This window comes from Toxotes jaculatrix, chromosome 2 (assembly GCF_017976425.1).
Source record: "Toxotes jaculatrix isolate fToxJac2 chromosome 2, fToxJac2.pri, whole genome shotgun sequence".
Classification (NCBI taxonomy): domain Eukaryota; kingdom Metazoa; phylum Chordata; class Actinopteri; family Toxotidae; genus Toxotes; species Toxotes jaculatrix.
In genome coordinates this window covers 14,355,717-14,499,305 of record NC_054395.1, presented here as the reverse complement: position 1 = coordinate 14,499,305, position 143,589 = coordinate 14,355,717, and the positions used below count along the sequence as shown (strand labels likewise).

Sequence of the window (143,589 nt, the reverse complement as noted above, 5' to 3'; positions counted from 1 at the left end):
GCTTTGTAATCAGTGCTTCCCTCCTAATGGTATACACAGCCAGTCCATCAATCCTTGCTGGGCAGAGGCTGGCTCTGGGAAACCAGGTACAGGATGGTGGGGGTTGGGGAAGAGGGAGTGGCAAGATGTCCTTGTTCAGGGGAAGCCATATACACATATTCTCCAAACCTTTGGCACTCAGCAGTCTTGGAGGCAGATTGCAGCAAACGACTGTTAAGTCTGCTGCAAATCATGTCACACCACAACCGAGACAAATGATACGGCTTCCGAACCAATGAGGCTGCAAGTTCATCCTCCCAGAGAGAAAGCAAGCCCAGAGGGAGTTGTGCTACCTGAGTCGACATAGTATAAGAACTGCCTCATGGGAAGGGTCTGCACAACAGCAGGGAGAATTACAGGGGTTAGTGCAGTTTCTACTCTTCAGCATCTGAAGCACTAAGTTCCACCCTTTGAGATGATATGAAAAGACAGATTGTGTGATTGCAAACTTATCTGCGTCTCCTTCATGATCGTTTGGAGTCAAAGAAGGTGGCAAATGTGCATATCAAAATTATTAGAGCACGGGGCTGGGTCATTGTAAAGTTAATCCTCACTGATTAAAACAAATCAGGCAGTGAAATCTCTTAAAACGAGCTGTCAAAATGCACCGTTTGATTTATGAGATGAATATCTTAAATATTAATCAGTTTACACGAGTGGAAAAGCCAGCCTCTTCCATTCTACACCACAAAGTAATCTTACATCCATTTAGAAAAGGAGGTCATGTCAGGATATGTAACAAGGTATGGGAGCGTTACATCAAAGGTAAACAGCAATTTGAATTCCTAGGACTTGGTTAGCATATGCAGACTGCTAAGCTATTTAGATTTTTCTATCAAAAACACGATTATTTTCAGAACTGTTATTCTACAGACACTTGTGTGGGTGGCGCTGATTGTAGACATGTTGACATACTGTTGATACACTCACTGGCGAACACAGTTCAGACAGACGAACAGGCTGCGGGACTTTACATCTACATCTATAGTATGTGTACAGTGTGTAGAATTGTGCAGTTTAATACATCATCACAATCTACTCCCTCCTCCCCTTCCTCCTTGACACAGCTTCAACAGAAACTGAACAATATGAGCTGACACTGCCATTCCTGCTATGGTGTGTACCTGCTGTATATTTAAGGAGCCTGGTAAACATCTTGACTTCAGCTGAACAGAGTAACTAACAAGAATGTATGGAAATCACTTTCAGTAAAACTACATTGTGCAGGTTTCTCATTAGAAGTTCTGAAGAACACAACGCAATGCATTAAAGCATGTTTGGTAATTGCTTTTTTTTTAATTTAAGTGATAATTAATTACTAAGAAAGACAAATCTATCAGGAGCAATTAATCCATGAGCATATAGTTCTACACCTCCAAGATTACATTCCACTTTATCACAACGGTCACACCCTGTAGACAGAAGACAATCACCCTTCTCCTGTTCCTACAGTAAAAACATCTTCTCCATTCTCACAGCATCTCTTTTTGACTTGCAGAGTCAAATAGAGAAAACAACACTTATCTTCACTCCTCACCACAATGACAAGAAAATGACAGGCACCATGCTGTGCCCACAGTGCAGTTCAATTTTTCTTTTTCCTATCTGACCAGAGAAGAGAGCGTCACCACTAACGATACTTAAAACAGAGGCATCAGGCGTGCCTGTTTAAAATGCAGTTACCATGGGAACCCTACCCCAACATCGTCTGTCAAGCATATCAAAATAAGATAAAGAAAAAGATATAAAAAGAGCCTGTGGGCATTATTTTGCTAGTTGACACATTCGGGAGATGCAAAAGGAGGTGAACCATCACATGGCGCTGTGCTGAAGAATGTGACAGCTCTTGCAGGGGAAGGCGCACTGAGGTGACAGTGGAGACAGTGGTGGTGGGTGGAAGAGGATGACCAGCAGTTTCAAGTATGATGCCATCTTCTCGTCTGAATTAAAATGATTTGCCATCAAGACAAAAGGTCAGTGAAACAAGATGTAGCTCTTTGGTACAATATGTGTATCACTGTGGAGGCGGAAGAATATGTAAGATTATAGAGTATACAAAATGAAAGATTAGAGTTTAAGAATGTTAGTTTTACACCCTTTAGGGAGGATAACTGTTAGAATAGTTTGTTGTCACCACAACTGACCTGTCAAACTACATTGTATCTCAAACCACCTTCAGGTTTGTTTTTAGTCTCATTCAAAGTAAAAACATTCACACATTTATTTGTGTTCAATTTATTAACTTTTAGCTAAAAGCAATCTCATCCATTTTCTTCCAAAAATGCGCTATTCCTGTTCTAAACTGAAGAATGTCTATTGATTTGTGGTTTAGCATTTGATGATACCAAAAGATTAATACCTGTATTACCAGTCATATCTTTAATATGATGTTATATAGAAGAATAGAATGCCTTCTTGAACCAGGCATGGTATCCTACAACATATATACAAATCCAGCATTTGTGATGGTAATGCAAAAAGTGTCAGCTTAATACACGCTGTTATCTCTGATAAGCCTTTGAAAGCTTCTCTCACTTCTAAGCGACACGAGTTTATCTTGTGGAGAATTCCAATTTGGCTGTGAACAAACTACTGGCTCTGCTTCAATGAGCTATTACAGATCGATAATAAGATGACTTGAAATAGGACTCAAGGGAAAATCATATTGAACTGTGCTACCTTAAACAAGCATGCATGCTGAACACAAAAACACAAACGCACGCACGCACACAAAAGTGCATCCTGCAGCTACAGGACCTAACCTTTACCCTTATGATGTGCACTGGTGAAAAACTGCAGATTCACATACACTTGCTATCTCCTCCCTGTTTTAACTAAGTAGTTTGCTTGAGTGTCTGATGTCTTAACTGTCAAAAATAAGAGGAAACTGCTCAGTGGGAAATTTAGCATGTAATTCCATTATTGTATTACCTGCTGTGTAACTCCTTGAACCACCTTCCTTGAAAACAGGGTTTCAATCATTTTTTTCCTGTAGGTGTTTAACACAACATGCATCCACACAAAGAGGCTTTGCCCTTTAATGTGAACAAGCAAATGGGCGTAACAGAGGAGCACCATACTGCCCTGGTGTTCGTCCATTGTGACGCACACCAGGGAGGCTGAAAGTGGAGCAGGTGAAAGGAAGGAAAATGAGACTGGAGGATGCGTGGAGGGACAGAGGCATGGACAGACAGATGGATGGATTTTAGATCTAATTTGCCCCCTCCCTGACTCTGCCCCCACAAATTCCGAGTCTGGGAGTCACTGTAGCCTGTGGCGTGGTTGTGAAGGAGCCAAATATACAAGGAGTGACAGTCTGTGAGTAGGAAGAGGGTGAACAGAAGGATGCATTACTGATAATGGTAACTTCAACAGTCTGACTTGTCTGGAGGTGTTTGTTGAAATAAAACTTGCTGAATGGTGCAATTATGTAGATTTTTCTTATTTGTTAGTAAAGTCTCTTTGTCATTTCATTCTTTGACAAACTTTTATTTTAGTGTGGCTGCGTAATTTGTTTCTGTCCCTAAAAATGAAGCAGTAAGCTGGTGGATTCGTAACATTTTTTTTGTTTGTTTGTTTACAGTTTACACAATTAAAATTTATTCCAAACTGTCTACTGTTTTAGGAATACATGACAACAGATTTCATAAAAAAAGAATGCATCCTTTGAATTACCCATTATTTTAACTGTGGGTTACAGCTGGACAACAAACTGAGGATATTTCAAAACCATTGCAGAGATGTTTCCTGAACATATATTTTCCTTCACCCATCACCTAATTACTTGTTTTCTTTAATAATATATTCCGAGTAAAAAGCAACCTGATATATTGGATTATCCCCACCTTTCTTTTTTTTTTTAATCTGTCGAGATAAATGTACAGTTTCTTTTTAAATAAACTCCCCTGCTGCTCGTGTCAGGGCATTTCCAGTTTAATAGCCCACTTTCTCACTGTGCAATTCACACATTTATCCAGACCTTCCGATTGTCGGGGCGCCCACGCCTGCCCCCTCTGCCACACCCGTGACAATACACTCCGTCTTCAATTAGCTCATTATCTTGAGCATCAGATGTTAGCCTATAGCTCCACATAGAGAAATCGCAATCTTTACACACACTGCCATGTCCAAGAATAGGTCCAACAACTGTACGTGGGTTGGAATTGTACAGTAACGGAGCTGATCGGGAGCTATGTGATTCAGTGAGGCGATAAGAAAGGTGCACCTGCTGACTCTCTGCCTTCTGGGCCTTGATGTGCATGAAATAAAAGGATGCTCTGATTCTGTGCAGTTTATTAAACCAGCCTGCCGACCATATTGGTCGGATTAAAGCTCTGTGGCAACACCCTCTCCATCCGTCCATGACATCTGAGGCACAAAGAGGCGCCTTTGCGGAGCATGCAGAGCACGGTTTTGTGCAAAAGCTTGTCACCGGTACGGAGATGCTTCCCATCCCTCACCTACAATGTCATTTCGCAACAACCGGCGAATGCAGCATGCACCTGTTCCGCTGTCATCAGCGCCCTATCAGGCGAACAAATAAAAATGCATACCTGTCCTGTCAGGTCCGGGTGTCAGGCTTCAGTCCAGATTCCGATCATTGAGATTGCGGGGAAACTGGAAGACGGACGCCGCCACCGCCCCAGAGCGCCTTTTTCTTCTTTTCTCTCTCTCTCTCTCTCTCTCTCTCTCTGCCACGGGAGATGTAGCCCTGCAGGCTGGGGACAGCAGACAGGCACAAGCCGGGCAGGGATGGCTTACGGTCGGGAAGGGCTAGGAGGAGAGTAGAGGGGCGTTTTCACGGTGTAAGCAAGGGAACTCCTAACGTCGTGCGTGATCTGTGAGGACCGCTGCGCTCATGACACGCAGCGTCTCCTGCCACTTGCTTTTTTCTGATTTTTCGGGTCATCTTTTTCCCACCGATGAGCACAATGTTCAGGACTTTTGAAAAAAAAAAAAAAAAAAAAGAAGCTCAAATGCACACAGAGTCCTGTAGCCTAGTTTCACTATGAGCTGAGCAAATTAATACCCACATGTAATTAGGTTTATTGTAATTTCTTTGATACAGAATTTGACTGGAAAATATTATTACTTCACTTTTCTTTCGTCAATTTCGTGTATAGTCATACACCCATATTCCAATATGAGGTGGGATATCTGAAATATCCCACCTCCTTTAACTGAAGAGGGGTGGACACTTGCTGAGCTGCTGCTCCACATCTTTCAGCGATACTGCAGCCTATCTGTGTAAGAGCGCCCTCAAATGACATTCATGCACTTCTCAGTTACTAAAAGTCCAAATGCAAAGTGCATTTGACATCATGAAGTGCAAATTAATGCTCTTTGCTCTTGCACTTTGCATAAAACTAATGGAAAGTGTGATTAATAGTTGTTGACATAAGGATAGATTTGATCCCAAAGAGCCCAGAAGATTCAGAGTAATTTAAAAATTTAACTTTTGTCTTACTTTGATAACTGAGATAGAAGAAAAAGACAAATTGTTAAAGGCTTTCATATGTGAGTAATGGTATTTTATGATAAATGTCCACATTTTCTTTTGTTTTGCTAGAACAGATCATCCACAGTCAACTTCCAGTTAATCACACATCCAACAGGCTTTAACTCCTGACATGTTTTACATTCAGTAAGCATGCGAGAGTGCATCTTTAACTCGCAGCATTAAGAAAAATGGCTCTATTGTTTCCGGCAATGCAAGAAGGGTGTTGAATGAATGATGGCTAAGTGGGTGATGTATTGCATTGGTGACTCATAGGAACCTTCTGTGCTGAACGCCCTCTTTGGCTTTCATGCACAAGTGTTCTGTTCAAATGCAAATATGCATACAGGAAAATCAGTTCCTGTCACGCTTCAGTGGGTCTCCTTCAGTTGCTTACAGGATATGCAAAAATGAGCAGCGGGATGACTTCATAACCATATGGGGAAGAATTTTGAAGTGCAAAATTATGCTATGGGATATATCTTAATGTATTATCCCAGTAGTGAATGAAATAAGATATTACATATATTGAATATATGGCCATATGGGCCTACCAGTATTAAAGTCCTTTTAACATTTATTGTGAACATATAAGCCAAAACTCAAGTCACCCCAAGTAGTTGTGAAGTGATGTGGTATGTGATTGTTGGTGCTGCTGCTGCTGATGGTGTATGATCGCCACCATGTGGCCAACATCACGCACACCACCTCCATAAGGACAGAGTATAGTGTATCGTATAGCCTCTACATGTTTCACCCATACATCAAGCACATACCAGTTTTCTGGGCCCTGAAAGCATTTCGTTGACTTTGTACTCTCATTTTAACATGTAATTATACATATCAGCTAGCACTCTTATAGAAGTAAACCGTCAGCATACATGATTTATGTTGCTTGAAGCTTCGTCTCATATATTAAGCATTATCGTTTTTGCAGTTATTACCTCTTCACACTTAGGCTGAGTAAAGCCATGAATCTCTTTTCCACTAAGAGGACAGAAACAGACTTTGAGTATTCCTCTGTGAAATAAACGAACGGGACTAAAGATGAAATCATGTCATCACCATGTTCCCTTACACATGATTTATACTTGCTGCACTTTAAAAGATAATTCAAAACCTCTGTTTTGTTGAAAAACTGAGAAATCTCAACTGCAGCACTGTAAAAACCTCATACATGAACTTAGTGGAAACAACTAAAATTTTATCATTATCATTAACTAAATATAAATGTATTAGTTTTAATAATGTGGCAGTCGTTCATCTTAAAATTTCTGCTTTTCATTATCAGACAGTTTCAGCTGATAAGCACAAATTCTTCTGACTTAATCTCATTGAATGTACTACTGGGTGTTCAATCAACGCATTAAATTAATTGTCAAAACAAACATGATTTGCATATTACCAAACTTCCCAGTGTGTAGCCAAAATGAAAGACGTGTGTTGCTTTTAGAAGGCTGAGCTGTCTGACATCTTCAGAGGGAGAGTTTATTTCAGAGAGCCCTTGTTATTCCTCTGCATGGAAAGTTTGAGCTTCTCCTCTCTTGATAGCGATTCAGAGGGGGTAGCATGTGCTTCTACGTATTTGTTATGTTTTATCTGGTAGGTATTTACTGTGTTTTATGTTCAAGTATGTGTTCTGGGTTTTACCTGGCAGCAAGCTCCCCTTAAAGTTGAAAGGTTGAAAAATGAAAAGTTGAATGCTTGACTTTTTTTGTAGTTTGAAGACAACAGGTTACTCTGTGACTTTAAGGTAAGGTATGGTTGTTTTTCCTGATATCCAAACCAGTGGCGGTTTTCGGCACAGGTGAACCGGACAGCCGCCCGGGGCAGCATCACACGGGGGGCGGCACAACCACGTGAAAAAAAAAATCATCTGCGCCGCTAAGCTGTTTTCTATTATCTATCATATTGCTGTGTGGGAAATTGGCCAATTGGCGCCGTCCCCATCTCCCAGCATGCACCACCAGCATATGCATGTAGAAACGGCACCCTGACTCAGGGTGGTGTCTAGGTTGGAAGAGTGTGGGAGTCGTCCCTAGTGATGGTCCTCTAACACTCGAGACTCCGACACATGCAGGGTAGCTCATGAGGCAGTTGTATTGAACCACTGTGCCGAGGTGTGGTTTGGTCACTGACGTTTGAAGCACTTGAGTGACATTCGAAGCAGGTGAGTGCTTCGGACGTCATACGATTCACCTGATTGGTTCGGTTTGTCATGTGAATCACGTGGCGGGATTGAGCGTGTTCAGAGATAGGATAGCTCTGTATAGTGGCGGTCATTTGAATTTTTCTTTGTAGAGTATGTTGGTTTGTTGCGTTTGTTAGGTGTTTTGAGAGTTAGTAGTGTTGATAGTGTAGTGTAGTGTTTGGAGAATCAGTGTATATATATATATATATATATATATATATATAAATTAGATAGATATAGCTAAAGAGTTATATACATAGGTATATAGATATATAATCCTAAAAAACATTAGATATAGATAAGACATAAAGATTCATTACATATAAATACACACACACACACCCTAGCCTCACTTGTGCCGTCTGCACACCCTCTTTACCCACGTACACATAAATCTCTTTACCAACAAAGCCCAAAACATACCATGATATAATCTGTATTTGCACCAGTGCCATGTGAATGACATCAGTCTGTATTTGTAGAGCACATCTTATGAATGTACCAGCACCATTTCAATGTTTCACAACGCAAAATATAAGTGAAGATTATGTAGGGTTACAATCAGCCAAGCAAAATAACAAACATGGTCTTCTATTATTATTATTATTATTATTATTATTATTATTAATCCACTTTAAACCACATTATCATCTGGTGCAGTCAAACAGAAAAGTATTATTTATCTAGCTCCATGACACTCAGACTCCCCATCTCCCAGCATATGCATGTATAGACGGCACCCTGACTCAGGGTGGTGGCTGGCTTTATGGAGAGTGTGGGAGCCATCCCCATCTCCCAGCATGCCTCAGCAGCATGTGCATGTATAGATGGCAGCCTGACTGAGATGAGAGTGCACAGGCTCTCGGGCCTGCTCGGGGGGCATCGCACAGCCCGAGAAAGGAGCATGAGAGCGCCCGGAGGATATGTGTTGTCAACCAGAGTACTCATTGTTGCGTCACCTATTAACCTGTCCATAATTGTTGTCTGTGTGCATTGTTCTGTTTGAGTGTCAGCCACCATGGGGAAGTTGTTTAAGTCAGTGAACATAAAAATCATTCGGCCATCTCTGTTCACTCTGTTTACTTGGTAAATGATCCACTGACCTGTACTCCCATGCTTGTCATAGCAGCTTGCTCCATTGTGTCTTTTCTGTGAGAAAACCTAACACACACACCCCAGGGGGCATGGTGGCCTCTTGGACATTACTGTACAGAGCGGCACCGTGACCCTCTTACTCTGCCAGTCACTATGGCTCAAGCAAAGAGGAGCTTTTCAAAGCTAAAGTTGATCAAGTCGTACCTGAGGTCAACCATGTGTCAGGAATGGCTCACTGGCCTTGCTGTCATCAGTATCAATCACTCAATATGGGAGCAGGTTTCAAATGATGACATTATTGATGAGTAATTCAATGTAGATCCACTGATCCAAACACTAATTAATTTAACAAAGCTGATGGAAACAGTCATACATGTTGTATTCGCACTAATTTTGGAGAAAATATAACAGGAAAGCAAATCTGACTCTAGTGTGTGTCAGGGTGACTAAGCAGTTTTTGACTGAGCTTATTATCTCAAGTTTGTTGAACTTGTTTTTTCAACTTCAGAGGACATCAGAAACACCCCTTACTGTTAAAGAGCAACAAAATATCAGACAGTGGTGTTTTTTAGTTTTTTGTTTGTTTTTTTTTTGGTGTGTGCTTTTTTAAAGCAAAACCACGATAGTTGTTGGACTGTATAGCCAAGAGTTAGTTATTAACAATGAAGCGCTTCTATCCCACAGGCTACTCCTTGTTATTCTAGAGGACATGGACAAACAACATTTTTTTTTTTTTTTCCAATTTGAACCTCACTAAAAGTGTTTTTTACCAATCCCACTAGGTCCCACAGTTGTGCTTTTAACATCCAGTTGCAAACTGTGAGTCAAAGTAATGTGAACACTAAAGGTTTTCAGAGGTTGTAAATGTGTAATGCTTAAAAACAACAACAACAAAAAAAAAACACTATGTTGTTGTGTTTCATTCCAAAAAGAGTCACAGCAGTCTGTTCTTACAGCATAAGAACAGACTGCTCAGGGCCTCGGAAATGTCTTTCTTTTTAACTGACAGCTTATGGGCACCTGGAAATTCAACCAGATCTATTACCTGAAGGGTCAGGGATCCCCTACACATGTGACAGTAACTGATAAAGTTGCGGTCAAAGGCCAGTGGGATCAGATGATAGTGTAAACAACCACGTCACTATGGATGATTTTATTTTATTTTTTATTTTTTTAACCAGCTGTGAGGAAATTGAATCCATATGCATGATGTGAGTGAGACTTAGATGGACACAAATAGAGAACGTGGTATGAGGATATCAGCTTCTGTATGCGTTGGTGTTAACACTAGTATAATGGGGTCGAGCGTGAAGGGCAGCGTGTGTGTGTGTGATATGTTAACTGAATGACATCAGACCTCATGTCAATGAAAATGCTTTATTTACACCTCTGTAAATAAACACTTGTGTACACATACTTTCCCTCTCCCAAACTTGCTGCTTGTCATGACCTTGTCTCACAGGCTGCGTATTATATCACACTGCGATATGTCCACATTTTAAGACCACCAACCTGCTAACTTCATCTGACTGCTGTCATCACCTCTTCCACTGAAGCATCACTCAATTTACATTGAGCAAAAAAAAAAAAACACACAGAGCATCACAGCTACTTCCCATGGCCATAAACGCAAATGAATTTAACATCTGGTCACACACAGCTTCTTACGGAGATATGTGCACTAAGGCACTTTCTGTGAAATCACACTGAGATGAACGTGACTTCCTGGAACTTGTCTTGTAAAACTGGAAGATGTCAGCTGAAGATGTCGCAGAATTCTGTGGGCATTCTTCAGACAAGGAGGTCATGCTGATTAACTACGAAATTAAAAGGAAAATGTTTTATACGTTATGCAATGAAGCCTCTTGAATTATCTGGTAAAAGAACAGAGGGTTCTACTCAGGCTCAATATGATCAAAGTGCACATAAAACATCTGCTATTCCTAAATCACTTCACTGAGCACAATCTGGACACATATAGAGCTGAACTCTTGCTCAATGCCAAGTCTAACCCACGTGCAGATTTGACAGATAACTATACAGAAAAGTGGAAAATAAGGAATTCCAGCTGCTTCATGTAACCTAGGGACAGTCCTCAAACTTTTGGCAATGTTCTCTGAAGCAATAAAAGTAAGTGTGAGAGGAGCAGAGGCTTGACGTTTCTTGTTTGGAAACAATGAAAGATGAGAATTAGTTGTGATCACTGAGTTGGTTGGTGAATCAGAACACATGGTCTTTCTAAGCAGTGCTGCGCTTAGCACAGCGTTTCACAGTTCTTCTTCTTCTTCTCCTCCTTCACATGAAGTATGTTTGATCAAATTCCCAAGTGCCCCTCTAAAGGAGGGTTCTGCTCAGTTTCCATGCTCAGTTTCCGTGAGCACACTTTTGTCTTGTGTGCGAGCTAGATATTGAGGGGCATTTTTCACTTGCTCCACGAAGGAGACCAAGAGTGAAGGGTGAGGAGTCGGCCAGAGGAGCCTGAAGAGAGGATTAAACAAAATCACAATAAAAACATCAAGACATCAAAAGGAAACAGCATACAAGATCTTTTTTTTCCCCAGCAGAGAATTTCCTGAGAGCTTCAGTTCCCTTTGAAATCTGAACAATGGCGTTTTCATAAATCTACATGGATGCAGACTCTTTCTTTTGTGCAGTAAATTTTTATTTTATTGCTAAGAAATATATCTTTTAATCATCCTATTATATCCAAGTAATTGCCAATTCTATACTTGCTGGCACAATTGGTAGCAAACAACAAGTCATTATTGTTTGTCAAAACTCTGTTTGATAAGTGGGTTCTGCAACTGATCTGTTGGGACTGTACAAGGCCAGGAAAGGTTACGGACATTTTAGTGTGTGTGTGTGTGTGTGTGTGTGATGTTTGAAAACTTCAGTTAAAAGGTCTAGGTTCAGTTTTCATTACCTTACACTGTCCTTAATAAATTGCTTGTGTGGCTATTAAACAGTTCAAATTTAAGGAACAAAAGTATTTTTTACATCTTTTGGACAGAAACACATTAAAATCATAATAAAATAATGTAGCCCCAACTTCCGACAAACAGAGATCTAAAGCAGTCAGTACGACAGTACATCTCAGTATTTTAACAAAGCAAAATTCTAAGAAACCAAAATGGAGCACTAACATCTGTTATGGGCCCCCTGACAGCTGTTACATTATAGATGATAAACGTAATGTAAAAAAAAAAAAAAAAAAAAAAAAAAAAAACACTTTCCAAATAATTCTTGGAAGGTGTAAAATTCTTGTGTAGTGTTCCTGTTTTGTGGGACAGTTGTAAGCAGATAGAAAGAGAGACAGAAAAGGTAACACTGACAGGCAGCCAAGTGTTTTGCCTGGATTTAATTGGCTGTTGAGCTGCCTCTAAATCACTGCACCTTCCACAGTCCTCTGCAAGGCATAACCTCACTCTCCTGCTTGGCCTCTGGATATGTTCCTCATGTGAACTCAAGCCAAACAACTCTACAGGTGGCAGCCTCAAACAGACACAAATACGACTTGTATTAGGCTTGCTCTTTAAACAGGACCCATTTTTATCAAACCTGTATGAATTACAATTTTAGAATGCAGTAAAGTACCATGTTAAGATAAAAGTGTTTATTTTGCACAAACATTTAATTCTAATTCTGTAATTCTTGTGTAAAATCTTTAAATTTCTGTGAATAATTAACATGGGAACATATCAACAATCTAACATATTTATGATGTAAAAAAAAAAAAAAAAAAAAAAAAAATATATATATATATATATATATATATATATATATATATATATATATATATATATATATATATATATATATGACAAAATATAATAAGAAAGGGACAATTCTGCCGCAAGAACTTCTGCCAATCTTTATTATCTGACAGAAAACAGGCACATAATTGATGGGATTTCTGTATACTGCGCTCAGCTTTATCTTTGTGGGCTAAGTGTGGAATGATGAGGGTAAAAATGAACAGAATCTTAATCTCTAAGATTTATCAAATACATGAAGCTGAAGGACAAACATCCCAAACCCTCAATGTTCCAGAAAGCAGAAATTGTCCCAGTAGGTAGAAAAACAGTCCATATGCTGTAAACTGCTCCCAAGGTATATTTGCACATAACCACATGATCAGTGCGTCCCATCACTGTCACTCCCAGACCTGCAATCATCTCACTACTTCTGGTTTCTATTCCACTACATAAGATGGAAAAAAAAGTCTTTCTCTCCCATAATAGCTGTTAACTTTTTTTCCACAAAATTGTGAAATCATCTTCACCACAATGGAATGAAAATAGAGATCACATATGACTTTTTTTGTGTGGAACAATATTGTGGAACAAAAAAAGGTTTTTTTTGTTTTTTTCTCAAAAACAACATTATAACTGGTATCTGTTTTTAATGTTGTGGTTGATCAGTGTAGATTGACACTAAGTCTACCATATTGGGTATTCTTTTTAAAAAAATAATTCTTTGCAAAGTTAATTTAGTTTTTTTTTCTTTAAATCTCTTTGAACAATTAACATGTGAAAATAACAACAATGATATAATATAATATTTAAAATTAAATCCACACTAGATTTAATCTTCTTGTTAATCTATTTTTCTTCTTTTTCTGCGAGGATGCACAGCAGTGAGTGAAGTGTGTTAAACTTTGTTCTTAGTGGTTTTCACAGGTCCAGTAAAGCAGAGATACGCTCACTCTTGCACTCACTATTTTCACACTATTTTCTGAGCTTTCATGTCAAGTAGACCTTAACCATGACTTGACACTGACACTGACGACTTTCCACCCAGAGCACCAAGAAAGTGGTGAACATATTTGGGGTGTTGTAATGTCATGAAGAGAGTACTGTGTTAAAGGTATCCATAATTGAACAATGATTGAACAAACTTTTTTTTGTCCAGGATATAATGGCAGTGAACTTCAAATGATCTTCCATATCTCACTTTTCTATTTCTTATTTAATTTATTCATTTATTATTAAACTACTGCAGAGTTACTTACGGGGTCAGAGAAACATACTGTGTCAGACTGCTGCAGAAAATAAAAGCTGTGACATAAGATATTTTATGGTTTTGTACTTTTTTCTTCCGCCTAGAGCTAGTTTGGAAGGTATGTTCAACTCAACGTCAACAAGTGTGAACTGATTTACTGAGCGATGTGTTGTTAGACTGAATCACTTCATCAATCTGACAGCAAAATGTGTCCTTGAGGCTTGTTGAAGGGTGCCAATATAAATTCTGACAGAAAATCCCGACAATAATCAGATAAGCAGATCACCCTAGAATATTTTCGTGCTTACAACGGTTAACAGTTTGATCTGTTTTTACCTACCCACGTTCCCCACAGAGTTTTGCGAAAGCTGCCTGGATTGATTAATTGATTTTGTTTCGGTGTATAATAATGATAATTAACTGACAGACACAGTACATATGCGCTAACATGCATAGCAGAGCAGTGCATTCAGAAAGTATTCAGAAAGTATTATTATTCCCCTTCACATTTTTCACATTTTGTTATCTTACAGCCTTATGCTAAAATCTTTTTATTTCATTTTTTCCCCTCTCCAACTAACACTCAATACCCACAATGACAAAGCAAAAACAGAAATTTAAACATTTTTGCAAATTTATTAAAAAGGAAAAAGTGAAATATCCCAGACATAAGTATTCACCCTTGCTATCACATTTGGAACGTAGGGTTACCTGTTTCTTTTGATCATCCTTAAGATGTTTCTAAACCTTAACTGGAGTCTGCCTGTGCTAAATTCATCTGATTGGACATGATTTGGAAAGGCGTACACACCTGTCTCACAGCTGACAATGCACATCAGAGCAAAAACCAAAGGTCCAAGGAACTGTCTGCAGAGCTCAGAGACATACTCTGCAATCAAGAGCTATTTATATGTTTTGCCCCTTCCACACAGGTTCACAACAACCTGCATCTGCACAGCACGGGAAAGGGTGCAGGTGGCTTCTCAGTACCTAGATCAAGACATTGTAGCAACACTGGGTCTTGTGAGTGGCTGAAAGAGAGAGAGAGAGAAAGAGAGAGTATGTATGTATGTGTGTGTTTATGTTTGTCTTTGTTAGTGTGAGCCTATGTGTGTGTGTATTTGTCTGTATGGTCAAACTGACCGGAACATTTTCTGAGGGACATAAATGTGTGGGGGTATTGTATCATGTGCAATCTCTGATCTTTTTTCTTTTACAAATTCTTCACTGAAAATAAGCTAAGGCCACGGAGTTTCAGGTCAACACCTTTTTTTCTTGTGTCAGTTTTCTTTTAGCAATAATCTAAAATGGGTCAATTTAACAAGGGTTAAGCAAAGGAACAGTAAGGTATGCAACAACAAATCCTTGCAATGCACGTTTCAGTGGAGCAGCCAGTCACAGTGATTTTGTGGTTGACTAACCCACTGAGCATGAGTGGAGAAAGGTTGGAGTGCCAGACCCGTTATATCAAATTATTGTATACTGTCAGTATACAGTCATTAGACAATCATGCAGTCGTTCCCCAAAGTTGAACTCAAACGTTGGCAGCCCTGCTTCCGACAGGAGAACGACCATAAGCACACAGCCAAGACAGCTCTGTCTTCAAGTGGCCCAGCCAGAACCCTGACTTGAACCCAATCGAACACCTCTGGAGAGACCACCGACGGTCCCCATCCAACCTGACAGCGCTTGAGAGGATCTGCAGAGGAGAGTGGCAGAAAATCCCCAAATCCAAAGTTCGTCGCATCATGCCCAAGAAGACTAGAGAATGTCATTGCTGTTAAAGGTGCTTCAGCTATGCACTAAGCAAATACGCTGATTGCTCAATGTCAGTGTGATATTTCAGCTGTTTTCGCTTTGTCATTCTGGTGTTTTCAGAGTAGACTGATGAGGGAGGAAGTCTGAATACTTTCTGAATGCACATGTTACAGAAGCTGAAGGACAAACATCCCAAAACCCTCAGTGTGTCAGAAAACAATATAGACCCAGTAGGTAAAAGTACTGTCCACTGCTGTATACTGCTCCCAAGGTGTATTTGCACGTAACCACATAATCAGTGCACCTCATCACTGTCACTGCCAGGCCTGCAATCATCTCACCACTTCTGGTTTCTATTCCACTAAGTAAGAGGGAAAAAAGAAGTGTCTCTCCCATAATAGCTGTTAACTTTTTCCCCACAAAATTGTGAAATCATCTTCACCACAATGGAATGAAAATAGGGATCACGTATGACATTTCTTCAAAATTGTTAAAGATCCTGCTGAAGAGAAGAGGAACAAAAGGCACTTTTTTCCCCTCCAAACTGATATGTACGGTAGGTGTTATGCACACAGCACGAGCTGTCATGTAACAGAAATACAGATGTCATAGGGGAACATTAATCAAGCCCACAGGCCAACAAATTGTTTATTCATGCTATTAAAATCTTTGAGGAATCCTCACACATAATTACATCTACCTGCGGAAGGTGTGGTGCTACAACATGCACCAGTACACTACTCTTCTCAGTTCCCCCGTGGGCACATCATCGAATGAACCTGTAACAGACAGGCCTTTTCATATAAATGAGAGTGTAACCATCATTCCAAAGCAGCCTGATTTGTACAAGTACAAACATTTAACCTTTTTACTGCAGCAAATAAACATGTTTTCACTTTTTATGTGCTTAATTTACAGCTTATGTCCCACAGTTTTCCTAGTTTCTGCTGTTGTGTAGGCTGCTATTTGGTCAATAATTTTAGTACATGGGAGTGTCATGGTTTTCAAGTAAATAAATAAATAAACTTGCTTCATTCATAAACAATCAAATGAGACAAAACATGCTCATAAAGAAAGAGCATTTCCATTGATAGAACTGGTCTGTCAAAGCCATTACTGATGGACCTTAGGAGACAAGTATTGTGAATGTCATTAACTCATGTTTTCCTTTCTGTGTTTCCTACAGTGTGTTATGATATGTATGTTAAATATGTTTTTGGATTTAACACATACCTTTCTTTTTTTCTTGTCTTAATTTTTTATTTCTACGTTCAAAATGCTGTAAATTGCTCCTGCTAGTTTAAGGCACCATCTAAAGTTAAAGTGTTTTATACTTTGTCATTTTAACATTGTTGAAATGTACATATTGCCTTAATGAAGAGGGTTAAACAGATAAATAAAAACAGAGAGAGATCAATTATCACTCCTTCTACTTTTGTTGGGGTTCACTTCTCTACTATGGAGATTAATTGCCCATTTCAAGCCGCAGGCTTCCACATAACAGTAATTTATATATTCCTCCTACAGTATATTTTCCACTTCCTGCTATACTTAGCAACTCAACATATGGAAGCCAATACATCCGACACCTGGCTACAAATCAACATGTAATTTTCTTTTTAAACACCTGGAATCTGGACCTTAAAGAGTTCTAACTACACTGTGCTGTACACATGATCACATAGAAGTTTGCTGCCACTTGATACATGAATTTTTCCAGTTAAATTTATTTTGTGTATAAAAGAGTTTTTCTTGTTCAAATTTAGTTACTTTCTGGATTTGGATTTGAAACTTCAGTTCAGATGGATAATAGATAATAATGGGCAATGATCTGAGGTCTATTTTGTAGACACAGAGCTGCTGTTTGTGTTGTATATGAACACAATTTATTTCTTTGTAGTAGCATTAAATACATGGGCCCACACATAACTGACACTCTCAAACACATACACATACACACACATATGTACACACACCAGAGAGCCTCTCACAGCAGAGCTGCGAGCTCAGCTACAATACAGGTACCCACATAATGACTCTATCAAAGGGCCATAAATGTGCTTTTAATGTCAAAGCTCCACCAGAGAACAGGAAAGCCTGACAGAGGCATCTCACAGAATATGTAAAGTTACACTTAAAGTGTAATAAATTTTAAGTAGTTTAAAATTAAGTATTATTGACTAAATAAGCAGCAAAGTTGAAAAAATATCCCTAAGTATTATCTCTTAAGATTTTAATACCCATAACCTCACCTAATGTTCTCATGTGGACTGATTGGGTGTGTTAGGAACAACCAATTAGCTGCCCTTAGATACTGGTGCATGTAAGTACATGACATCATTCTTCCCTAAATGAGCCCTGTCCCAAAAGAAGAAATACAGAAATCTTTAATGTGAAACTACCAAAACTGTTCAAACTAGTGCAGAACATAGTGTATTCACGTAGAATCCCTTCAGCCACGATAAGAAGCTTATTGTAAAAAGAAAAAAAAAAAACAGATGTTCCAAGAGCTTGTCTTAAATTTTTGCAGATAGCAGTCCAATCTGATGTCAAAGAGTTTTCTCCTCTTATAAATCAAAAGAAGAAAAAAGGTACAATCAGCTAATGAAGTATATATCGAAACGTATGATACTTAATTAGTTTGTTTATAATAATGTTGATACACAAACAGCTAAATGTTAAGGTCACTGAGTATGAACAACAGTTCAAATTGGAACATTCCTCACATTCCACACTTGAAGCAACCAGTGTTTACATGTTGCTCCTTTTCCTGACGTGAGATTTGACACTCAGCTGCTTAAGAAGTCAAATGTTATGAAAGACTTTGCCTTGTATGATTTACCTTCGTGGTGAAGAATTCTACAGATTCATGCCTCAGGGCGGCAACCAATTTTTCTTGAACTCCCTGAAACAAACTTCCTCATCCTCAAAGACCAGAAAGCTTGCACTTGAGTATGTGTCCTGTAGGTGCAATGTGGGTTCTCTAAATACCACATTGCAAAAGCCCAGTACAGTGTGTTGTCATTTTTATTTCCAACCACAGGCTATTAATGGCCTTGACTCAATCACGTCTAGATCTGCACCCACAACATCTCATATCCTTCATGAGCTGATAACAAGTTGAGATACAGTAGCCTCGGCGGCTGGTAACAATGAATGCCACCCCTGTGTTGGCAAGAAACGCAGTTCTGGAGGAGCCACAGAGAGAAAACCAGATTAGTGCTGCTGCTCTTGAGCCAAGGAGGCCAGAATTGAAGTTGTCAACACCCGTATAGTGGTCAAGTCATGCCTGAGCTTCAGAGTTCACAAGGGTTAATGAGGTCATTAAGGGTTAATGGTGAGATCATGTTCTTTAAACACTGCCTTTTTAAAGCAAAGTTGAAGACCTTTTTTTCCTGCATGGTCATCGTTAGTCAGTTGAGAAAGACATGGCAAAACATGACATTTGTTCACTCAGGGGAAGCATCAGACAGAAACTGTTTGTGTTTTGAACTCTGTTTTGGACCGTTGTTGGTCTTTTATGGGACTCTTTGTTATTATCAACCCCTTAGTCCAGACGTGTCCAAACTGTTCCACAAAGGGCCGTGTGGCTGCAGGTTTTTGTTCCAACCAATGAAGAGCACACAGTTTGACCAATCAACTGTCTGAAGACTGAGATCAGTTGATTAAATGAGTCAAGTCTGGTGTGCTGCTGCTTGGTTGGAACAAAAACCTGCAGCCACACGGCCCTTTGTGGAACAGTTTGGACACCCCTGCCTTAGTCTCTTGTTGAACTTTGAATGGCCTGTCTATTTCTGTAGGACTCTTGTTTTGGGTTTCTTGAGTTTGTTCAGTATTGTTGAGTTGGTGTTACATTTCCTGTTTTATTTTTGAAGCCTTGTCCCTAGCGTGGTCTTAGTCTACTTCCTGTCTTTGTCTAGTTTCCCACCTTTGTGATTATCTGCCCCGCCCTAATGTGATTCACCTGTTGCCCATTACCCCATGTATATAAGTCTAGTTGTCTCATTGGTTCATCTGTGTCTCTATCTCTGTTGTACCAGTGTTTCAGTGTTTTGCTTGAGTCTGTTCCTGCTGTGCTCCTGCTGTGTTTGTGCCTGCTGTCCTTGTGCCTGCTGTCCTGGAGTCTTTGTTAGTCAGCTGCCCTTTGTGTTAACCTGTTTCCCTGCCTGAGTTCACCTCCTGGGCTTGTCTTCAGTTCCCTTTTGGATATACCTCACTTACCTTGTTCCCCCCCCAAGTAAGAACTTTAGAGTTTTCTTTGGACTTGAGTTTGTGTTCTATGTTTCTTCTCCATCATGGATGATTTTGAGTTGTTGAGTTTGCTTTTTGTTGTTGTTGTTGTTTTCCTGGCCAAGGACCTTTGCCAGGGATTTTGTGTTTAAATAAAGAAAGACAGTCTCACCCTCCGTCCGTCTTGGGGTTCTTGCATTTGGGTCCTCTCCCTTTGTGTTCCTGGCTACAACAGCCCAGTTGGCTATAACAGTTTATCCACAAAAACTTTATTAGGTGATAATGTGGAGAATTTGTGTCTGTTAGCTTGGTTTTGGAGTTCCTTTGTCTCCAGGTGGCCAAAAATCGATCAGTGCTGTTTTAGAGTACACAAAGATAATTTTGGGTTATTCTTGTATGGAAGTATTTTAAGAGGTTTTAGAGTTACACAAGTAATTAAAGATATAAGATGGATGTCAGTAGCAGTGGACTGTTCCTTTGGACAGATGTCCAGCTATTTTTTTTTATTTTTTTTTTCTATGCATTATTTTAAGTCAGAATATAAACCTTTGTTGAAAAGACTCTATGTGAAGGATCATTAACCTAAACAATTAAAGTTTTCTTTTTTTACAATTAAAGGGTTGATTAGGCAGTTGAATTGTTTCGCTATGTTAAAAATGTTAAAGAGGAGACTGGCACGTAAATCAAAATAATCTTGAAGCTTTTCATTAGAGGCTTCAGCTTCAGTACAGATGTTCAGAAATGCCATCTGGGAAGGAATAGAATTACAGAGAAGTCTTGCTGTGTATTACCAATGGTCAAAGAAAAGCAAATGGATCATTGTGTTAGATCTGAATATATGCCAGACACATGTAAGCTCTAGATTCTTATTTCCTACTAACACAACTGCCTCGTGGACCAGTGGTCCAGTACCATCTGAATGCTTTGGCTGAGTGATAAATGTATCTATGGGGTGATAAGTACCATTTAGCGCCTTTGTCTGCACTAAGCTATTGCATAAATGTGTTTGTTTCCCCACTTCCACATGTTAGTGGCTGCCATGTGACAGTATGTAAATTAAAAACGTTTGTTTTGAAAATGTCTAAAGAGTTATGGATGGTCCATGAGTTGCCCAGGAACACTGTGCTATTATTTATTGCTCTCCAAACTGGAAAGATTGTAGCCGAAAAGGACTAGACAAAATAATGTTAATGCTTCAAAGGGACCTAAACTTGCATTTATGAATTAGCATAAACAAGGTGGGGCATAGCAGATACTATGGCAGTCAGCTTTCTGTGTTTCCACTTTCTCAAAGCGTTTGTTTGGCATGTGCTCATCTGATTTTTAACTATTTCAAGTGATGGTGTACCAATGTGAAAACAGGCTAATCTGAGTCTAACATATCAAAGTGGTAATTGCCAAAAATTTTTTGTAAGTGAAAAATAACATTGTGCTACATGCTATGCCTCAACTTTGAATTGGTCTACAATGGCGATTTACATACGTAAGAGTTTCAGTAACTTGATCTACTCCCTGTAGCATGTTTGACTCAAAACACATTTAAAAATATTTGACTGAAAAGTGCCTCAAGCAGGCTTTTTGAATCATTCATATCAGTCACGATGAAGTAGTCCACTTTGTCATAAATCACTGAGTTGACAGGATTTATTACCACTGCGCTACACTGCAGCAAACTTAAAAGCCTCTTTGAGGTCGGCTTAAACATGTGGTGCAGACTTTTTTTTCTGTTTACCAATGTCATATTGCTGTTTGAATGGCCACTGAAGTATTTATTACAAAATGAGAAAAAGAAAACTTTTAAAGGGAAAAATGGCACATTAATGTGAAATCACAGGAAAAGATGTTGTTCTACACTTATTCTAGAGAAACAGGATATTAAGGGTTGCAAATTACATATATCAGAAAAATGCAACATGCTCAACATAATTGTTTCTCATGCACATAACTTTAAAAAAAAATCTCAGATGCTGGTTATGTTGTAACCTAAAGATTAGAGACTTTAATGCATCTTCACATCCTTATTACAATTATCTCTGTATACATTGTTGACAAAAACATTACTGTAAATTCTATTACAAGTATTCTCATGGAAGCTGAACCAATTTTCTAATCAGAAACAGCTACCAGGTGTTTGAGCCACATCATTTTATAATTAGCCTTTTTTTTTTTTTAAATAATTGGCATCTCTTTTATGCACCAAAGTGAGAATATACTACTACAAGCCAGGCATTACAAAATACCTTAGAATAGATTATTGTAAATGTTACATGTTTAATACCCCAATTTAAAGCTGAATGCAAAACATCAACATGATATCATTATGTCTGGATGTGCTTGTGTGGTCGGAGTGATCATTATTGTTTTTCAGTTGTCAGTAACCAGCAAAGGTTCACTGTATGGGACAAAAGGTCTATTCATTTAATAAGCCTGAACCCAAACAACATACTATAAGCTACGGTAGGGGCCCTGAACCTGCTGTCGCATGGTCAGGATGTCTGCACAGGAATATTTCCCAGGGTGTACTGTGGGAATAAGGCCTTGCTAACTGAGTGATATTGTTGGTGCTCAGTGCAGAAAGTTTATACTGAGGCTCCAGGGTAGGCTTATTTAGGGTAGACTTAGTGCGACATTCCAGGATGATAGGTGGTATTAGGGCTTCAAAGGGTCCAGCTGGTCTCACGTTCTGTCTTACGAAAGATGTAAGGGGGAAGATGTTCATATTACAGAAATCCAGCTCTGCTGCATGAAGTATATTCTCTGATTTACCACAAAATATCTCATGTATCATTTATAAAGAACAACAATAAAGACAAAAAAAAGTTAGTTATGGTTGCACTTCTTAAAAATCCTGTTGTCTCAAGTTAAATTATGTGGTGGAAATACTGACCTTATCTTGAGAAAACAAAATACAGATTTTCTCTCTTCAAAAAGAAAATGAACCCATTATCATAGGAAATTATTATGATCTTATCGAGAAAAAACATCTTTATCCCAAGATAACAAGATAATGAACACATGATCTCACGATAACAGGAAAGTTAGCACAGGCATGGCTGCTCTCAGTTTCTATAAATATCTGTTGTACAGAGTTATGACAATTTCTGGCAGTTACTTTGTGTAATCCTCACCTGAAGCAAGTTAAAAAGAAATAAATCATCATTATTGTAATTATTTAGCAACAGCAAAGTATGCAGGTACTGTTGCTTATTTCAAATTTGGTGTACAATTTATGACATTCAAAATCTATTAGATACTGTACAATGCACTTGCCCACTTTGAGAGATAAAATATGAAATAATACCAGAGGTAGCACTGACAACTGGAAGCAAGCTTATAACTGGATATGGTGACATTTCATAGCTCTGTAAGGGAATATGGGACTAAGATCATAAATTCCACTCACCACACAGGAATACTACTCAGATAGCCATGAGCACATAATTTAGGGAAAATGAGGGTTAAAGCATTGCAATTTACCTTGTACACACCCAACAGACAATAAAACCCCAGGCTACCCAGCTGTGCAGTACATAGTGCCTCCCCACATTAGACCACTTTTTCCCCCGACCAGAGAAACTCAAATATTGCCATTAAAATAATTTTACTCCACTGGGTCTGGGTACTTATCTTCACTGTATGTTGTCTGGCTGAGAATACCATAAACCAAAGGGCAGTAAGTTAAAGGCAAATCTGTTCTACATAAAAAGAAAGAATAAATATTTTCATGTGATCTGTGTAAAGAAAATTGTACAAATACAGAGTAACCAAAAAAAAAAAGAAAAGCAACCATTTGTGGTGCTTGAAACAAATGAATGTTGAATGTTTTTAGTTAAACCCCAGTGATTGCAGTTTTCCATGCCATGAAAGAGCACTCATAGATAAGAGTGAAATTATCTGTATTTACATGTAAGTGACGTAGACTGGTTAATGCTCCCCAGTGAGAATCAACGTAGTCACAACTATTTTCATGAAAAGAACAAAAGAAAAGTTAGTTCCTGATAATGACAAAAGAGATTCTATTAGTACACATTAAATTACAAGTTAAAGGTAGAAAAGTAATTCCTCTTAAAACTAGAATCCATAGCAACAGTAAAACCACTATTACTAGCTGGTAAAAGGCAGGAAAACAACTATAAAACAAAGTATAAATACTAGTGGTTAAGTCTGAGAAATACACAGGGATGTTACATGTTGTTAGAAATTATGCTTTACTATGTAGTTTCCATCTCCAGTTCCATATCTATTCCCTTTATATTATTATCCTTTTATATGTGTTGATGTATAAAGATATAGATTTATAAATGTACATACATACGCACATACTATACACACTGTACAAACTGAGGATGCAACTATTGGATGAAAGGGTATATATCAGCTTTTTTTTCTCCATGTTTCTTATATGTCAGATCATGATCATGATCTTTGTCCTATATGAGCTCATAGAAAAGTGCTTTGCTACTGAATTCTGTGATTATTCATTAAATCAGAAACTTGCTTATGTTTCTCATATAAAAATAGATTTTAGAAAGTGCACAAGATTCTTGTGCATTGATTCTAACGTTACATTCATGTTGTATGAGGTTACACATTCTCTCTCTCACACACTCACATACACACAAACACAAACGCACAAGCCAATTATGGCAACTGTATGGTCTATATTCACTAATATTTATCAACACCAAGAACTACACAATTACTATATTGTGCTGGTAGTATGTTATGATCTCTTTTCATGTTCTGTAAGGTAATTATTTCGCTAAACAAAAATAACTCATCTAACACGTGTACAACGCGGCCCACTAAACAGAATTTTTGAAAATCACATGTTATTTGTAAAGCTGATCCATTCACCATCTACTGACCATCAGAAGAAACTGTCACAGATGAGTTTTTATTTGTTTGGACCAGAACAACTGAGTTACTTAAGGATGGAGCCACATAATCGCATGAAATTGTCAGAATGGAAATATATTTTTGATGTCAACTTTTTGATCCAAGTTGTAGCATGCACAAAAAGGCAACAATAATCAGCTAAAGTTCTCTTTGCGGTACTTTTGTTAAACTGTTTAGTGACTATGAATGCTTTTACTAAAGAAGTGGTGATGCATTCTTGGCAAGAAATCGGGCAAATTATTATAAACATAGAAAAAAAAAAAAGCTTTAATCCCACTATAAGCTTCTAGGCCCAGTGGAAAGTTTGTGCCAAACTCAGAGTGTGTTGTCTTCAAATGCCTCCTCATATTAAGCTCACTTTACATGGAAATGCTCCTGGTGTGCTGTAACAACAGGGACCACAAACCAGCAGGCACTAACAAATACTTGTCTACTTACTTCATTGTCCCTTTTTCTTTGCTAGAGTAAACCACATAATTTGATAATTTGGTAACAATTTGGTTTGGTGGGACACACTGCTGCCCGACCAGAAAGAAAGACAATACAAACGCTTGTCTACGTTACATTTTAGCTGTAGCGTTCTTGTGACAGGACAGAACTATTTGTGTTATTAATTGAAAATGATACATATCAGGTGTTTGAGCAACATAATTTTATGTTTAGGCTTTTAAATAAGTAAGTATTGTTTTCTCAGCATCAGTCAAAAGACCTCAAAAGAGGGAGACAGATCAGTGGAGGCAAAGGAGAGAGAAATTGGAAGGATTTAGTTACAGGTCAGTGGTAGGACACATGTGGCCCCGGAAGCCAGGAACATGATCACTCGACTATGGTAGAGCGCTGCGTGTTATTTTATCATATTAAACTCTATTAGTGGTATAGCCTCATGGAATTTGACACACTTCAACCGCAGTCTGTTTAGACCTTGAGGCAAAATGCAGCTTTCAGGTTTCAGACCAAAGATTAATTAAAGGAATAAAAGCCCCCCCCCCCCCCCCCCCCCCATCAAACCTCTAAATTAAAGGATAAGGCTGGCATTATTCTGTATTTTTCTTATAGTGAACTAATTCCATTTCATCTTCCCTACCCTGTCTGTGCCACTCATTCACAAATCAGTTCATTTCTAATGAAGATGTAAATCTGTAAAAAAAGAAGAAAAGAAAAAGAAGTCACAAATATACCGTTTCATTTTAAGCAAACTTTCCTGAAATAGCTTGGCACTGTAGTTTTTAACAAACATAACTGAAACTGGAGTAAATAGCGCAGTAGTTAGGGACTATTTTCAAATGTGGACTTACATACCTTTGGTGCACTAGTGAGCATTTGTGACGGTGGGACAATGTATATAGGACTGACCCAAAATAAAGTACAGTGCTCATGTTCACTGTGATGAGGGAATATATCACCCAGTGCAGAAATGTGGCTCATTAATGTGTTCAGCAACAGATGGTTGAATACAAATTCCACCCCAGCTAAATGTTGTCAGCTGAATGTCAGTATTCGCCAGTAAATGGCAAAAGCACAACAAATCTCACTGATAGTTCAGCTGCTCAGAGAGCTGCACACATGATATATTATTGCTGAGAGAACTGACATAAACAAAATAAGTCAAACTATCAGAGTGTGACTGCTGTCCAGATTGACTCTTACATAAACCAAAGATCAACAGTATGCCCCAGAACACAGGTGGTTGAAAGCTTTTCCCTTTTTTTGGTTCGCATGTTTTGATGTTTTTTAAAGGCCAGACATCACAAAACCATGCCTTGCCTCTCCTTTCCATGGCTTCTCGAGGCCCTTTTTGCTTTCCAGATTTTTTCACAGAAGTAGTAGTAGTTTAGTAGTTTGTGTGATCGAGCTTGACAGAAGCAAGGTCATTGGCTATTGTGTTATGTTGCATTATGATACAAATAATCCTCATGCTGCTCTCAGGAGGGTACAAAAACGGTGTAGCCTCCAGGGATCTGTATTGAATTTGCAGAGTTCTTGAAAACACTCGGCCTGATGGAACTTGCTCCAAAGTTCTTTCCTTGACTGTGAGTGTTCCTGTGGCAGCAGGAGTGTCAAACAGAGAGTGAAGGGGCCAAATAGGAGTGAAGTATCCATTCCCCCAGGAAGAAGATGGGGCGGGCATCAAACCGTCACCCAGGCCCGAGAACTCTGTGGAGACTCCTGGGTGGCACTGTCTACAAAGGGCTTTGAGGAAAATTTTTCACATAAAAAACAAAACAAAACAGTCATTTCAAAGGGCTAAACCAGTGATTTAATAATGCACTTCCATAGTGTTAGAACAGTCCCTAGTATGGGTCAAGCTCCAAAAACGCTGGATCCTACATTTCCCATAATGCAACCAATAGTCCCTCTTCGTTAGACGCTCTCTGCCTAATCAATACACACAACTTTCAGATTTAACAGGCCTATTTTGTCACAAAGTCTCCAGGTCCAAGCCAAAATAATACTGATGACTTCACTATGGTCAAATAGGACCCCCCACCCCCATGAAGTAAATTGTAAAATTGGTGGAATGCCACATCTTCTTCACCTTTTGTCTGTAGAGTAATACCACACACACAAAATGATGTTATGTGTGGCATTTTTAACCTCAATGTAATAAAGAAAGTAACAAGTTCAAATACATTTTGATTAACTGACTTGATTATTGTCTTTGAATGGAAGACAGTAGAGACAAATCCCTCACACCTCAATATACTTCATTGTTTTTATACCTCCTTTTGTTGCTTTCAGAGATTTAATTTTAAAATAGTGGTTTTCCCTCACCGTAGATGCAACAAGAGCAGAATTTAATTAAAAATAAACTGTAATATTCGTCTATGTATATCCATCTATATCTGATATTAAACAAAAAGATAATATTTTCTATTAGTTGATACAAGAGCACTCAAATTCACACTGTACAAATCTGATAGAGGAAAAGAGTCCAAAACCGGCCATGTTTGGTTATATTGGCTTGAGTTGGTGTAGATACAACTAATCAGAACTAAGGCCGAAAAGGATCGAATGTCACTTTTATACAAAGAATCTGACTGACCTTGACAGACAAAAATCACGGCACTCGGGGTCTGTGTCAAGCACAACACAAATGCAGCGCTGAGTCTTTGCCCCCTCATGTTCAGTTGTCTGTCCAACAATAGCACGTCTGATTCGCTGAGGGCCTCGGTAGCTCGACATTCCATAGGGCACAGTGCGTCTAAGAAATTAAAACAAACAGAAGCATTTTTTTCTAAGTAACAGAAAAAATGTGTGATAAATCACAGTTTTGAAGACAAAGACAAAAGTAACATAACAACAAATATTAGATAATGTTTAGCCAGTGCCTAAACATGGACATGGTCCAACAGTCCTAAAGCCAGCTGTTACATGTACTCCTTTTTCACACCACAGAGTAAGAGATCTGACAAGACCACACATTATAGAAGTTTAGATTACAATAAAAAACAAAAAATGAAATAAAGTTTCTGAAAAGTTGCACTATCAGAGCAGTTTTGATAACATGTGTTAAGGCTTGTCTGATTCTCTAGTAAAGGGTTTTGTTTAAACTGAATCTGCCTCATATTTTACATTTTGTTACAGACGAAATGTTTTGCCTGTGACCATTTGTTTTCAGTTAAGTGACTATTGGAACTGGTAATGGAAAAACAAAGGCAGCCAGAAAGGTGTATTAATGTGAAAGATAAACTTGATAATAAACATGAAATATAACTACCATAGGTCAAATTTAGCGAGTCAGCGAGTCCATCACTGTATACTTGACAGTTCTAACCCTCCCATCTGGATACCACTCTTTATGCTTATCGGGTTGGCATCACTTGTCCTCTCTCCATTTTCTGTCAGTTTCCACTCATCTGTTTTTGACCATCTGTGATGGATTTTGTAAAAAATGCAAAGGTGTTTGTGGCTTTCAGAGCTGGAACATCTTACTGGACAAAGAAGAAGGAGAATCCCATTGGGATTTGTATGCAGCTTGAGAGGAAGGTCTGCCTATGAGGGCAAAAGACCTAGAGTGATCCATCAAATCTATTTTCATAAGATATTTGTATATATACTATACAAATGTGTGTGTGTGTGCCTTTCTGTCTCACACACTGTTTGCCACTTCCACTATGTTTGCCTGATACTGCACCCTGTTTAATATGGTAACCTCAGGGTCGAAGCCCTTTCACCCTTTTACCTGTTGAGTGTGAAGTGGTTGCTGTGTCTTCATGTATCACAAAAGTGTCTGGAACTGCTCACATCAGCTGGGGGCTATTATCTGATGGCAGAAGAAGGGCTTTCAAGAATCCTGCCTTTCAAACTACATGGCAAGTTGAGTAGAAGCAATTTAATTCCAACTGTGGTGTAGAGAGGAAGTCACTCAACCTAAGAGTCCTAGGGACACACACTGGCATTTGGAAGCTACCTGTGACCACAATGTTGACAGCAAGAAGCAATGCGTGGCTCGTCTAGAGCATTTTGGCCAGAACATTAAAACAAGTTACTGGTACATAAATATATAGAGAGAGACATATATACACCATTTAGCTACCGGTAAATGGTTATAATGTTGTGGGTTATCTATAAATTTTTAAAACTTGCTGCTTTAAATTAATGTTGTGGTATATGTCAACATTCCACTCGGTTTTTTAACTATGACAATTTGTCCGAACTTGCTGAGCAGTAATAAAGTGAGCTCTTTACCTGAAATGCCTACAGCAGTCTTGGCACAAGAAGACAGAGGAAGAAAGAATGCTTTTCTACTGTCTTGCCAAGGATTTTAATATGTAGTTTGGAGGTGGTTGACCAAAGCACCATTCCTCAGCATGAGAAAGCGCTGGAAATTATCTGCAGTATGTTCAGCCATGTTAAAAATACTTTATGTAAACACAAATTGCGAAAAACTACCACTTACTGCAGTTATCCCAACTGATAAGGTTCACTTTTCATGATTCCTAATCACCTGCAGAGCCAATATAACTCCTGAGGGGTACATAATGTACCTCAGGCCCCTGACATTAGTTGATCAGAGCAAGGCATATAAAATTTAAAGTTTGTATAAATGAATTTGCTTCTGTTTGAAAGCAGATTAAAGGCTAAGGCAAAAGAGGCACATCTAGGACCAATTTCCACCACAACAGCACGGTAGGAGCCACAGTAGTACAGCTTTAATAACTGAAAAACTCCTTGTCAACGAATCCAAATATTAAATCAAGCTCAATCTTTTTCGTGGTTGCAGAAACCATTTTGACAAAGACATCACTGCAGGGCTGTCACTCAGACATGATTTCCACTGTCTAGTTCAATTTTGCCAGGAATTTTTGTTTAGAAGTAAATATTTTGGTCTTCTAAAGTTTTATCTCAGTCTTCTTATTATTACAAAAACTACTTTTTAACCTGAACCTGGTACTTATGGGATATAGACATAATCATCCAATAGTATATGGCTCAGATGTTGGACCACTGTGAGGATGAGAAGGTTAAAAGGGAGTAGCTGAAGGCAATAAAGGAGAGACAAGGCACAATAGCTTCTGCACTAGAACCCGCCACCTCCCTGATGTCAGATTTTGACCTTGCAGGGCGAGTTGTTTTCTTTTGGGCTTGCCATCACTTGAACCGTGTTTGCGTCTGAAGCCTCAGGGGAGAAGTTACCGGGCGTGACTTGCTGCAATATCTTGGCTTTAGTGCCCCCACTGAATTGCACAAACCAACCACATGCCAGTGTGGTTTTTTTTTTAAATAGCCTAGTCTTAATTGCGGCTCTTTATCCCCCGCTAACAAAGGAGGATATTGTGCAAGCCCGGAGACGTTTGCACTCTAGTAGCGCGTCAGAGTGGATTAGGCTACTGGAGAATTATTGACATTTATATATAGATATATATATTTTATAGTGTTCGACTAAGTAGGTCTTACTCTGGAGTGTTGATCCAGATGATATCCAGGTGGCAGTAGTAGACGCACTCTTTATCCTTGTAGGAATAACAGGTGCAGCGCTTAGGTCTGGACCTTATCTCCGCTGTGTCAGAGAGCTGTAAACGCGGGGATCCCCCGGAGCCAAACGCCCTGCTGGAGTCTGGGAGACTTCCAGGGCTAACCTCTGATTTGACCAAGGCATCGGACGTCAAGAAACCTTTTATTGTAACACAAATATATTAGAAATAAACTACACATAATAAATACAAAATGAGTAAATAAAAGAATAAAAAAATCAATATTGTACACGTTTGTTGCAACTTGTAAACGTACCTTGTAAGAGAATTAATGCCAGTATTTTGAAAAGCATGATTTTCCCGAGGATGGATTGTATCCTTTCCATGTCAGATATTCCCAAATATACTCATAGCCTGATGAGGATGCAGCTCATTTGCCAAATTAATCTCCCACCGGCATCGAATGAAAATCCAACAACTTCAGTGTAGATCCATGTGCGGTTCATCTCATATGGTCCAGACGTCAAATAACGGATCGGCTGACGGTTCCTTTCGCATTTGTGGCTTCATGTCATAAATCCTACCTGTAACTTGCTCATCGAAGTGTGAGGAAACTTGTTTTCCTTAAAACAAGTTAGTCTCCGTCGCACAGCAAAGGTGATCTCTGGAGCAAAGGGAGGAACTATGTGCCTTGAAGTCACTTCGCCTTCTAAACGCCCAAATCAAAGATACAGGGCTTTGGAGAAGGTCGGATACACGCCCACACCTCCTGTAACAGCCCCTCTGTCAGATTCAGCAACACTGGGCTGCAGCGTGTGTGTGTGTGTGTGTGTGTGTACTGATACTCGTGATCCTGCTGATGCATAACACATATGATAAAATATGATACTTGTACAACAGGAACCAGCATGGGCCCATGGACCATTAATCAATTGGCTCAGTCCAGCTGTATGATGAGGGTATGTCCCTTTTTGTTGTGTAATTTACTTACAAAACAGAACCACACACAACCACAACTCACTGTATTGTCACCATTTGTCTCTGGGCTCTCCTGTTCCCTCCACTGGGCCTACATCCCTCCAGCCGTCCTAACGATTCAGACTGTCTGTCCGGCCTCTGGGCCACCCCAGACCCTCAGCTCTTTAGCCCTCTGGATGCCAGAGAGCTAGAGTCTTCACTTCAGTCAATGAGGCTCAGGTTCATGAGCCTGCAGTCTTCTTGTCCTGATCTGGCTTGCCCACTACCTGCCTGTCCTGATCCTGCCTGTCGTGAGTCAGCTACCCACTTGCCTGTCAGCCTCAAATCCTTCAAGCCTTCAATGATCTGTTTGAGGAGCTACTCTGATCCAGCAGTCACGATTTGATGGTACTCTCTTGGCCATTTTCACAGAGTTCCACAGAAGAAGACAAGGTTGTCATGGCTCCCAAGGCCACTGGGAAACTCACATGTCTGGCACCACAATCAACTCCCAGCCGGACCCCATGCCAGACCCAGAGTCAGCTGTTCTTGCCAACTCCCTGTCTGTTCCTGAGCCAGGGGTCCCAGCCGACATCTTGCCTTTTCCTTAGACTGGGGTCCCTGCAGGAGTCTCATCTGTTCCTGATTCAGCCACCTTGGCCGATGTCCTGCCTGTTCCTGAGGCTGGTCTTGAGTCCACACAATCCTTCATTAATTTAATAATTTGCGGGAAGTCTAGGTAAATGTAACAATAAGGGGAAAAACAAAGTTTGGCTTGTTTTATTAGTATGAACTCTGTGTTCATGGCACAGGACAGAGGTATTAAATGTGAAAGCTGGCCTTTTGTAGATTGATAATGATACTTAATTTCAGTACAGGACAATCATGCCTAGAGGAGACACACTCTAAACCATAGATTAATAAACATTCATTGAACTGTCAAACGCTCCAATCTCAATCTGAACATCTACCATGAATGGATGCCATGCCATGACAAGTATTATCATCAATCATCTCCTAAAAGAAATAATGAAATACCACATATTTTGTGGGGAAAAAAAAGAGTCATGTTATCTACCATAGGGCATTTTGTTAGCTAGAACATTCAACATTTCAACTTCCCCTCGGTCTTTTTTCACTCTTTCTGAGCGACAACACTAGACTGGAGACATCAGGTGAAGTTGAATTATGGGTTGAGTGAAACACTTTTGTGATTATATGACAATTATGTGATAAAGTTTTCCACACATTTGGATGTAAGATGTAAAACCTTTTTCTGGCCTGTCATTCAATGCGCCATTATAAAATGTACTTGCTGTTCTCTGGGTTGACAAACTCTTCTTCCCTGAAATTTTGAAAAAAATGAAGAAAGAGGAGAGTTGTGAAAAGCAATAAAACCGAGAAAGAATGTATCTGAGAGAGTACACAGCAAACAGCTAAGAAAAAAGTATGGCTTAAGATGTCAGGATGTTGCGGACCCCTATGTTTGTGGCATCATCAGAACTGGTGTGATGATCAGGAGTGGATGCCAGAGGTAACACCACCTCTGTGATTGCCTTCCTAACCTTCGCTTGCTGTCCTAACATGCATTAAAGGGGATAGGAGATTCACAAGGGGAATTCTATCCAAGTCTTTTCAACTCAAGCCCTGTTTATAAAGCACTTTGTAGTGTTTGAACCACACAAACACCACACCTGAAAAATCAGGCCTGGCAGCAAAAGGCTTCCGTGCTCACAGCAAAAACTCTTGAAAGGGCCTACAGTCATAGAATAGTAGCCTTAACCTCACACAGCTCTGCATACCAGACTGGGTTAGTGGGCTGTTTATCCAGTGACCTTTGAATTACATTTTACTTTACTCACTTGATTTTGTTCATTTGTCTCAGATTTGTCTTACAGATCATAGAGATGCAGTTGCTAGCCAAGAGGTGGACAGGATGTGTGCACCATTATTATTAAATCGGCTGTGAATGCTATATGGGTCCCTGTGAGACAGCTGCAAAAACTCTTCTTCTCAAAGGGCTGAATCTGACATCAACAATCGCCTAAGCGTTGGGCTTTTCTTTGTTGTACTTAGTCTATCAACCCAAATAGTGAACAGTTTGGAAAAACCTGAGATGCATTTAGATAAAAGAGAATCAATTCCAGGCACTGCTTCAGACATACAGAATGGGGCAGAATATCAGAAAAAAAAACTTGAGCAGAGAGGGCAAGTAGGGACTGAAAACACATGTCATGTGGAATCGTGATGGCATTCCAAGTTTTCAAAAGCAATAATGTTCAGATATGGCCAGTCCAGTGTCAAATCGTAGAGCTGTCACCAAAAGATCATCAAGAGAACATATGCACACCATGCTTATGGTCTGGTAACAACAAGCCAAATATGATCAACTGCTTTTGTGTCACAGCTCAAAGAACTGCATCAGGTTGTAATTAAATGGAGGGACCCCGAAAACAGAGCATACAAGCAAAGTTCATTCAATCCTTCAGTTGCCCGCCCCGTCTTGAGAACTATAAAACAGTACAATGGCAAATACGGTTGTGACTTCTGTCTCCACACTGGCAGTGGTCCAGATGTCTGGGAAAACCCAGAACCACTTTTAAGGATGGAGACAGATCATTTTCGTCATGCTATGCTGGAAACAACTGCTAAACCAGCAATGGGTGTGAAAGGCACATCGCCTTTGATGAAACTTGAGAGCTTCAACACGGTGACTGGATTTGTTCCTGCGTACCATCACAATGTCTGACAAGGTGTCACCAAACAGATTCCATCTCTGTGGTTATACAGCGAGCACCATAATGTGGACTGGTACCTGGACTCACAAGAACAGGAATTGCGGTGGTCACAAGGGCATCAGAATGTAGGTTATTTTTGTTGTTTCACTTTGCCTGTTATGAATGGTATTTATTTTACTTTTTTATATATATAGTATATGCAATGCACGCTATTGTTCAGGATGCCATCAAAATGAGCAATGTAGACATGACAGAACAAGCTTCGAGCTTTGAGCTTCAAGTTTGTGCTTCTTCTTAAGAAACTATATAGCGCTACTAACGTATCTTTCAATGTGCATTTGTTTATGCTCTTGGCAGCAAGTTTGCACAACACAGGGCCATTGTGGGCAACATCCAAATTTCCATGTGAATAATTTAATGTGGTTTGCTGAACTTTTTCAGTGGAACATATGTGCTAACTTGAATAGTGAAGAGATTCCTTACGTGGAGTGGTCTCTCAACAAACGCAAAGACTATAATGGCTAAAGTGCTAATCAGAACATAAGGAAATAATTTAACAGACTCCAAAGGAGTTTCAAAATAATGTCGGTTTTTGGCTGCCAGACAAAAGGTAGCACATCTGTGTTGCAGAGGATGGTTAAAAAAGGAAAAGGAATGACAATTCAATCAAGTCTTAAAAATAAAAAATAATTCAGTGGTACATCACATAAGTGGTTCACTTATGTGACCACAAGTGGTTCACTTATGTGATAGAACATTCTGTGAAAATATGACCCTGGTGGCATTTACATCTAAGTATGGGAGCTCTTTCACACCCACCACAAATAGCTTCTGTGTTTTAGTAAAAGAGCTTGCCAAGAGATGTTCAGCCAAATATATATACTCTACATTTATTTGCTGTGTGTCCTCAATCACCCTAATGTAAATGTGCAATGGGGTAGGACCAAGGGCAAAATATATGTCATTCCACTTCCAAACAATGATGAAAGGGACCAAAAAACTAACTGATCGCTGGGGAGCTACTTCCACAGCTTTCCAAATATCAACGCCAAACCAACTTCCACATGTCTGTCCAGTACCAGTGAAGTGCTGTCAACAGCGTTTTGATCTGTGCTCACATTCTCCAGTTATTGTTGTTTTTCAGTAGACCTGCTTTTTCCCACAATTGTCCCAATTTTTTCACACTGATCAAGATTGCAATGTGTTAATGCAGTGTGAGTGAACTTCTTTTTTTTTTTCATGTAATGTAACCACCATTTACTTGACTGTTGTAGTGTGGGTGAACTGCAACCTAAAAAATAACAATCTAACCGCTTACTGTTTAGCAGAACACTCACATTTTCTTGTGTGCGTCTGTAATTTTGAAGTGTGCTTTTAGTGTTTTGTTTATAAGGTTTTGTGCATAAGGTCTTTTGTAACATGATACTGCTCTGCAGCATATACACAAATGGGCTTTCAGCAAGCACTTTCCAAAAGAAATGTGTAAAAGTAAAGTACTGAAATATACACATGAGCAAATGCAGTTAAAAATTACACTTAAATTTACCTCAAAACTTATTAAAACTTCTGTACATTAAAAAGTGTATTTTTAAAATGTGCATTGAGTGCATTGCTACAATGATCATTTTGAGCAATATAGCATCAGAATCAGAATCAGAATAAACTTTATTAATCCCCGTAGGGAAATTATTTAATATTTTAGCGTTATTAATGTTATTGTTAAATTTTAAAGCAAAATTCAAGTAAGTGCACTTCAGGAATTACACAGAACTTTCACTTAAAGTATATAATCCTATAAAATATTGTGAGACAATGTTCTATATTGCAATTGTTAAGTGTTTTAAAAGTTTTATTGTGAAAATTGGCAAAAGAGTGGTGTTAGTGTGCTTTTTTAAAATATTTACAGATGGTACAATTCTTTGCAGGATATTTGCAATGTACTATTGAAAATGTGAATATATTTGAAATACAAAAATGTATATGTTTCTTTCACCTGGGTGGGCTTCAGAGTTACTGTTTCAACGTTTATAATCCTGCTGATCTAAGCAAACCCACCTCAAGGCCCTTTACACACAGTGCTGCTGCCACCAAGGAGTTGCCACTACCCCTCTGTAGACCATCTGCTGTATAACTTTCTCTGTTTCAGGGAGAGTGCATAAATGTGTTTCAAGTCTGTGATGTGATTCTTGCATCTTAAACAAATTGTAAGCATCTACAAGTAATGATTTTAGTTAATGTGTCTAGATTTAGTAATTGTGTGCCTTGATTACATTATTGAGGAGATATTTCTGCCTATACTATTTTGGTTTCAAAAGGTATCACCAAATGAGCAAATAAACAAAAAATGGCAGAAAAATCTATAGTTTATTATAGTTCTCTCAATGACTGGTGGGCCTGTAAATGGCTGTTGACTTTCAGTGTGATTGTATAAACATTTTTTCAGTAACTAGGATTACAATGGGATTGTACAGAAATCTGTTTGTTTTTGTGTGCATATGTGTAGCTGTAGTTATGTGAGGTATATTTTGTTGTTTTTGTGAAATGTGTTAAAGTGCTCCCAGTTTATTAACAGTTACAGTTATTAAATAGCCATTTGATCAAGAGCTGTAATCCATCACCTCATTTACTCTTCAGTCTAAATGTGGGTTATGATGCTGTATTAGCAAACTAATGCTAACTTCATCAATTAATCTAGCAACATTACACCTGGCAGTTAGGAGGTGTAATATTTTTTTAAACATTTAATGTATGTGTGAGAAGTAGATGGTGTGGTGCCAATTGTTTCAATTTAGTGATGTATAAAACTCTACTTGGTAAATGTTCTGCTGGTGCAACTTGATTGACTTGATTCTGGGTGTGTTACCTTTTAAATCTTGTCGTCATGTTGTCCCTCAACATGAGAAGTAAAGAAATGCTCTGGTAAAGATGGAGATCAAGATGCTGAAAACTCCAAATTAAACAATCGCCAAAAGTAATAGATGTTAAGTCACTAAAATTAAGTTTTTGGTGCACTCTTAAGAGGTAAGAAACCATGAATGGACTCAGCAGTTACAAAGGACCTGGCAGACCATAGAAGACCAACATAGTGGGTGACCGAATAGGACCACCTGTCACACGTGTCAAAGACTTTGGCATAACTTTCGAGTGTTCATCCCAAGAGCACTGTGGCAAGCCACAAGAGTACAAAGACCAGGTTATACTTTGCACATGCAGAGTTTTGAAACTGTTGTAGGTGGAGACAAAGACCTGTTCCAGTACAGTGGAAAATATAGGGGGGAAAACAGCTCATAATCCAAGACATACCATCATCTGTTAGACATGGATGAGGTAGAGGTCATGCAGCAGGACAATGATCCTGAACATGCAGCCAAAGCAACCAAGGTGTTTTATGGGTTCAAATGGTGGAATGTTGTTGACTGATTGAGTCAATCACCCAACTAAAGCGAAGTTCAGCATATTTCTTTTACAGAGTCAGGCAGGCAAGGTGAAAAGGTCATCAAACAACAAAGGTGAAACAAATGTATACCTTCATGGTATCATTAGAACTTTTGATGCTGTTTCCATTTTCCCTCTCTGGGCCACATACATTAAGTGTGCTTGATTTGTACTTTCCAACAAATGCATTCAGTAAACCTAAATCTGTCTGACTCGTGACTGCCCTCTGGTTCCTTCCCAAATTCCCCAAGGCTAGGGTTTTGTGCCATACCCCCAATTCTTTGGCACAATCCCCAAGCTGGGAAACAGAGAGAATTCCAGATAAATGAAGACCATATTCTGTTTTCTTTCTCCTAACCAGAGCTGTGGAGACAGAATGCTATCAAAAAGTTGACTGCATGTGGTTTAGTGGTCACATGATGCATGCATGCTTTCAAGGTATCATTTTGGGTTCTTCGGTGAAGGATTTCTTATAACCTTGTCTGGTGAATCTGATGTTGCAGTGTGAGTTCATATGTTCATGGATGGTTATTTACACTTAATATGCAGTAAGACCTATTATTGCACAGTACAAAATTTCCTTGGATACCTCGGTTTGGCACAGCTGATCAAGGTAATAAAAATAAATTGAGTGTGTGAAACCTGATAGGAGGTCTCATTTAATTAGAGCTCCCTCACTTAATTGTCATTGCATTATGCAACACATTTTAGTATATAAATTGTTTACCTCATGTTCAGTAGAACTGCCATTATAAAACCTGGAGCTAACAAATATTCCCAACAGGAAACTTCTAGTATTTCACAGACTGCTGTAATAATCCTACAGAATCTTGTTTTTCTTCCTCCCTCTGCTTTTCTCCCTGCTTTACCCCAAGATGTCATACATATGGTTTCACGTTATAACATATGCACTGTATGTTCAAAATCTGGTGGTTACGTGTTGACTCTAGCTGCCCTTGATCCAGTCAACAGAGGCTAACTCATCATAAGTCACTCTAGGCTTAACGGGGAGACATAAGGGAATGTAATACATTTCAAGGGGATTCCAGCTGTCACTTTATTGTGTTTTTCTTGGCCTCCTTTTATGTTTTATTAGAAAACATTTTGGATGTGCAAACCAAGGGGATTTGCAGACTCATTACCTCTGGAGTGCTGTGGAGCTACTGAGGTAGGGAGCAGAGAAACAATAAACAGATGGCATTAACACCTCAGTGTGCAGATATGTAAGCATGTTGAAATGAATAAGAGGAACGGTAATGAAAAATGGTTCTACACATCTGATAAGGGTAAAATTAAGCACAGAAAGAAAGTGAATTTCAACTCTGATGTAAAGCCACTGATTTCGTGAAAACCTTTCTTCAGTATAGGCAAAGGACACAATACCTGCTCTTCATTGCTCTCTATATTACTGGAGCAGATCTATTTAGATACAGCAATAAACTAGTAGACACCTTTGCACACAGACAGTTATAGAAGCCTGCCATGAAGATTATCATTTCCAGGCCGTTCACTGGTTACATTTATGCTCTAAATCCTGGCAGCATTGATGGAATATTCTTTGTGGTTATGTATGCAGAGCGTGCAGGACAGAGACAGTCTGCCATGTTACAATAGCAAATTTGACCTCAAACTATGCCACCTCTTGGCCCATTTCAGTGCACAGATGGCACATATCGACTGAGTCCCTTTTATCCTGTGATGCTTGAAAGCTTTACCCTTTCTTGTCTTTGCTTCCTTGACCTCACTAACATACGAGAGGTATTTCCTCTGCATGTGGAGAAGGGTTGGAAGAGGGTACAGAGACACTGCAGAAAGATCTATGGCCGAGCTGAACCTTCCACCAAACAGCTCATCATTCCAACACAAGGATCATCACACTAAAGTCAGCAAGATGCCTCCCTTATGAGTAACAGCTGATGCCCCTGGATCCCACAGATTTCCTGCTTTGTGTTTGTGGTTGAGGGGCGTATGGTTAACCAGGACTGATGACTATCACCCACTGAAAATTGTATGACGGCAGGATGTTGACAGTGAGTGGTGCTACTGAGATTTATGTAAAACCCAGACTGTTGTAAAATCTGCATTGTCAGACTAGGCCATTCAAACAGGGTTTTTTAAACTTAATACTAGATTTAAAATGACAGTCTAAATTGGACAATAAAGCTGCGGTGGTGACATAAATGGAAACCCTTGGAAAAGGACTGAGTTTGAATTTGGGACACACAGCAGCTTATGGAGGGATAATGCAATAATGTTAATACATTCTGTCTGAAAAAAGGGACCTTTGTGGTTGCAGTTATGAACTTCTAAGTGTGCTGAGAAATTCAAAGGTTTTGCCTTGATGCTCAGATGGTCTTTAAACATCAGGTTCCTTTGCATCTTCATGCTCCAGTTTTATCTGATCTATCGATATATAGAATCATTCATTAATTAATTTTCTACCGCTTAATCCGTCAGGGTCGTGGGAGAGCTGGAGCCTATCCCAGCTGACTATGGGCGAGAGGCGGGGTACACTCTGGACTGGTCGCCAGTCAATCACAGGGCTGACATACAAAGACAGACAACCACACACGCACACACTCACACCTACGGGAAATTTAGAGTGGCCAATTAACCTAACCATGCATGTTTTTGGTATTGTGGGAGGAAGCCGGAGCACCCGGAGAGAACCCACGCAGAAGAACATGCAAACTCCACACAGAAGAGCCCAGACAGGGGTTCGAACCCTCTTGCTGTGAGGCGACAGTGCTGACCACTGCACCATGCCGCCGATTATATAGAATCACTTCTATATATCTATTTTTATATTTTTAAAATATATATTTATAAGCATATTTATAAGAACATATCTTGACGTATTGTGGTAATTTGAAAAACTACAACAATCACATTCTTGTATATTGCAACTACCATTATTAGACAGACCATGTAGCTCCAGCTGATCAGGAGGAGCTGGGAGTATTTGCTGACACTATTTTAGGAGACTAAACTAAAACATATATGTACATCTCCTCTACCTCTATCAAAAAGGAAGAGACCTGGGTATTTTTCTTCTTGTCAGAGACTTGCCTGTGCAGATGATCTTGATGAAATTTGAAAGAAAATTGATGCCATCTTATAGCCAGCTGTTTCAGAAATGAAATATGATATGGTATGAACCCTGCCACATTTCAGTAGATTTTCTTGTCTGTTCTTCATCTCTGCTATCATTTAAAATTAAACCAAAACTCCTATGTGAACGCACAGAGGGAAATCAGTTCTTCTAACCACACATTATGTTTTGTAATAACTGTAATTTCCATGAACTAACATTGCCAAAAAGCACTGGATTCTATGGCTAATCTGCACGGTAGGAAGTTTTGAGCCTGGGTTTTGGCTCAGATGAGCGATCCCATTACACACTGCTGAGAGGCCTGAACTATGTTCTTTGCTACTGTGGACACTTTCCACATGGCCATTTCATAAATCCATATTCAGTTTAAAGCCCACTTAATTCTAGCCTGTTCTCATTACTTATGCCAGAGTGTAAAATTCTAGTTGATTGTTTGACTCGTGATGGGTGGCTGAGATAAAAAAAAAAAAAAGTCAGAGCAATCAGCATAGAAGGTGGTGGTCTCCCCATTTATGTAGCTTTTCGCAGGAATCCGACTCCGAGGTAAACACTCCTTACGCCAACCACAAGGAGTTTAAAACAATAAATATAAATGTTTTTATGGCTTAGGTATAGATTGAGCTGTTATAATGCTACATCTGTCAGAAATAGGGAACAGCAAAGCATCCCATTCCCTGTGCCCCAGTGTGTTGTGATTTTATCACATGAACAACAACCAAAGGATTGTTAAGATATGTACCTGCTAATTTTTTTTAGGAACGTAATGCACACTGAAAATTTCCTGTCCCGCTGTGCTGATCAATTAGGCTCTATTTTTAATTCTATATTTTTACTGTCATTCTGACATATTCTAACTCTGAATGACTACAGACCTGTAGCCTTGACCTCACTAGTTATGAATTCTTTTGAAAAGTTGATCAGAAAGGAATTTCTGGGCAGGATGAAGCATCTTCTCGACCCATAACAATTTGATCCAACCATCAGGGGGGCTCAGAATGCAACTATATCTATGCTCAGTCTCATATAGAGGCGCTTAGAGTGTTATAAGAACAGCCAGACGGTTTTCCTTGGATTTCACCTCAGCTTTAACACCATACAGCCTCACTTGCTGGTTGAGAATCCTGTTGAGTGTTTTGGGTTGGACGCTAACATAGTTGGCTGGCGGCTGCACTTTCTCACCAACAGATCTCAAAGAGTGAGAGAGAATGGACATTTCTCAGGACTCACTTCAACATCAACCTGCTCTCCCTGCGGGGCTGTGTCCTCTCTTTTCTCATATATATCCTGCACATGAATGATTGACACACTGAGATTGAAAACCACTACATTGTGAAGTTCAAAGAGGATACAGTTGTAGTGAGCTTGCTGGAGGAGGAGTAAATGTCCCATGGTCCTTTGATAGATTGTTTTTCAAGATGGTTTTATGAAGCCTTTTGGAATTAAATGACAAAGACCAAAGATATGTGTACTGATTTCCTGACTCCAGCCATGTCAGCACTAACATCGCTTACTATCAATAATAATTGATAGTAAGCTCAGCATGGATTGTGACGCCAATAAGATGTGTAAAAAAAAAAAAAGCCAGCAGCACCTTTTTTGTCTGAGGAAGCTGTTTAAGCTCAGCGTAGACTGGACCCTGATGGCTCTATTTGATAGACCTTTTATCGAGTAGATTTTTGCCTCAGTCAATCCAAAACAGAAAAATGCACTAAAAAAGCTGAGCAAGGTCTGTAGCAGTATCTACTGAATTGTATAACAAACAGTTGTTAAAGAAAGCAGAATCCTTTCTCTCTGACAGCGCTCATCCCCTGCACCTTTCAGCCCTTGCCTTTGGGTTCCCACTTCGAATACCCTAGCCAAAACCAACAGGTAGGCCTACAAACGCTCCTTCATGCCCTCAGCCATTTCACAGCTCTACTCCAATGGAAAAAGATAATATCAAGTTGACCACATAACCACACTTAGTAAACATTGGTTTTAATTTTAATTTTAGTTCTTAAACATAGAGTACTTATGTGCTGTATGTTGTTTACCTTTTGTCATGTTATATCAATGTATTTAATTGCCTCATGTGTTTTTTAATCTTGTGCTATCACTTCTGCACAACCAGTTGGCCCCTCTGGGGACAAATAAGGTACTGCTTGACTTGACTTGACTTGAAGTATGATCCAGCTCCAGTGGTGTGCAAGTTCACACTAAACAAGAAAGAGTTCAGAGTTAAGTTCGCACAGATTAAAGTGAACTAGTTCAAGTTCATAGTTCACATTTTTTAATTTTGAACTAAGTTCATCAGTTTCACCAGATCAGTTTATCAGTTTCATCTGCACTGCAGATGAAACTGATAAACATGATGTATAACACAGCTGTCGTAAAACTTTTTTTTTTTTGTCTTTTTTTTTTCTTGAATGGGGGTGAACGTTGTTATTTTCCCTCCAGGTTGGGCGAAACTCACGTCTACACTCACAGTTGGAAAAATTATGTGTTCGGTTCACAGTTCACAAAAATATGAACGCTTTCAATATCTCTCCACTCCACACTGTTTTCTTTCATAATCTTCTTGTCATGGTAAATCACTACGTGCAATCACTGGGCCATTTGTCTCACAGGCACGTTTTGTCATTTATTTACCATTATTTTAGCATCATTTTGATAATTTAGTTATGTCAGAATATCACATTGTCTATTAGATGGTGGACTAAAAATCACAAAAGTGATGAAGTTTATCATTTGCTTTATCTTTACATTTCCAAAGTTTTGGCCAAATAACTAAAACCTACTGAATTTAGCTTCCATGACATGTTAATTGCAGGGGATATTTACTGTTAAAAGAAAAATCTTATACCAATAAAGGGAGTGTACAAGTGTTTGCTACAAGTAGAGGTGTCATTCTACTCAAGGATTTGGTGCCACCAAGTGGTGGTAAGAGAGAGGGTCGATCATGAGTGTGAGGAAACCAGCAAAGAAAAAGAAAAGCTGACCCCAAAATGGACTTGTGGACAGGGTAATTTTATTTAAACAAAACAAAACAGATATATTTATATTAATGTGATAATGTGATTGTGATTTCTAGCTACGGAAAGAACACTAGGACAACCTTCCTCTGTCGGACCGTGGGGGGCGGTTACCCTGGCAGCGGTTGTTGTCAAACACAGCAGGTGAGTAGTGCACTCCTTTTAACCGTAGTCGGCTGTTGCTAACTACATTTACCTACCCATATATTTCTTGCATACTTGCAGTAACCACCATAATTTGCTACCGTTTCATAGTGTCTGGATCCATGTCAAAGTTTAAGGTAAAGAGAAAGCGCTCTGTATGTGTGCACATTTTTTTTGTCTTGTAAATTTTCTGTTGACATGATGATGTGGATGTGAGATAGCTTAGCGTAGCACTTGCTAGCCAAGATCTGCTTTATGAGTACCTATAAGTTAATGAAAAAGAAGACCTCTGTTCTTGGTTGTATTAAACTCTACCCACTATCTGCTTGAATTGGTTAGCGAAGAATTTGGTAGCGGGGTTGTGTTAGCCCCAATTTGAATATAAAGATAACTTTATACATGAGAGACACAAATAGGGGCAAGGTTAGATTTAGCTTGTGCACGTGTACGCAATAAGGAAGCCAGAAGAGTTGCTAACTGATGCATAGTTTTGGTTGTAAAGTGCAAAGATTTTACTATGTACTTCAAGTCATTGGGATGTAAATCTTGGTTTGCTTTTCACCTTTGCAGACATCTGGATACAAAGCTTCATATGACTGTGGCAAAAATGAGGAGCGGTGGGTGTTGTTTAAAATTGTCAGTAAATATTATTTACTGGATTTAACTCCAGTTCTATGAGTACTTGCATAGCCTTGTAACGGGCTTTGCTGTTGGTTAAGCTCTTCAAGGCTCAAAATTCGCGACAAAATTCGCCGGATTGACCAAGTCAGAGCCCAGACCTCAAGCCAATAGAGATGCTATGGAATGACTTGAAGAGATCCATACACATGAGATGTCTAAAGAATATGCCAGGAAGAATGGGCTAAAATTCCTCCTGAACGATGTGCAGGTCTGATCCAAGGCTACAGGAAGCGCCTGGTTGAGGTTATTGCTGCCAAGGGCTCGGTGGGGGGGGTTATACCAGTTATTCATTCCAAGGGTTCACTTACTTTATCCACTAGCACTATGAGGTTTTTATGGTTGTTATATTTGTCAATCAAATCTCTTGACTTGAAGATCAGATCACATTTTATGACAAATTAATGCAGAAAATCATGAAATTATAAAAGGTTCACATACTTTTTCTTGCCACTGTATATGCTTTTTGTCTCCTTTTGAAACTCAGCAATGTATACCAAAAAGAGGGCCAGCTTGGCCTGCAGTTATAAGGCTACACATGTATACATAGAACTGGATTTATGTCCAGTAGTTACTGTTTCTATTTCGTACAGGCTCTGCTTCTAACGGGCTTCACTATTGGTTAACACCAAAGGCAAAGGCTGTTAGGGGCTGATGTACTCCCAGGTGGACCCCAGTCTTGATCCCTAAAGTCCACCAACTGACTGGGCTAGAAAAACACCAAAAAACAAGCCTAGTTCGACACCGCCTCTGCATCAATCTCCCTCCAATGATTCTTCAAGTACTGAATGAGACATGGTACCTCTTTCCTCTGAGGTATGACTATACAGGTGGAGGTGGAAAACCAGGACCTACCGTAGCTGATATCATCCACTACACACCCCTAAACAAGGCTTGCAAAGTCAGGGAGACTCAGAGGAGAGTGGCAGATTCAGCACCTGGCAGCGTTCATTCTTTTTAAGTTGGAGAGACCAAGCCAGAGGTGCCTCTGACTCAGTTTAGTGGCACACATAGTGTGACTGCCATTTATGGCGAAGACCTGAGATGTCCAGAGCCGCTGTTGTTTGGTGAGAGAAGATCTGTCTCAGAGTACTGAGGGGTTAACCAATAGCAAAATCTGTTATAAAGTGGAGCACATACAAAATAGAAACAGTTATTCAGAAGTACCGGTAATGCTGACCATGCAGTGTCTCCTCAGGGAAGGAAGAAGTTGTGTGCGTTACAAATGTGGCCTACTCAACACCATACAGGATGTCCTGCGCCAAAGACCAGGCTGGGTTGAAGTCAAAGAGTAAGTAAGGTTGCCTGTTCGTCATCACACCATCTTTGCTGAATTCACTGGCTTGTATATAATATCTACTTTCTTTCTCACAGTGATGGAGAGTGGGATTTTAACTGGTGTGATGTGGGCTGGCTCAGGGAGAATTTTGATCATTCGTACATGGAGGAGCATGTGAGGATAAACCACTTTCGCAACCATTATGAGGTGAGGTATCATTAGTCTATCATGCTATGAGACTATAAACTGGGTATTTTAGCAGTACTAAACATACGACATTCAAATCAAAACTCATGTAGTATTTTTCTGTTTCTGTTATAGCTGACTCGCAAAAACCTCATGGTGAAAAACCTCAAAAGATACAGGAAAAACCTCGAAAGGGATATTGGCCACATGGAGGCATCCAAATGTGATTTTTACCCTTGCACCTTTGCACTTCCCAGCGAGTACCATCTGTTTGTAGAGGAGTTCAAAAGAAGCCCGGGCAGCACCTGGATCATGAAGCCGGTTTGTTAAAATACGCTACAGATGCAATCCAGTGCAATAGAAGGATCTTAAATTCAGTATTTAGATGATCCCAGATACCAGAATAACTGAAATTAAGATGGCATCAAATTGAATTTAAGTTGTGAGAATTAACTGGTATATTTATTTAGGTAGCAAAATCTCAAGGGAAAGGCATTTTCCTGTTCAGGAAACTGAAAGACATCATGGATTGGAGGAAGGTAATGTGTTCTGATTTCATCAAGGACTTGGGTGTAAATTAAATGACTAAAAACAGAAATACCACACACACACACACACACACACACACATATTCAGACTGATAATACTGTGCTCACACAGGATGGCACCCGCTCAGAGGAACAGAAGGATGCAGCTCAAGTGGAAAGCTATGTGGCACAACGCTACATAGAGAATCCATACCTAATTAATGGTAATAAACTAATGCATTTTCTTGTAAATCCATTCTGGGTCATCATCAAATGTTCTAACAGATAATTTTACAAGACTGAAAAAAGACAAATTGGGAACAGGATAGAAGTTTTACTATTCTTGCTTCAGCTCTTTTTATGCTTTTTGTCTCTACAGGCAGGAAATTTGATCTGAGGGTCTATGTTCTGGTTACATCAGTACGTACTGAACCTTGTAGATCATAAGATGTTATTCAAAATTCAAGTTTTGCAGTGTGCACAAATCAGTGTGTGTGCTTGTGTGCCTGTGTGCTTCAGTATGTTCCCTTGAAGGCCTGGTTATATCGAGATGGCTTTGCCCGCTTCTCAAGCACCCGCTTCTCCCTTAGCAGTATTGATGACAAGTGTATCCTTTTTTTCTGGTGTCATGACATTTTGTCACTGAAAAGTCGTTACACTAATGTGAAAGCTTGGTTCTAAGTTTTTAGTACTGACAATTCCCTTAGCAAGTTGAGCCTTTGTCTAATGAAATACAGTATTCAAGCAAAGTCAGTTTTAAATAGCTCAGTTTGACCCAGTTTCTGAGGCTGTTGTTCCTAATTTTGTCGCTTACATCCACATCCCCCGTGGAAGGCATGATTGCGTCATTAAAGTTCCCAAATTCTCCTTAGTGCTTCTTTCCAGATATGCATCTCACCAATGTGGCTGTTCAGAAAACAGCACCTGACTATGATCCCGTAAAGGTGTGTAGTTCTAGAACCTTACAGAATAGGTAACAGATTCTGTTATATTTGAGTTATTTTTTCTGAAATGTCTCCCATTTAACTAATTCTCTTCTATCTCTTCTTTGCTGCTGTATTGTTTTATCCATCTCTCAATAGGGATGTAAGTGGCAGATGCAGCAGCTTCGAAGATACCTGACTGCAAAACATGGCAGAGAAATGGTAGAAACCCTGTTTAAAGAGATGGATAACATCTTTGTCCGCAGTCTACAGAGTGTACAAAAGGTCATTATAAATGACAAACACTGCTTTGAGCTCTACGGGTACGACATTCTGCTGGATCAGAACCTCAAACCGTAAGTTCTCACACATATAGTGCACAGTGCATCACCAGCTACAAATATTCTCTTGCAAACATGCACTACTAAGGAGTGAAGTCATCACCCTCCATCTTTTTGCAGGTGGCTAATTGAGGTGAATGCCTCTCCGTCACACACGCCCAGTAGTCAAGAGGATTATGAGATGAAATGCAGACTGCTGGAAGATACTTTGAATGTTGTTGATATGGAGGGAAGGTAAAGGCCTCTTTCTCATCATCATTTAATTTTTTGTCAGCAGGCAACAAGGTGTGAGGGTTATCTGTCTCTCTATTCATTATAGACATCACATTCTCTATTCACTAATATATCAAAAATTGGAAGTATATATTTTTTAGCATATTTGAAAGTCAAGAACATCTTTCCTCAGATCACAAGTTGAATGCTGTACAAATAGCAAAAAGATGGGTTCCTTTTTTTTTTTTTTAATTTCTGCAACACTGCTGCCGAGGTCTAATTAACTGTGTTTTTTCTCATTAGGCTCACGGGCAAGGAGAAAAGGGTGGGTGGCTATGATCTCATGTGGAACGATGGGCCTGTCTATAGAGAGGATGTCAACCTAGAAACATTTGGCAGCTCGTGTTTCACTGCCAATACACACTTAGGTAAGTGTGCTGCTAATGCAAACTTTTTGAGGCAACAAAAGCCCCCATTTCATTATAACAAAAAGTGCAATTAAGGCTCTGATAATAATGCTAAAGTGTACATGCCATTAAGACCTTTGGTACTTGATTGTGGATATGTGTAAAAATCTTTATAGTTTTTATTATTACTGATTACTGCAAATATATACCTGCTCTTTGTTTCAGGGTGTGTGAATGACAGAGAGAAGCAGCTTCGCCGGCTATTTAAACCATTTCCAGGACAGAAGAAGATGTAATCACACTCATTATTTCTACATCCTGTTACCATAGTAGTTGGCATGCAAGCCTTTGTCATTATAGTGGCTTCTAGGTGTGTGTGTGTGTGTTTGGGAGCAGAAAGGCCCCAGTGAACACAAATAACTGAAAAAAAAACTAATCCTTACTTAATTAGTTCTCTGTGATGATCTGATCAGATTCCAGATTGGTTGAAATCTGAATATGCTAATTAATTTAAACCACATTTTCTTAAAACTACTGCAAATACTACTGCAATACTTTGCAGAGTTCAAAGAGAAGTATGCAGTTATAAAAATGTTTTGCTACTGAATGCAGTAATTAGCATGATTTAATGCCCATGAGCTAAGCTGGTTATGTTTGGCATTTTAGCACTGTGTCAGCAGTAAAGACAGTTGTAAATTGTGCGTTGTGTAGGTGCCCCTAAGAATGGCCGACAGATAATGACCCTTGTGTGCAAAACATTTATTTCTATGCCTTACAAATACTTGCATTCAACATTGAGAAAATACGTATCACAATCTTTCCGCGTGCGTGTCAACATAGTGTACACATCAATAATAGCATCGCCACTTCTGGACCCTCATCTATGGCTTTGATACTTTACATGAATATTAAGTAGAGAGGTGCAGTCTGAATACATATCACATCATTTACATTGATGAGGTGTTCCCATGAATCATTTGCACATGGTAAATCACAAGAAACACATAAGACACTCTAATGTAAACACAGTGTTCTAAAGACTTCAAGTGCTGTTACAGTCTAACAGCTATGATGTGTTGAAATTTCACCGAACCCTCAGAATGACCAGTGGTACAGCATCAGAAGACATAAAGTTACATTCAGCTCTTTTTACTAAATATTTTTCTTTTTGTGCATGGTAATGTAAACATAATAATGACAATGATGAACATAATTCAACCACAACACTTTTCATAAATATAACTATGGTATATAAAATTTGGAAAAATATGCATTTACATTCGTAGCAAACATTACACCGTCTTCAATGATATAAAGAGCTCAGCTCTATGCAAAATACAGTTTATTATCATAGACTACAATTCAAGCTGTTCAAACATGAAAAGCCCTTGTAACCAAAAATGTAAAACCATTGCACAAATATATCTGGAACAAATTACATTACTGCAGTACACCACCACTTTTTGCGCCTCCTTCTTTTCAGCCAAAGATGCTTCAACTGAACTTATGTCTTAAAACATGAGGCACCGAAAGAAAAGATAAAAAGCAACATCAAGTAAAGTAAGAGGATTGAAAACAAATACATTCCGACATCAATAACTCCACTAGTAACGGCTACGGTTGTATTTGATGGCTAAATGTAATGATCTGTGTTAAACTTCACTATGGATTACTTACGCTGAAAGCTGTCCAACAGTAGAGTAAATGCTTATTTTATGCCTATTTCGACATCAGGAGCACACTAAGAGATGACTGCAGTGCAACAGAGTTCTGTTTACATAAAAGCTGTTTTTAGAATCCTAGTAGTGTTTAGGGTCATTATGAGCCTTCAGTCTGACTATATTATTACTGTACATTTTAAATGAAATGCAGTGTGTATTATTCTGTTCTATTTAAGTGTTATATATGTTATTACAAGTCTATTCTAGCTGCTCAATCTCTGATAGTTTTGACCTTTTGAAGGCTGTACACCACTGACTGATTTAGACTGCTGTACAACAGTTACAACATGTTAGTATTACACAGATTACACAGAAAGCAAGCATAGGTTCAAGCTCCTGCACCAAGTAACCACTAAGTAAAGCACTATACTGAAGGTATATAGGGGTTACTTTGCAACAAAGTGCACATTTTTTGTTTTGCCATTCTGCTTATTACTAAGCGGTGCTTTGGAAAGCGACTGCGGATCTTTAGCAGCTCTTTTCATGGCAGTTTTAGAAGCCTGACCTCCTGCCTCTGTCCTCTGCCAGTCCTTTTCCACTCTCTTGGAGGTGATGACCTCCCTCTTACTTGCAGCAAAAACACGTTTCTCTGCACTGGCTGCTTTGATGCCACCAGGCTCCTTTTTAACATCTGTCTCAGAGTTAGCTCTGACCCGGCTTTTCCTCACCTGGCCTCTACAGTTTGGATTAGTTCCAGATTCCTGGGGTTGCTTTCGGGCATTGCCTGCAGCCTGCATGTGCCTGAAATGACTCCTTCCAGCTGAGGGGCTAACTGGGGTCTGGGCTCCTCCTCCACCCCCTCCTTGTCCTCCTGGGCTCCTGCCTTCCGTGGATGGTGCTCGAGTCTCGCTGCTGCTCCGCTTCGCTGGCGCCCCAGGTCTGGCTCTGCGCTCAAGCAGTGGGCTAAGCCGTGAGTGGCGCTGATAGGCATAAGCAGAGCAGCTTCCATTGCACATCGGGTAGCGAATGTGACAGTGAGGGCAAACTGGGAAGCGGGAGAGCTGGTGCTGAGTTGAGGCAGGTGATGGGGGGTTGTTGACAGGTGCAAATGGGAAGGCTCGCTGGCTGTGCCGCAGCCCTTTAGGGGAGTTGAGTCGGGACGGTGGAGCTGTGTGAGGCCTGGGTGGGTGAGCTGTGGTAGCAGAAGGGAAGCCCTGTGGCCTTGAGCGAGTCCCTGGTGGACGGCTGCTCTCTGCTTGCACTGTTTGGATCTGGAGCCACTCCAGCTGCAGAAGCCTCTCCAGGTACTTCTCTAAGGGCCCTACAGGCTTGGGCCGGGGGGCACCACGTCCCTCTGTATGAAGAAACACTGCCAGCTGCCTGAGGCTCCAGCTGTTGAAGGGAGGAGGCAGAAAGTCTTGGTAACTGTAGCTGGGTTTTTCACTCTCATCTTCATCACCCACAGTCCCACGGGGTCCTGGGAAGTCCGGCGGAAAGTCATTGGTGTTGATGACCTCGGCTCGGAGGTTGAGGTGAGGAGGGGTACAGGGGGTACAGGGAGAGGGCAGCACAGGCAGCCTCTCTGAGTCTGACAGGTCACTGGCACTGTCAGTGTCATCATCCTTCTGGTTGTAGTGCTGTTGTAGTGCCTCTGGGGTGGGGGCTGGGGAGTGCATTAGGGGGTGTGCTGGCATGTGGCGTAGCCCTGATATTGGGGAGAGAGGCAGGGAGAGGGCTCGCCGATTTTTCCCCATCCCCCCACGATTCGGCTGTAGCTCGCTGCCGCATTGTGACATCCGTTGGTTTTCTCGTTTTTCCTCTTTCCTGTGCACGGAGGAGTGTTTGCGGATTTGAGGTCTCAAATCTCCTTCTTCTTCGGGGCTGAAAAGAGACAGACAAGTATAACGAAAATCTGTAGGGGATTTAGGGATTTACTGTTCCTGAAGCAAAGCTTTGAGTAAGAATGCACAGCCTTCTCTCCACACATACCTGGAGAGTTTGCTTGTATTCCGTGCGCTGCCAGATTTGACCCTACCACCTTTTGACTGTGCACCCTGTAAAAACAATCAATCCAAAGAATGTTATAATTGACAGACTGCTATTACTTCTGAGTTTTATGAAGCATACAGCTCTCAACACATGTTACAACATTATTTATCCTTAAACACATCCTATCAATGGACAATAATGCTTAATTACTATCTCCTTTTAAATGTACTACTTGCCATTCACTCACCTTCTGCACTGCTGTCACTGTGTCCTTATCCTGATCTGGTCCTGGGAGGCCATTTTTCATTTGGCTCACTGCTTTCTTCATCTTGTTACCTTTCTTTGAACTGTGGAAACATGATAGTGGTTTGACAGGCTCGTCTCTAACCTATGTCTGAGCCAAAATATGACAAGTTCAGTTTTGTCTTAAATGCATCAGTGTAAAATCTGGCATACCTGGTTACTGGGCCGCTATTTTCAGTATTTTTCACCCGAATCTTCTCTTTGGAGACGACGCGTTTCAGTGTCGTGGATGCTGTGCGTTCCTGCATGATGGGCCCCATGTTGCAGGTCGCCAGGGGGGATGTTATTTTGAGTCCAGCACAGTTAAATGATACGGTAGCTAAAGAACCCAACCGACATCTCGGATCAGATACTCTATTCTCAAAATGAGGCTAAAAACACCCATTTTCTCAAAAGTGCTGCAATGCATCATGCGCAGATGTCGACGCTCGGTTCTCCACTGCTGGTTAAACTCGTCCTTGTATTTATCGTCGTCCCGCGTCGCAGCTTGAATACCAGTTCAGCGATTATTTTAATGAATTGTTTGCGGCAGACGTGTCTCTCTTTCGGCTGTCATCCTTCTCGCCATTAAAAATGCTAGACGGTCAAACACCGCATACGCTTTGTTTGGCTCGCCGTCCCAGTCAGATAGGTTTGTTTACCTGCTGCTGACTGGCTAGCAGCTTGTGTCGAAGTGAGCGAGACAGGTGCATCATGGGACTTGAAGTACCGGCACACCAGTCGCTCTTTTAAACGAAATATAGAAGCGCTCTCTGATGAGCCCACTTGCTACTGATAAACAATGAATATAAATGAGGAAAAGGGCAACTCCGTGTTTTAAGAAATAAGTAAAAAATAACGCACACCATTGTTACCGTTAATCTTAAATTACTCTCTCTCCCATGTAACGTCAGTAACATTCTGGCCCGTTTGCAGCTTCCTATTAGCTGTGCGCATGTTAGCAGATCTCCATCGAGAGCACTACACAAACATGTATATGTGCTGTAGCGTTATGAAGGTGGTTACTGGTTACAAATCGGGTCACGGGATTGTGGCCAACAGCGGAGACTCGCACGGAAATACGCAGCACTGATAAATATTACTTTAAATGGAGGATCAAGCAGGCTGCATCCTGCAGCTTAGACCTAACTAAAGCTTCATATCTTTTTATGGTGAGGTGAAGTCAGCGTCTAATTTTATTGAAGCATTTCGCAGTAATACAACTGTTCAGAAAGAGAGAGAGAGAGAGAGAGAGAGAGAGAGAGAGAGAGAGAAATAAGTTTGCTTTCAGGCACGTACTCCCAGGGTACACGCCCACTGTTTCTGTCTTGTCAAATGTACGACAGTTGCTGTTCTTTCAAATGCAATTGCAGCACATTACTGTGCAGTTTTAGGTAAAAAGAGTACATTAATGTTACAGCTGGGCCATTATGCTTCTGTTTACTGTTCATTTCAGCGATGAACTTGACATCATACTAATGAATAAAACTTCATAACTTTCTTTACAGGTGAGGAGGACGCCACTTCTTCCAAAACATGGATACAGGGTGGTTTATTGGACACAAGAGGATTCCCCCTTCAAAATCTGAACAGCAAATGTCCAGCTCTTACAGCAGTGTCTCAAGGCCTAGCATGACCATCAACTTGACTGAAATGTTGCGAGCTGACAAACCTAATGCAGTAAAGAAGCCAATTCCAATCCGCCCCCCAAGCCCCAGAGTCTCTCTGCAAAAGGACCAAGAGTGCCACCGCAGACCCTCCTGTGAACCCATGCCTAAATCCATCATCCGACAACGGTCACATTCCCTGCCTTCTACCACAGAGAAGAAGAAACAATGCAGAAATGTTGGTGTACGCTTTGTTGACTCTTTGGGGCTCGACCTGGAAGACATCAAGCTTTTTAAATCCGGAGAGGATCCGTTTGTACCACATCATGTTACCTTTAGATTGTTGATGGGTGCAGAGTTGGCAGATGGAAGGCATCTGGAGATTTCCTCACCTTACATGAAGCCATATTTTTCCCAACAACCTGGCGACCAGCCAGGATTCCTGCATCGTCTCTGTGAGCAGAAAGTGTGTCTGGAGAGGGTCTTGTGTTTTGAACTTGGTGTCATTGGAATCACCCAGGTCATCAATTTAGATTATGAAAAAGATGTCACTGCTCGCTATTCATTTACAGATTGGAAGAGCTGCACAGAAACTAAGGCCTCATGGGTGTCCAGCATCACCAATACATGGGAAGGAGGAGGGCAACTCAGTTGCGATACATTTCGTTTCCACTTGCCTGTTCCTCCATTCCTGCAACCAGGAGCAGTGTTAGAGTTTGCCATTCAGTACAAAGTCTGTGGGGCTGAATACTGGGACAACAATGATGGCCAGAATTACAAGTTAGTCTGCCATAACTACAAGCTCACTGTGCCCAAAGAATGCAAGGATAGCATGGTGCACTTCATTTAAGATGCTGACTAAAGGTAGAGGAAATCTATTAGAAGCACTTTATGGCTGTTGTAAGCAAGACCTATAAAAAATGTATGACTGTGTTGTCACATAATGTTCATTATGTTAGACAAATGCAAAGAGAGGATTTCTTTGAACCTTATATTCAAGGTTAGCTGTTCTCAGACGCAGGTAAAGTGATATGAACAAACACTAGTGCACTTACACTTGACGCCAGCTTTAGTTCCACTGTTTTACTTTACTGTGATTTCTTTTTTAAAATTGCACTGTATTACTGGATTTTCCGGGCTATTGAAATACAAATTGCACTTTGATGTGGGAACATCCAATGCAGATGACACCCACTGAGTGTTACATAAATATTCAGTGAAACTGAAATAAATGCACTCAACTTCCCTGTTTTCTCCCAGCTGGATATCTGACATAGAAAATTGTTTTATACATTGCAAGAATTTGGTCTGAGCCATTTTACTCTGGATTCAAAGTTTATTTTTGAGTCAAATGTTGTCAAACCAAATGTCCAGGCCATGCAATGAATACAGGTCTTTTAGTGAATGACGAATAAATGCTTATTTTGTTTAACAATAAAGCACAATTGCACATAATGTTCTGCTTGTATCATTTTTAATATTTATTTGTATTATTCATATTCTTATTAAAAGCTCAAGTTGTGGTATGTTTTCAGCTAAATTGGAATAAACTGCTGGGTGGTTTGAAGTAAAGAGGGGCAATTTTTTGGCAAATCTCTCTCTTTAGACTATAAATGTGAGTCCAGTCCGACTGAAGTGATCCTCTTCATTCTCTCTTTTCATTTAAACTGGTCCTCATCAGCATACCTAAAGTGAAATCACTCAGTCACAAACTTCATTTTAAAAATCAGTTTTAAAAATGATTAGATTTTTTTTTTTAATTAAAAGCAGGAATGTAGGAATGATCAAACAGCAACTTCAAGGCTTGTTTAAAGGGGACTTGCCATAATCAAATATCTTTGGACAGCAGATTTGGACAGATAAACTTCTCCATTTGCCCTTGTACTCTTGCAGCTTCTGTTATTCGCTTTCATCCATGTCTTTTTTCCCCTCTTGCCTTCGTTCTGCTGCCTTGTGGGTTGTTGTGATTGGCTATCAACACTCACATAATCAATAATTAAAACTTAAGCGTCCAACTGTGTGCAACTCAACCTGAACCCACCCTAATGTACAACATGCAGCAACTGAACAGCTTCCATGGCTGTCTGTCAAAGCTCATCGGAAATTTAGTTTTTTGGTGCTAACTAAATAATTATTGCTTCGTCTTTGTGAAAGTGGCGACTTGGTCTTAATGTACTATCCAGAACAGAAGTAGATGCGTATTTAGGATAAAATAGGGGAATAACACCAGAGAAATATGCTTCACTTTTCTCAGGAAAACTTTTGAATAACGTTGAATAAAGTTTTTTGAGAAACGCCGCTGAGTTTTAGCACAGGTAGGTAGTAGGACCATAAAACCTATTTGTTTAACACAGTAGGACAGAGGGCAGATTGCGGTACGTTAGGGACGCGTCCTGCGCCTGCGTGGCGAAAGCTTCGCGCGTTTGGAGGTGTGTCGATTGAGAAACTGTCAAAAAAAAAAAAAAAAGAAGTACCATGTCATGTTTTAGAGCCAAATTTGACAACACCGTAAGTAACGTAAAAAATATTGCTAAATAAATGCCGTATCCGCAAACAATTTTAGTTGTAAAGTTTTAGTTGTTTAGTGGCCGCTGACCGTCATGGTCGGAAATTAGTGTTAGCTAGGAGAGTTACCTGTTAGCTAGCATTAGCAGCGGGTATCTCAAGCTAACCCTGGCCTTAAACTACGGAGTGATAAACAGGGCAAGATGTTGGACTTTTGTTTGCTAGAAATACTTTAGCCTCTGTTAAACTTTATGTACAACAACATTTACATAAAGTGTCTGAGGAAGGTTTATGTTTAATGTTGACATAAATCTTAAGCTAACCGTTGAGAAAGTTACATCGTCAACGGTTAGCTACTTAACGTTGAGGTTAATGGTAGTTTTCCATTACAGTCATTCTGAAGACAGGAGAGGCCAAGTGGCAGTAAAGCCGTTCCTCGGAAAGAAGAATGGCACCGGATCAGGACACACGGGTGGGAATGCAATCCTCAAAGAACCTAGCTTACCAACATGACTGTCATTAGCCTAAGTTTGTGTTGGTGATCTGCTGTAGTAGTGAACAGTAAATTCTGATGAACCCTTTTCGTTCACAGTTGGAGAAAATCGTTGATGAGGTGTTAAAGAGTGGGGACGTTCATGCCCTGGATATATTCTTGCAAAGGGATATAAATGAACGGACCCCTACGAAATGTTCCCAACAGTTTCTCAACAAATTGGATAAACTTGTATGCAGGGTAAGATGTGGCTGAGCACACTCACTAATATACCATGATGCTCTGCTGTTTGTAGGTTTAATGAAACCATGTCTATACTGTTTATGTAGAGCTTGGATCGAAAAGATTCCAAATCAGCCAGTTTGGGTCTTGCTGTCATCTACAAATGTGGGGAAAACCTGAAACTACCTGGTGGTGATCAAGGCCTTTCAGGATTAATAGGTCAAGGCCTGATCAAAAAGATAAGTACACATATAATACACACAGGCACACAGTGCTGTATATGTAAATGTACTTAGTTGTTGATTGAACCTGGTTTTATGCACATGGTGGAGTGGTTTGTGAAATGCAGGCAACTGTGGATCCAATGTGGCCCGCGGTGGGATGAGACCTTGTTCAACCTTTCTGAGGACTTTTTTGATGCCTTAATGGTGAGCTAATGTCTAACAGCAAAACACACTTTGGATTATCAGTCATGTCAGTGTCCTCAATGTAAAAGTGTTTTCTTTCCTCTCTGTTACAGGTGGTTCATGAAGCATGCAAAGAGGGTATGCTTGTGCATTGCATTATTTGTATTCCATCCTCAATATGCGTGTTTCCTTTTCACTTAGACTTTTTAGGTTTGGATCCTTGGATGTTTAGGAATCTCATCATTTATCCAACTAATCTTAAAGTCACAGAATCACTTGAATCTCTTTGTTCCACCGATAGAGAGTGAAATTCTCACACTAGTGTCTAAATTTGTAATTCTGATCCCAATATCCCACTTACTTGTAGGCACTGTCAAATCAGGTTTCCCTTGGTGTTGTTTTGTGTCAGTTCACAGTATTACCCCTGTATGTTGTTTGCAGGAACATACAAAATCACAGAGTCCTTCCTGTATCCTGTTGGTCAGTTGGGAGTGGACCCTAGAGTCTACATATTGATCCAGAAGGAGGTTTGAAATAATGTTAATAACTGCATTTTCTGAGCATCGTTAAAAACTGTGAGTCAGGTATTTGTTCGTAAATTAACTTGCTGATAATGTTCTAACAGGCAGTTCGCAAATTTAACTTAATTCTGGACAAAATCCCAGCGGAGCTTAAGAAAGTGAAGAAGATCCTAACCTCACAGGAGGCCTCGGATATCATGTAATTCTTAGTAGTTTCCTCATAGCAAGGATCAGTATTACTCATTTTTCACAATATCTACACATTGTTGAACTTTTGCTTGTGCATCATATTTCTTCAGGATCAAGCTGGCTGGTCAGATATTGGAAGGTGGTGGTAAGTGATAAAATCTTCCTTTTTTTCAACCAAAACCATAAGTAGGCACAAAAAATGCACAACACAGTCTGTTTGTGTCAGATTATGACTTGCAGACAGCCCTGATGGAGGCATTGTGCAGAATGGCCACTCCTGACCAGAGGAAGGAGCTGGCAGATCGATGGTTCAGCATGGAGCATGTGGCCAGTGCTTTTGCCAAGATCCGTGATTCTGAGTTTGAGACGGTAAAATTAGGGAATTTATATCATTAGCATTTAGATTTTGTAGCGCTATTATGGCAGCTTATAGATTTATTAATATTCCAGCAGGTTACATAGAATTTAATTTAAATGTGTGTGATTTCAGGATTGTCGCAAGTTTCTGAACTTGGTGAATGGGATGCAGGGAGACAGGAGAAGGTACATACATAGCATAGCTCAGTGCTTCTGGGGAGCTTGAGGGGTCATTTTGTTTGGCATTCAAAAGCGGAACAGTTCAGTTTAATTCTTATTTCATACCACTGACTCATAATGAGAGAATGACTGGCTTAGTTATAGTTCGACCTCTTTCCCCAGTGATAACAAGCATTCATTGAATAAACATTAAATTCTCCAACTATGTACAGTATTTGGGGGTTGTTGATAGAACAAAGGTAGGGAACACATGTACTGCTGAAGACAGATGCACATAACTGAATATCAATGTCCTCTCTGCACTGTAGAGTGTATTCCTACCCTTGTTTGGAAGTTTATCTGGACAAGTATGAGGTCAGTATCACCAGGATTTCTAAAAACAGTTTGAAATTACAACATTAGTGAAAGTCCATAAATACTTAGAAACAAGTACAGATTCTCTGTCTGAGTCTAAAAGCACATTGAGGACAATAAGATACAACTCAAAATGCCTTTGCCTTCTTTGTTCAATGACAATGTTGCATGTAAAGTGGCATATCACAATCCATAACATACTCCTAAGTCTGTTGGTTTGTGGTTATGTTGTCAGCTGCTAATGCCAGCTGATGAGAAGCTGGAGGAATTCTGGATCGACTTCAACCTTGGCAGCCACAGCATCTCCTTTTACTTCTCTTTGGCTGATGAAGAGGCACAGGTACCTCTGGATTAACGATCAGTTCAAAAAGTGCTGTTTAACCTACAACTATATTTACATAATCAACAGGAGACATCTGTTAATGTCTAACGTAGAGTGGTGTCTCCTTCATGCAGGAGGGCCAGTGGGAAACGATATGTATAAATGAGAATGAAGTCCAGAGCTACACTGTTACAGGTAATCAAAGCATAAAAACAACCGCATTACTAATTACTCTTGCTCAGCCCTTTAGCTGCAGATTTCACAGCCAACACAATTATGTATTAATTATATTCAATGCATCCACCCACCAAGAAAAAAAGCACTTGCCTGTTAAACTACAGGCATTTTGATGCACAAATGGACTTGATATCCCCTTCTGATTTATGCGGTCTGGCCACGTGTATATTTTTTTCTTTAGCTCATGTGGTTTTCACTACTGTATAGAAGAGTGTTTTTTTTTTAATCTACAGAGGAGGGTAAGAGGAAAATCTTGCAGTTAAAACTGTCAGACGTGGTTATCGTCGGTCCTGTTGAAGGATCAAGCATTACCATCCACTTCAGCTCCTCGCTGGACATCCTGCAGGTTGTTTGTCGCATCTATGGAGACAGCAAAAACACAGTAAGCTGAGTAAATGTTAGAGATACAGTTATGACCTTGAGAAGAACTTGGCTTTTAACATTTTTTTTTCAGTTTCAACAGTTATGATTTTGATTAAACACTTCCTTGCTTGTAAAATTTGTAAATTACAGAATTCTTGTTTTGGCTCTAAGCAGAATGTAGAGTTTCCAGGTTAATGATTTACAGTGACAATCATCTCTCCCTGTCAGGACTTTGTGGGAAAGATGAGCACATCTGTGGTGAAGACTACAGTTAAAATCATCATGGAAGAGAACAACTCCCAGGTAAGCAATGGTCTGTTAACACAGTGCTCTCAAGTAAACAGCTGCAATGATTAATATGGTCATTGCAGATACAAAAATATTTTAAACTGTCAATGATTGGGGTGGATACCCATTTATGTGATCGACTGAAGTCAAGAGATGGCCTCAGAGCACACCTGAATTCAAAGGTTAGATTATGTACACTTATGCCCCAGTTATGTCAGTAACTGGGACCTAGCTACAAACAAATAAATGTCATGGTGGTTGCTGGGCTTTAGTGATGAGGTTTATATTAATATGTTACTGTATCAGAAGTGCTTTGAACATTTTGAAAAAGTGCAAACCAGCATTAGAGCTGTCAGATGTTTCTGCTTGTTTCTCCATGGAGGTTGTTCCAGAGAGCCAGGTCTCCCTTGGTGAAAGTGAGAAAAATACTGCCCTGAACCCTTTACCTGCCCTGCCTGCACCTATACGAGTAACAGAGGTTTGTGTTGTATATCAAATCAAATATGAAGCAGTTAAACATATTATGTTTTAACTCAACACATACACATTTGTCAGTGACAACAAACTTTGACAGTTCAGTGAACTCATAACCATACATAACAAGGCTCTTAGAGTGTTTTGGATTTTTGTGGTTGCTGAGTGATTAATGCAAATTCAGTCAATATATAGCTCGTACATTGTAATTACTCCAGGTGCATTAAATGGCAGTTTAGACAAAGCAGTGGTTCTTTCCACTTATTACACTATTTTGTATAACTGGATTTTATGTAACAATATATACTTAAAGCCTGCAAACTGGAGAGAAAGAAGGATTTTATTAACAATGATTAAGAATAATTAAAGCATCAAACTTGTATCATTTATTTGACTGTGAGTGAGATTGTTAACAAATAGTGGTCAATTAAGAAATTTGATTTGTAACTACATACCACTCTGTGTTATGTCTTCATGGAAAATGAAGCAATGAATACACTCAAGAAGTGCAATTGTTGGTTGCATTTCTGCCATGAAAATGTGCAACCAGAATGTCTGTCAAGGCCAGTAGGGGGCGTAGAGAGCAAGGGAACTAACTATCAGATTTAAATGTTTTGCTGACAGGTATTCTTTCATCATTCTGCAAGACACTGTGTCCTTATTGACTGCAGAATTTCAATATTTCCATTGTGTACATGACACTGTGCTATTAACTTCATGTGAAAGCAATCCCATATAAAATAATTATATGGGATCAGTTGATTATTACATTTAAATGACCCATTTAAGGATCCTGTGTGTAGGATTTAATAGGATCTATCAGTGACTTTGCAGATTGGATCCAACTGAATACCCCTTCCCTCGTTCTTCCCTTTTCAAATGTGTCGGAGAATCTGCAGGGGCCTTAAGGTAACGTAAAAACACAAAAGGCCCTCAGCAGAGCCAGTGTTTGGTTTGTCCTTTTTGGGCTACTGTATAAACAGGCTGTGGAAGAAAACCCGCTCACTATATAGATGTGAAGGGCTCCTCCTAAGCTGATGAAACAATTCTTTTTAGGATTATATTTTCTTGATTATACCCTCATGAAAACATGATTATTATTATATTCCATTTTTGCCGATAGATCCCCTAAATCCTACACACTGGTCCTTTAAGGAGGCCACACAAAAGATTCACAGACAAAGTCATTCTGATCTTCCATCCAGATGGCGACCCCAGCCAAGATGAGGATTTCAGAGTCCTCCACCATCATCAGCAACATTTCAGGTGGTATGCCATCAAGTAGGTGGACACTAGAAACTGCGAAGAATTGCTGTCACACCAGATCCTGTATTAGTGCACTACCTTCATGGTATTGTGAGTCCTTAGTAGTCTTTAACAGCATGTCTATTTCACATGCATCAAGATTCTTGTCATATCCGTATTCACAACCACAGTATAATAGCCCAAACTATTCTGTGCAGTTTGCTTATTACTTTCTTTATTCTATCTTTCTTAATTTCTTTTTGTCTGCAAAAAATAAATTAATGCAAGGCAACTATAACGTTGCTCTTTTCTCTCTTGTAGACACTCCTGTCTTGGGTAAAGGGAAGCCACCTCTGGAGATGGTTCGTTCATGTGATAGGAAAGGCAGATTTTACCTGGGAGAACCAAGGATGACTGCTAAGACCTGCAGTCATGACACAACACCCAGCAGCACTAAAGCAGGTGGCATAACAGAGCAGGTATGATACGGACACTGGCTGTGTAAGTGTTTAAAATACTAAACACTGTTCAGTTCTAAACAGCAAGCCAAAAATGTGATCTCACGGTATGCAAAAAGTGATATTGTTTTTTGCTTTTGGAATGAAAGCTTAATGTCACGGCCTCTGTCCAGAGTGATGTGTCTCTACAGAGCTCGGCTTCCAGAAAGGCCAATAAGAACAAGAGTGACAAACTGAAAAAGGTATAATCACCAAATTGTTATTTTATTAATAAAGTTAAGGTAGTTTGTATTGTCTACTTCTGCACAGTATTTCTAAACTTACGATACGATTAAACTATTCACATTCATATTGCCTTTTACTCTTTTTAGTCATTTTATGTATTAATGATTAAGATAATAACCCAGAACCAAGATAATGTTTGAGACTATCGGTCCCAACCAGCTCCCCAAACAGGATTTCTCTTCTACCTGTAAGGCTATGATGTGGCCTGAGAGTCCTGTGTGTATTTTGCATGTTATTTCAGTAGAAGAAAACTTGTATTTACACAAACTACATTGTTCACTTACATTGGTTGTCTCTGCTTTTCCTACAGAACATACCGGTTGCAAAAGCAGTAGAGTTAGTTCTAGCTGGACCGGGAGAAGAACAGACTCTGGGTATTGAGTTGACTTTATCTTAACTCAGAAATACAGCTGTACCATTATTTTTCAGAGACTCTTGAAACCACCCTTGATCTTTTTACTTACAGAGGATAGCTTTGTGCCTGACACCCAACCCAGACTTGTGAGAAACATGTAAGCACTGTGTAGAACCACCACACTCTTTAAAGATCCATTACTATCAGTGCTCTGATGGTAATAATTGGTATTTGTTTTTGCACAATAGGTGTATATACAGTGGATATCACAACGTGTTTATGTGTTCAATTTGCAGATCTAACTGGAAGAAATTGTCAGTTTCTGAAATGCTAATGATGCCCACACAGAAAATAAATACTCTGCCAAGACCTGGTAAGCAAAGAAGCCATCAGATATATTTACTAATTCTCAGACGTTGCTAAACGGTTTGCACATTATATGCAATAACTAGTAACACACACAAGACCAATCTAAGAAAAAAGAATGTTATCAAGCTTTTTTGTTTTCAAAGTCTTTTTTTTTTTTTTTTTAATCTTTAGAGCCTCGTTCTTTAGAGCCTTTGGTACAACAGAAGGAGCACCCATCCTCATCACTGAGATTGTCAGTTCGAGGCTCAGGCTCCATCAGCCGAAAGGAGCTCCATACCGAACTCACCCAGCGCCTGCAGCAGGTCCTCAATGAGAGGAACAAAGATTGTGGAAATCGAGAGCCAGCTGCACCCCAGAGAAAACTGTCTGACACCAGAGAGGACTCTAAAGGCAATAGCTCTGCAGACCAGTGTGCTTCCACTTTGTGTACTCCCAAAGTGCGGCAGGCCCAGAGGAACAGCCTGGCCAAAGGTAAGAGCAAAGGCCAAATGTCACTGCAGGCGGATACTGCTCCAAACAAAGCTCCAGTCAAGGCCCCTGCAACCAAAGCTCTGCAGGAGAGAATACATCCCAACGTTAAGGCTGAAACTAACAGGGCCCTTTCCATCAAAGAGAAGGTATGGAATGTGTAAACTCTAACCAGCTTAATGTCCATTCTAAGATTCTTAATGTTGCATATTGTGAGTCTCACACCTTCTATTGTCTACTCAGAGAGATGCAGAGGTTGCAGGAAGCATGGTGAAGCACATCTCAAGCCATTATGAGCTTGACACCCAATCCACAGGAAAAAATACTGCCGAAAAAATCCGTCAGAGCTGGATTCCTCCTCTTGTTAACAGGTGTCCATGTTGATGGTTGTAGGGCTACATTATGTTGTACTGTAGTAGATGAACAAATGTTATTGCTAGTGTAACCGTGCCACTTAATGACTGTTAGTGCTTTTGTAATAGGCCGATCTTCAGTACAAGCTGGTTTTCAACCGCTAAAGTAAGTAATGATCACCTGAATTATAGTTAGGAGTAAGTTTAAGTTACTTTTCTCCTGCTTGTTTTACTAAAGATGTTATTTATCTGCCATAGAGAGGTGTATCTGGAGCTGTAAGCGTAGTGAAATCCCACAGTAAAACAGCAACAAACTCTTCAGAGAACAGGTAATATAGTTCAATGAAAAGATTTGGGGTAGATTTGAATATTTCAGTTTATTGCATTTTAGAATTAATGTAATGCCTTTTTCCCTGTTGAACAGAAAGGATATTTTTGCATTCAGTATTGATGTACCAGTGAGTATTGTGGTAAATATTTCTAATGTTAGTTATTTTACAGCTTTGGCTGTATTATACAAGAATACATGATATGTCACTGTGGTATTTGAAGTGATTTATTGCTGTTTAGGAAAAGGACAAACCTTTCACTGATACTTCTGCCATATCGAGCAGGTAGGTCTTGTGGGCTAATTTCTTTAAAATGGTAACTTTTTGTCATAGTTTTGTATTAACATAATTTTCTCCATATTGCTTGACAGCAGCATCCATGACTCCTCAGCACTCCACAGCACAGCTGAGAAAGGACAGCTTGTGACAAAGGTATACTTTCGTTGTACTGTAGTGTTTTATTATAAAGTAAATAAATAAAAGTTGAAGTTGGTCGGGACTCGTGTACTGATACAGTTTTGCTCTTGTCAGTAAAAAGGGAAGAAAACACATATAAGGAATAAATAAGGAAATGTTTCTCTTTTTGCAAGTTATGGCTTATTCTTATTATAGGGCCAAGAATTATGCAACAATGACCAAAAAAATTAAACTGCATCATGTGGTGGTCAATAATCATTCTCTCTCTCTCTTTTAATCTGTCTATCTTCCACTACCTTTCATGTTAGGAGAAGGAGAAGCGGTATGTGAAAAAGCATTTGTTCAGTGAGACAGATACAGACTATGCCATGACAGAGGTCAGCTGGCTGAGGGAGTCAAGCAGGAAACCCAAACCTAAAGTTACCAAATATTCAAGGCAGGCACCCAGCAAGCCTAAAGTTGTGCCAGCTCTTATTTCATGTAAGCCCTTAAAGCCACACATTCGTGTGTTCAATCTGAGACTCGTCACAATACGACTGGGTGTTAGTACAATTATGTAAAAGTATTTCTAAGCACAGGATGTTCTTTCTCTCTTTGCAGATGAATCCCTAGAGTTACCACCACCCTCCCCAAAACCTGCAAAGGACAATACCAAACCCATAAGAGTAAGGCAGTATTGTTTTCTTTGTAAATTATCTGCTTTAAGCCTTTAATGCACTATCACAGTCAGCCACAGTGTGTCATTGTTGTTAAAGCAGAAGAAGCACAATGTGAAGGAGAGTGTGGAGCAGCCAAAGAAGACAGTGAAGCCAGCTGCAGCAGCCAACAGACCACATGCAGCAGGCGGGAGGCCCAAGAGGGCTGCAGCCACCTCTACCAAGAGCTACAGGGAGCCAGATACTGATGACAGCCAGTCAGAATCAGAGAGGCCTCTTGTTCCCAAGGCAAAAGATCTCCCCATATTTTATATCACTTTTTTTCTCTTTATTTTCTTCTGAAATACTTAATATAGTTATTTTTCTTTTTGTATATCCACATGACTATGAAACTAGGTTTGTTTTGATAAGGATATTCTATCTACTGTATCTATCTGAAGTATTTAGTAATGTGGATTTTCTCATAGCGTTTACCATTTTGGTATTTTATTGAATAAAATAACAAATCAGTGTGGTCAGCATTAAACAGCATGGAACAGACATCTTAACTCCAAATAGTAATAATGATAATAATAATAATGGTACCATCTTTCATGCAGGAAGAAGTGTTACGTACTGTGTACTGTGTACACAGTCGCATTATCAAGCATTCATGTTGAAACACCATGTTTTCACAGAGTGCTAGTCCCCCCCCCCCCCCCCCCCACTCACACGCTCACACATTTGGATCTTAAACACATGAATTTCTCATTGCGGAGGTCAGGAAAATTGTCAGTGTTTTAATTAACTACTTTCTTTATAATTAAATAAAGTAAATAAATAATTATTTATAATTAACTATTTTAATAAACTACTTAAGCAAAAATAATCATTAAAAAAATGAAGAAGTGAATGGTAGATTTAATTGAAAATCCTTGATGTTGATGGCAGGTATCACGTATGATACTTCAAAATTTCAGTTTGACACATTCCACATCTCCAGTAGACAAGAAAAAAAAACACTGGGAAAGTTGAATATATCTGCTTTTGTATGTAATATTAGAAAGAAAGTAGTTAATTATAGTGCTATTGCAAAGAAACTAAAATCATACTTTCTTTTTCCCTTAATGAATAGTACTCCTTGCCTCATCATCTGGAGAGTACTGAGAGAACTCATGAGGCTCCTCACATGAAGATGAAAAAGTCTGCCAGCAAACAACCATCCAAAAGTCTTGTGAAGCTAGAGAACAACCATCATAGCAGGCAATCAGAGCCAGAGCCAATGTCAGAACAGCCATCCGCTTCCAAGGTAGAGGTCATAGGGTTTATATGTCACTTTATCCTGGTAAAAAAAAAATATATATCTATGGTGCGTTCCATAAAGCATCTGTATGTCTGTGTTTATTGGAAAAACACATACGTATTAAATCATGCTCATACTATCAGATAGCAATTACCAATCACCAATCAGAGGTTCTGTTTGTTTGTTGTGGGACTGTACAACTAAAGTGTTCCAAACATGAATATGATTTAATTTTATCAGGCAAAGCAAAAAATGTGAAAACACCTACCACCAAACACCTGTTTTAATGTTGTGACTGACTTAGTCAAGCCATGGAAAATAATTGGAACTACAAAATAAGTTTTAAATCACATTACTGGTGGTGTAGAATGAGCTCACGGATATACACTGCTCAACAGCCACAACATTAAAACTGGTTACCTGTTTTAATGTTGTGGCTGATCGTGTACATCTGAGTTACAGTAAACTCCACAGATGGTTTCAGTTGTTCTCCAATCATCATATACTGCGTTTAGAAACTCAAACTGGCAGGGCAAAAACATGGGGTGGAAATAAAATTGGCGTTTGGCAGGCAAAGGCAGAGAGAAGTTCAGCCACAGGCAACTTTTCTCAGCTGTAAAGCTTGTTGACAGTCCACATGTCGTGTTAGTTTACCATACTTAGCTCTGAAGAATATACAAGACTTCTGGGTCGTTGCTGATTATATTGTTTGCACTGTCAATGGATAATAATATACATTTTGAATGTGGTCACTGTGGAAATCATTTTAACATCAGAGCTGTCGTTACAGTAGACTGTTGCAACAATATCCCATTACATTTTGCATTTGTCTGCCAACAGAAATATGTGGTAGACCAGCAGGGGAAGAGTGAGAAGACCTGATGATACTATATTTAGTTGATTTTCAGTTAATGATCCCATTTAGAAAATTCTGGTTATATATATATATATATATATATACACATATATATATACACATATATATATACATATATATATATATCAAAATCTTCTCTCCATATTGGATAACTGATTTACATTTTAGCAGATGCTTGTGGTTTATATATTTACAAAATACACATATTTTATATATCCACATGCGATGTGGATATATATTTACATATTAATTTAAACAAAGAAAGAATGTATGTAGTCCTAAGAAGATGCATAAGAAAATGTTGTGCTGGTCTGTACAAAAAGATACATATGCACATATCAAGATACTGTAGGGCGGCATGATGGGAAAAAGACACTGTCCTGACCATGCACGTGCATGTTATGGGCCTGAATGGGGTTTGTGCTTGCTGTTCATTATGTATAACAGGAACATTTTGTTTTTCAGAAACAGAGGCCTGCGAATGTTCCTCAAGAAACTTCGAAGTTAAATAAGAAAAATGTCGTCCCTGTCCAAGAACAGATGAATGCATTGAAAGATTCCTGGGCTGCCCGCCAGACCTCGTTCTGTCTGTCGCCTCCTTTCATCGAGAGGATGAGATGTAAGACTCTGTGGAAAGCCACTCGCCAACATCAGAGTTAGATAACAGTCATTTGACTCCTTTGACATCAGCTAATGTCTATTGCATGTTTCATGGTGGGTCAAATGGTTTATTAATTCCATCACAGTGGCCACATATATAATTAATAGCTGTTTTGACACTTTTGTGGCAAAATTTTTTTTATTCAATCAAATATTGCTTCTGCTTAGATTCCACTTATGGTTAATTGTACAGCAAGATAATATTTGGTTTTCACTTAGTATAGCAACACTTCCTGTGTAGTTAACTGGCTCAAGAGTGAATGAAAGAACCTTTGGTAATTATTCAGTCACATGGAGGGCCTAAGTTCATCTCAGTTAACTTGGTTTGTAGCTGATAAAGTGGGCGCTTGTTGTATTTGAACATTACAGAGGTTTTGAATTTATGCAGCCTGATATGACCATTGGTACAAATTAATATTCTTCACCCAAAACTAACATTGTTGCCACCATTTTATATAAAGTATTTACTTAGACAGTTCTGTGTTAGATATTTTGTATTAGTACCTATAAAGGCGTAAAACATTTGGTATTCTGTTTGCACAAGTTGCATTTTCACTCTGACCACCTTTATGCAGAAAGTTTTTAAAACTCTTACATAAATGACCCTATTGCTCTCCAACCTCTTAACTGTAAATTGATATGTAGAAAAGCATGTATAAATTGACCTTTTACACTCTGTCCACACTCTGAGGCCAGCTGCTTGAACATCTGTGCTTGTTTTGGACCCTCACAGCTGCCGAGAGGTCAGCTCCAACCTTGGGATTGACCTGCTCCCCTCTCCTCACCCCGCGGGGTTCCCCACTCCCTGCCTCCCCTGAGCCTGCCTTCCACGACACCCCCTCGCCAGTCCTGCTGCTACCCAAACCTCGTTCAACAGTCAGCAGTAAAGGAAACCTCAAGCTCTCCTCTTTCTACAGTGCAGAAAAGAAGCGCAGCACAACCAGGACGCAGTCCATCCAGCCTGTGCCCTCTCTCCCTTCACTGCGAGGTCAAACCCTTGCACCCAATCCTCCCTTTGGTTCTAGCGCAGCAGAGGTAAAACAGCACCTTTCTGACATCTTATGTAGTCATGGATTCTGTGTCAAGTCTTAGAATCACATTCAAAGAATTCATTTTTACTCTGATGATATTCTTATATACTGTACTGTATATCTGGGCAGTGTAGACTGGAATATGTTATAGTTGTCAATTGCAACTAGACTTGAATCTCATGAGTGGCTGGGAGTTCCCTGGTATTTAACACGTTTGAGTGAATCACACACCTTTACACTACATGGAGGTCACTGACGTCACACGATAGTCATGTGAGAATCACTAGAGTGACATGAATGGAGGTGTGAATTATTAGATGACTGAAGGCATTCATGCACAGTAACCTGGAACGTAAGGAAGTAGGTTTGTGACCTGAGCGTTGCTATTTGAAATTCCCAGACCAGCTGAGAAAATGTGGGCAGGGAAAGTGAAGAAGTAACACTTCCCTCCCTACACAACCATTTTTGAGGTTTGAGGGTCTCGTCTTCAGCAGTATTTCAATCTCAGACTGCTCCATCCGTACCTGCTAGCAGTTGTCAGGGTTAACATTAGATGACTGTGATTATCTCAGGGGTGAATGTGCGGAAACCATAAATCTGAAGTGGCCATTTGAGAAATTCATCTTTACCTAATAAATACATCATGTATTTATGTAGAAACTGTTGGAATTACACATGATGTACGGAACAATTTAGTAGCATGATTAAAATGACCTATTTAACTCTAGGCAGAACTGATTATAGCGCTGCAACACTTCATCTGTGCCTCTTAATGCACTGTGGAAAATGTCTTTATCATTGTACTGTCCCTAATTCATGACAGGCATAGTGATTAGATAACCAGTAAATGAGATGCCATACTTCTTCTTGTCCATCATTTTCTCATCACTTTCTGTCCTGTCATCCTTCCCTCTATTTGTTTCCAGCTAAGTCCAATTCAGCGCTGTCTATCCCCAGCACCTCGGTCTCCTTTGTGTCTGTCCACTCGGCCCCTGTTGACGTCCACACTCTCTGAGCTGGAAAAGCCGTCTATGCAGTCTCCTCCTCAGTCACCATTCCCTGAAGACACTGTCAACCATGGATGCCTTTATGGCTTTAGTAAAGTGTCTTCAGTATCCCAGGTTTCACTGAGCCAATCATCCACTAAGTCATCAGCGCTCATTAGCAGAGTTAAGGACAGCTCCAGTGCTGTTCTCACTGTGTCTCATAGAACAGAGGTAGGGAGGGTTTTACTACAGTTAACGTTTTATGATTGTATGATAATGATGCGATGGATGAATGGATGATTGGCAGCATCGAAAGACCTCTAATAAGTTACTGAGTTACAGAGGACTAATGCATTACTATCCACCCTCTCAGAAAACACCTCCTTCAGACCAAGACATAAAACCTCCACAGCTGCATATCTCAGGTAAAAGACCTGTTGTGTTCAGCTTGGTCAGTCCTAGGTATAAATGTGTTTTCCAGTTACTACAATCTAATTCCAGAGCTAGATTTCCTCTACTATCTAAACAACTTTATAATGAAGTGGAAAATTACATCCAATGAAATAGTCATGATGAGCGCAAATTCCCTCAACTTTAGAGGAAGTACCTTTTTTCAGAAACAGTCATAAACAAGGTAATGTATTGTAACTTGTTACAGGACCGAGTCGCAAGCGGCGAATCCCCTCATCCAGTAATTCCGAGGAAGATGAGAAGGAAGAAGGGAAGAAAAGCAAAATAAGAGTGCAGCCTTCTCCTCGGATGAAGCCAAGGAAGTTGTTCAAGTCCTGTAAGACGTGTTGTTTGTGGGTAATTAGTGGTAAATTCTGTCAGGGACAACACCACGTCCAGATGGAATGATAGCTAGAAATCAACCCTTCTCATGCAGAAAAACATTCATAGAAGCATTATGAATGTCACTACATTCATTTTCAGCAACATGGGCAGTGTGTGCCATCCTTTCATAAATCAACAAACCTGTTTTTATTGGTTTGAATTTTATGTGTGATCCTCTGAAATTAAGGTTGGCTGGATCCCATGTGGCATCGCTTGATAAGTTACTTTTTAAATCATCATTTACACAATATATGCTACGCAATTAACACAATACAGAGGTGCTTGAATAACATAACCATTCTCATAGTTTTACCTCTAATATTGGCAATGACACCTTCGTAGGATAATACTCCTATTTCCTCATTGTTGCAGCAACAGGACGTCATGGTCAGGTCCACACCTGGGGAGAGCAAGGTAGTTTAGAAAAGGAAGAAGGGGAGCAGGCCAAAGGATAGAACTTTTAAAGTTACCAAAGAAAGAATATCAGAAGAATGTCAGAATACCAAGAATAAGACTGTAAGAGCTCATGGCTCAGGGACACTTTTCCCCAGTTTTTATCAGGCAATTTGACAAAGAATAGACCTTTTGATGAGAATCTTTTTCTGGAACTGGTGTCTGTTCACTATTAGAAATGCCAAAAGGTTAAGTTGCCTTAGAATAAAAGATAATGTAATAGTTACACGTGAGCTACATTTTAATGTGTCTGCTCCAGCCACCTTATGCTTTCGGATCATCCATCCGTCTGTCCCATTCTTGTGAACGCAATATCTCGGAGAGGCCTGGAGGGAACTACTTCAAATTTGGCACAAACATTCACTTGGACTCATGGATAAACAGATTGGAATTTGGTGGTTGAATTTTTTTCTTTCTTTTTTTTTTTTTATAATAAGTCTCAATGCAGTGGAAATGTTTGTTCTCAGTGCCTTCTTTTTTCAGTTTGAAAGAAAGCACAATTTGCAACTGGGTATAATTTAAATAAGAGTTTTTTTTTGTTTTTTGTTTTGTTTTACCTAGAATTGGACTCTGAAGCAGTCTTTCCTAACGTATCAGTGGGTCTGTCTGTTATCCTCAGTTGCTGAGGTGTCTGCTGATGGTGAGGTGAGCCAGGTCATGTCCTCTTCCCACACAGTGAGATCTAGCCACTGGGAGGCTGAAGTGACGGGTGGAGATGTGGCCGAGGATGAGGATTTGGAGCCTCCAGGAACTGGTGTAAATCCGAGTATCATTTGTCAGCAGTTTAGCTCTGAGCTAAAGAAGAAGTTCCAGGTTGGACACACACACAAACAAACAGTGACACACATTTATACAGTCACCAAAGCAAGAGAATCTGCAGCAGTACCTGACTTACTGACTCTCTACATTATGTAGTTCCCCTTTTTATGAAGCGGGTTCAAAATGGATCTTAACACCACTAAAAATAATGTGTTATGTTTTAGGCGTGACTGCCATGTGTGTGAAGCAGTGAATATTAATATAATATATTCTCACAACGTGTCTTGAACGCATCCCATCTCTTCGCAGCTCTATTTTTAATAATCCTGAGATGTTGCTGAATGATGACCTTGCTGAACCACCATTTCTTGTATGTTTGTATTCAGAACCGTTACAGGATGATAGAGGTTTATAACAAGCAGTCTTTGAAGACCGTCCAGCAGCATGTTTCCTCCCTCAGTGTGCAAGTTACCAAATACAGGTCAGTTAGTCTGTAATTAGGGTTGTAAGCAAAACATAAAGCTAACCTTTCCATCCACAGTTCTCACTGGCCAATAGAGTACAACAGTAATGTGAACATTTGACACTTTTTGCCATCACGATGCAGCTCAATGTAACGGCAGGTTGCCAGCCAGTTTGTTTCTTAGAGAAAATGATGATTTACGCTGTTAGTACTTGTATGTTTTGTTGTGTCTTCCTGCAATCAGAACACTCTGCTTTTTTTTATTTTTTTTGTTTGCAGTGTATTTTGGATTTCCATTTCACTTGTTAATTCGCTCTCCTTTGTGCAGCACTCAGAGGCTTGAGCAGTTTCAGAAGGTCCTTTTGGAAGAGATCCACAAATTGGAGCAGGATGACACTGTGCTGAAAAACATGGAGAGGGACCTGACTGTAGGTCACTCTGTGACCCAGAAAAACACACACACATGCACGAACTAACTGTTTAACAGTTCAAAGAGAAAGTAATATTGCTAGAAGAAAATATCTTATTTATTTGAATGTTCAGTGAGATAAGACTGTCACTAAATATGGTGTGTTGTTGGTGTTGATTTGACCAGTGTCTGAGCAGTGGTCTCTGTTCTTTCACAGCTTTACTGGAAAAAACAGGCAGTGGCTTTCCATTCTTACAAGGAGCAGGAAACCAAGAGGTGAATTTCAGTTGAATAACATGCTTGTTTATTCTGTGGAACATGGATTAATAAGCTTGACTGGAAAAGAAGTTTTTCCTCAGGCTTACCATCATATGCTGGATATGCACCCTAAAGCGCAAGCTATTTTTTTGGTCAGTGCTTCTTCATATGACTAAGCTGAGTTCACTTATTTTTATTTAGCAAGCTTTCCCCTTCTATTATCCACTGCTGGTCTGACGGCAAACAGCCATTCTGGCTGGAATACTTAGTCAAAGGCAATGGGTATGACAGAAATTTACTGAGATCATAATGACAGCCAGATTCATCAACATGCCTCACCTCTCTTTGTGCTTTAATTAACATGTATAATCCAAAACGTGTCCTTTCATAAGAAACAAAAAAAAAAAAAAAAAAATTTGGATGTAAACATTGTTTCCTCATTTTCTTGACTTAGCTTAAAAAACAAAAATGCAGTTTTTGAATTGACCCCATTCATTGCGCCCTTTGTCCTCATATATAAAAAAAAAAAACCCAAAAAACATTAAAATTATTCCTCTGCCTCCATGATTCAGAGGAGTGATGGTTTTAGGTGGCTGAGCTTCCCCTGGTCACTGACAGTAGATTTTATTCAGTCAGAACCCATTATCTTTTCCCTCAGTGTCCCGTCCCTACTCGTTTTTGGCCACTCAGGCACAAACCCCTGTTGCCATACAGCAGAGATTTTATGTGACATAATTACAGTAAGTGACTTTTGTCTTTATTGCAAAGCTTTTGACCATATTTTGTCAGCGGTCTTTAGTTCTTTGTCATCCTGCCGGGTAGTTCCATCTTGACCGATTCTGTGGTCACATAAATGCCCAGAACTGGAGAATTTATTTTTCATAATTTATTGTCAGAGCCAGGTTTTCTGCTTAACTAGACACTGTTAGAAATATGTCTGATTCTAGTTTACGGACATTCAGTGAAGTGGTTCAGTGGTGGACTCTGTCAGTAGTGGATTCATATTGTTGAGATATACCACGAGAAACATGCAAAGCAAATCAAATACAGCTTTATATGAAGCCACTTCGGTTAAACTACTCAGCTTACCAAGTACTGTAATGTCTGGTAAACCAGAAGTGCACTTTTTGAGAAGTGGTACGTTTCGTGTTTATCAGTATTTCCCACGTTCTTCTTTAACCCACACTATATTTCTATATTTATTTTTCCTTAACCTTCACTGTGTGTTCTCCCACCGTCCTCTGCTTCCCCTCAGAGGACGGTGGGAAAGGTGGATTGCATGATTGTCTGTCTCCTTCCCTCCAGAAATGAGGCCCTGAAGAAAGCCCTCCAGAGTAACACGTGTGCCAGCTTGGAGTACGAGCAGAGAATATTCACATCCCAGGTTTGACTGTCAGGCCTGAACTTCACAGCTGACCTCTAATACGAGCTTTATCGTGCTGCTCAAATCTTAGGCTTCTAACTAGCTTTGTGAATCCGGAGCTGAGTTCTCTCTGAAAAAAAGAACATTTATTCACTGTTCATCTGTTTTTTTAAAATAGAACGTGTCACCTCTGCCTGTCAACCTGTCTGTCTAATCATTTTTCGCTGAGTGGCCTTTGCAACATTTTGCTTATCTCATTGTCTCATGTGTCAGCTCCTCCCCTGCTTTTGTCCTAACTGTCATATTCTGTGTTCCCACCCCTAAAACCCTGCTGCTCTGCCTGCTGTTTTCAGATGTCCCTGATCAGAAAAGATATGAAGTCAGTTCAGGATAGGCTCCTCAGTGAGATGGTGAGTGGACACGACACAGGTTGGATTAGACCTGAACCACTAGTTTGTCTTTCATTTTGTGTCCTTCACTCTGTCGGCAGAACAAATGCTCCATTGAAAGCCAGTACGTAACACGCAGCCTTGAGAGACCTCAGATGGTGTTGTGTAAGGTTTGACATGAAGCATCTTTCCATGAATGTTTCTTTGTGCTTGTGTACCTTTTGTAGCAAGAGGGGGAGATCAAGAGTGTGAAGAGAGGTCTGCATACTTTGTTTTTCCCTGATGGAGCCAGGTTTTAAGCCCAACAAAGTCCTGTGAGGCCGCTACACTACAAACAAGGTCGTGTATTTCACCGCACGATCCACACTGTGCTGTGTGGTGGGGCTGTGCTGATTTCACATCAGAGTGTTTGGCTGAGGTGTTGATTTTTCCAGGTTCTGCTTTTAATGTATTTGGTTTATTCTGACCTGGACATGTTATTGCTACATGATTGGTTCTATACAAAATGTAATGCTTTTTCTGATATTTATTATTTGATCACATTTATAGAGTTGGTCATTTTTAGTGTTCTTTGAAAGCAAGTGCAGGTAATAAGCTTTATTTGGGTCTTTAATTTTCTTGGTTTTGTGATATTTTTTAATACAAATTCCTAATTTATTCATGTAGCTTAGTTAAGTACTGAAAAATGAACAATTAAACCTTTAAAATGTTAAATCCATCAGTTGTTTTTAAATACCTGTTCAACTCAATCCTTAATTGGAAATAAAATTGTTAAAAAGAAAATGAGATAAGCCGTTCTTAAAAAAGACTTTGTATTTTGAAGACAAGTAGTGCTTACAAAGGTATTTCTCTTTTCAGTGAAGACATTTGACAGTCCCATTCAGATTGACATACTGTATGTACAGTTAATATCAAATTCGTCCCCAGTACCTCCTCCCCCAGACTGCACAGTCTTTACACAGTCCAAGTGACACATTATTCATCAGTTAAGAAAAGGTGAAGCTGGTCACATGCACAACTTCTTCCCACTACACGGATTCACCCCGCCTTGTCAAACATGTCCATGAAATAGTAAAAAAAAAACAAAAAAAACAACACTGACTGAATGTGACAAGATTGTTTTTTTTTTTTTCCCCTCCGCTCTCGTCCTGAGAGTCAGAGGCTCCACCAAAGTCCTCTTCCACCAGCCAGCTTCCACGTGGCGACGTCCAGCAGTCTCCAGGACACACTGCCGCAAACGTAACCGTCATCTTTTCTCCCACACCCGTGCCCTCATACTGATAATATGATAGTCAAGGGTGCTGGAAGAATGTTAAAGACGCGCCGAAGACGAAAAAAGGCTTCAGGCTCTTTGAGCTGTCACTCGCTGAGCAGCTTGTAGCAGCTTCAGAAAAATTTCTAAGCTCAGCATTTCTTCACAGAAGAAACTCCCCACTTTCATGGCCGGTGGAACCTGGAGAGAGAAACATTGCGGAGAAAACGCTGTGTGTGAAAAGGGGGAACGGTACAAATTGTCAGAGCAGAAGGTGCCTTTGTCCTCACACCCGGCTATGATTGCAGCTATTAATCAGTTCCGTGGGGCTATTTTTAGCACAGTCATTAAATGCGCTGCGGAGCTGGTCATGTATACTCTCTGTCCCCGCCACCCTCCCTGTGGGTCACTGTTACAACTCACAACAAGGACCCCCGCTTTCCAAACAAGCTTAACCAAGGACACAGTGGCATTTTATCATTTCTCTCTCCCTGGCAGTACAAGCTCTCCAGAGGACGACCCCAACCCCCCCCCCCCTTCAGAAGCACTCCCATCTATCTTTAGCTCCTCCTTGCTTTCTGGATGAGCAAGGAGAGCTAAATTTAGACCACTGCAGCCAAGAATAGAGCACGCATGCACGCTTTCCCAAAACATGCACTACACACAGACGCACACCTCAGAATACTGACCTCGTTAGGTGTTTGCTTGAGGCGTGCACTTCCATCTCGGTGCTTTTGAACTCGTTCAGCTCTTTTCGGATTGCAGCCTGTGGAGCGGGGGGGGAGAGGGAAAAACAGCATTAGTGCATCCCTAAGTGCATCCTGAGCCACTGGGGCGCTGCAACCTTTGAGCAGCAAAGTGACTGCAAGAGGAGGAGAAAATATAGCAGGGGATTTGGATAAGCTGATAACAGCATAAATGCAGTCCTGATGGTCTTGATGAGCAGTGGGTCAAAGAACTTGGGGAATTTTGTTATCAGACTGGCCTAAATAGTAGACTTGTTTGGGTGATAAATCCAAGCGATTAGCAGCAGCAGTACTCAAATACTCTTAAAAATAAATAGTACTTGTTGTGTGTGTGCTTCAAATTAAAAACACACCTTGTCTGCTGCCGAGAGCCGAGTCCACGGCTTGTCTGCTCTCCTGTCATAGTCCTGAGCTTTGGCCACCTCCACGTAGTCACTGAAGCGGATCAGAATCTTTCTGTCTCGCAGTTCATCTACCGTGGGCCTCTGGTTGAGCTGGAACACACAAGAAACAATGGACAAGCATTTATAGCTGGCCGCTGTTAAGTTTGAATAAAGCAGAGTGGACTATATATGGTAAATACTCAGTAGTTATGTACCTTTCTGTTTAGCCGCTGTTTGATCTCCCTCCTCTCCTCTTGCTCTGTCTGGTCATTCCTCTCTGGAAAAACAAACAAACAACCAAATCAGAAATCTAGAGTATATCAGCAAGTAATCATCCTTAAATACATATTTAACACACATTACAGGGTATTATTTAATTTAAATGATTAATGGGCACAGAGCCATCATCCATTGTGAAACTGAATTTAAGTGAACTGTAAAAAAAAATAAATATGTAGGCCATTGCAAGTACAGATTCAGCTGCTTCCACCTTTAACAGGGTTCACAGTGAAGAGAGGGAATGTGCAGTCATGCGTTCTTTGGCTCCTGAATAATGTACTACAGTGCTACACATCTGTGCTATCATTAATGCATTATTTTTGCCGTGTTTTATGTGTGTTTCAGCTCTGCTTTTACATAACTATATTTTTTAAATTGTAAATATTAGTATACCGGTGAGGAGGTGGTAGTTTGGACACTTAAATGTTTGAACTCACGTTTCAGGATGTTCCGACTCTCCAGTTCCTCCACATTTGGTCTCTGGCTCAGCCTCCTGCGGAGAAACACCAACACCACGTTTTGAACCATTCTGACTTCAGCTGTCCCTGTCCTATCCTCTTTAAACCGGCTGTAGTTTCTTCACTGTGCGCGTTCTCGAAAGGAATCCCCTATGTCTCCATCTCGCATCCAAACCGCGGCTGTGATGCTTCGGCAGAGGCGCTCCCCACATCTGGAATAGTCAAAAGAAGCGCGATTCTCCCGGTTGAGGATTCTCCACCAATTTATTTTGCGATTTCAAGACGCTGCATCTCAGGTGCAGCTGCCGTATCGCGTTAACTATACACCGCAGAAGCAGCAGCAGCGGCACGGACACTCCTCTTTACTATCCGCCACCGACTACAAGCGCTTTTGAACTGGGTCGTGATGGGCTGCTGGGGCGCGACTCCCCCAGTTTCCCTGGTTACTACATGCATAATTTGTAGGAGGCGGAGTCTCACAGACTCCCACTCACGGCATCCCCAACCTCCTCCTGATCTACTCTGGGCTACTGGCACACTCATTTTACCCATGTTGTTGCACCACCTCATTTTAATTTTAGTCACGTATGAAAGATTTTAATTATATATATATATACATATTTTTTGTTAGGAAGGAAAATAATCTAATCAAACCAGGAATAAAATATTTGATAGGTTCAAAACACTATAACCTATTTTATGATCTAATACAATTCCAGTCTCTTCTTTGGTCTTATGACCAGGTTTAAACACTCAGATCACACTTAGTTTATTTATTTCAAGCTGCCAGGTTCCCTTCACCATCAAAGCATCCAAAAGGTCTCCAAAATCCAATGTTTTCCCGGAGTCTGTTGTGCATGTGAACTGTTCATACTGCGTGTAAATAATAAATGTGAGCTGCACAACAGGGCTCAGCTACAGACAGCATGTGGCAAACCCCACACAGCACACCTCCAGAGGTGGAAAGGACAGAGAGGGCAGAATGTCGCCACGCAGCAGGACTCTCTTTATCCCCTCACCTGAGCTTACATTGGACACTTTATAGTTCTGTCCTGTAAAAGATCAAAGTTAGGTCACATGTACTGAGACACAGACACAAAAGCAGTCCTGGTTGCCCAATGCCTATGTGTACATCTTCACTGACGGGCAATGAATAGCTAATAAAATGATTTTAAACCCTGTTAATACAGTTTAAGTGGGAATTTAACCGGCTTAAACCTACACTTGTGTAACAACAGATGCACCAGCGCTCAGCTGCATTATGTAAGAATAGTTTATCCTTGGTTTGTTTTGTATGTGTCAACACTGGCAGGAAAAAAGAAAGCAATGTTCACAGAAAAGTATGTAATTTTCAACCCCTCCCAAAACACTGTGTTTCTACTCAATACTGTACAACGTGAGAATGAGCACAGGCAAGCAATCAGTCTCTGTTAATTAACACGTGTGTGACTAGACATCCAGGAATAGCATGAGGAATAATTCAACCGTTTGGCTTCCCTAGTGAATTCTCTTCTGAGAAATGAGATTAAAAATGGAACATAAACACCAAGAAAGTTGTCTGGGACAATTTCAGTGTTTTACACCCAGTCAGTTTGTAGGAATTTGGAAAATTTCCTCCTAAATGCTTTATTATGAAAAAAAAAAATCTAAAAAAAAAAAAAGATGTTTTTCTACTGTTGGTTTTTTTTTCTGTTACCTTCTCTGTTAGGTTTCCCTTTTGATCAAAGTAGTTTTTAATTAAATCAGGCGTGTTTTCTGTGACTATCTCAAAATCTCATCAGGTGGAGAACAGCGCAGAACGACAAGTCTATTCCTTCACGACTCTTCGATAAACAAGCTGAGTGACGAAGTGTTCCCATACCTCTGACAATGTCACATTTTAAACAGATGAAACAGAAAATCACTTCCAACCAAAGCCCCAGCGAATACAGCCATCCACTGTATTATTGACCAGGTCGTCGAGTTGCCTAGCAACAACAGTTGGTATCTGTGAGACAATAGAATCTTCCTGCAGAAATTCTCACTTCTCCCTAGCAACACACTAATGGGGATTTTACTATTACACACAGAGGGGTATGTGCTTTACAGGGAATCTGTGGCTATTTTTAGAAACAGACTGCTTACGTTTTTTCCGTCTTTGTCGCTGAGCTGCATAAATCAGAGATCACTGTCAATATTAAACACTGCTTCGGTAGCAAAGTCAGATTTTCTTCTTCGAGAGCCAGATGAATCACAAAATATTATTACTCCGTGCTGCTCTCAGGTGATAGGAGACACTTTATTTGTGATAACTGAGAATATCACCACAGGAGACAACACACTGACTCACTGCACCGGTTTCTCATTCTCACCCACTGCTTTCTGCATCCTGATTCAGGATACAATTGCAAAAAAAAAAAAAAAAAAAAGATTTTGAAAGGCATCCCCAAAATGCCATGATGACGCATAAACGCCTGTAGGCACAAGGGTTTCCATTTGCCAAGATGTTCTGCAATAAAATACGAATGGAATAGAAAATCTAGCTATGCCAGCCAAGGGAGGAATGAAAAATCCAAACAAAAGAATGAAAAAAAAAAAAAAACCCAATGAGTGGGTGGCAGAGGCTCTCCATCTTTTATTTCTGCTGCCAACTGTGCAAGGAGACAAAATTGGCCTTTCCCAGCTTTCTTCCTTTTTTCAAGTACAGTAGCAGGCACCCACCTGCTCCTCCCCCTCCTCCCCCTCCTCCCCCAACTCCCATTATTTCTGCTGATACAACTCCCCTACAACACATTTGTGGAGAGGAGGGAGTGTGTGGGGAGATGCATTATTGAACAGTGTCAGGAGCTAAGATTAGACACAGCGGAGCGAGGCTGTAGCACAAGTGCGAGGTGGGGAGTCTAAAGATAGAAAGGTCATCTATCACTGACACAATGGACAGACAAGGTGTCATTATCCACCATAAGTGCTAATGGCATCTTCTGCTTGATTGGCTGTGAACATAGCAGTGGCTTTTCATCGTGAGCTGCAGATGGGATGGAAATAAGAGCCGGTTGAATCTAAAATGGGAGTCACACAGCGAAATCCAGAGGAGTGTGTGATGGATTGTTTTGCAATTCAGTATGCATGCCCAGGGGAAATGAGCTTTTTTCCTCCAATACGTCTCCCCTCCTCTTCACCGCTCTGAGCTATATTTAGCCAGGATTTCCCCCCACCAAAATGGTGCAGTATGCCTTCAATATATGCCTACACTGTACTGTAGGATGAAATTGCATTTTTCTTGCATAATGCTTGACACTGTAGCTGAAGTAATGGCATTCAAATGACTTATTTTGTGCTTAAAACTTTACAGATGGTGGCAGTGATAACTCCAGACCAACCAAAGTAGCAGAACTGAGCAGCTGCTTTTTCATGAAGCCTTTTACAAGGATATAAAATTTACGCTGCTGCTCAAAGTCCTGGAGCAGTGCAAAGGTTTTAGATTTTTAGCACATAGTACACAAGTAAAACTGCTTTAAGAATCCTTGTGGATCCTCCTGAGGCCATTAATTTATTCTGTCCTTGTAAAGAAATTTAAACGGATATAAATCTTTTGAAATGTGTGCTGTGTAGAATTAGATCTTTGAATAACAAGCAGCTTCTCTCACTGCTGTGCCACAAGTGGAACCTCTCTGTCTTTTAAGCATTGACCCTGCTAGCTCTTATGCAAGCTACAGTTATGCTCTATCCTCACCTTTACATAAGCTGTGCGCTTGCAAGCCTGTGAACATCTATGCCCTTTTTCTCAAATAACAATAAAACATTTTCTTCCAGTCGATCTAAGAATAGATCAAGGAGGCAGTATTCTTAGTTGTCTCGCAGACAGACAGGGATCTTGTTCTCTAAGAAAATGTGGGTGGCACTCTGTTCTTGGCTGTGAGTTATTGCACAGCAGGTTATGTAACGCTGTGGTGTGCCCCTGTTTGATGCGCTGGTGTTAAAGAACCTTGGTCTTGTGATACAGTCACACACAAGGCTGCTGCAGTCAGTCTTTGGACATTACGTTTCTCAGTTGTATTAGAACAGCCAGTTCTATTAATGTCCTGGCAGGGAAGCGCGCATTCAAACATCAGCGGTGCATCTTGTACGACGAGATTTCCTGGAAGCAGCATCTGTCTGTACTTGTTGCACTCCACAAACTGAGAGAATGACTGTTCTTTTAAAAGCATCCAGGAATTTATGGAACATGTGCGTATTTCTTACTCCAAAAGATTTCTGGGACTTTATTCCATTTGGCCGCTCACTGATTTGAGTGGATAGCTCACTTTCCCCCCACACATTTGGAAGCCTCTCAGTTTTAGTTAAATTGGTTACATGCTAGCGTGGACTGTGATAGAGAGGCTTCCCAGTACGGGGATTGGCCTTGAGTAGAAAGTATTACACCCAAACCAATTCTTCTGAGCAGTAAGATATTACACAACATAAATCAAGTCTGTGCAAAACAATCAGATAATCCGTTTAGATCCGATTTTTATCTCACCTCCACCTACTGGGTGTTATGTAACTGAGGCAATTAAGCATATAGGTTTTCCCTGCAAAAAACATAGCCCAGGTCTGTCATGGATTCGCTGTTGTACTATATACAGGATGGAAGTCATTAATTAACTGCAAAACTGTGTGATATTAAGGGATTGTAGCTATAAATTTACTTGAGCAGTGACAAAGGGAAATGCTGTTACTTATTTCATCCAGCTGACATTATCAAACCTGATGTTCAGCAGTGATCATTGTAATGTTTATTGCCATTTCTTCAACAATAGATAAATACTTCAGAAACACAGATAGCAATCTAGAGAAGAATTTATTGCTTACTTGGCGAGTTTCATCTCAATCTGCTGGCGAATTTCCTGGCGCTCCTGGTCGCTTCTTGCTGGGAAGATATTCCTGTCCTCCAGCTCCTGCTTGCTGGGCCTGTTTCGTAGCTTGACAGCCAGCAACTCCTTCCTTAGCCTGCGAGGAAGTGTGCCTGCAACCATGCGTACACGCATTAACACACAGGAAACTCATAACTTAATATCAGCCTTGTATGACTTTTATAAGAATCTTCTTCCTTCTCTTTTCCAAACAATATTCCAACACATAGTGTAAATGAATAAAACCTTCCAATACCTAATCCCAAAAATTTCACAAGATGGTTAATCTCAACAAATATCCTCACTATAGTGAGTATAGTACATAGTATTTGCAGTTTGGAAATATATGGACATGGGAGCGATATCAAATTTTGTTTTGTGTTACAGGACATTTTAAATGAACAGCGCAAACAAAGACACTAAAAGACACTAACTAAGACTCTACCCCCTACATTCTCCCTCTACCCAGTCCCTCCCTACCCACTTACTCTGTGGAACTGAGAGGAACTGTTGAGTTAGGTGATAATTCTGTGTGGATACATGACTACAAGCAACCTCTTTCACTTAGTAATTTGACCCATTGTTGATATAAAATCATTGATTAATGCAGCTTTAAATTGTGCAAATTTGTTAGTTTAAGTCCACAAGCTAATTGATGCAACAGAAAACCAAAGCCCATTTAGTTCCAGGGTAGAAGTGCTGGTCTCCGGGGCTCGAAGCAAACTATAATTACTGGCCATGACAGTCCATCCAATTTTCAGACAGTAAAATAGGTAAATGTCAGGGCCTTATTTGCTCCACTGTTATCCCTGTGCAGATGTAACCACATTCAAATTAAAGAAAATGTCAAGCACCTTAATGTCAAAGTGTGAGTTTCATTTTAAATCCAGTGTGTACAGTACGGGTCCAAAACAAAACCAAGAAATAACTGTGCAAATATCAAAATGCTTACAGAATACACTTTAAGTCACTTTTTTTTTTTTTTACGCACCAGAGATGACAGACTCGTTCCAGCCATCCAGGTCGGTGGGGAGGCCCGAGGTGTTGGAGAAGCACTGGTCCAGCCGCACGTTCTCCTTGTTCTCCTCTGCCTCCTTCTTGGGCCAATCAGACCCTCCACCTCCCACACAGCCACCCACTAAGGATACTGTGTGTTGGTTCTCAGAACTGCAGGAGCGAGAGAGCCGCCCGTCAGAACACCACAGCCGCGGGGGTGAGCCCTGCTCACAACCCTCATGGACACTGAGGGGACACAGGTAGGAATGATGTTGATGGCCACCCAATATTTGCTGTCTCAGTATTTCTGAGTGTGGATATTATATAAATAGATGTATTATAAATAGATGTGCGGTGTCAACCTGAGGACTCACCTTTCCTGCCTGTTCTTGGAAGCGAAGGCTCTCTGCAGTTCCTCCATAATGCAGCTAGGGGGCATGGGAGGATGAATCATATTGCCTAGATGTGGGGACCCTGAGGGGTTGGCCAGGGGCCCTCGTAACGGCAGGGTCATTGAAGCGAGGCTTTCTGTGGCCCTGGGCAGAGGTTCCTTGGGGAGGTAGGAGTTGGGCAGGTGAGCAGGGAGCGACACAGGGCCTGAATCTGAAAGAGAGGGATATTGGAGGAGAGAGACAGTGAAAGTTAAAAAACAGAATCTCTATTTTCCCTGTATATTAGTTTGCAGGTCACAGGGGCTGGAGTTTATCTTCAGATACTGAGCTGAAGTTTGGGAAACACATTTACATTTTTACTCATGGGAATTCAGACTCTCATATCCAGAGTCTCATATCCTGACTTGCACACCTGTTTAATATGAGAAGGAATTTGAACATGTGGAGGAAAAAATATGAACACAGTGGAAAATACAAACTTGCCAAGTTTTATAGCAAAAACCCCCCCATACTTTCATCTTCCATCTGCTGTGTATCTAAAAGATACAATATGTACTACTACAGTAACATTGCTGGAAAATGTGGCTCATCTTACTTTGTGCACATCAGTCTGGAGGCTGGAATCTAAGTTACTTCAACCTTGATTTTGAAACAAAGCAGCAGTACCAACTTTCAAATTCCTCAAACAGACAGATGAGAAATGAAAGAAAAAAATGTCTTTTAAATGTGTTGTGTCACCATGACCCAGTCTTTGCACTAACGCAGTGAGCTCGACTTGGAACTCTTGAGCATCATTCTGCTGAACGATATATCCCTCAATTACCGAAAGTAACCACTGTACTTATGCACACTTTTACTTTAAGTCCTAAAAAATCAGAATTAAAAATCAAATAATATAATAATAATGTATCAGTCACAGTACAGACTGACTAATTTTACTTTCGATACTGTAACTATATTTTGTTGATTATATTGTATTATACTTTATTGTAATGTAGTATTTTTACATTGTGGTATTGGTACTTTACTATACAAAGGATCTAAATATTTTTTCCACCACAACCAAATGACTTAGCACTCACCATCTCCAGTACTCAGCTGGGGCATAAATTTTGGAGGTACTTGTGGTGGGGAAGTTCCTGGAAGAATCTCCTCTTCGGGTCTTTCTTCCATCTGGTCTCCCATGTCCTGCAGTCCCTCAGGTAAATCCCCGGCAGGGTGCACCTCCTCGTCTCCCTCCTCCTCCGGTAGCGGTACATTGTCTTCCACTCGTTCACAGTCCTGGAGAGGGGCAGCTACTGCAGGACATTAATGATCGGTGAGCAAAACATTTCTAAATGTTGAGTGTTGTTGTGAAGAACAAAAATAACATCTTACTATTAATCAGATGGCAGCTGTGAAAACAGCTTGTAAAGGAGTATTTTAACACGACTGGTGAAAAAAAACACTTGATTAAACTGAAACACAAATTAAAAGAAGTTTGCTGAGAATTAACTGAAAATATCAACTTGTGAGTAATTACTGAAATATAAGTTGCTGAAGTTTTGAAAACAGAATTAAAATTAACATACTGTTAAATGAAGAACAGTAATGCAACTTGTAATATTTTGCAGAGCAGCTCAGCGTACACTTTATAATTTGTAAAATGTAACTGAAATGTACTGTATATATACTGTACTAACTTTATACATAAAAACCAAATCCATGATGCACTTACAGCACTGCCTACAAAACTATTGTGTGTTTAAGCAATAAAGGACTAGATTTCTACCAAATACACATTTAATGGACATTTGTAGACCTCTCATGGCAGGTGAGAGCAGAGGCAAAGAACGTGATTGAACTGTCTTTGCTGCCCTCTAATGGTACGCAAGTAGAACACTGATTCAAACACAAACATCTCAATTATGTGCAAAATGTCAACAAAATCAACAGATATTTACGATTATTTTATAACATGAATATCGTTTTATTTTTTTCTGTCGCAAGAACAGCATATAAGCTTTCCATCCTCAGTCGGATTATTTCCAAGCTTTTTATCAAATTGATCACAGCGATCTCATACACTCTCATATTGATTTACTATAAAACTGAAGCAAAGACACCCAGCCACTTTACAAATCCATTTTCCCTAATCTTTTGCTTTTTCAGCACTGTCATATTTATTGATTAGTTGGTCCCAAGTACAATGAGGGACTGTCCTACCTGAAGGGGGATGCTCCTCCTCAGGACCAAGGTATTCCACGCTGCTGACTGTGAGGTTTGGGTTCAAAGGCCCCCCGAATCCTCCGAGCAGGACTGCGCCATCTGAGCAGCAGCCCTGGGTGGGGGAACTTGGGTCGTGGCATAGAAGACCGCTGGATAATGCTACATCTGGGAGAGGATAAGAGAAGTAATGTATGTGTAGCTGTCATGAGTTCTGTGTTGTGGATAAACAAGATTATGTGGCATTCATGTGAAATATCTCCACTGATAGAAAGTCATTTCTGGAATTGATGCTGCACCCCCTGTTGCTTAATCTCTTCTCTTTCTATTTCTCTCTTTTTTTCAGACAGCTTTTTAAATACAGTTACAGTAAAAAGCATGAAAATCTTTTTTATTGTGCTGCAAACATAATATCATTTCATTCAGATGGTTAGAAGACAAGTCAAAACAGCTCTAAGTGTTGTTAAATGGCCTCCTGACTTTTTCAAAAGATTGCCAGAAAATTACTTTTCACATATTAAGATGCTTAACTCTGTGAGTCAAATGTAATAATAACATGAGCAGCACAAACTGGAGCCATGTCTAATGTAATGCAAAAACACTGAAACATAGCTCATTACATTTCCCATGTTGTGGTACATTGGAAAAATATTCTTATTCATTTTGTGATATTTATGTCAACCATATCCCTAAATTCATAAAACTATCTTCCATTGATTATTTCATTTAGATTTTAAAATGTACACAATATGTTGTTAAAATATATATAACATATAGAGAACACTTCCCTGGAGTCATTATAAGATGATGAGGACTGACTTAATTCAGACGGTTAGAACTCTGCTTGCCACATCTTTTCACCCACCCCCTCTCATTATCTCTCCCTAAGGTAATTTATAAGGGGGGGATGAGGAGAAATGCGAGCGAGTGCATCTGTTCGTAGAACCTGGAAATCTACAGCCTCCTTCCACCCAAACCACCCTGCACTGTACCTGTGGAACTCTGCTTGAGCTTCTCATTTTTCTTTTTCCTCCACTTCCAGGGCTTGAAGATGCGCCCCAGGGTGGCCAGCTTGCTGTTCCGTCGAATGGGTGGAGTGTGGACCCCGGTCACCAGGCAACCTGTCCTCAGCACCCTCTGCTGGTCTACCACCTCTACTACACAGAGAGTGGAGATGGAGAAGACACCCAGAGAGGGACCGAGGGTTGTTACAGGAGGATGAAATGGGGTACGGAAAGAGAGGGTTGGGGGTGTGGACAGGAGAGAGGCAAAGGGAGGGCAAAGGGGAGAGGGAGTGTGTTGCAGTAAGGAGGTGGGGATACAGGGATGAAGAAAAATCATTTAGGAGAGAGAAGGAGGGAGAGAGAAGGCAGAACACAATTAGTATGCTCACCTTACTGAATAAACCATGATGGACTTCAAGTGCTGTGAAAAGATTGAATTAGAAAGACTAATTTGATCACGGCACACTCCCTCACGGCTGTTATTTTCCTGTGAATCCCCTCTGTCCGAGCCATACGTCATGTATCAAAATAAATATCTCTCATAGTCCAAATCTGGAGGGAACATGAGAGCACACAGACACAAACAGGCTCGTAAGAACAGAAGAGATGTCTTTCCCCGGAAACCAACAGGTGTTCGAGCCTCGCTGCTTTTCCAGAAACAGCATTACACTCGGCCGCCTGGTAAAACAGGGATGACTGTTTTAATGTCACCATTTTTTCACTGATCCACTGCTACAGGGATTTGTGTTACTGTACTGTCCCAGCTCTCACTCAACATACAGAGTGTCTCCACAGTGATCAGTGTTTCCAGGAGGTGCAGCTGTCTCTGAAGAACTGAGTCTCAGTGCAGATACAGTGTATTTTTGTTATTTCATCCCACAAAGCCCTGATGATTTGGGGGTGTTCATGTCTGTTTCTCTATGTTGCTTATGTCTGCGGATGGTTGAATCGCATGTTATGTTTGGAAAAACAGACAAAGAATTTATTATTGATTTTTTCTTTTAAATCCCTATTAGCTCTTACAAAGTGCTTGCTGATCTTTCAGAGTGTGAGATAAAATGAAAATAAAAATACAAGGCAATTTAAAAGTACGGGTAGTACACACCATATATGCAGATCGGAACATAACTAAGCTGATAACGCAAAAGAAAAGGTCAACAATGAAGATGATATAAATAACAAAAAGAAAAGAAACAATCACCAAAATGAAACTGCATTAGGTGAGATTCATAACGTTTCATATATAAACTAAGTTTCACATTAAAGGAATAAAAACAAATGAAAGAGTTAGCAGTAACCTATATAAAGTGCGGTCCCGGATATTAATTCATCTGTTGTAATAGGTGAGCTGTAGCATCTACTGCATTCCCATCCCTGCACAGAGAGCCCTTTTCTCTAAGGAAACTTGTATTTCAATGAATAATAACTGTGAGTCATATCAAGCAAAGTGTGGGTCTACAGATCCATGTGCGCACATTGCTGCTGGATTTCCCACATCTTGTCACAAAGAGAGCCAAAAAAAGAGGAAATGTACAATAAATGCTGTGTATTTAAGGGCTACATACGTCAATGTGACAAAAACGGAGCGATATCTGCCTTCAGGAGGCTGATATCTTTGTTCAAATATTCAGCTGAGGAGGAGGCAAGGATTTGTGATGGGGGATGTTGGGGAGAGGAGGGGGGGGGGGGGAGGAGGGGGGGGGGGGGGATTTGCAGAGTGGCTCGGGGTGTGATATGGAGTACAGTGATGGAGGAGGGAGGATACAGCTGACTCCTTTTCATGTTTTTTTTTGTTGCCCCTTGTTTCTTTCCTGTAGCACATGGGTAGGGAGTAAAAAGAGGATGGTGGTAGTGATTGGAGGGGAGGAGGGGAGAGAAGAGTAGAAGAGGAAGTGAGAAACAAGGAAAGGAAAGACAAGGTGGTAGTAATAGAAAGAGGGGTTGCAAGCAGACAAGAGGAACAGCTAAAGAAAGAAAATGAAAGGAAAAGTATGGCAAGACAGAAAAGAAGTAAAGGAGAATAGATGAGATGAAAAGGGGTAATTTCCTGTTTGGACTCTGACCCTAAAAGTTCTTGGAAACAGGTCAGTTGACCATGCACACCCGTCTCACTGTGTCATCATCACTACTGTCACACATTCAGCATGGCAGACGTGGCGCCGCACACAGAATCCAGGTCAAGCTTGAAGGAAACGCACCCAGTCGCGCAGAGGAAAAAAAAAAGCTTAAGAGAAGGAGAGGGGGAGTGGGAGGGGTAGCGTCTGTGTGAGAGGAAGAGAGAGAGATAGTGTGTGTGTCTGTGTGTGTGTGGAGAAAGGGAGAGGAGGTGGGGTCAGGCCCGCTGCTGTTGCCATGGCGACTGTATCCAGATGCTGCCGCAGCAGTGGGAGCCAGCGGGAGGAGCGAGTCAGTCTGTAGCTTAGAGGAGAGGAGGAGAGAGAAGAGAGGAGCCCCCTACACAGACACTGCCTGCCACATCTAAAGCCAGTGGCAGCACCCAGTGCATTGTGGGTAAGGGGTGAAGCCACATGGAGGACGAAATCTGTCTGCATTTTGAAAGAGGGAAGGAGATCGGAAGGAGGGTGGGGGGTGGGGTGGAGGGGGGGGGGGGGAGGGGATTCCAGGGAAAAGAAGCGAGAAGGAGAGATGGGAGGGGGCTGTTGCTATACGGAAGAACTTGCAGGAGAATCTGCGCTCGTCCAATCGCGGAGCAGCTATTTATAATGCATATCAAGTAACTTCATTTTTCATAGAAGGGGTGGCTGTTCAGAGAAAATGACAGGAGTCTGGGTAGAGCACAGGAATTAGGGGAAAACACATGCGTGCACATGGAGATTTCTTTTATCCGCTGGAAGAGGATGTATCGAAATGTGTGTCAGATAAGCATGAATGGACTACATGCACCATGTGGCGGAGATGTGCGATTCAAATTAATATGCTAATGCAAATAGGATTTGTTAAATCCACGTGTCATGCTGATGGAGTGGACCAATAGTTTGTTTGCCGGATGCCCATTAGTTCTCTCCAACACTAGTCTGCGCGCATTGTAAGTCCAGTCAGGTGCTGGCATCACAGTTTTATACAAGATAAACAATTAAATTCCCAATAAAAAAAAAACAACAACACTACAATACAATTCATAAACAACCTCAGGAATGCAGGCAAATATAAGCTATGACTGCTAAACTCTATACTGCATTAGTGGACTGAGAACTCAGAAATGATTTAAGAGTGCAATAAAGTAGACAATATGATAATGTGACTTGGCAAGAAAAATAAAACAGAGCGCATTTGTGTGCCACCAGGGACCACACCCCACTTAACCAGCTTGTCAGCACATTCAGGAGCATAAGATCTCTCCCCACGTGTACTCGCAGAGCACATCCCCCCCACCAAGTACCCAAGGTGAGAACTAACCAACAGGAATGGGGTTTTCTCTTAGAATGTAGGAAGTCTAAAAAATGAAAGCTAACTTTAAAAAAAAAAGAGCTTTGTCGATGATGAAGTGCCAAAAACCCGTCTCTCCCGTTCTGCTGTGATACTGACAACAGCAAAGGCAAAATTATGTGACTGAGCAATTAACACGACTCTGCATCTGTTTGTGAGCTTTTTCAGATCTTGCAGTGAAAGGGATTCAAACTGAGAGGTAGGAGTGATACCAGTGGCTTTGTTTCAGCAGTGAGGTTTTGAGGGGCGCAGCCTTGGTTTGCTGAATCACCCGATAGAGCGATCTAATGAGTGGGCTTGTGCTTGTTTAAAGCTCTCTCAACAGTATTGATAAGATCAAAATAAAAGGGCACTCCACTATTAATCTAGTAGTTCACCGGGACAAATATTGCCTGTTTGTATCATTGCCATTGCATATCATGCCTGCATTGCAAATACACTGAACATCAATAATGTAACATCTTATCTCACAAGAAGGTGTTTAAACCTCTTAAACACAATCAGCACTCTGGAATGTCACTGCTGTAAATACTATTCGTCCTTCAAAGTACAGTGCAACACTTACTGCAGAGCCACCATGAGGCTTACACTTAAGTTTTAGAATGAAACATCTTTATCTTTATATCTCTATTAATGGTCCCCTCAGGGTGAAATGTAAAAACTTTGGTGATTTCTTTACTTTTCCTCTAGCACCATTTATCCAATACTTTGATTATTGACCATGTACCTGTTAAACTAATGACATTTCCGTCAGCCTCATCTGTAACTGTACTAGTGCTGATTAGCAAATGTTAGCATCTTAGCATAATAATGTGCTAAACTAAAATCTTTAACATAGTAAACATTTCTACTGAACGACTGTTAGCACTGTCATTGTGGGCATGTTGCTATGCTAGAATTAGCATTTTGCTGAAAGCACCACTGTAACATTACACATAGCTGCTAGTATGACACTGTACTCTTACTATATATCTGCTGCAGGCACCTCTAAACTAAACCAATGGCTAATAACAAAACAAAATCAATATCAATGTCCACTCTTTCCTCCTCAACAGTCTATCTGTGCTTCATTGTTCTCATCACAGCTATAAATAACATCAGACCGACCCTTGACTCCCATCATCTCTGCAGGCCCCATCGAGCCTCGGCTCTTTGCTCCAGCCGCCTGCTCCTTCCACCCAGGCAACCGACAATGTGCCCTTGAATGGACCACCTCCTTACCCGCTGCCACGCCAGCTAACCTCCTCGCTTTACCCCCCTGGCTTTACAACTGTGCTGCCATCTGTCTGTAACCCCACTGCCTCAGGGGCCCGACCACAGTCGGGGCACCCAGCGAACAACTCGTGTTGGAGAGATCGAGCGGCAGAGGAGCTAAAAGCAACGTAGAATGTAAAGAGAATGAATGAGAAAAAAAGGCTGAGATCCAGAATGGTAGTGGTCAGCTGTAGAGTGGTTTATTAAAGGAAAAGCAGAGATAATAATTAACACCTACACAAAATGACCCTATTTAGACTCTAAAAAGAAAAGTCCACTCAGCACAGACATTAATAATATTTGAAAGCCTTGTCTCATAAACCTTTTTTTTTCGTATTTTGTCCCTGCTCTGAACCGTCCCCCAGAAAAATTCACCCTATGTACAGATTTGCATATCCATACACCAATGTTCAGCCCAGTGTTTCAACAGTACATGAATTAAATTACTATATATATCACAATAGTACAATAATAACATGACTAATTAATCAACAATTGTTCTCTTGAGGGGAGTTTCATTAAAAATGCATTTTGGCCAATTCTGCAACCATGAACTCACTGGGTGGATGACCACAACCACCACTGTAGCCACTGAGGTCATGTCCTTGTTTTTCTATTTTTTTTTTTTTCCATTTTCATTTTTCATACAGCGATGTACTGCATTAGGAAGGGAAAGAATAGTCATTTCTCCAATGAAAGCCCAATCTGGAGTACAACATTCTCATTTTACAATCTATGCTAAAAGTAATAAAGGAAAAAAAACACATTGTATTACCCCACTGAGCAGTCCATATTAGCTATGGTAAATAAGTTCTGGCCTAAACAAACAAAAGTAACAGTGTTCCTTAGGTAAAGGTGTTAAGATGACTCATCCTCATGTGGATGTTGTGTACAGTAATTTGTTCGGGAATGAAACTCATTTCTGAGAAGACGAGATATCATGAGTGTAAGGCTACATGAGTCTGCAAAGGTCAAGCCTCCAGATCATCAAAGTGATTACAGCCCAAGTGTGAAACTCCGGTGTGTGGGTTACTGGCATAAAGAGAGTGAAATGATGTCAGCGAGGCCAGCAGCCAATAGGAAGTGCCCGAGGCCCTTGTTTGTTACCATATGTTGGTGTTGAGAATGAGGACTAGTGGGTGGCTTCACGTGTAAGTCTTTGCTGCAGGATCAACAGGGAGAACAACGAATGTAGTTCAGTTCCGTTTCTGATGAAAGGCTGTTTCTCTGGTTTCTCTTGTGAGTTTAGATTTTCATGACATTTGGACAAATTGATTAGAATCTGGTGGCAACTGCTAGAAGGTTCTTCTTGCATCAGTTATCAGCAAGTACATACTAATATCTGTGTGATGTAATACTACAAAACAAAAGAAGTCTTTAATATTAAAGGGTACTCCCCTGATTTTACACAACAATATCAATTTGTAGTTGTAAGATTTCCTTGTCTACGCTGGAAACACAAGCAAATGACACACCAACAGTCACCACGTTTTGACTTAAATATCGCTAAACTGTGATTGGTGCATGACATCACCCTTTGCCAACAGAGCCCCACCCACATTAAACCAGCGAGAAGAAACAAAAGCACAAATACAGAAATCTAATGTTAAATCACCCAAAATGTTCAGGGCATTTAAATATGTAAAGTATAACTAAGAATTTTCTTTTTTTAATTGTAAGTCATTTTTGCTTGCTATCTTAAGAAATAAAACATTTAATACAAATTGAAGTGTAGTACAGCAGCTTTAAGAGCTGTAAAGTACTTATGAGGGTTTGCGCTCTTCAAATGTTTCTGTATGATTATTAATTGGCCTGGACAGTAACTGACCACTCATGCTGAAAATAGGTACAACTGCTCACACAGACCTACTCAAAATATGGATGATAATTCTTAGACACACATATGCACAAGCGCACACATACATGGCAGATTTAGACACAGACACGCCTCTGCGTTCCAACCAAAAAGAGATGGGCTATCTTTGACCAACTGTGAAACCCACGCTGCAGCCATCACTTCCACCCAGTGGGCCAAATATGTTCCTGCTAAAAGTGCTTTTCCTCTCACCTACACAATAGGGCGAGCCTTGGCAAATGTCACCCCAACCTGCTCTCCCAAACCCAACCACCAGAGAAAGAAGAAGCCTCCGACTGTGTCCAGGAAGACTTCCAGTCCATGGTTAAGTTTTGGGCCATGCTCCCATTAGAAGAAATCTCATCTTTTTCCCTCCAATCAGGTAATGGATGTCTTGGTTCACCCTTCATACCTTGGGCTGTTCCTGCTGTCTATCACATTAATCTAACAACCCACAAGATTAATATTGACTCATTCAGCTCCTTTCATATATTCAAAAGTGCTGCTTGCTAAAGATTTGCCGCTTGACAGAGGTGGTTTAATTATAAAATTACACTTTTAGACCCTGCTGACTAAAAAGTGGCAGGCAGCCTCGTGTTAAAGGCTTTCCCCGGAACAAAAAGGTCATAGCTTCAATCCTGCAGCAGCCAGTGTGTCTATCAACAGTTCTAAAAGTGTCCCTGAACACTATCCCAAACTCCTACTTACTCAGTCATTTTGAGCTGCCTGAGATAATAGCAAATGTAATGTAAAACTCTCTAGGTTTATGCACAGGTGAGTTAGCCATGGGTCTGCAAAGGGGCGTGGGTGTTTTCAGTCAGAGGCTAGTTATAGACTCCAGTGGCAGAGTCAGGTGGGTGAGCAATGGTGTGTAATTTATTCCAGTTATTTCCACTGATTTAGGTCAAAGCCTGAAAAATTTATATAAAGCACACTGAGAATATGCATGAGAAAGAGGAAGAGAGAAAATATGAAACAGAGACTCACTACACCCACAATGTGTGCGAGCACATGTTGTGTACATGTTTTTATGTCTACACTTGATAAAGAAGCAAGTAACTCAGTTTCACTGGGCTCCCATCTCTCTGCAGAGAGGTAGAGCACATCCTGGTCTCCAGGCAGGAAAGACAGTGGGAGATGCACAAAGGAACAGTACAAATCACCACTGTTAGCACTTGTAATCCCCAAACAAGTTCCCACAGCAATGATGCCACCTACTTTTGGATTCCCTCAAGTGTGCAGCAATGCGAGCGTGGGACCGTTTGAGCCTATTAAAAACAACTCGATGTAAAAGCCTGAGCAGTAGCTGGAACTAGAACTGGGAGCCATGCTGTACAGTAAGTGTGTGCAAAGCTGCTACTCCTCAAGGAAAGCACAAAAGTGAGTTAATAATAGCATGGTATTTTTTTTTTTGCCATGTTATTGTCTGAAAAGGTGTATTTCTCCCATGTGCTGGACCTCAAATAGATCATGCAGGGCCAGGATGAACAATGGCCAACAGCTCATTTTCTGACGCCAGACTGTGCCGACACGAGTCAGTGCACTAACTGTCCAGTAACCTCATTTGTCACGGATATATGGATATGCTTAAACAGGCCAGACGTTACATCCATGGTCGTATTTGTCATTATACCATGTAATAACCATGTCAATAGCCATCTCATGCATATCATGGACGACATACTGAGGACATGAGGTCAAACAAATACACTGCCAGTTAGTTCTATAGAGTCATACAGTCATGACAGCAGCTAAACCTGTGGCCTTAGTAAGTTAAAGATAAGCAGAGCAGATGATCCTGCTCCTCCTTTGATTTTAGACAAGATTTATTATATAAAATAACTTCATTAAAACTCTGAGTAGATCCAGAATACGACAAATTTGTTTCTGTATATCTTTGCTGTTTTGAAAACTGCTTTGACTGGAGCATAAATGAGTCAGTCGTACAGTAAAACTTGATGTGAGAGGTGTCTGGGGACTGACAGGAAAAGTGTCCACTGAAGATTTTGCCCAGTTACTGAAACACATTCATTTGTGTGACCAGCCAGGCTGCAGCTGCGCTGTGTCAGCATGAATGGTGCTGTGGTGAAAAAGACATTATCTGGTCGTCAAATGGGTTTTGACCACATGATGAACCTGCGTCGATGAAGAAGTTGCTAGAAGCCACTTGCTCATCAATAATGGCCACAAACTCTGTACCACAGGTTCGGCCACAGTTCTAACAGCAGTTTGTTTTAATGGGATTGGATTGGAACTTTTGGCTTACATGAATGCATGGGATGATTAAATTAAATGGAATTTGTGCCCGGATCTGCACAATGTGCTTTCCTCATTAATGTGTCATCGGTGCAAAGAAAAAAAAAAAAAGAAAAAGAAAAAAAAACTGCCGGGCCTCTTTCCCAGCAGATCAAAAGCCCGGGTTGAGTCGAGGCATCAGGGATCCAGGACAGACTTATCAGCACACAGAACACGGCTCTGCTCGGTTCAGCAGCCTGCTGCAGTGCAAAGGCTGGTGCTGTCCATGGTGCTGAGACTCGCTCTGCTAAAATACAACAAAGACTCAAGTCCAAAATCTCTCCCTATTTGCACTCTAACGCAATATATTTCCTTTCCATCATTTCATTTGCTTGTACAAAACTATTATTTTAAAATTATCCACATAGTCCCCTCAAAAATCTCACCTTGTAGCGAAAAGAGAAGGCTGAGCCTGTAATTGTCACTTCTGCACTATATAGTGTGCTTACCACAGTAGGTCTGCAACTAATGACTCTGTTCATTATCAGTTAATCTGCTGGTTATTTAACTCAATTAATCAATTAATTGCTTATTCCGTGAACGTCAAGGTGGCATCTTCAAACTGCTTGTTTGTCTAAAACCCAACATTATTCAAAGAACAGAGAAAAGATGCAGATCCTCAAATCAAAGAACGTGGAACCAGAGCATTTTAGCATTTTTTTCCTGACAAATGACTGAAATGATTATCAGAATAGTTGCAGGTTAAACTTCTGTCCGCTGAAGAATTGATTACAGTTAGAAACACTACAATTATGTGACAGATCAGCAGTAAGTGGTGGAGCAAACTTATGATTATCCATAAGTTATAACCTGTAATATACTGCTTCTTCAAACTGAAACAATGATTGAGTCATGATCGGGTCACGCTATTTCATTCATTCATTCATTCATTCATTCATTCATTTATTTATTTGTGTGTCAAGCTCTATGTTTTTGTACAAAGGCCCGTCTATTAGCAGGTGTCAAAAACTAGTTTTAATGTTGTATTTGCCTTTGGTCGATTCTATCCTAGAAACTCGAACGCAGTCCGGCAACACAATGAAAAGCTTCGATTCATTTCCCTTTTATGACTGTTTCCCTTTTAGTACAGTTATCTGATCTGGCTATGCATTTCATTTACCATCTCCTGAGAGGCACTGGCGGAGATGTTCAATAACACTGTAGTGTAAGTGCCTATCAAACAGTCACGCTGTGGAAGGCCTCACACCACTTTCCCTCGTGTCAGCTTGCCATAACATCATACCTCCCCCTCATTTAGGCACACAAACTTTACCAGCCTCAGGTTCCCTTTTCTTCTTTTCTCACTCCATCTCTTATCTATGCCTTCTTCCTGCCTGTCGCCTATGTTTCTCTGTCCCAGACAGGAGCGTTTATCTGTGTCGGGGCCCGGGACTCCCGTCTGCCCTCTTCATCTATCTCTGACTGAATTTGGCAGGTTAGTTAGGGGAGAGAGATGCTGCTACAAACAGGTGTGAGGATAGAATGCATTGATCTATGTGTGTCCATGTGTATGTGTGTGTGTGAGAGAGAGACACTGGGAGCACTGCTGTGGATCTTACAAACTCATTTACCCTGGAGAGATGGAGCAAGACGGTAAACAGGACTTTCTTTCTTTCCTCATAAGATGTTTTGTTTTGTGTTATAAAGCCTTAGTTAAAGTGGCTGTAATGCTAAAATGCAAATGCATCTTTCAGCTCACTGTTCTTTGAAAATTGCTGAATTGTTGAAGACGACTGATCAAAAATACAGATGTCCATGTTTGCTTATTGCTTGTCTTTCATCAGGTGTGTTTTTCAGCGGATGAGTCTTGTGTGAATCTCAAATGTCTGAGCCGCACTGAATGCACCAACAAGTAAGAGGAACATGGTGTTCGTGATTTAACTTTATGGTCTTAACTTTACAGTCTAAATAGGATCCCTGGAAAACTGTCCAGGCTCTGGAGCTCATGCAGAGGCTTTCAAGATCAGACCCACACGGCCACTGCTTCTTTGTTAATGGTCTCCCATAGACAATCCATCATCTCACTGTAGCCGGTTAGCAATTAGGACAACTTCTTGGCTTTCTTTCAATAAAGGCTGCTGTATCCTTGTCTCTTTCTCTCCTTGCACTGTTTCCCTCTCCTCCATATCCTTTCTGCCTCACTAATTTGGTGTCCCATTCTTTTCTCTCCAGCATCTTTTCCTCTCCTTTCCTCTAAAATGTGTCTCCACTGTTTCACAGACTCGACGCCCAGAGGAGTTTCCTCTCTTAGCTCTTTACCCTTCACACCATTGTGTATGCAACTTCCTGAACTCAATTTAACCTCAGCCTTTAGAGGCTAAATAGCTCCATTACATACTGCCTTTACACTGAGGTCTGTGACAGGTGTTCAGGGCTGCCTGGGTCTTCTGCCTGCCTGAGCTGCCTGTTCAGCTGTCTGACTGTCTGGTTCTAGCATATTCTGGCTGTGATTTTGTGATTTTCCTTCACTGCAAGAGTCTGTGCAGACCTGCCAGTTCTCCTGCAGATCAATGCACACATGGATGCACACGCCAAAAAACACGCAGGTGTACACGTGCAAACAACAGCCGCGGCAACAAATGGCTCAAACACACGCTTCCGCAGGGGAGCAGACGTGATGTAGGGCTTTTGTTGTTGTCGTCACTTTTGTGCTCCATTTTCATGGGCGGCTGAAAGACAGTGAAGGAGTCAACAGAGAGCAGAGCCCAACAAGGTGTTTTTTTTTTTTTTTCTAACAGGGCTTCTCTTTGTGGCCTCATTTGATTTAGCGTGGAAACAACTATTAGCAGATGACTTATTGGTGTTTATGTTCATATGAGTGGTGTGTCATATGAGAGTTCCCAGAACTTCACCACACCCCATCACCATCATCTCTTTATAAGGGGCAATATGGGGTAGAGTTATAAAGTAGCTCTATAAGTAGAGTATAAAATAACATATACTGTAATAGAACATATTTTTTCATGCCACCCGAGCTTACTGTGGTACAATTAACTACAGTATAAAATGACTGAATGAGTCAGTGCATGTGCCAATGGCCTGACAGATACGTATCTCAGCGTGAATGCTTTAAAACGTACAGCCATTTGGAGGATTTGCTAACCCTAACCCTAACCCACAGTCTCAACTACATCAATTAATAATAAACAACAGTAAAAAAGTTCATGACGGTACGAGCAGATATTTTGTCAGGCAACCAGGAAGCTGCTCTCAGACTCTAGATGGCTCAGTGTTCCTTCTTGGCCTCTGCGGGGACCTCTGTGCATCATGGAGGAGAGAAATGAATAGCTCTCCAGTGGCTACTACTAACAGGTGGCCTTGACTGACTCACAGTCCCTTAAGGCTGACCATGACGAATGATTCGTGACTCTGACATGGATTATAGCTCCCCTACTGAAAATAGGAAGTGAGGACTTAATTAGGCTGATCCTGATGTGGGTGCAGGTGGCTCTTCTGAAGAGCAAATCAAGCTGCTGTCTATCACGTTACCATTATCTTGTGTGCATTTAACTTCATGTGTGCTTGTGTTTTTATTGTGTTTTATTGTGTCCAGTGAGCATGAATAGGAAGCTATTAAATGCACTGTGAGAATTAGGGCTGCAGCTAAGGATTGTTTTCATTATCAATCATGCTTGTTATTTTCTCTAAAAACAGGTGGTTTTGTCTCTAAAACGTCATCAGATATTAATAAATGCCCATCGCACAAAGGTGATGTTTTCATATGTCTTGTTTTGTCCATCAAACAGTTCCAAACCCAAAGATATTCAGTTTACAGTGATATAAAACAGTAAAGCAGCAAAATCCACACATTTAAGAATCTACTATTTAGTAGAACTAGTGAATTTTTGAGAATTTCTGCTTGAAAAATTAACAATAAATGTATCAGTTTAGATAGATAGATAGATAGATAGATAGATAGATAGGTAGGTAGGTAGATAGGTAGGTAGATAGGTAGACAGACAGAAGGAAAGAATTTTTTATAGTCGTCATCAAACATGACCAGCGTTGTCTAATGCCAAGATTGTGTTTTTTTTATGTGCTTTGTGCCCTAACCAGCCTGCAATCCAACTGAGTTCAGTTTAGTTCAAGGATAAAAACTGTGATCCATCTATCCACCACACAACAGCAGTGAAGAGCCACACAAGATACTGCACCACTTCCAGCTCTTTCTTTATCTCCCTCTTCCACACCATTGAGGGTACTTGAATGCCTCATTACAGGGTGGACCAAAAAGATTCTTCTCCTTCACTGCCTGTCAGCACCAGGGTGGTGTTAAGGCTCTCCTTGTATTATATATATGTGTGTGTGTGTGTGTATCATCCTAGGCCTTCATTGTTCAATGAATCAAGGCCTCCATGTTTTTGCTTCTACATCTTTTACTTTCCTTTTGTACAGAACAAAGGGACTTACTTTCTTAATTCATGCTGAGAACTAAAAGAACAGAACAGCGACTTGATGTAAGACAAGACTGTCCAGTTTCATTTGCATAAATATGTGTAGGCTTTAACATGTCCATGTTTAATATTGTTTCACACAATAGCTACTCATTCATATCTTAGAACCGTTTTGCTTTTGTGTACATTTTCTTCACTTTAAAGAAATCCTTGTCAAATGGGGGGCACATTATATAAGACCCGCTGACTCAGAATTTCCCATATTTACTCATCAAGGTCTGGGCATAAGGGAGGTATTATGTACAAGACGTTGCTCTGGTTTGGGGTGAGTCATCGTCACGGCTCAATATCAGCTTTCACGGGGTTTGATATATCTCCTTGTTCATTGGGGAGGGGTGGGCTCCACTTATACCTGCAATCCTCTGAGATTCTTCTGATGTCAGATCTGAGAGGATTATCCAGATATCAGTAAAACCGGCAGAGGAGTATGAGACATAAAAAACACTGATCAGTGGATGATCGTGGTTAGACACTCTTCTATAACTGGACAAATTAGGTCCGACTGTTCACGGGTTTAAACCACCATGTGAGCAAAGATCCACCATACTGAAGTCGCCTTGAGCAGGATGACTGATTCTTGTGAGCTCTAGGGACACTGTTCTTTCATTTACTATGCTCTCTGACTTCCCAAGAGGGCAAGGTGTTATTACAGTAGGAGGAGTAGTCGGTCATTTGGGCCTACAGTATTGTTGAAACCATTAGTCGATTAATAATCAAAAGTCTATTTACAAAAACTTTGATCATTTGCTTTTGCCGTTTGTTATTTATCAAGTCAAAGTGTCAAACATTTGCTAGTTCCAACTCTTTTCTCTTTTATATCACTGTAAGCTGAATATTTTTGAGGTTGATGTAACCCTTTCCAAACATCCTGTCTAAATCTTCATTATCAGTGCTTCTTTACCAGTGTACATCCTTCTATAGGACAGAGGAATTATTTTATGGAATGAAGCCACAGGGAGAGCCCTGCTTGGACAACTTCCCTTGTCTACAGAGCTTCAAGGTGTCCTCTTCACACCATTACCTTGCTCGACACTCTGCAATGACTAAGTGGAAGTTTGAGTGAAAGTGACATTTTATTAGAAAGAGAATCTAAAGGGTCCTTGCTGAACAAACCGACTAAACAAGTTTCTATACAGCTGCTCCTGTTACTGGGCTCATGTTCCTAAACAACTTCAATAGATGCTTGTAAATCATCTGCTGGAGGAGGATGACTCCGTTCAGTTTCCACAAGACAGACTCTCAGGATAAAAAGTTACAGCCACAATATGTTTTCTGAGTCAAACATGAGCACTTTGAAATGTTATTCCTTGCACTCAATAAAAAGTAGCACTGGATAGCTGGACAGCTGGATTGGGACCTATACTCACTTGCCCTTCTCTGAGAGTCCTGGGGCTTCTGCTGTATTGTTACTGCACCTCCATTCAAGAAAAAACATTGCTCCAATTCTCTGTGGTGGTCAGCTGTAACTGCTGTCTCTATTGAGTCTTCTCCCCAGTGTTGAGTAAGTGGATGAATACAGTGTCAGCCTCTGCAGCTGCAAGGGCCACTGTGTTGGGGGAAAAAAGGCAGTCTTTGCCAAAGTAATCCTTTGGCAAAGGCTGGTGTCCCAGACGCTAGCGCAGTGATGATCCACACAGAGAGGGGGGTGGGTGGGTGATGCCGTGTACTTTAGGTAAGCAGACACTGACATTGTCCTTGCAGCGACAACTGTAATTACTGTGCCTTATATTTGAATAGCATATTCATATCCTGGACAGTAACGCATTTGTGCATACTCCAGCGTTAAAGGCTGATGTTCAGTGTTGCCTGATAGCTTTAGCTCTCATCACTAGCATGGCTGTTCTGCCAAGCTGCTGTGCTGTTTATTCAGGTGTGTCAAAGACCCAGTGTGACATTATCACATCCACCCATGTGTGAATTAAATAGTCCATAGGAGGGTTGAATTCAGCGAGGCTCCATTAAAAATGTGCTATGGGCAGTTGATGAGTGCCGACAGGTGCGATTTCAGAGATTTGAAAAAACGCGGGTTTCATTAGGGAACAGTTGAAAGGTGAATGACACTTTTTTTTCTGAATCATTCAGTCAAGCATTCTTCATGTGCGTAAAACTCACCATGTGTGGGAGTAAGCAATGACTCTTTCCAAGCCCACACAATATGACCATAAATAGCCTCCCTTACGTAAAAATCAAACCATGCATTTTCACTGAAGGTAGAGTAAATTGGTAAATCAAGAGTGAGAGGAAATTACAGTAAAACACAGCAAGGAACACATGAGGTCTATTTGCAAGAGTTCATTGGAGAAGAGCAGAACATGACTGCTCCCTGGTGTTCTCCTTTTATTAACGAAAGATCAATTCATTATTCCATATGCAGAGGGATGACTAACAGACCACAGAGAGACAAACAAGAGCCCCATGTTTGAAAGCACACCTGCAGGATCTATGAATTGGTGAATCGATTTCCTGCAAGTGCATACAGCTATAGTGAATTGAGGGGGGTATTTCCACCTATAGCCTACATCACGTGGACGGCCGGTCATTGATCACAACAGCGATCAGCTCATGTGTTGGGGGGAAGAAGAGGGAAGGGGAGGGGGGTGGGGATGTCAGAGCTGTCAATGTGCAGAGACAGAACTATGGGCACATACAATACGACGTGCATGTGCCTTTTTAAAAAGCAACACACCAAAACCGAAAGCCAAAACCCATGTGCCTCCTGAATAACGAGGCTATAATGGTGGCTCAGATAAGACAACAAACACGTTTAAACTGGCATCATTGACCACACATACATGCAGATTTTGTGGTGCTGAATAGGGAGACTGGCATCATGCAGGCGGCAACAGATCCTGTAAATGTTACACGCGTTAATATCATATTAAACGGCCTGCACGCTGATTTCTAAATACTACTTGCAGCCATAACAGCCCAATGGGCTACAGGCGTCTTTATAACGCACAAATCTGGAGGGGCATGCAGCTATTCATAGACGCTGATATGGCACATTAATTTTCAATTTGCAGCTTCGCGATTCAGTGTTACAGTCTGTATTTTACGTCCAGGGTTGGAAGCATATGCGCTAATTATCCCATGGTGCTCTGACATCCCACCGGGCAAACAAGGATGCCTTATGGAAACCGCTGCATCGCAAAATAAGCAGCAACATTTAAAAATTAAAATAAACAAAGAACAAAACACTCGTCTATAAAGCTAATAAATATCCAGACAATGCGCGTCTGTCATACCTGTGCCGTGAGCCAAATCGATCCCCGGTTCGGTGAGTATGTTCGGGTCACTTTGAGATCTGCCTCGTTGCAGACAGCCGTCTAGTCCATCCGATGTAGCCATGGGGAGACAGCACAGGAATCCCGAATAAAATATTGAAAACCCAACCAGAGGCAAGCAAGGTCAGGAGGAAAGGAGCGAGCGAGTGCAGATTTAATTTGCTCTGACAACAGCCGCTTTGAGCATCTACCAGGGAGCCATGGCTGAGCAGAAATTCCGTGTGTGTGTGTGTGTGTGTGTGTGTGTGTGAGTGAGTGCGTGTGTGCGTGCGTCTGTGTGTGTGTGTGTGTGTGTGTCTGGGCTGTGTGCGCGAGGATGTGTGGATGTGGGAGGGGTGATATGCCCCCTATGATGCCCGTCCCCTGTCCAGCAACACCACCAAATATTCAACACACAAGTAACATGCTGCACCCACTGAGACATTTATGATGATTCTACTGGTTATTTATGCATTTTAAGGTTTCTGACTCGAGCAAAGCATCTATTTCACAAAATCTCGACATGCTCCCCCCTCGCATCGTTTATTTAGGGTCTATAAGCTTTATTGTGGGTTGAAGCAGCCAAGGTAACGCCATAAAATGCGCGATTAAGTCGAGTTAGCAGTAAGGAATTAATCGACACAGAGAGCACCAACTGACTGGACTCCTATAGAAATACATTAAAGATGAAGATTGTATGGATCATACAATGGATTATGCTTTATTATTTCAGTATTGCTTCTCATTTCCCACCAAGATCTGTGCAACGCACAATATATTTAATGTTAACACTTATATATTGATATTTTAACAATGAAACAAATTTATTTCTCGCAAAACGTTGCAGGTATATCGTTAAAAGCACAATGTATGTGAAAACCCCCTATGAATACCACCTCCATATTAAAAATTATCTCTAAATACATTGAAATGCCATTGTTTTACAATACCTGCATAAAATAATGCAGATAATGCTTCAATATTAGCATTTACTCGTGAAATATGATAAAAGTGAGAATATTTTGCTTAAAACAAAGCAGGTTCATGTCAGTGCCGTAGGACTCCATTTAGAAGCCGCCCATTGGCTAGTTCGACGTGTGACGCGCTAACGCGGAAGTGCTCCACCACCGCAAGAGGAAAAGATGGCAGCTCACAGGTGCAGCTATTCCGCAGTGCTGTTTATTCTTTGTTGTTTGTCGGTGTTTATCGTCACGGAGAGTCATGAAACGACAGTAACGGGTGAGCACCGTGCCGCTGCGGTGGATAATCCACAAAACGACACCGAAACAGCGCAACAAGCGGCCGAGCAGCCCGCGGTGGAGGAGAGGCGGTGGGAAGCCACCGAGGTTGAAGAGGCGACTCCGAATGAAGCTGCAGGCGACAAACAGGACACTTCTGCCCCTGACACCGTGGCCCCCTCATCTGTGCCTCGGCCAAAAGATGATTTCCAGGAGGAGCTGGTCATCAGACCTCTGCACTCAGGAGATATTTATGCCAGCTTCCAGTTCCGCACCCTGTGGGAAACTGACTTCATGAGAGGAAACAAAGGTAAGCTAGGTGCTAGCACTGACATTAACATGCTGCTAAGTTTGGGGCAGAAAAATGATTTATAACGTGGTTGTACGCTTTAATTAAAGGCTTTATCATTTACTAATGGTTCAGCATTACACGTTATTTGTCTTTTTAGCTCTTTAATTCATTAAAGCACTGTTTGACTACTGATCTTCTGTACAAGGGCTGTAACACATCTGGACTAAAATCCTGCTTATTAACATTTACAACTTGAGATCTGATTAAGTTTACTAATGGTGTATTAAGATTAATAATTACAGGACTAATTTTTGCTAATGGCTCACGTGGAAACAGAATGAACCTGGAAATTCATACCTTCCATTTAAATGATGATGGTTATTTCAGTATATGTGGAAGATGTGGAAAACTCAGGAAATGTCTAAATTTGTTAGCATTTATGGCATAGAATTGGGTTTTATGTTCAATATCCAATTTTCTAAGAAAAAAGATTATCCTCTGATACAGCAGGGTTTTTTTCTTTAGTTTTCTTGGCTCAGTTCTGAATTGAGTTTCTCTCCTTACTGACATTAAACGGTTTTAAGTCTTTAACCTTTACTTGTTTTTTAAAATGGGGAATATATATGTATACTCATGTTCCTGCGTAAATGAGTCACACATTTGTTTGTATTAAATTGATATTGATATTTTAAGGTAAACATAACAAGAGAGAAGTATGGTTCGTTTGTTCTTTTATCTTTTTTACTACTACTGTAGCTTCACACCCATCCAACACAGGTAAACTGTGAAAGAATATAAAGACTGATCCACAGCTCATAAATTTCAAAGACACCTCATACTTTTTGTTGTTAATTCATATACATAGATCATAGGACACACTGATTTTGCAAACTCTAAACCTAAACTGTAATATTATATCATGTTTTTCAGTCTCCCACTACCGGCTGTTCCCCAAGTCTTTGGGCCAAGTCATCTCCAAATTCTCAGTACGAGAGCTGCACATCTCCTTCACGCAGGGCTACTGGAGGACCATGCAGTGGGGCCAGCCCTTTCTGCCATCCCCTCCTGGGGCTGAACTCTGGGTATGGTTCCAGGACTCTGTGACAGAGTGAGTACATACCTCAGGTTGCATCAGAATTGTTGGGGAAAAGCTTATATTGAAACAAACAATATTTTTCTTGCTCCTGTGGGTTACATGTCTGCACTGATATTGTGACATTACCCTGAAGTTGAAGTTGTTAGACTTATACTAGAGTAGAGAATATTAATCTGTAGCTGGTAACAAGGTTTTGGTCCAGTCCTGCAGGAAGATCAAAGCCTTTCTAGACTCAGCAATTTGAGGGAAGAAATCTGTCGAAGAAGTAGATCTACTAGTGTGTGAGAGGAGGCTCAATGGAAAACACGAATGCCATAAAACAAGTTTTGTTTTGAGTATGCAACCTTTCTGAAATAATAGACATGCTGCTGTGTTCATAAACTAGTTGGCTCAGTGGTAATTTTTATAGACCCGTGTTGCCACCTCAACCTAAAGCAACCTCTTTTGGGTTGTTAAACTCAATCATGGGAATTGGAAAATGTAGGAAGTTACTAATTTAATCAGCGTTCCTTCACTTTTTGATGTGCTCAGACATCAAAAAGTGAAGAACAATTCAAGGTTTATCAGCTTGTGAGAATCATTTTTATTGTGTAAATAAGTTTTGGCTAGAGAAATAGTCACAGTATGTGTTGAATGGAAATCATTATTGTTTGACGCAGGGAAATTTTAGTTTACTGTTCCATTTGCATAAAGTTTTTCAGCAGTGAAAAAGTGAAAAGATTTTAAATATATTAAAATATGATCTAAATCGAATTTACATTCCAACATAAACTGCAGGAGCCCAAAGTGAAGATGTAGATTTATATTCATGATAAATATTTAACAGCAATAAAACTAAGATAAAATGAAAGCTTTTCATTTACAGTGTTTTGAAGGTGACAGATGGCTGTTTAGAAACATCCAAGAACCTCTGTTTTAATTACAAGCAGATGAAAAAGCTTTCAAAGCTCTATTTCCATTACACTGTAGATATGTAACAATATTAATGCACAATTCTGACAAATTACAGAATAAATAACTTCCAGAAATATATTTTGAGTTCATTTTCTTAACGTTTTGCTGCAGTCTTAAAGTCTGCAGTGTGTGCTTTGCCAGTCTTTTCAATATCTTCATACCATTTTTCTGCCCTTTTCAGTGTGGATGGGACATGGAAGGAACTGACGAATGTTTTGTCGGGGATTTTCTGCGCTTCGCTTAACTTCATTGACTCCACCAACACTGTTCAGCCCAGTGCCTCCTTCAAACCGCTGGGCATAGGCAATGGTACAGTGTGACTTCTTCAGTCTCTCTTTGCATTTTGTCGTTTTCTCTAGTGATGAATCTGTGTAAAAGCTAACGGTGTGATCAGCTAAAGTCTTGCAGCATTCAGATGCTACAGTTACTGTCCAAGTTGCTTTGCATTGCACATAGACTGATTTCTGGTTTTTGTGTTGGACTTGAAGTGACAGACCACCGCTTCCTTCGCTATGCCACCCTCCCAAGAGAGATAGTTTGCACAGAGAATCTGACACCGTGGAAGAAACTCTTGCCGTGTGGATCCAAGGTCTGTGTGTCTCTTTATTTATATATTTCTTAAAAACCCAGCAGCACTCAAATGTCATGTGTGTTCCCTTTTTATGTTACACATACTGACATCCATGATCTCATGTCTCAGACATCTTATATGAGGCAGAAGCTCAAATGTTAGTTACTGCAGCTAACTGAGTTTCTTCTTCTCTTTCTTCGTGTGACCATGTTGCACTTGCAGGCTGGTCTCGCTGTGCTGTTGAAGTCAGAGAAACTCTTCCACAGCAGTTTTCATTCCCAGGCAGTGCACATCAGACCCGTGTGTGAGGACTGGCAGTGCAAAACCACATCCTGGGAGCTGCGACAGACGCTGAATGTGGTCTTTGACCTGCACACCTCTGGACAGGGCAAACGAGGTGAGCAAAGAGCACATTCGTCCTGCATTCATCCCACGCTTAAGTTTAGAGTTTCGGAGCTGAGATGCATTTGGTACAGAAGTAGGAGAAGCTCAATGACATTTTCCTTGCCTTAGTTAATTCAAGCTGTTTGTTCCCTCAGAGTGGTCTCTGTTCAGGATGTTCTCCCGGACCCTGACCGAAGCTTGTCCACTGGCCTCATCCAGTAAAATCTACATCGACATCACAGACAACACTCAGGTTTGATTTCCTCATAATATGTTCTCATCCACTCTAAATGATTAGTTATTTTCCTTAATGCAAACTTTACAGAAAGCAGAAGAGGATTAGTTTTACCAAACTGTCAAAGTCGTATCCAGGTGGAGATAGTCAATATGATTTAGAACAGATGTAGCAGATCTGTTAACAGTATGAATGGAGATCTGCAACTGTTTCGATTGAGACAAACATGGTGTCATTTTGCAGGGGGAGCAGTTCGAGCTGAGCCCGGCCACTCCTCTGCTGACCCAGGCAGTGGTGCTGGGGGACAGACGGACCTACTCCGTCTACGACCTGACCCAACAAATCACCTTTGGCACCGTGCGCTCCCTCAACCTGCTGATCCGCTGGAAATCCAGTGAAGGTGAGTGAGAACAGCAGCACATGACATGACTTTGGGTAACGTGCTGGAAATACTCATGTATCCTTATCCCCCCCCCGCACCACCACCACCAGGTGACATGCTGCGGCCCCTGCTCCACGCTGAGCGCTACGTGGCAGGTTATGGGCTGCAGACGGGAGAGATTCACACACTGATGTACAACAACCACCCGTACAGGTCTTTCCCTGTGCTGCTTCTGGATTCAGTGCCCTGGTATCTTCGGCTCTACATCCACACCCTCACAGTTACCAGCAAGGGAAAGGACAACAAGCCCAGTGAGTCACTTAAAAAGTTTATAGAAATCCAATAAGCCTCATACAAAATACATTAATGAATGGCATAATCTAACATTTGTCTAAATGTAGTTAAAAAGTAAGTCATAATATTGTTTGCACTGCTGTTAACCAGCAGATGATTGTGATACTAGAAGTTACCTGTTCTGTACAAGTCCAGCAGAATTATATGCACAGGCAAAGTTTAACTTTCCCCCAAATTATGTTCAAACTATCATCATTTTCAAACATCTCCCATTCTTATGTTCAGTCCAGTCTCTCTACAGGAATCATTGTTTCATGTAATCCCATGTTAGTGCTTCTTTTCACCACAAGGAGGTGAACACGAGTTATATTTTCTGTTATGAGAGCTGTAGGGTTTGTGTTAGTAATTTATTTTTTTTTGTAGGCTGAAGACATTTTTTGGTCTACCTGCCTATCTTGGGGATTTGGTTTTTGTTCAGACATTATCATAAGCAATATTAGTTTTGAATTACTGTGGCATTATATCCATAGAACTTACTAAAGTCAGACAGGATGGTGGATTGAGTGATTTCTCATGTTTCTCTTCCTCTGCCAGGCTACATCCACTACCAGCCGTCTAAGGACCGTGTGAGGCCCCACTTGCTGGAGATGCTGGTCCAGCTTCCTCCCAACTCCTTCACCGAGGTCACCGTGCAGTTTGAGAGGGCTCTGCTCAAATGGACTGAATACACCCCTGATCCCAACCATGGCTTCTACGTCGGGTATGCATGAAGGACATTTAATTCACAAAAGCTTCTGAAAGAGGACACACATACCACTCATGTCACTTTAAAACCTGTGAAGTTGTAGGTGTGGCGTGATATTGAGGGGCACAAGTTTGTTTGTGGGTTTTTTTGCATTCATTCTTAGGATCTGTTCCTTCAACATTTAGGTCTTCAGTAATCAGCTCACTTGTGCCAAGTATCGTCGCCATGGATACAAACAGTACCCGGGAACGCCCGCTTTTCAGCAGCTTGTAAGTATAGAGCTGTTTCTTTTCTGAGGGAAAAAGCCTTTTGTCACTACTTATCCATGTGTGGTTTGAGTTGCTGTTGACAAGCTTGTTTGTCTAGAAAGTCAAATGATCAAATTTCCTCATCTCCCTCTAGTTTTCCCTGTAAAGAGGAGTCGAGCTACTTTGTGCGCGTCTACACAGAACCTCTGCTGGTCAACCTGCCAACTCCAGACTTCAGCATGCCTTATAATGTCATCTGCCTGACCTGCACTGTGGTGGCTGTGGGCTATGGCTCCCTCTACAACCTACTGACCCGGAGCTTCCAGATAGAGGAACCCAGCCCAGGACTGGCCAAGCGTATAGCCAACATCATCCGCAAGATGAGGGGCGTGCCGCCGCTTTGAGGCTGGACGCCTTTGCCAACTGGATCTGGCTTTTAGAGAGGAAGTGATATTCAAGGAAGAACTGAGTCCAGCATTGGTATGAATGTTGACTGTATTCACAGTCAGGTTGAAGGTTTTGTTTTCAAATGGAAGGGGATGAATAACTTTTTTGAACAATAACATATTCAGGATCATTTCCTGTTGGTTAAGGACAAAAACAATTGTGGGCATTTGTCTACTTGAAGGTTTGTTATTGTTTGACAGGTAGAAGGAGCCAAAGCTGTGGAGTATGCAGCAGTGGTAACTAAATTATTGTTTTGTGTTTGATTATTTTTGTTTTGCGGGTGTTTGAAACCATAACTCCACTCCATCATAATATGGCCACACTCTCAGCGAGGCATTTTACCACTGTGAGGAAAGCGAGGGAAAGTTATGTTTCTACAAATGCACTATGTCTGAGGTCTGTAAGTCTGAGTCCAGACAGAAAAAGGACGGTCACGTTTGGTCTCATGTTACGTTCCTGACCTGTTCATTCCCATAACCCTGCAAGGAAAGATAAAATAAAGTGACCCAGAATGTCACATTTTATCTAATCTCAGGTGTGTCATACAGGCATCTGGGTTTCCTAGAACCAGATTTACACTACACAGCATTAAGGTGGAACAATGGAACAATGGAACATACAGAGGTATTTCCTCCTCATTTAAAGTTCCTGGTGTGTTTGTATTATCTCACACGAGTTCTGAAGGGATTTCATTGAGAAAAGAACACATGCCCACAAAAATACCAAAAAGTGACCGAAACCAACATTTTTTTTTCTAAGTTGAACTTGTCCCTGAGAAACCACCCCACATGTCTGGAACTACTTGTTCTATAAAAAAAAAAAAAGGAACAGCCCTCTTACCAAATGTTTATTTTGCACTCATTATTGAATGCATGCTTGAATGTTAAATGCTGTTGCCTGCTGGTTTTGAAAGCGAATTGCCTTTAGTTTGTCTCATCAGTTAAATGCATTTTAAAAGGTCTCCCACAGCAAGTTATGCTTGTCTGCCTAAAAGTCCATTCTGTTTCACTCGCAGAACGTGAGTGTGCAGGATGTGAATGTTTGAAGCGGTACTCTGTGTGTGTGTGTGTGTGTGTGTGTGTGTGTGCGCGTGCGTGCGTGCATGCGTGTGGCAAAACTTAAACGTTCTTCGTTGCCTTTTCAATAAAATGACAGACAGCTTTTTGAGATTTTATTCAAATTACTGGCTGTGTAGGTAGGTACACCAGAGCTGGAGCTGTATTACTTCCCTCTGGGTGCCCACATTTTTGTGTAAACAAACTCGGCCCCACTTCTGGCAGACCCAGAGAGAACAAACACAGTGCTCTCTGTATTTGGCCGGTCAGCGTTTCTCACCCCTGCACGTTTGGCAGCAGAGTGGAACAAAAACAAAGGAAAAAAGCGACATTCCACATAAGTGATGTTCATATCTGGTCAGCTGCAAACTATGTTTTCTCTCCAAGCAAGTGGATATAATACACGGCCAGGGAACATAGCTCTGCTGGCTCAGCCTTCACAGTCTGTTTTTCAAGGACGCATACCCTGAGTGATGAGTGGCTCGTTACAGTTTTCAATGACATGGCCTCCACTTTATTTAGCACGCATGTTTGTGATTTCCTGGGCAAGCACACTTTTTTTGTCACATTTTTGTAAATTATGAAGTGAAGTTTGGCTGTTTACACACACAGAAAAAAGAATTACATTTTGAGATGTTTGACATTGAGGTGCAGCGATGTTGAAATGTTCGGGCAACAGAGGTTCTTGGCCACCTCTTTGTATGGTCTTGTTTCCTGCCAGTAAGCACTTTTCATTCTTGGCATATTTCATCATTTGTTTTTGCAGCCAAGCTCTCGCCTAAAAAGCCCGTAAAACAGATCTGTAAAACACAAGACCTGTGACCAGCAAGGTGACAAATGCATAACACATTCCTAGGTTCTGGAAACAGGTTTATTCATTGAAATACAAAGAAATAGTGCTCCAAACTGCACGAGGAACAGATGTAAAAGTACATTTTTCACCCGTTTAGAATAGTTTGAATATACAGTACTACCACGCATACAGAAATACTCCTACTGAACCAAAAAGGCCATTTTTATCAAATATTAATCAAGTTAAAACACAAACATACTGCAGGTCTTTTGAAGACTATGTGGCACCCTGCCATCTAATCCCTTTCCAGTTCAGGGATGTTCTGCAAAATCTCCACTTTTTCTTTATAAGAAAGTTTTGCCAGATTGGCTTATGAGGAGAAAAAGATCCAGATTCGTTACAACAGAACAAATTATTCTATAGTTCTTGCTTTTCCATGTGTTGAGTATATTACTTAATCAAGAAAATATTCACAAAATCTTTTGGTTTTTTTTAAAGCACAGGTGCAGAAAAGAGCTTTATAAGTATTTTAAGGAAAGCACTTCACTCTCTCAAACCAAATAATCAGACTTTGTGCAAACTGGTGCTCAAATATTGTACCAAAGTGTGCTGCTATGAAAAGGTAGAGTAACGGTGAGAATAATACATCTTCTGTTTTGTTGGTTGAAAGAAGCCAAACGTGCACACATGCAGCTGAGTCACTAGGTGTCCAATCAGCAGGGCTCACTGCAGGCGTGGCCGCAGGTTGTCCTGCAGCACTTCTGCTCTCCTGGACACTGACCGTCGTGATAGCAGAACTCAGCACACATAGGGGTTCCCTGGGGCAGAGCGCAGCGGCCCGGCTTCACTGATGTGCCAAAATACAAAAACACGCTCAGTTACAGTAGTCAAGTATTCATGCACAAATAGCAACACATTTATTTGATCCCACAAACACTACAGGAGGATAGTTTCCTGGGATCTTGCCTCTTTGTTTATATCTAACCTGTGTACGGTGCAATGCACTCATGTCCGCATCCGTTGTGGCAGCATTTCTCATTACGGGGGCAGTCGCTGTCATTAGAGCAAAATTCAGCACACAACCCTGAGCCCCAGCGCCTGCGAGGACACACTCCTGGCTTTGCTGAAGGGAAAGAGAAATTAACATATACAAAGATGGCTAAAACAGGAAGTCTGGAAAATATGGCTTTTGATTGGAAGGGACTTTCTGTTGCCCCATGGACAGTCCATGTTTGATTTCCATGTCAGTTCAGTCACTGAGAAGATTTAGCCAAAGATTTAACAGCTGCCCACTTGAGAAAAAGTTAAACATTGTGGCTCGTACTGAAAGCCGGAGGGACACAGACAGCTCCACAGTCAAAGACACAGCATTTGTGGTCTGCAGGACAGTCTTCATCACACACACACCCCTTATGTGATGGGACAACATTAAGGCGACGTGGGCAGTGGCCTGGTTTTGGGAGAATCACTGAGAGAAAGAGGCAGTGGAGCAGAAAAGGAAAAAGATCAGCTGTGGAAACTGGGACAACATTAATGAAGGTGTCTGGTTGCCAAACAACTTGGTTGTGTAATGAAACAGACAAACATGAACTTTCCATAAGGAAACAGTAAATTATTCCCATCTGAGTGAAAGCAAACTTACCTGTTAAATTGCGATCAGCCTCTGCAGCAAAAACTGTGTCAAAGTGCACATATGCACCGAGTGCTAAGACCAACGCACAAACTGCACACCAATTTTTCTCCATGTTAACTTCTTGCACACAAGAATGTACTCCTGTTTGGACAAATATCCCAGAACACATCCTGCAGGCTGAGCAGCCCAGTCAGAAGATGCTGGGTCCTTGTGCCTGTAGAGTTAAATCCCCATCACTGCACTTCAGGGGTCCTGAGGTCTTTGATGAAATGTGACAGCAGCCACGCTCTCTCCCCCCCAGCTGCTACAAATGGAATTCATGTACAACGCAAGGGTGGAGGGTGTTTTGATTTTTAAATCACATGCCGTTTATTGTTATACTTGTATTTTTGAAAGTTGTCTTTGTTGCCCAAATATCAAAATGTGTTTTGTTTTTACTTTTTATTGAACATAATTTTGCCAGGCTGAGCGCTCCAGTAGATTTAAATGCCACACACCTACAGTGCTCCACTTTTTAAGACTTTTTAAGCACAGTGTGAACCTTCTGCTGTGGAATTGGATTTGGTTGCATCCATTGTACTTTAACTACATTTCCTGCAAGCACATTTATGATTTTTTTTTTTCTGTCTTTGTTGCCTTATTTTCATGTGTTGTGTCTTCAGTTGTCGTTTTTATGCCAAATATTCCATCAGCTTACACCTTGATTTAGGATTTTTAGTTTACACTGAGTTTCAGTCTAATCCAATATTTCTCCCCCAGGAATACTGTGTATCTGACAAAAGTGATGCATTGTGTTTTTTTCTTTTTAAGAAGTCTTCCACAGCATGGAGCCTTCTCAGTCCCACCCTATGTTGCCATCTATTGGCATTGTCAGGACTTACAGGTAAGCTGTTTCATGAGAGGTGGTTTAGTTGTGTTCTCACTGACGCTTAGGTTGCACAACAGAACCGCTGTTTTCCATGTTGCGTTATTAATGCTCTGTGTTTAGCTGCAGTTTATTGACCAGCTGTGTCATTAGCCACTTAACAAAGGATAATGTTTTCTTGCTGCACAGCAAAGTTCATGGGCCATTTACTGAACTAAATTTAATGCATAAGATGGTTTTTTTTTTAATCATGGTTCTTCACAGTGACTTGTAAAGACTAAGCTGAGGTTCATAATATACAGTGTTTCTAAGGAAAGTTGAATTTATGGAAATACATGGTTGTGTTTTTCATGTGTACTACATTTACTACACTTATATGTCTTTTCAAATGATAAGTCAGAGTTGAAATGGATTAGGCCTTTTCATAGATTTGCTTCATTAATCTTTCTGTGAATGTGGGATGTGTATGTTAAATGGATATCAACACTGCACGGGACGCTAATATTTACACACCTTGTCGCCCCGTGCCATCTCAATTTTAATACAACATGATAAGATGGAATCCACACTCAAATGTATTTTCACTTCCAATGTGTGTTGACTCAGCACTGACAATATGTTTTCTGCTTCTCTGTCTTTTCTTCTTCCCTCTGCTGCAGATGAAATCTGATGTCTGTCCTTATGAGTATGAGCAGCAAACAACACTGCATCCACAGGCCATGGTAGGAGGGAAAAGGGGTAAATTAATGAGATAGTCTGAACAATTACATTTAGTTTCTGCATGAGACAGCACATCGCTTTCTATGTATTAGATTTCAGTCTGGCCGATCTCCCTCTCTTGTGAGATTGGACTGTCTATCTGATTCAGTCCCCTGATACTGATAAGGTGGTGCCAACGCATGCAACCTACTGTGCTGCGTAATAGTGTGCCAGCTGAAAACACAATATGTCAGCATTACAGTCGCGGGTTGAGACTACAAGATAAAGAAACTGATTCATGAAAGGGTCACTCATTCTTCATAACGACTATTTCTTCGGGGAAAAAAGTAGTTTCAGTGAAAACTCTGAGTAACAAGGACACTAATTCTTGAAAAGAGCTGGTGTAGATTCTTTTTCCGAAAGTAATCTTTCAGTGTTGTGAACACCACAAACCACTCACCTCTGGAGAGGAAGCAAAACATCCAGTGGTGGAAGAAATAATAAGATTTAAGTAAGAGTAGTAATTCAGAAAATTAAAAATACTCCACAACAGCAAATGTACATCTGGAAATAATGCACTAGAATGGCCCCTGTAAATGATATATCGTGCTCTATTATATTATGAGATTATTAATTCTGACACATTAACATGTAAGCAGGATTTTAATCTTGTGGCTGGTCAAAGCAAACCTAATTTAAACAATTTTATAAATATTCTGTTGTTTAATCTGTAACTTTGTATCACATTTTAGAAACTGATCATATATTTTGCATGTAAAAGTCTATTATTTGAAGAAACTTGTAACTATAGCTGCGTGATATTTGTCTCTGAAATGTACTGCTGTACAGGGATAAAAGAGCAGAAAATGGAAATGCTGAAGTACACATTCCTCAAAGTTTTCTAAAGGACAGTAATTGAGATATCTCGAAACCAGGCGCACACACAAAAAAAGTTTTTTCTTATGTTTTGTTTTTGTCATTTGGGTGAAGCAGAATTTATGGGTTGTAGTGAGAGACGCAACAGCTGAATGAAAAAGGATTCTGGAAAGAAAGTCCTTGTGGCCTTGAGGCCAACGCAGTAATTATGCAGTTTGTTTTGAACTCAAACTACAGAAAAGTTGTTTTTCTGTGACCGTCAGTGCGGTCACTCTTTCAAAGCCAGCTGCAACCATGCACTTCAACCATAATGTCTTTATACTGTCGGGTGGAATGAAAACACCCAAATTCCGTGCTTCAGGTGCAGTACCGCTCACAACCTCTGGGTGGGTGTCTTCCCCTGAACATCTCAGCAGCCTGGGCCTGTTTTTTTTTTTTTTATTTAATTCTTCCACCAATCTGTACATTATTACTCAAGTCAAAGAAGTTTTATAATGAAGCAGATTTATAGCCGAATGGAAATCACTTCTTCACAAAATATTCAGTTCAGTGTCAGTGTGATTATATTTATTTTTTGGTCAAAGAGATAAAATCTGATGACATCATATACATTTCTGGTAAAATCCTGTCTCTTTAGTGAAATATGCTTTTCCAGTGTCTCTCAAATGTTGCAACGTAGTGTAACTATGTAAATGTATTCTGTCTGGCTTTGATTTGATTGACGGGTAGTCCCCAAACCCTCAAACAGGGAGAATCCAGAGGGTTATTATACAGGGTGCAGTGAGCAGTGAGGAGTAATTTTACCCCAAGGAGTAGAAAGGCCATGCAATTTACATGTCCAACCATGTTGCTTATAGCAAGCTCAGTAGCCAGTGGGAGCTCAGCTGTGGGCTTTTTAAGATCTAAGATTGTTATGTTGTTTTTCTCATGTACTTTCACACACTATCTGACATATCTGACATTTCCAGGGGTGTGTGTTGCATGTGTTTGCATATACATGTATGCGCCGAACACATGAGCACATAAACAAGGTTATAGTGTTTTCATAATTTTGTATTTGCCATGTTTCCCTCTCACCACACCAGAACCTTAGCACCACCTTGTTTCTTCTCCCTCCCCTCCCTTTCCATTTCCCCAATGTTTTCTTTTTTCCTCTTGTCCTTGGGAATTCAATCATGGAATAATGTTGCTGGAAACCTTTCCTCTATATATTCATGTAACAAGGCCTGGCTAGTGGATGTTATTGTATGTCCTTGAAATGATGTAGATGCTATCAGTTTCACTGGTGGCTGTGAATGTTGAACGTGTGAATGAGGTGGAGAAAAAAAAAAGATGGTGGTTCGAGTATGACTCTAAGTGAACATTAGAGCAGGTATGGTTTGGACTGGAGTTGTGGGAAATGTTTAGAGTTTAAAATGAGATAATCTGACAATTTTTAATGGCCTCCTCTTGCCTTTTCTATTGTGACCAAAGACAGGCTCGCAGATGGAGATGAACAATAGCAAATTTCTATGCTTGCATAATGGAACCGCGGAAAGGGAAAAATATGGCTGACTTAAAGTAAAATGAAGATACGTCAGCAAGTATTAATAATCAGCATGACCGACTCTCTAAAATTCAATAGCTGCCTCTGACGTGACACCTGCAAATGTTACAGCAAATTATTCTTTAGAGGATTTGAGAAAATAGCTGCGCATTTTCTTATAGAGATATATGAAATAAATGTAAAACCATGGTTTCCTTTTTCAAAACTGGATTGAGTGTTTTGGAAACAATTTATAGTTTGTGCAGGATTCCTGTGCTGATATAAGAGAAATCTTTCAGGCCAAAGTCATGTGACAAACATGATAAATGGGCATAATTCTCCACCTCGTGCTCATATTGTTTCCAGGCTGACCCAAAACAAGTCTCAACGCCACCCACTGACCCCAAGACCCCCCCCCCCCCCCCCCCCCCCCCCTCGACTCCTATAGTCAATCATGTATTACATTGTGCATTAACCTGCCATTGACCTCTGTATGCTAAACCCAATTGCTATATTATCCCTACCATAATGTTCTACTCTTAGTTATCTTCCTAGGACTGAATCAAATTTTGTGTCCCACTTTACCCTCAGGCATAAAAAAAAATGTCTCAAATGACTGCCAGGTACTGTGGAGGGATGGGGGCGGGGGGTGTTGTCTAATCTAAATCACCAATAATGGGATCAGAGGTAGAGGCTGCATCAGTAAAGAAGGTGGAGGACATTTTTATTCTGCTGCTGGAGAGGAAGGGTGAGGAAAGTTTCAGGTTGGGGTTTTAAGACTCTAGAGTCTTTTTTTTAACATTAGAAATAGTGGATTTAAAAAAAAAAAAAGACTTTTAACGTCTGTAATTATCACTTACTGGCTCTAGCAATTATTACTTTTGTCATTCCGACCAATATGCTTGACTGATGCTCCCACAAATGTGTCTACTTATCCTGCTAATACTGAGAATAATGATAATCCTGTGATAATGTTTTGAAGTCAAAATAATGCTAATGCCTCTAATGATGAAGCATGCTCAGAAATCCCTCCCCGTCATCCCATTGTCTCCTGTGGCGGAGGAACTGGCCCCGGGCCCCCATGGGAAATCTGTAATGTATTCAGCCAGGCCTTGGGAGTAAAATGAAAACAAATGTGGTGTAATAAAGGAGAGAAGATGAAGCGATTCTGTGATGATGCTCTCCACCAGCCTTATAAATCAAAATAAAAGTAGAGCAGGTCATATGTGCCCCCACCCTCAGTGGATGAACACACACACACACACACACACACACACACACACACACATATACGTGTATACACACACATGCATGCATGCATACAAATATGACAAAGAGGAAGAGAGAGGAAACTACACGTAAACCAAATATTGGTGGTAAACATAACGTTTTATTTCCTCAAACAAACACAGCTTCATGTTATATTTGTATATTTGTATGTTCTCTTACACATCAGTTATTTCTTTACATGGCAAAACAACGTGTTTATTATGAATTCACGTGCAAATACAATTTGGCTCACTTATAATTCATGTTTCTTATTGACATCTTGAACTTTAACTTATCACTGCAGAAACCAGACTCAAAACGTCTGAATGTTATTGCAGCTCCAAAAACAGAAATTCTCCCAACGTTTTTACTTTGTAATCCCTTAAAATGAAGTGATGTCTACTTGTGACCCATCGTCACAGTTGCAGGTCAAACACAAAATTATTATTTTTTTCTGTGAGCATGTGTTTTCCCATTTTATCTGAATGATTTTCAGAGGCCTGGAGAGGTAAAGTTATCTAGCGCTTCACAAGGAAAGCAAAGATTAAAAAGAACATCTGAAAAAATGAAAATGATTTTGCGCAGTGTGAAGGTTTTATCTGCTTTTCTATTCTTTTAATCATCCCATGACCCCTCAGATTTATCTTACGACCCATTGAGCACTTCTCGACCCCCAGTTTGGAAACCACTTTTACTGTAATTAAACAAGATCGAATCTGATGCCAGCGGTAGTACTGCTGTGCACCTGTAGGGGCTGCTGTGGTGTCAACGTACTTGCTGTCTGAAGCCAGTAGTCCCAAACAGAGAAGCTGCAGGCTTGATGATAGTACAGTAGTGGCAGCACTCATTATACAGAAAATCCCCCCTAAAAATTAAAATGGAAACAAACCTTGCAAACAGCTGGTTATCTTGGCCCAGATTTGAAGCAGGTAATTGAAGACTCATTCAACAACAGGGGGAAATGGGGCTGATTTGAAAATTGTCACCCACACATTTTTGTAGCTGTGTGTGTTTGGTTTTAAGGTCAGTAACAAGAGAGATGAGTCTTCTTCTTTAAGATACTCATGCATTAGCATCTAGTTGTGAAATATACCAGAAACCCCTTCAATCCCTCTCAAACCTGCAAACTTTGAAGACGGATTTGAGACTTTCCTTTTTTTTTTTTTTTTTTTTGACAAGGTGGCTGTTTATTACACAGATAAAGAATAGTAAACAGAGAGTATAATAAATAATTGATGCCTAATAAGTTGAGGTAGAGCGCGCCAGGGCTCCTTTTTTTATTTTCGGGCCAAGAATAGAGAAAGCCTCCCGAGTTGTTTATTTCCTCCCTCCTTTCTTTCTTTTCATGTCCTTCTCATTTTACGAGCCATGAGTCAACACAGCACACGTAAATGATATTTTGACACAGAGAGCCATGAATAATGCATTTGAATTTACTTTTATGCCAGAGTTAGACCCCTCTCAGCACCCTTTCTCCCCCTCCTTTTTCTCCTCTTTTGTCCCCCCTCCCAAGCCCCCCCGTCCTCTTTACCCCACCCTCCTCCTCTTCTCTTTCCTCTTCCTCTCTTCACTATTCATCCTCATCAGAGCTCAACCTCATTTCTCCTCTCCGTGCCCCTCCCTCTTTTTCTCCTTCCTGCTCTCTCCTCCTACACCTCTATCAGACAGCAGATAGAAAACGGTGCAGGATCAGACTCCAGCTTTCAGAGCTGAAGATCTACTGTAGCCGTGTTTCTCATCCAGGTCTTGCTCAGGTGGCTGCTCACTGATATATTTTTTATAATCATGAGATCAGGAATTGGGACAGACACAGACGAGCTATTTTTACAAAAGTTACCGAGTTACCGAGTACCGAGTTACTGCCTTACTGGTTGAAATATTACAGATCAATGAGCTGAAATAAGGAAAATAGAGTGGGATAAGGAATGTAGAGGAAGATTGGTTCAACCTTGTTTTTAAGGACATTTCTTAAATGGTAAAAAGTGACGATGTTGAGAGGGACATTTAATTTCTTTTAAAGCAATCAGCCATTTCAAATGCAGGGAAGCCCTTCACATATGTTGCTTTACACGTGCCTAATGAAGGCCTGTAAGTTCAGCGAGGCCCTGATGAAGCCAGCAGCGTGCATTGATTCAGTGTCTAAATTAATCATCTATTACTTGATCTGTTGCGATAGAGTCATCAGCTGCCGGCATACTGCATGATCAGCAGCAATCATTCTTCCCTGCCACGTCGCTGATGTTTAGCCCGGGGCCCCGCGAACTGCCAGACACAGTCGTGTTTTAAAAGTAAAATTAAAAACATTTATTCTGATGCTAAATAGCTTGCTTGTAGTCATGAGGGGAAGTGAAGTGAGGATGGAAGACAGAGTTCAAGGTTCTCTGGCCATCTTGTTGCCATCTCCGACACCATCATTCCCACGCTGTTTCTGCTCCTCCACCTACACACCATCAGCATCCTCATCATCTTTAGGCCAGGGTTTTAGATCCGGGGCCCACATTACCTTCCTTGATTGTTTATTGTGTTGAAGAGGGTCCTCAAAAAACTGTGAAATATCTTGATTTTATTGTTATCTGGGTTTTAAAAACTAAGCTTGTTGTTATCAACCCACTCAAAGTATTGACCTCTCATCACTTGCCATTGTATTTTAACTTTTCATTTTATTTATTTCATAAGGTCTTGTAATATGATTTTGTGTCCTAGTGACATTTTTTAACCTTATTTATTTTATTAAATGAGGTAATAAAATGTTGTAAAGTTGAATTTGAAAAAAATATTTTTTAAATGACAGTGACAGTGCTATTATTCCATGATCTCAACCTACCACAAGAATCTCAGCAAACTCCCCAGAAAATGAGAAAAAAAAAATTTTATTTTATTTCTTTTTCTTTCTGGGAATTCTACAGCTAAATAATGATGTTATCAGCCCACTGAGAGTGTTCACCTCTCATTATCCTCCACTGTATTTTGTCCATTTCTCTTTCTTTCTTTGTGTTAATCCACACAGTCCAGTTGCCCAGGACTCTCTACTACCCTCCTAAAATAAAAGTTCAATTCAAATGACAGTGATACAACACCAACTGAAAAAAAAAGTTTGGGAACCCCTGATATCCAGACCCTAATCCAGATGGTGATATCAGTCGCTGGCTGTGGCCTGTAATCTACTTAGTTTACACTTTTGAGCAATACAGTCCTCATCCCTCTGGTGTGAAATCCCTCTGCTGAGAAGTGGAAGCAGGGATGAATAATCTGCATCATCCTCGTCGTCCACAGAGTGGTTCTTCATTCATAATTTACAGTACCAACACCCCACCCCCCCATTACATGTGATGAAAGCCGCTGACCTGAAAATACAGGGCGAATGAGCTCCTTCAAGTATGGCGTTAACATTGTCTTTGTCCGTCCTGGACATGTTGCCAGCAAACATCAATAAATGAGCCCAATGTCAACACTGGCATCGGATGTCATTTCTGTTTGTGACCATGGGAATATGACACTGTCCAGGTTTCCACACAGACATCTATTGTTTGAATGATGTGCTGTAGCATCACCTCAAATACAGTGCAATTTACACCGATCAGCCACAACATTAAGACCAGGATCTGGTTTTAATGTTGTGGCTGATCGGTGTATAGTTCTTATTAAAGATATACAAAGTGTAATTGGATGTTTTACAGTAAGATAAACAATTATTTAAATCTGAGATGTGATCACAATGTTGTAATAATTCAATAAATTTAGACTAAAGACCACACAGAGGTGTTTTATGAGTGAGAGAAATCAGAGCGCTTTCCATTTAAAGGGTGTGTTTTTTTTTTTTTTTACATCATCATGCATCACACTGTATATACAGCATATACAGTATGCACGTGCCAAAGCAGTACTGGAAAGTCAAATGTATTAAATGCATTTCTCTAAGGCTCTTTTTCCCCCTGCTATGACCCAGAAACTGCATTTTCCCAGTGGTATTTCAAAAGTGCAAAGACACACAGTATGCAGTTACATTTATTTAAATTGTGATGGGAGCATTTGTGTGTGTGTGTGTGTGTGCGTGAGCGTGAGCGTGTGTGTGTGTACGTGTCTGTATGTGTCTGTATGTGTAATACTGCAATACACATTAACGGTAGGTTTCCTTCTGGCCATACATTTTCCTGAGTGCAAACCTCTTTTAGTAGGCATCCTTTTGTTCTGCTGTATGATTAGATTGTGATGAACAATGGAAAAAGCTTACCCCACAATAACAAGTAAACAGTGAATTACTGCGTCTTCCTTTTTCCACAGTGCACTGCACTGCACTGAAAACACAAGAAAATGCTCTATTTGTCTATTAGTGATATAGAGTTATTCAATAGACCTTAAAAGGATTGTCTGATTTTCCTTTTGGGCTGGGATCTGCTAAAAACAAACTTATGTAAGTAATATTTCGACCACAACCGCTTCAACACTCGATAAAACATGACCAGTTCTCACATTAAATATATAGGCTGTTTAATCGCAGCTAAATGCATTAGTCACCGTGTTGGCCTGAGGCAAGAGCTGTGTTCACAGCGCATCATTTGCTGTGATATCTAAAGCTACCATATCCCTTTAAGCTAACGTCACTGAGTGTGTTTCTTGTTGCAGTTAAGTGCATATTTAACAGACTTTCTAGCTTCTCCTACGTAGTTATTCATATCAAGCCTTTCAGAGATAAGCCATTCTCAGAGCACAGTTTGAGAACTTCCACCACCCCCTCCCCTCCCCAAAAAAAGAAGTTAAAAAGTAGAACAAAAAGAGGAAGCTCCAACCCTGTCAACACTGTGCCCATCCTGTATCAGCATGAAAATTAGGGTATATTGAGAACCTCAGTGTGACTTCAACGCACCACATGAGTCATCTGGGATTATGAGTCATATTCTACCTCAATACAACAAGCACCAGCTTTACCACACACCTACAGACAGGGAACTTTTCACAAACTGAAGTTACTAGCTCAGCATGCCTGCGTGACTGTTGACTACACTAAAACTGGGACAAACTTCTTCTTCTTCTTTTTTTTTTTGTAGCGCAGCCCAAAAGTTCAAAAGATGTGATTAGACAAAGTTTAAACTGACTTGGGGGGGGGGTAAACAACCTCCGCAGCGATGAGGGAACGGCGACTGATGTGTAGCCTTTGACCTTTCAAACTTTGCAGTGTTTTTAAAATTTAATTTTGGATTTTGTGCACTGTATCTAAAGCTGTTACATCTGGCCTCAAGATGCATCAGCACTAGATGGATAGAAAGAGGGAGAGAAAGAGAGAGTAAGAGAATAGCCTGTCCTAACTGCTTAATGCACAGTCACATATGCACAAATGCACTGACACTGAAACACTGAAACATGAACATGCAGGAACAGAGATCCTCGACTCGGGCTTAATCAGGTAAACTTCATATGAAGTTACAGCCTCTCTTTGAAATGGATGCATCTGTGCCATTAAAGGGAAATAATTGTGGCCACTTTCATCCCCCGCACAATTAGTCTCTCCTCTGTGAAGTCGTCAGTCAGATAAAGGACAAGTGCAGAGAGAACCTTTGTCACTTTAATCATTCCTCTGTTTTTTTTTCTTACACTGGAAAGGAATGAGTTCCCTACAGTTGAATGTCAACAAGTCAACGTGTCTTCAGGCCTATTTCACATCATTAGTGCTCTTCTTTGAGTTGATACCGTGACACTACCAACCTGTGCTGCGTGTTAGGGCCATTAGAAGCAATGTGTATATGTTACTTCCAACACAGATCCTGCATCAGACAGCAGTTACATTTCAACACAAAAAGAAAACATCTCAATACAGGAAGTAGAATCACAATCAGTGATATCACTGTAGCTGTGTATAGAATTTGATTATCGTTAACGTATGAGTCAGAACGAAAAAAGAGTACCTACAAAGCATCGCCTACAAACTTTCCATAAAATGACAAAATAATCTGTACATTGACATAGTGCATTTACTTGTGTATTTATTTATTTATAAAAGTACCACAAGCATGCACCCAAAACCAGAGACAAAGATTCTGGGGATGTGACACATCAGTCGTGCAAAAAGATAAAGATGCTCTAATGTAATATGTTTGTTCATCAATACTGTGGCTGCTTGGTTACACAGATAATGTGGTGAGTTACATAATATACTGTGTTTAACGGACAGTTTTGTTGTTTCACACACACACACACAAACACATACTTGGGTTTTGGTTTCATAAATTTGACAGACAGTGTCTCGTTTATCGATGTTACACATCACATGACTGTGCTGAGTCTTTCTCATGAAAGTGGTGCAATGTAAATGAGTACATTAATTCAAGTATTGTATTTAAGAACAGCTTCACTGTAGTGCACTTGTGATATTAACAATTAATACTTCTACTTACTATTTATATTTACTCTACTGCATTATTTGACAGTTTCAGCTACTAATAAATTTGCAAATTAAGATTTTAGTGACAAAACACACATGCACATACACCTGTAAAAAAGCAATGCCTCATATTTTGTTGTCACTGTGTAACAGTGTAAAAAGTGATACAAATTCATTAACTTAAAGAAAATACATACATACATTCTGCCTCAACCAGCAACAACATTAAATATTGATGCATACATATTACGGTTTCAGTATTAATAAAATAGCATCACATATTAAATAATCTCTGAAAAGTCATAATGAGAACTTTTAATACTTTAAAAGATTTTGCTAATAATACTCCTTTACTTAAGTAAAAGTTAGTTTTCAGTAGTTTTACTTGTAGTGTTTTTATATTATCATATTTCTGCTTTTAATCACATAAAATATCCAAGTGCTTCATCCACCTCTGCCTGACTTTTCACTCTTTGCTCCACTACTAATCACAGACAAAAGTGGCTAATTATCTTGTTGTGGAGCAGTTAATCTTTGGTGTACAGAGTCACCCTCCGTAGCACTGCGGTGAAGTCTCGTAAACCAAAGCTACAGTTTGAATCTTCCTACTCCCCCTCCCCCTCCCCACCTCTCAATAAAACTGATTTGCTCTGGCATGTATTGTTTTGGAAAATAAATCAGTCGACTCTTTCCACTTCATGCACTCGTGACATCATTTGTTTCCCCTCTTAACTCAATTATTGTCACTTAGTTCATCTGTAGGGCAACAATGACCTGTAGCTACAGTGTACAGGGCCCTTCCCACTCTTTTCAGCATGACAGGGAGAACTAGGAAATGGTTACGCCTTGAGCCTGTAAGTTTGTCAAAGTTAAATACAAGAGAGAATATTATCCGCCTTATTTTTCTGTCACCCAATCCTCTTTTTTCCGCCTCGAAAATAAGCTTTAAGGTAATTGTGTCATTGTGTCATAAGGCACAGGAAAAATGGTAATCCATTAAATTGTATTCCGTGTTCTTTGGTGCTTTTGTAGTACAGAGCGACACCACAGGATTTTGGAAAGGTGAATTATGAATAATTGCCTTTGATCCAGGAAGCCTGACGAGTAATAACATTTAATGCTATAGCTGATCAATGAAACTGAGGCTTCAAGGCTTTTATGTCAGAAAAATCAGTTTGTCAGAAGGTACCAGCTTGTTTATTGTGATATTCACAAGGAGAGATCGTGATCTACACCAACTGTACTTCCACAAAATCGCTCACTTTAGTTTACTCAACCTTCAACCTTTGTGGCAACATGTACGTCAGCAGCTGAAAGTTTGGAGGCAAGAAAGTCATTTGTGGTGAATAATTCAGTATTAAACAGAAGAAGGGCCAGGTGTTATTGAACACACACATTCGAAAAGGTCTTTGTTGTGTCAATTAGTTGATTAACGATCATCCACTCCCCTGTTGGTACTGGAAACCCGATCTGTTTTTAAACGGATTCACATTACAGGGGCAGTGCAGAGCAAGCGAAAGGGGGCATTTTCAATTACATGTCAGCGTATATGACTGACAGTCAGCCACCATTTGATCAGGCTTTTACTTTAATTGCTTGCATTTCATTAAGTATAATCATTTATGGTGGAATTTAATCAGTGAGGATTCAGTGACACACAGCGTGGACTCAGAAAAGGCAAACAGACAGCAGAATACGTTCAATTAAAGTACGAGAGGTTGTAGACAGCCTCATCATCAGGCTTAATTTAACTCTAAAACTAACAATGTGTTGGTGTTTAATTAGGTTCACACCACTCAATTCAACATTTTTAGATTTTGTTCATGCAGGTCAAAGCCATCAGCTCAGTAAGTGGACAAACAACTGTGTAATCAACACTTTCCAAATTGCTGAATGAAAAAATCTTTAGCTATTAACAATGAAAACTTAAACACTGGAAATGAACAACGCAGTTCTCACCTCCAGCAGTTTAAAGGATTCAAAACACACTTGAAATCTTTTCAGAAAACTGAAACCCTTTGTTTTTCGTTTTTCTAAAAAAAAAAAAAAAAAAAACAGTTTCTTCCCACTCTAAATACTTTCTTCCTACACAAAATCTCTGGGATGCCTACTGTCGATGCAATCATTTTCAGAGAACAGGACGACGGCAGCAAAATACAAAGACACAAAGAAGACAGAGAGCAAGCATGCGAGCATGAGTGGGTATGAGGACAGAGAAAAGGAGTGAGATCCAGACTGAAAAATGGAGAAAGACACAGAAAAGAAGCCCTGAGCCGAGCCTTATGATGAGAGCCTCAGCTCAGCAGGGAGTCTTCATCCTCCTAAATATTTAGCAAGCACCTGATTCTCAGCTGATGGTCCAGACCTGGCCATATTAGGTCAGGAACATCACAAGACCTGATCCTCCACCACCTGCCAGAGCAATGCACTTCAGCAGCTTGTCTCATTCTCTGTCAGACTCTGTGGTTCACCTGCAGGGAGGAAATCATTTTGCAGAGAGCAAGATTATCCCTACAACTGATGGAAGATATGTCACTTGTGGATTTGTAAGAAATCTTTGGTTTGCTGATCAAACAAATTTTTAATCCAAAATATGAGTACTGATAAAAACTGTAATGGAGAATTTCTGTCTGTCAGCGGAATAGTGAAGCACTTGTACTTAATTGCTTGCACACAACAGTTAATAAACCTAATTTTATTTTGAATAGAAGCAGATAGATGGTGAAAAGCAGTCATACCACAAATGATAATTGGATTTTAAAGGGTCAAGTCACCCAAATTACATAAAAAAAATATTTTCTGAGTTACATGTTATCAGGCAATGGAGTTTTGATTTTATTTGCTCAAGTTTTAAGATTTAAACTACATGTGTTTCGAGAAACAGAGCAGTCTGCAAACAGATGGAACGGTTTTGATCTGAATTTCTTTCTACTGACAAAACAGTCCCTATTAAAACTGGTCACAGTGTTTTCTGATTATCCAAAGTAACTGGGACACAGTTTCTTGCCAGTTTCAAATTGGTCGGATCGCCATGACATTTGGTGCCGACATTCATTTTCCCCTCAGGATCAATTGTAATTACTCTCTTAACTTTCCGTGTAGTGGCAACATCAGGTCAAACTTTTAATTTGTCCTTGATTAAATACCTGTTAAACAAATGATGATGCCTTTGTCCTCAGCTGTGCTTTGCATTTTGTGCTAATTGGCAAGTGCTTGCATGCTAACACGCTAAATGAAGATGGTGAACGTAGTATAAACATTATAGCATCTGTATGTTTGCATTGTGAGCATGTCAGAGGGCTGACGTTAGCGTTTAGCTCAGAGCACCACTGTGCCCAAGTACAGTTTCACAGAGCTGCTAACATGGCTGTTGTCTCTTAGTCTTGGTTTCATTGTGATCATATTTACCAAAGCCCGAACTGACACTCAGCTGACTTTCAGCTTTATTGTTCTGTGTGCATCTCCAAAAAATATTTATTACGGGACAGTTTCACCATCAGAACCACGTTGGATTTGGCTTGTTAATATTAATGTTCTCTCTGAGATTATATTGCAAAGGCCTGTGCTACCCATCCCCCTTCCCCCACATCATCTCAGATCCATTGTGTTTTTGGTCGAAACGCCACAAATGAACAGAAATATGAGGAAAAACAGGATACAGACATAAACAAAACCTTCTCTTTGACTGCCTTCTCTGACACTGTTTCTCAGTAAGAAATGGGGAAAACCATGAGGCGGTTTCATTCATCCTATATGCACGACGCTGCGCGTGGGTGTTCACCTAACAGATGGACATCCTGATCTAAATTATAATCAGGTTATCCAGTGAGAAGAGGGACAGCTCATCATTGATGGGTATGTAATTTACATAAAAGTACACAATGCTGTGAAAACCCCCACTGCCTGTGGCATATGCCTTCAGTTCACTTTCTCTAGGAATGCATCACAACGACAAGACAAGGTGACAAGACAACAGGCATTTTAAAAAAAAGAAATTCAAGAGTATTGTTCACTCCTCTCGTGCAATGTGTTTTTTTTTTTTTAAAATACCCCAGCTCTGAGGGCTGTTAATACTTTGTGTATCAGTTTGTTCTTGTTTTCCAGACAGTGTTCAGTAGCAGCCTCTGGGGCTTGTCTACAGTCAAACGGGCTTCCTCCTGTCTTTCTCTGTTTTCTGTCAGTTTTAAGTGAAAGAAGACAAGGGTGAGGGATGTCAGCAACAAGCAGCTGTACAGGAGTGTGTTGTCTGTTGACGCTGGTCTCTCCTGGCACTTGTAAGAGCTGTCACTTTTCCTCTCAATCACAAAATCTAGGGTGTCAAAACAGAGGCAGAAATAATATTTTAAATCTTTGACCGCAATCTTCATGAATTTCAATATGTGAATATAATTTTGAATCTGAAAACATAATGAAAAAAAACGTCAGAACTTATTACTAATGTGTATTTCATTGAAAGCATTTATCAGAATTAAACTGTTAAATTAGAGGAAAAAAAAGTCTTGCTGTATTTATTTTCTCAGTTTCCTGTGCTTACTCTTTTGTATCGTAATGGCAATATTTTCACAATGTTCCCCACCATCTGTGGGAATGTGATACCTTTCTATGGCTGAGTAAAAGAGGGGTGGGGGGGAGGAAGTGGTGTTCTCTAATCCCAGAATCCCTCACATCGAATCATGCAAATTTGGTGCACTTTGAAGCGAATCCAGCTCCTACCATATGCAGAGTGAAAACAACAATCTATTATGCATGCATTGCACCAAGCTTATGGTAATGTTATTTCACTGCTATTCCTATAAAGTCAAATTTGCAGATGCACAACATATCTAAAGTTTCTTTTAAAATAATATTTGTCTCATTGTGGTGTGTATTTGTGAATAACAAGCAAAACGTTTGGAGGTAGCTGCTGAGATCTGTTTGTGCCTCGATATGGAAGTGATGCTTGAAAAATTGGATGGGTAATATTTTCTTCTTCCAATCTGTGCTTGAGAGGTTGTATTTTTCCTGTATTCACACTGAGTATGTTCTCATGATTCAAGTTCTGCTCTTCAAAGGCAACAACACAATTGAAAACTTCCTGTGATACAATGCTATTTGTTTTTCAGGGTGTTTGGCACTCCTCGGCACCAAGGAGCTTAACGTTCAAGATGTGTTTGTCATATTATTCATCAGTAACAGACCATGTTGTCCCGCCCGAACAACATGATGAAGTTAGAGATCTGCATCAGGCCACAAATACACTTTTAATGACCAGGTGTGTGTTTAAGCACTCAGGCTGCTCATCACAACAAACTGTTGGACACTCTCACATCATATTTCACAAGCCAAAAAGCTGTCAGTGCGCTTTGTTGCTCTCTGTCTATGGGTGGATTAAGAACACAACATCAATGATATTTCCATTTGTTCAATGGATAATTAGGGCCCACGACATGCCAAGAATCATTTTCCATCTTGGCTCATCCTAATTTGGGGGAGGAAACATGCAAAGTGTAATTGGCAAGACGAGATGTGACTGGTGTCTCCCAAGCGGATCCATGCTTTTGTTACAACATGCAGTTCTTAATGAAAAGACGGGCGGCTCGCTTGATTATGTTGTGTTGTAATATAAATTCGTATGCAAAAGCCTTCCAACGCTGCACAAGTAAACTAAATTAAAACTTGAGTTGCCTGACATCTTTATCTATCTATTTATCTATCTATCTATCTATCTATCTATCTATCTATCTATCTATCTATCTATCTATCTATCTATCTATCTATCTATCCATCCATCTATCTATCTATCTATCTATCCATCCATCCATCCATCCATCCATCCATCTATCCATCCATCCATCCATCCATCTTTTTCTCTCCATGTGATCTGAAAGATGAAACTTTACAGAAAGCAACATTAGCGGGTTTGAAACTGTCGGGGTCAGTGTGGGTGGTTTTGAAGAAGGGATGGCATACCATTGAAAGGACACGCACACACTCACACACACACACAAAGACGCACATGCAGACAAGCATCCTTTGTGGTGTACCTGTGACAGTACTGTTATGAAAGATGACAGTGTGTCAACCAGTTTCTTGTTGATTATGAAACCTATTTCACACAGTGAGGTACTGTTTTCCTGCAGTGTTGCAGGTACCCAGACCTTGTACACACACACACATTGCTTACTTGTAGAGTGACAGTGTCTAGGTGTCAGTCTACACTCTTGATGATGGATTCTGTGGTGGTTAGAAATTTATTTATTCCGGTTAAATATGACAGAGTCCTTTGAAAGACCTCTAACCCCTGATGTTGAATCAAGATTGACTGTCTGACAACACTGGCTTGTTACAGCTCTTCATTTTCATATACAGTGAGAGAAATATCCAATCCCCAAACTTATTGTTCTTTCAGGGCCGCGCCATTCCAACAATGGGGAATTTTCTAAATAATTTGCGCATCAGTTGGCATCTTTGGAAACTTGGATTTAAAATGAAGCTCAGTGTTAAACAATGTTTGGCTGCACAGCATGACGTTGTAGTGGCTGTTTCACCAACAGGTCAGAGTAGTTTATATGTTAGAGGTTTTTATGTAACTGATACAGCCCTTTGGTGCATACATACATTATAGTACCTAAACAATATTGATACATGCACAAACATACATACAGCAGGCACAGTTGCACCCTTTATGCACATGAAGCCTCGTAGCACGAGCATACACTTTATAAATTCACAGGATTTGGGGAATCCAACTGTTCCCCCACTGTTGAGAGTGAGTATGGCGCTGTAGGGGCAGCTGCATATCATGCAGGAGGAGAGATGGGACGTGGGGTGGCTTTATCACACAAACTGGCCTCATGGAGCCCAGTGCTCTCTGCCAGTCAGACTCCAAGTTATTCTATGCCAGTGGAGCATTGATTTTCCACACTGTTAGCTCACATTATTCCCCCTTTCCTCAGAGGAAAATTGCTGGGATGAAAAAAAAAGGACTCCCTGTGATCGATTGGTCCACTGCACTACTGAATTCAGGTTACAGGCTGAGGGAGATGAGGAGAGAGGGAGAGCAGCAAGGGAGGGAGAGTCAGGAGGAAGACAGTGCACAGTGGGGGGAGGGTGGAGTGTGTGTGGGGGGGCATGTTAGTCTCATTGAGGTAAATATGGACTTGTAAAACTAGGGCTGAGGCAGGGTTGTAAAGCAATAGCAATAGAGCAGCCCACAGGTGCTTCTTTTGCAAAGAAACATCACCATTTTGCACTTTTGCACATGATAATTAATGTCTTGCTGAGAGTTTTATCACACCTCTTGCAGAGGCCTCACACAAGTGTAAAAATGCAGCCTATGAGTTAGGGCCTATCAACCTTGTAAAATTCCTTTAAGTGCTCTATTTCGAATATTATTAATCTTTCCACAAATAAAAATGTGGGCTGGATACTCACATAAAGATCCAACAATATGTGTAAAAGATATCTGTGAATCTGTAATGAATTTGGTAGCACACTTTTCTTTATGTAACAGAAGTCTATAGTCAGTTTTTCACACATTAAGTAACATTTAGTAATTACCCAGAAGTACTGGACACAAAGCCAACAACTCCAATAGCAACAGAACACAATGCTGTATATACTGTTTCCTTTCCTCAGAAAGAAATTGGCAACAAAGAGAGAACATCAAGTGAACGAAGACAGTATGAAAATAGCCCGTGCCATCAACAACCAGTCACTTAGCCATTTACTATTAATAAATAATGCTCCATCTCCCTCTCATCCATTGCTTCTACTAGTTTTAAATGATATACATTTTCATTAATGTCGGTGGGTTCTTCTTTATTGTGCCATTCTGCATGTTAGGTGAGCCTTTCCCTCAGCCTCTTAAGACCATTATGTTAGCAGTGATGCATATGAACTCATTTCCACATGATGGATGTAACGGACGGGGGAGAGGCACAATGGCCCATACAGCAGCTCACGCATGAGTGTGAAAACAGTAGCTTCCTGTGTGTTTTTCCATAAAACATCTCTTCATTGCGAATACTGTACTGGATATTAAGGGAATGATTTTTGGCTATGCTAGAAGTGTTGCTCCAGGGATGCCAGCGATGGTTTGTTGGTTGGTCCACCACTTCAGACTGAAATATCTCAATTTGATGGATTGCCATGAAATTTTGTACTGACATCCACGGTGCCCAGAGAATGACGCTGTTCACCATGAAGGGACAGTGATACTGCAAATGTTGCTGTTTATTTATTTATTTATTTTTCAAATATAATTTTGAATGCAGTTAGCACCACAAGCAAAACTCCATTCACCTCCACTTCACTGGGGTGGCAGGAGAACTCTCACAGACAGATAGAAGTAAACAAACATGTTTTTTTAATATGATCTGGATGAACTAACTCTTTTAATAGGCAACCTGAATTTTAGCTCTGCTACGGTTGTTTGAAAAATTATAAATGAATAAGGGCCCTGGAGGAGTATTTCCACGCACTGTTGTTTTGAGCAGCCCAGCAGGTAAACATTAGTCTTGTTACAACAAGGAAAACCCAGAATACAACAGAAAGGTGTAATCCAGCAGAAAGTGAGTTTCCTTATCTTGTTAAATATTTAATATTCAGCTATAATTTTATTTTCTTTCTACTTTCTGGTTCAAAAAACTTTTTTTTTTTTAATTATTTGGTTGATTTATGTGTCTGTCAAGTTTATTTTAAGTGTAACGAAATGCCATAGGAGGAAGGAAGCAAGTCCCGCCCTCTTACAGGTAGCACGTTCGGTAGTAAACATACAGAAGCAACGAGACAAACACGCGTAAACAAGTGAGAAAGGAGAAGTAAACTATTGTCAGTTATTACACATAAGTTAGTTTCAACCATTCGAAAGTATTCGGAAGGGATGCCGGAAGTGACTAAGAACATCCAAAGCCTGTTGATGTGGGTTTACTGTAACTGGACCGCCTTGGTGAGTCAATTTCAGCTAAGCTAATGTAGCTAATAGCGGTAGCCTGAGTCGGTTTGTGTTTGCTTGCTAGCTAATGTGCACCACGCTAAACGCGATAGTTACTGCTGTGACACGTTAAAAGCTCATTAACGGGGCGCACATTTCACTGAACCAAATGAGTGAGAACTGTAGCTGTATTGCTTATTTTTGCGTATGTTATCATTGTTACCGCGTAAAACAAAGTTGGTTGAAAGTTGAAAAACAGAGTTCAGTTAGAATGTAACAAAAGGTTTAAAGTGTTTGAGGATAAAAATTAGCACCTCAACCAAGATTTTAAGGTGTACAAGAGATTTTATATTTAACTGTATTTCAGTTGATGATGTGAGAACAAGCATTAAAAAAGTTCATGATTACGATTTGTAACCATAGTTAATGGCTGATAAGAGCAAGTAATCATAATTTCATGGTTAAAAGTTAAAAACAATTCATAAATAGTTTAATATGGATTAAAAACATTCCATAAAATGATGTGGGTTGAAGCGGCTGCCATCACCAAATTGTCATAAATCTAGTATGTATTGTTTTCTGAGAATATAGATTTAATCTAAGATATGGCCATAAGTCATAACATTTTATCACTGTAAACAATAATGATTTTATGTTGTTATGCAGGCTAGGTTCTTTGATATCACTGGAAACTCCTGAAACTGGAAACCAGATTTTCTCTTTGACGAGGGAGATGGCGAGCCACTGGGAGATCTGGTTGCTTCTTCATCAGAGAGGGATCTCACCTGTTCCTTCTTCCATAAGTTCACCGGTGTGGTAAGATTTGTCAAGACCCCATTCTGATACTGATTTGTTACAAATAATAAGATGCACCCAGAAGGAAAAAAAACTTTTACAGAACCTTGAACAAACTCGTTTACTAGGATGTTGAATAATAACGACTCTTTGACCTTTTAAACTTAAAGGATCCAACTGACAAAGCCAGGCAATCTGACTGGAAGGAATTGTGCAGAACTATAAACTATGGTGGTATTGGAGATATAGAGAGACTGAAAGAAACTGAACTGAACTCTGAGTTTAAATTCTGATCTGAAATTCTGTTGATATGATGGACTGGGCTGATGCTCATATTATTATATTCATAAAAGTGCACTAATTAATGTATTTACTCTTATTAGAGGTGCTGGTTGCTTCTTTTTACTTCCATGAACCTGGAAACCGGTCCACTAGCTAGCTAACTAATCAAAGCTTACTTATGGTGCTCAATCATTATGGGCAGGTTAGCAGGGTTACAAAAGGCTTTTTAATGAAAACGCATCCACCACATTTCTTCTGTTAATGCCATGGTACTGCCTACATTTGCATATGCAGAAATGAACCGGCCATACACTGCTCAGGGTCTCGTTTGGGTTAAGAGACTTACATAAACCTTTGATGTTGTGTGATTGAGTTTCCCTGTTGCCATGAATAAATCAAATCACACTGTTCCTGTCAATGATGAGTTAGCCCCTCCATTTCTGACTGAGCAGGAGGTCATGATGATTATAGTTGTGACATTAAATACTGCTTTTATTCAGTTCATGTCAGAAAATACACACAGTTGCGTGATAGTCATAAATTAAAGGCTTTTTCTGTACTTTTTTGACCTTATGAACATGAGTCATATTTGCATGTGGTATCAGAGTGTTTGACTTTATTATAAGGATTTTAGGCGTTTTTCCACAGATCACTGAAGATGTGGTTTAATCAAGGTTTCACAAGTATAACTGATGTAAACAACCCTTGAAGAGCACCAGAAAAACTTCATAAGTTAGGCTTGAGTGTTTATATGTTAGCGTGGGTATTAAAAGGAATGATAGCAGATTTTCAATTCCTGTTTTTTGGAACATGAGCCTTTTGTTCAGATTTAGATTACAGATTGTACCTTTAAAGGACAAAGATGTTTATTCCTTTGTAATGTTTCTCCTAATTACAGGGCGATCTCACAGGGTGAAAAAATAAAAACAATTCATTATTCTAATTAAGTTATTTAGATTACACCTCTCATAGGAAAATCAGGTTAAGTAGCTCACAGATATTTTGTTTGCTCTGTCCTTGTAAGTAACCTTGTTAGGAACTAAATTCTCTGTGTGTGCAGATTATTCATAACAGTTCAAAATTAGCACTTATCACAACATTATTCCAATTATCCCCTGCTACAGCAAACACTAAATTTACATCTCATCTCGATCTAAAAGGCCAGCAATCATTGTTTTCATATTTATCTAAACAGGGCAATTCCTTTTTTTGGGGGTGGGAGAATGGGTGATAAGCATTGTCACTTTAATTACATCAAAGTAAATATTTCATATTGGCCAAATCAGATCTTGTGGCTGCAACATTCTTGTAAATGGAATTTTATCTGTAGCTCGGGACCATTAGTGGCACTGAGTTCTGTGGCAGCCTAGAGGACGGTAATTAAGTCCACTCAGCCGTGACTAAACATTTTTGACATTTTTCCTAGTCTGGAATGAACTGTCAGTGTGCAGAGAGAGTAACCATCTTGTCACTTTGTGTTTGTATAAGAATAGCAGAAAGCTGGGTGCAAGTCCAGAGTTTCATATCCGACATTTTTCATTATCCAAAAAAAAAAAGGAAAAAAAAAAGAAAATGCGGAAAAAGAGAAAATGGTGGAGGCTTATAAACATGGGTTTTTCTGTCTGTCTGCACAGCATGATGTGTATGTGTAAAACTGCGTGTGTGTCTGACTGAGATAGAGTGAGAGGAAGAAAGACACAGACCGTAACCCATTTCTAATTCTAAGTTATTTCATTTCACAACAGCACTGAGAGAAGAGAAGCCTAAAATACTGTGTGTGTGAAAATTCAGAAAATGTTTCGAGCTCAGTTAATGCAAAGAAAAGTAGGACACACTTGACTTTGCTCTGCATTATGGTTTGCTGATGGATCAAAGCTGTCAGAGCAGCCCAGTTTCTCATGGGTGCTTTTGTTAGATTTTCTCTATATTTGTTTGGACCTTCAACCAAGGTGTGTGCATCTTGTGCGTATGTGTCTGTGTCTTTGGGTAAGCACATTCATTAGCAAAAACTATGGTTGATTTCAACAAAGTTGCTGCATATTGTGATACATTTTGCATCTCATTTTAGTGAGACACCAGGGTACTAATAGGTTTCTCCTCTTGTGCTTGCGGATATAATGAGTTACAGTGGTATCGAAGACAAAATCCAGAGATAACAAGGTGACTTTGAACTTGCCTCTGAAGATATTCCACTGGCATCCTTAAGAAGAAGAAAACAACCAGTGCTTTAATAGCTAATACAAGCATTCCATCAACTTTGGTATGCTTGAGTAAATTGAATACCCCTGCTTTGCCTTTTGTTCTAGAAAATGCATCAAATTGACTGAAAGAAGCAATTACGGTACCAGGGAACAGTATTGATTTTATGAAAGTGTGCAATTACTTTAATTGGAATAACCGAGTCTCGATTAGATGTTCGTAGCAGGCCATGTTCAAAAAATGTCTGCATTTTACATAGTTGTTTTGATTTTGAGCAAATTCCATTTCCAGTGCAGCCCAACCTTTGTACCTGATTAGCCTGTTCGTTTTCTTCTGTAATCATTTTCTCTTGGGATTCAGAAGACATTCAATCAACATGAGTTCATAGGTAATGAAAAAAGTCAATGGGAACATTACTGAAAATTCTTTTCAGTGTCATGTGTTTGAGCGATTCTTGTAAACAATACTGGATTTGATTTGTGGGGCTCACAGTGCTGTGAAAGCCCCATTATGAGCAAATAAGAACTCTGTTTTATCCCTGAATGTGTTGGTTGCCAGGTACGATTGAAATGCATCTTCTGTTCCAGTAATACTGAGTTAGAACCAGTAGGAAAAAAAAAAAAAAGAAAAAAAGGCGGGGGGAGAAATGAACAGTGAAGTCAAGCTTTAAATCTGGCTGCATACCATGTGACTTGACATGGAGCAACCGAACGAAAGAGAGAGAGAGAGATAGAAAGAGAAAAGGAGAGAGTGAGAGAGAGGAGAGAGAGAGAGAGAGCAATACCCCCATAAAACCATCTCTGCTTTCAGTTCAAATAGGTCCTATCATCTCCATGACAACAGTCGTAATGGTAACATGGAAATATATTAATGTAAAACCATGGCAACGTTCTCCAATTGAATTAAGCAGCACCTGTGCACATTACAGAAGAAGATAAAAGACAAAAGGAGCCAGCTTCTGCTTGCCAAGCAGCTGTGGCTTTCAGACCTTAAAAACCCATCTACATTTCCTGAACGCATTTGTTTTCCAATGTTTCGGTGCGGCAAATTACCATAGCGTTGAGCGGTTTTTGAGGGGTTTTCTGTCGTATTTGTGCAAACAGATGAGAAACTGGTTAATTATGTTCTTTTTTTTTTCTGTCGACTATAAACCTAGCTTCTCTGCTGGAGCAGTGTAGCCGGATTAAGAGTATGTGTGTTTTACCATTAAATCACATAATGGTGGGGCAATCATTCTGATAGGTAAAAGGGCACAGTGTTTGTGCACAAAGAGACATGTTAGACACACAAACTGTGCACATTGTGCTCCCTTTCATTCAAAACAGAGGTTGTGAGAGAGTGAAAGTGTTTGTGTTCTGCCTTCTTTTCTCTGAGCTGAGCTGAAAAGAGAAAACATTATCTACATCACCATGCCATCAAATCTGATGGATTTTATCCCATCCCTCTCCCCTCCCTTTTTCTTCTCTCTCTCTCCCCCAGCCTCTGTGTTCACTGGTAATGGCTATGTAGCATTCTTTCACCCTTGAAAATGTGAGTCTGTGTGTGTTTGTTTGTGTCCGTAAAAGAGAAAGAAAGAAGGGTTGAGGCTGGTGAGGACACACAGCCTAAGTGAAATTACTCTTAAAAGGATATTGTTGTTCCCAAAGAGTGTTGAACAGCATGTTCAACTGCCATATTTTATTCATGCGGGGAGTCATGTCCAACACAGAGACCCATACAGTACATCTACTTCAGCTCAACTCTGTCTGTCTCCGGGAGAAAATCCTCATCCTGTTGCAAGGTAGCGTCGATAAAACTCTAATCTCCAATCTCTCAAGGGATCTGATGAGAAACTATTTTCTACATCCTGCTTTCCATTGTGCAACAGTGCCACTCCTTCCAGGCTGATAGAGGTCGAAGCCGTCAGTGCTAAGTGTGCTTATACATTATAAGGCACTCAGGCCTCCCTACAGGCACTTTCTCTGCAATAGGTCAAAACTGCATAAAAACTGCGTCTCTTTCAAATCTTCCGGCTGTTTAATGCCAGGAAAGAGGGAAAAACATAGTCTAGATTGGTTCTCTATCAAATACACAGTCAGTGTGCTGCACAAGAAGAAGAGCGCGCACTACTCCGAACCTTGGATTGTTTGATTTAATTTGATGTACAATGACACTTGGTGGAAAATTGCAATAATTTGTCAAATACATTTCATTCTTGGGAATGAGCAGTTAAGTTTTCATGGGAATTTGACCATGAAACAGATTTTTCCACACATCTCATAATCACCGACATTTCTCACCACGAGTCCACTTGTGGAGTGAGATTATAGTATGATTTGTCCCTCTATAAAACCCAGGTGAGAAGGCATTAGGAGCATGGCCTTGAATAGCGAGTTGATTCATACTAAATTCATTCTGTACTCGGCTGCCTGTTGATAAAAAAAAAGATTTATTACAGTTTCTCTCATTCAATTTTCAGTAAAAAAAAAAAAAATCATGAAATATTTACAGTGGCCTTTTAGTTAGGGGTCTTTACTTGTACTGGTATTTTGACAGACTAATTACCTTTTCCCAGAACAAGACCTTGCTCATGATGTTTAATCAGACTAAAGGAATATTTCACCCAAAAATTACTGAATTTGTGCCCATTATTCACCACCTATTGATAATATTTTGGTTGAAATATTCCTTTATCACCAAGTAAACAATACAATTTTGGGGGACTTTCAGTATGTTTGATAACTGGTGATATTTGTTGGCTGAAATGACAACTGTTGCTGGCTGATTTTTTTTTAAATCATCAGCTCGCTATCTTTTTAAGCTAACATTACCTCGAGCAGCTGGTTTAAACATCGTCTCCAGCTGAACTGACTTGTTTTTAAATGAGAATATGTTCTACATACGTGATATTGTTGATGATCCGTGTTGAAGACATGGAGCTAAAGAAACAGCATGTTCTTGTACTGCATTGTAGAGCTAGTTAGCTCTAGTATGGTAGGAGTCTGATCATACTTTCATTAACATAGCCTAATTCTGATGCTTAGCTTACATACTTGGACAAGCAAGACAGAGGTCAGATTTATGCTTCCAAATTTACTTTTAGCATTAGAAGAGAAAAGGCTTTCAGGATGATGACTAACCAATGTGTTTGGTGAACTTAATGCTGTCTTGGATTAGTTGGCTGGGGTTGTGTAAACTTTCCCCAAATCCAATAAAGAACAGGACAGAGCTGTCTGCCATCCCTGATACGCTTGCTAAGCTATGATTTGATCATTGCTGTCGAGGGACAGAGTTTAGGAAACGGTCAACGTGAGACATCCATTATGTTTGATAATTGATCATATTTGGATGAAATATTCCTTTATCACTCAGTAGATAGTATATTGTTGTGGGGGGGGGGGGGGGGGGGGGGGGGGGGTAATCATCCAGTGTGCTTGATAACCTTCATAGCCCCCCCAAAAAAACAAACATATATATTTGAGTTTAAATTTTTTCATCCAGCGTGTTTGGATTAAATAAAAACTTTCAGAGGTCATCTAGAGATTTGAGGCCATACAAATCAATTCAATGTCTCTAAGAAATTTATCGTGTTTGTCTTCTTACTTCACAGCCTACAGGACCTGGATAGAGGCCAGTGCAGGAATCATCCTTCAACCCAGATAAAGATCAAGTATGCTTCATTTAATCAGTGGATGGAACATGAGAAGCTAAAGCATTGTTCCACCACCATGCATGATAGAGATTACATAGAATCGGCATGTCTTGACTTCAGCAGAGAGTGAAAATGGAAGAGCTTTTACAGAAAAATTATGCTCTTATCATATCTACACATTTGCATAAACAGAGGATTTTAGCATCAGTTTACTGCAAGGCTGTGAAGGTTAGCAGCTCCTGAAAAATGATGATAAAAAAAATAAATTGTTGACTTTTGACCAAATAAATTCTAAAAATGTGCAGTCACTGGAAAATAAAACATATTTAATGGCTGTTATTGCTGTTAGGTCACATTAAAAAGATCCCTGCATTCAAATTAGCCTCATTTTTTCTTTTTTCCCCCTCACTCGGTAAAAACATCTACAATTTGAGCGACTCAAAAAGAATCCTAATTGCTCATCTGAAAGGGACCATGATTGGATGCTTGAATTTCTCTGTATAGGAATGACTCCTCCGCTTGAATGACAATTTTCACCGACAAATGATGCCATGTGCCTCTTTGAGTAGAAACAAGAATAGGTCCTGTTTTGCTACATGTGCACAAAGTATGAACTCAGTCAAATGCACGAGACAAACTATGTCCAAAAAAAAAAAAAGAAAAAAGAACCTGAGCAAATGTCACCGACTTGTTTTGATCACACCTACCAAACACTGGCAATCAAAACAGCACATTCTTCCTCTGTTTTTTTTTTTTTTTTTTTTTTTTTAATACAAACAATGTTTTAAAAAAAAAAAGAAACTTTTAACACACTTGACATTATCACCATGTGCAAATGTTGGCCTTTTTAATGATAAGAAAACACTGAGCGAAGCTCCTGCAGACTGCAATACATTCTTCCCCAAATGAGA

The 143,589-nt window shown here is 40.2% G+C and overlaps 8 protein-coding genes across 12 annotated transcripts; 4 read left to right on the top strand and 4 right to left on the bottom strand.

Annotated features, from left to right (window-relative positions):
- Positions 1-26,802: 26,802 nt before the first annotated feature.
- edn3b (endothelin 3b) lies at positions 26,803-31,197 on the bottom strand. Of its 2 annotated transcripts, XM_041060002.1 has the most exons (4): positions 30,942-31,197; positions 30,609-30,825; positions 27,754-27,912; positions 26,803-26,900 (listed from the first exon to the last, which is right to left on the bottom strand). In XM_041060002.1, exons 1-4 carry the CDS (start codon positions 31,009-31,011, stop codon positions 26,891-26,893), a joined length of 456 nt encoding a protein of 151 aa, XP_040915936.1. In that variant the 5' UTR covers positions 31,012-31,197; the 3' UTR covers positions 26,803-26,890. The 2 variants fall into 2 exon arrangements, with proteins under 2 accessions (XP_040915936.1, XP_040915931.1); XM_041059997.1 differs by lacking the exon at positions 26,803-26,900 and having other exon boundaries at positions 27,448-27,912.
- Positions 31,198-44,144: 12,947 nt separating this feature from the next.
- ttll9 (tubulin tyrosine ligase-like family, member 9) lies at positions 44,145-48,872 on the top strand. The gene is made up of 14 exons (XM_041059393.1): positions 44,145-44,159; positions 44,593-44,639; positions 45,899-45,991; positions 46,075-46,186; positions 46,301-46,486; positions 46,636-46,704; positions 46,826-46,916; positions 47,072-47,112; positions 47,212-47,299; positions 47,578-47,636; positions 47,775-47,971; positions 48,077-48,190; positions 48,473-48,597; positions 48,802-48,872. Exons 1-14 carry the CDS (start codon positions 44,145-44,147, stop codon positions 48,870-48,872), a joined length of 1,308 nt encoding a protein of 435 aa, XP_040915327.1.
- Positions 48,873-49,323: 451 nt separating this feature from the next.
- Positions 49,324-53,144, bottom strand: fam217ba (family with sequence similarity 217 member Ba). The gene is made up of 4 exons (XM_041066401.1): positions 52,683-53,144; positions 52,474-52,573; positions 52,227-52,291; positions 49,324-52,118 (listed from the first exon to the last, which is right to left on the bottom strand). Exons 1-4 carry the CDS (start codon positions 52,787-52,789, stop codon positions 50,684-50,686), a joined length of 1,707 nt encoding a protein of 568 aa, XP_040922335.1. The 5' UTR covers positions 52,790-53,144; the 3' UTR covers positions 49,324-50,683.
- A 365-nt stretch (positions 53,145-53,509) lies between these two features.
- Positions 53,510-55,526, top strand: ppp1r3da (protein phosphatase 1, regulatory subunit 3Da). 3 transcript variants are annotated; one of them, XM_041057468.1, is made up of 3 exons: positions 53,510-53,680; positions 54,017-54,570; positions 54,688-55,526. In XM_041057468.1, the coding sequence occupies exons 2-3, from the start codon at positions 54,045-54,047 to the stop codon at positions 54,963-54,965; spliced, it is 804 nt and encodes a 267-aa protein (XP_040913402.1). In that variant the 5' UTR covers positions 53,510-53,680; positions 54,017-54,044; the 3' UTR covers positions 54,966-55,526. The 3 variants fall into 3 exon arrangements, with proteins under 3 accessions (XP_040913402.1, XP_040913387.1, XP_040913394.1); XM_041057453.1 differs by having other exon boundaries at positions 54,017-55,526; XM_041057460.1 differs by lacking the exon at positions 53,510-53,680 and adding an exon at positions 53,812-53,902 and having other exon boundaries at positions 54,017-55,526.
- Positions 55,527-57,068: 1,542 nt separating this feature from the next.
- LOC121196830 (synaptonemal complex protein 2-like) lies at positions 57,069-76,025 on the top strand. The gene is made up of 45 exons (XM_041059980.1): positions 57,069-57,092; positions 57,213-57,353; positions 57,443-57,574; positions 57,659-57,763; positions 57,856-57,880; positions 58,184-58,269; positions 58,368-58,462; positions 58,563-58,597; positions 58,679-58,821; positions 58,943-58,995; positions 59,298-59,343; positions 59,579-59,683; positions 59,800-59,860; positions 60,136-60,284; positions 60,494-60,568; positions 60,936-61,022; positions 62,233-62,338; positions 62,594-62,751; positions 62,922-62,972; positions 63,326-63,389; positions 63,482-63,527; positions 63,667-63,743; positions 63,911-64,356; positions 64,451-64,578; positions 64,690-64,726; positions 64,819-64,889; positions 64,985-65,030; positions 65,131-65,174; positions 65,261-65,321; positions 65,621-65,786; positions 65,907-65,971; positions 66,065-66,250; positions 67,077-67,250; positions 68,587-68,740; positions 69,515-69,816; positions 70,739-71,029; positions 71,172-71,223; positions 71,457-71,585; positions 72,705-72,898; positions 73,231-73,325; positions 73,636-73,735; positions 73,934-73,992; positions 75,280-75,358; positions 75,691-75,747; positions 75,954-76,025. The coding sequence occupies exons 1-45, from the start codon at positions 57,069-57,071 to the stop codon at positions 76,023-76,025; spliced, it is 4,872 nt and encodes a 1,623-aa protein (XP_040915914.1).
- A 580-nt stretch (positions 76,026-76,605) lies between these two features.
- Positions 76,606-104,965, bottom strand: phactr3a (phosphatase and actin regulator 3a). The gene is made up of 12 exons (XM_041058905.1): positions 104,863-104,965; positions 88,301-88,465; positions 87,309-87,476; positions 86,186-86,401; positions 85,086-85,314; positions 84,707-84,957; positions 83,675-83,828; positions 78,824-78,879; positions 78,323-78,384; positions 78,078-78,218; positions 77,668-77,744; positions 76,606-77,179 (listed from the first exon to the last, which is right to left on the bottom strand). The coding sequence occupies exons 1-12, from the start codon at positions 104,963-104,965 to the stop codon at positions 77,164-77,166; spliced, it is 1,638 nt and encodes a 545-aa protein (XP_040914839.1). The 3' UTR covers positions 76,606-77,163.
- A 1,049-nt stretch (positions 104,966-106,014) lies between these two features.
- On the top strand, positions 106,015-112,662 carry pigt (phosphatidylinositol glycan anchor biosynthesis, class T). The gene is made up of 11 exons (XM_041059835.1): positions 106,015-106,428; positions 107,341-107,518; positions 108,642-108,769; positions 108,949-109,049; positions 109,254-109,428; positions 109,571-109,668; positions 109,894-110,050; positions 110,143-110,343; positions 110,921-111,086; positions 111,257-111,340; positions 111,474-112,662. The coding sequence occupies exons 1-11, from the start codon at positions 106,023-106,025 to the stop codon at positions 111,721-111,723; spliced, it is 1,944 nt and encodes a 647-aa protein (XP_040915769.1). The 5' UTR covers positions 106,015-106,022; the 3' UTR covers positions 111,724-112,662.
- Positions 112,663-113,383: 721 nt separating this feature from the next.
- wfdc2 (WAP four-disulfide core domain 2) lies at positions 113,384-115,415 on the bottom strand. Of its 2 annotated transcripts, XM_041059836.1 has the most exons (4): positions 115,257-115,415; positions 114,939-115,082; positions 114,600-114,737; positions 113,384-114,461 (listed from the first exon to the last, which is right to left on the bottom strand). In XM_041059836.1, exons 1-4 carry the CDS (start codon positions 115,357-115,359, stop codon positions 114,328-114,330), a joined length of 519 nt encoding a protein of 172 aa, XP_040915770.1. In that variant the 5' UTR covers positions 115,360-115,415; the 3' UTR covers positions 113,384-114,327. The 2 variants fall into 2 exon arrangements, with proteins under 2 accessions (XP_040915770.1, XP_040915771.1); XM_041059837.1 differs by lacking the exon at positions 114,939-115,082 and having other exon boundaries at positions 113,400-114,461; positions 115,257-115,413.
- Positions 115,416-143,589: the final 28,174 nt, after the last annotated feature.

Coding starts and splice junctions, on each gene's coding strand:
- edn3b (XM_041059997.1), bottom strand. CDS start 31,011: ATGGAAAGGATACAATCCATCCTCGGGAAAATCATGCTTTTCAAAATA. Junction 30,826..30,941: donor GGCATTAATTCTCTTACAAG/GTACGTTTACAA, acceptor TTACAATAAAAG/GTTTCTTGACGTCCGATGCC. Junction 27,913..30,608: donor ATCTGGATCAACACTCCAGA/GTAAGACCTACT, acceptor TTAATTTCTTAG/ACGCACTGTGCCCTATGGAA.
- ttll9 (XM_041059393.1), top strand. Junction 47,637..47,774: donor CTGACTATGATCCCGTAAAG/GTGTGTAGTTCT, acceptor ATCTCTCAATAG/GGATGTAAGTGGCAGATGCA. Junction 48,598..48,801: donor CACTGCCAATACACACTTAG/GTAAGTGTGCTG, acceptor TCTTTGTTTCAG/GGTGTGTGAATGACAGAGAG.
- fam217ba (XM_041066401.1), bottom strand. CDS start 52,789: ATGGGGCCCATCATGCAGGAACGCACAGCATCCACGACACTGAAACGC. Junction 52,574..52,682: donor AATAGCGGCCCAGTAACCAG/GTATGCCAGATT, acceptor ATGTTTCCACAG/TTCAAAGAAAGGTAACAAGA. Junction 52,119..52,226: donor AATACAAGCAAACTCTCCAG/GTATGTGTGGAG, acceptor GTCTCTTTTCAG/CCCCGAAGAAGAAGGAGATT.
- ppp1r3da (XM_041057453.1), top strand. CDS start 54,045: ATGGATACAGGGTGGTTTATTGGACACAAGAGGATTCCCCCTTCAAAA.
- LOC121196830 (XM_041059980.1), top strand. CDS start 57,069: ATGGCACCGGATCAGGACACACGG. Junction 62,339..62,593: donor ACTAGAAACTGCGAAGAATT/GCTGTCACACCA, acceptor TCTCTCTTGTAG/ACACTCCTGTCTTGGGTAAA. Junction 75,748..75,953: donor ATAGGCTCCTCAGTGAGATG/GTGAGTGGACAC, acceptor TACCTTTTGTAG/CAAGAGGGGGAGATCAAGAG.
- phactr3a (XM_041058905.1), bottom strand. CDS start 104,965: ATGGCTACATCGGATGGACTAGACGGCTGTCTGCAACGAGGCAGATCT. Junction 83,829..84,706: donor GAACGAGTCTGTCATCTCTG/GTGCGTAAAAAA, acceptor GCATGGTTGCAG/GCACACTTCCTCGCAGGCTA. Junction 78,219..78,322: donor AACAGCGGCTAAACAGAAAG/GTACATAACTAC, acceptor TGTGTGTTCCAG/CTCAACCAGAGGCCCACGGT.
- pigt (XM_041059835.1), top strand. CDS start 106,023: ATGGCAGCTCACAGGTGCAGCTATTCCGCAGTGCTGTTTATTCTTTGT. Junction 110,051..110,142: donor CCGCTGGAAATCCAGTGAAG/GTGAGTGAGAAC, acceptor CACCACCACCAG/GTGACATGCTGCGGCCCCTG. Junction 111,087..111,256: donor AACCATGGCTTCTACGTCGG/GTATGCATGAAG, acceptor TTCAACATTTAG/GTCTTCAGTAATCAGCTCAC.
- wfdc2 (XM_041059836.1), bottom strand. CDS start 115,359: ATGGAGAAAAATTGGTGTGCAGTTTGTGCGTTGGTCTTAGCACTCGGT. Junction 115,083..115,256: donor GGCTGATCGCAATTTAACAG/GTAAGTTTGCTT, acceptor TCTTTCTCTCAG/TGATTCTCCCAAAACCAGGC. Junction 114,738..114,938: donor CTGTGTCCCTCCGGCTTTCA/GTACGAGCCACA, acceptor CTTTCCCTTCAG/CAAAGCCAGGAGTGTGTCCT.